Source organism: Silurus aristotelis (genome assembly GCF_946808225.1).
Source record: "Silurus aristotelis genome assembly, chromosome: 1".
Taxonomy (NCBI): Eukaryota; Metazoa; Chordata; class Actinopteri; order Siluriformes; family Siluridae; genus Silurus; species Silurus aristotelis.
In genome coordinates, this window is record NC_139574.1 from 41018325 (window position 1) to 41151513 (window position 133189).

The window sequence follows — 133189 nt, forward strand, 5'->3', positions numbered from 1 at the left end:
TTGAAGGAGACTGATGCTGTATCCTGTCTCCGTCTTCTTGTGTCTGAAGAGACAAACACACAGTGAGACACGTCTCGTGAAAGGAATCTATAATCAATATTACCTTCACCACCAGCTTGTGTGTTTAAACCTGAATAAATCCTCTATTAAACCATTAAAAACATTTTAACAAGTTATCACAATTTATATTTGAGTAAATATTTGAACACTTTGTCTTTTCCTAACACTGTTTATCAGTTCATTTCTGCTGAACTGAACCCATTTTTCTTTCCTCTCAGTTTAACAGCAGTTACTGAAGCACACAGAGGAACAACTCAGTCATACACTACACAGATTTTAAGTGAACTATAAGTAAAATTATGTACTAATGTAACTTATGATATCTTATTAAATATAGTTTTATTCATCTTTTAGTCAAAAAGTAGACGTTTCTAATAAAATAAACACAAAAGCAGCGGTAGCAAACCCGGCTAGCATGAGGCTAATGATGATGTCTCCTACACCATTAGCCGAAAGGTCCATTTCTGCTCACTGCAACATTTATGGAAATATTATCACTCTTTATTATCATTCTTAATTTATTTTAGACAAATGTGTCCACTTTTTCCTGCAAGTCTGTGATCTTTATGCTAATGATCAGGAGGGAATACAAAATGAGGAACATAGCTTTTCCCCTCTTCACTCAGGTACCGATGGTCCTCATCACCTTTCCGCCTGTTTGGGGATTTTATGGGTGATTTGTTTCTCAATAATAATAATAATAATAATAATAATAATAATAATAATAATAATAAAAATAATAATAATAATTATAATAAATGATCAGCTGCCGCTCTTGGGCCCTTGAGCAAGGCCCTTAACCCTCTATGCTCCGGGGGTCCCTTACGAGGGAAATATCGAGGTCCGTGATGTGGGGCCGCCTTCCCGTGGGCTCACCACCTGCAGGAGGGACCGTAAGGGACGGTGCTGTGAGGATTGGGCAGCAGTCGAAGTCGGGGGCGTGCTTAGACTGCTGCCCCCGCGACCCGAATTACGGATAAGCGGGAGAAAATGAATGAATGAATGAAAAATAATAAATGATCAACTCTGTGTTTTAAAGAAAATAAAATCCATAAAGCTCAGAAACTCACTGATCCGAAGCTGCTGCTTGTCAGCTGATACACACTGTGTGGTCAAAAGTATTTGGACACTTGTCTTTTCCAGCCAGATGTGGTTCATAAATTCACATAATTCACATACACTTTAATGCACCATACAGCCAATTAACATGCAAACTGTTGAAACACTTCATATAAACAGAATGTAGAATCACTGAAAGCATTTTAAATGGGATTTAAATACCCGCTACAGAGGGAAGCAGGAGCTTTTCTGTAGCTATTATTGCTTTTATGTTCATGGCACAGGACCAAATATCAGTTTATTTTATCTTTTCATAATGAGCTGGAATAAAACATAAATGCTGCGGTGCCAATGAAAGATTAAGGAGAAAAAGAGTCTCCAGGGACCATGATGATTTCTTGGCCTGGATGATGACTGGATAATAAGCTGATTTACACACCAGAACCATGCCATCCCCATCCAAATACAGGTCCTCACCACTCTGGGGTTAATGACAACAGGTTGTTTCTAGTAAGAAATGGCAGACAGGGAAATATTTTATATAAATATTATATATAATCAACTTTTTTACAAAGACCTTCGTTAGATATAATATGATTCTATTAAATCTCATGCTAGAGGTCTGGTATCTGCCCCTGAGTGTCATAATGCCTGTCATTTTAGATAGTATTATTAAGGTGGGTAGTCGATACATCAGGTTTCCCTTCACTGTGGCATACTGACCTGCTTCAGCACATGATTCCTTTATCCTGACACATAGCAGTGTAGGGAACAGACTACAGGCAGCTGCAGGACGTGATGACTGGCTTCTTGGTGACTTTAACAACATGTAGAAATTGTAAACATTGTCCTGAAGTAGTTTATAATATGACAGGTGACAGAGGCTTCACCCCTCAGATGCTCCTCACCTCCTGAAATGCAGATGTGGAGCTCTGGATGTCTCAGCTGGAAGATTTCTATACCACCCGGAAAAAGTGTGTAAGATTATCAGGGTGTGTGGTGTTTTGCACAATGTGGCACTGAGGACCAGTTTCCCTCTCCCTCCTGACCTCCCTCCCCCTCAGCATTATGACCCCGAGCCACAGCCCCCTGCCCCACAAGATGCAAGAATCCATGAGGAGGTCATACGGCATTTGAAAGGAAGACAAAAATCATGGTTTAACTTCATCTTTTAATAATTGTGCAATTTTACTTTTGTCACATTTTCCCAAAAGTATCATGTGGTTTTAAAAAATTCAATCCTCCAGTTGAGAAACACTGATTTAGAATCAGGATTTAAATGATGTCGAACACTTCAATAAACAAGTGATTTAATATTTTTGATTTTTATTGATTTTATTAATTATTATTGGACATGGAGAAGTTTAGCTTTCAGTTCCTGTCCTTGATGTCCAGACTTACTTGCCTTTTCTTTCTTTTTTTTACTGGAATGGGTGATAGTCGTCTGATCCAGTGCGGCAGGGGAGCAGATATAGAACTGTGAGACTTCAGTGCAGACCACACCGCATGATGAAACCTCAAACCAATACCGTGACGTCTCGATGAGAATACCATTGAGTCTGTTCCGATTGTGTCACATTTGCGACAAAGGATAGGACGACAATTCCAATCACGATGTTTCGCTGGTTCAGTTGTCCATAGAACATAGCCACAGAAGGTGATGGTGTAGTACGTTACAAAGGTGCTTTGCATGACGAATTCCGTGAAGAGAAATCTGTGAGTTCTCGGAGCACCCAGCGAGCGTGCAGGAACTCCAAACGATTGGGCAAGGGTAATAGCCCTACGCACATGAAAGATACGGGTAATCAGCTGAAGTCCTGCAGAAAGATCATAGACAGAGTTCTGGATGGAATCTAGCCACATTCCATCTGGGGAGAACATGTCAGCATGGTGCAGAATGTCGATCACCGGTCTGAACGGGTCCGCATCAGTTTCCCAAACAAATTCGTCCTTTTCTGGAGGAAACCTGAACCATTTACGGGGTAAATGATGGCACCATTTACCTAAAGGACAGGTGGGCTGCTCCAGGCACCACAGGCGGTGCTTTAGAAGAACAAGGAAAAAACAAGCATCGCAGGGAGCTCTAGAGGTGTCAAAGTTGAAGCGATACCCCTCAGCACATGCTTCGATGTACGCACACGTGCCTTGATGCAGACGCATACCTTGCAGAAGCCTCCTTTGTTCACCAGCTGCCATGTTCCTGCACACAGCATAAAATACACACAACAACAACATGATTTATATACGATATTATCAAAGAATCAAAGGGTTTAGTGCTTTTAGTTATAAGGAAACGTTTGTTACAGTCATTTTTTCTCATTGATTAGGGCCATAATCCCTCCATCCAAATCCACATAGATGTTTTGATCCATATCTGTGGAGATGTTTTCTGTAGAAGACTCTTCACCTGTAATTTTATACACTGGGAGCTGTACGTATTGTCTAAACAATGGCAAGGAATTCCACAACAGATAAAACATGCCACTGCTGCAAGGATTATTAAAATTGTAGTCCCAGTCTGACCCTATTCTACTCTATTTATTAGTATATTATGTTAAATATACTTGGAGTAAACAGGTTACATGAGTTTGATTATAATATTTGGGCTAAATAGGTTAAATTAAGCTACTTCATTGTATCTAATAAGATCTATACTAATTATTAGGTCAATTTGTTGGATTAATTTAAAAAGCTAAACTATAAAAGCTAAGCTTAGCTAGCCGGCTAGTTACCCATGCTAATGTCACTAAATAATGACTTTGTACTTTTCGAGTCTTCTACTAAATAATGTACAATATTCTGCTATAATTATTTAGATGACTTACCAGGTACCTGTATAAAGAAATATTCAATAGAAGAGAGGTTGTAATTTTTCTTAGTTGCTGCTAATCGCTGCTGCTTCTTGCTGCTGTTTGTTTGTTTGGTGGTTGTCAATTTTAGTGTCTCTTTACTTTTGCTCTGGTACAATTGATAAATTCACAAATGAGAAACAAAAGCACGCTCTGGTTTATATAGACGTGTCACACTGTGACATCACACCTAGATGCCCCGCCCTCTGCCTGTGACATCATCATGTCACTCACTTTCTTTCTCTCTCTCTCTCTTTGTCTCTCTCTCTCTCACACACACACACACACACACACACACACACACACACACACACACACACTCACTCTGCGCATGTACAGATTATAGAGGGAAGATTACACACAATCCGGATGTTGACCTGAGTGACTATATGAATGTTGTAGAATCATAAATGACCAGATGAAGCTGACTGAGGTGAACCCCTGAAACTAACCCAGGAACAGAGTAGAAACATTCTGACCACCTGCTGGTTTCTTTTTGAGAGACTGCTGAAAGGAAATTTCTTGAACTATCTATGGATTCAGACTTGGTCGAACTCATTGTTTTGAATAGAAGTGACCGAACTGAACTCTTGAACCGAGTCACTTAAACTGAATCTAAGGAGTCGAAATCATCGAATCGAATCTTTTCTAACTGAATTGACCAAACTGAATGGACTAAATTATTAAAATGAATCTATTAAATAGTTCTTTCTGATGTTTTTCTACTAACTGCAGTTGTCAAAAGTTATAGTTGAACTATGATGTTATGAGGCTGCATTGGAACTAAACTTTATAGTATTGTGTGCATCAGATGAACCCATGAAGAACTCATGTATTGTAAACTGATTTAATCTCTGTGTTATTGTGATTTAATATTTAAACTGATGCTGTGAATACTGTATAATACCTGTTTATTTTATTACTTTAACTTCTGTTCATGTAAAATTGGGTTTAAACAGAACCTTTATTTTATTATCATTTACTTTTGTCCAATTTTCCCAACATTTTATCATGTGGATTTTAATTATTAGTTAAATTTAAATGATGTCCATTAATAATTTAATAATAGAAACAAAACACACACTATATTTAAGATATTTATTTATTCTGAAGGAATAAAAAATATTTAGTTACAATAATCACTGATATTTTTGTACTTTATTATATGTAGGACATGTCCAGCTTGATCTCCTCTTTTTCTTTCTCTGGTTTTCTTTCTCTAGTGCTGAAGTCATATTGCTGAACAGCTGTACAGCTTCCTCCAGTCACTCTCGGGTTTCCATCCTCATTTCTCTTCCCTCACCTAAGAATCTTTGTTTCCTCAGAGATTTTCTGCGACTCTTTGGGCTTGAAGAGGTTCAGCTTTCTGTTTCTGCTGTTTCTCATAGTCAGAACCCAAAGTGCCCTCAGCTGAGCTTCATGTTTCTCCAATTGCTCTTGGTTTCTCAAAATAATCTTTTTGATTATATATTTTTATGGAGAGCAAAATATTTTAAGTTATTTAACGTTTAATTTTATTTATTCTGGAATAATATTCCTGTCTGTTTTTAATTCATATTTATGTTCAAAAAGCATTGTTTTAGTGTGTTCAATAAATGTTTATCCTGTTCGGCCCGTAACCTAAAGTGTGCTTTGAGTTTTGCCCCCCTGTACAATTGGGTTTGACACCCTGATATAGATAAATATCATTAATTTTTTATAATAACATAATCAAAGGTAAATTGAGCAAATTTTTGATCTCAGAAGTGTGTTTTAAACTGGTAGCCCTTCACATTAGTCGGTACTCAAGAAGTAGCTCTCGGTGTCAAAAAGGTTGGTGACCCCTGATTTATAATCTTGTTACTTTTGTCCCTAAATGAACATATACATTTTTATATTTAGTCATTGTAATGTCACCCTTTTACATCATATCTCTGTTGGTTTCTTTTATTCAGCTCCATCTCACAGACGTTCTGGGACAGCTTTTAGGAGCGTTCTCCTCCGACAATATCGTCAATTTCAGCTCTTCTCTCTCACCACTGAGATTGCTCCATTTATTGAACATCTCTCTACTCCAGCTGTTCCAGAGAACCCCTGTCTGCCTCCTCGCATCGTGAAGAATACTTTTACACGTGATATGGGCACACAGACTTCGTTTGACCTTCCTGCTGTTTATCATCAGGTGGCACAGACCAACAATCAAGACTATGACGACTCCTGCATTCCTGCATCAACTCTACCTTCTCCTCCTTATCCTTCATGTTGGTCCCCTACTGATTATTCTCCTACTTCCCCCGTTCTCTCACCTGATCATTATTATTATCTTCCCATATCTTCCCCTGAGTCTGATCCTGATTGCTCACCCATGTCTTCTGCAGCAGCAACGGCCCACAAACTCTTCTTTCCCAATAAACATGCTTAAGTCTGCCTTGTTTTTGTTTCTCCTACAGACTCATAACATTAGTCAGACCCTATTCTACTCTATTTATTTTTATTATTTTTATTATACTTGGAGTAAATAGGTTACATGAGTTTGAAATAAATATACTATACTAATCACCAGTGTTGTGCTGGTTACTAAAAAATAGTAACTAGTTACAGTTACTTGTTACTTCATTCAAAAAGTAACTGAATATATCACAAGCATTTCTGAAATAAATAACAAAACAAGCTGAATAATATATTCACAATCAAAAACTAAAGTGGCTTCTGCATCATAAAAGCTGTTGTGTTGAGCTCTTAAAAATTGTCCCCTTTACAGCTTAAGTATGAAAACTATCAACAATGTAGAACAGGGGTCACCAACCTTTTTGACACCAAAAGCTACTTCTTGGGTACCGACTAATGTGAAGGGCTACCAGTTTGATACACAATTCTGAAATAAAAGATTTGCTCAATTTACCTTTAATTATATGTGATTATTAATAATTAATGATATTCATCTATATCAGGGTGTCAAATTCAATTTCACAGGGGGGCCGAATCTCAAAGAACACTTTATGTCGCATGCCGAACAGGATAAACATTTATTGAACACACTAAAACAATGTTTTTTTAACATAAATATGGATAAGAACAGACAGGAATATTATTCCAGAATAAATAAACCTAAACTTTAAATAAATAGCTCTCCATAAAAATATCTCCTGTCAAAAGTATACAAGTTAGAAATATGAACATGCTGCGAAAAAACCCGGAACAAATCAATAAAAATTGTGCTTTTAAGTAAACGTTAAAATAACAACAAATCAAAACAATCTGATTTCTTTGCTTTTATGCCATTTTATAAAAAATAATTTTTAACTTTAAATAACTTAAAATATTTTGCTCTTCATAAAAATATCTCCTGTCAAACACAAGACGTCTCACCGCTTCATCATGCAGCTCTTCAGAAACTCTCCCTCAGTAAATAACTGGCTGATGTGACTGATTTCTCCTCTGTTTTCACACCAGCTTCACTTTGTGATTTTGCTCTGGTTAAAAACATCTGCTGAAATGGGGGATTATTCTTTAACTTTTCTACTTTCTGGATCTTCTGCTCTGCATTCAGGTTTTTCAGCTTCTCCTGATGTTTTGTCTCGTAGTACCATCTTAGATTAAATTCCTTAATTACAGCCACATTCGCTCCAAAAATAAGACACATGTGTTTACCGCTAGTGTCAGTAAACATCTACTCAGAATCCCATCGGTATAAAAGTGCTCTGTTTTCAGAATCAACTTTTCTCTTTGCCAATGTGAGGGGTTTCACAATTACTGTACAATAGGGTTAAATACATCAACAGAAGCTTGATTGATGCTGAAATGTTCCCAGGTACTCTACGATCTGTAAGACAGCTGAAGCGCTGCATTATGGGATCTGTAGTTTGTGTTATCAGCGCTTCATTTTGCCGGGACATTAATACCAATAATAATAGATCTTTATAAAATCATCTCGCGGGCCAGATTTGACACTGAGTTTGACACCCCTGATCTATGTGAAGACACTGATCATGTTAATGATTTCTCACAATAATTATCGACAATCATTTAACAAGGTAGGAAACAGCTATTTTTAGAAAAGGCTCGCGGGCGACTCATGTGGTCCTTGCGGGCGACCTGGTGCCTGCGGGCACCACATTGGTGACCCCTGATGTAGAATATAACACCGGGTTAGCTTCTAGCTTCTAGCTCCTCAGGCATGGAGCTTCTCGAGGTGTTGCTATCACAGTAGATACGACCTTCAAATCAGAAAGACACAGCTTACATTTGACTAAAAAGTTTTTGTCTTTATGCTCAACTAAAGTGAAATAATGAGCGTATTTACTCGCCATTACTGCCGCACAGACCTGAATAAACGGAGACACGCCCACAGTGCATCTTCTTTGTGTTTACAGTGGTTCATCCTCCAATCCTACAATGCGTCTCTGCTGTAAACAGGTCAGACTGTAGTCTACACTTCAGCCCAAATTCATTCATTTAAAAAAGTAACAGGTAACGCACCATACGGTAACGGTAACAGTTACTTTATTTTTAACATGCACCAGGACGATGCTGTTACGTGTCTGTGCTGTTTTCTTCTACTCCCCCTCCTTGTGTTGGCTCTGTCTTCAGCTCTCTACTATATGTAGGCGAAGTCACCTGGTAATTGTAATGGAGGCCTGGGGAAAAAAGGACCAATCAAGAGCAAAAGCCTGACCAGAGGAGGCGGAGCCTACAGTTCAAAAGCAGCCACCTGAAGTGACCACTGTTTGCTGGAGTAATTTAACAATAGATTAAATGAAAAGGGGTATAAGTTATCATGATAAATTATATATCATTCTAAAGGTTTAAACCTCAAGCATCGATTTTAGATCACTGTTTTGGAACACTTATAACGAATGTATTTCCTAAATTTGTGTAAACAGTACACACAAACAACATGCATAAAAAAACCTTACTTACACTCTAATTGTAATAACGAGTCACAAACGCATCCAAACGCACAATTGCTGCAAATTCCTGTTTATTTGGAAAGATAAATTTCCACTGAACAACATACCGTAGAGCATTTGTGGTCTTTTGTTTGTATCTGTTTTAGAGTAAGTTTCGCATAAAGAACGATATTTTGGTGGAAAAAAATAAATATGGCTGGAAGAATGTAGTTTTAATAAACAAATGAGAGTAACCACTAAAAAAAGGCAAAGACAGGTAGAATCTTATCAGTGATACAACTGAACTCTGCAGGTGTTTGTGGTGACGTTTTGCTTTGCACCACCTTTCATTTCCAATCTTTCATTTTCAGCCAGTAGCAGTGTGGAAACAACATGTTCCATAGAAAATGTAGCCAATGAGTGCAGGATTTTAACGATACATGGAAGGTTTTTATTCCCCGTGTGGGCGAGTTCTTAGTTTTATTCATCTTTAGAAGCTCTTAGTGGTGAAAGAGCGCGTGACGTGCACTGTGACGCACCTGGCAGGAAGTGGAATGCAGCTCTTTCCAGCTTGTGCTAACTGAGCTTTGTTTACAAGAAATAAAAAAGAAAATAAAAAGTGGACAGTAAAAAAAAGTTGTTTTATTAAAGATTGCATGAAGCACGGATGAGGAAAATATTCTTGTGCGGAATGACGACAGCGACCTGGTGATCTGCATGTGGATGGAAAATCTGAGTCAATTTTATATCTGTGAGGGAGAAAAGGACCAGAAATATTCTCAGATAAATGTTTGTAGAAATCTACATGTTAATAATATCTTCATAAAATGTTAAATATACATACATGATACATGTGACTTTTAACCCAGTACTTTATTCAAGTACATAATTTATATAGAAACACGGTACACAGAGTATTGCATATGATGGATTCTCTACATAAACATAAAAATATTGTTCTGCATAACCATAAAGAATTTTCTTATCCACAGGAATGAAAGTGTTGAAAACCAGCTTCTGGCACTTAAAGGTATCTATAGTGTTGATGTTTATGTCTTCAGTGTGTAAGACGATACAAGCACATTATTACTGCATATTACGGTTTTATTAAATAAACATATAATATCATTAGTGTGATCTGAGCACCTTTCATTTCATTTAGTAAATTATTTTACACAACACACCTTTAACATGTACAGAAATGATCAGATTGTAGACTATATTCATTATGCAGAGATAAAACATGCAGCTTTGTTCGATTATTTATTTATTTATTTTATATGCATGCAGGACCCATGAAGAAGCCTTCAGCATCAGGTCGAGTTCCCTTTGCTATTACTGAGTTTTGATCAGCTCCTCCCAGGCATGCCATTCATGTTCCAGGAATCCTGCCCTCCAAGCAGGAGAGCTCCAATCAGAGGCACAACAATCCCATCTCAGGAAATAAAGCCATGAACATCTCTGCCCTCACTTTCACCAAGACAAACCCGAGAGCAAAATGAGAACTGCATCAGACACGTCACAACCCAAGACTGCTAAAAGACCTCAGATTGATGCTGCACAGCACAAACACAACAAAACACAATCCCTTATCGCTTGTGCATTGGAAACTCTGCATGATGCCAGTTATGATTTATTATCTACTAACTGGGTTTCTGCACTACTTAAAGGGAGTTGTAAACTTCCTGGTCTGACAGATGAGGGAAAATCGGTCACATCTGTGTTTTGTGTAAACAAGGTCAGTTATTATCTTCTGTTTTATTTAGTGTGCACAAAATTCAAACAACTTTATTGTTTAGCTGTGGATTTGAGTTTTCTCATTTGTAAAAGTTCATTCAGTGCCCTGATGTTGTTAAAATGAACAGTAGATATGGTTTGTGGTGTAAAAACGTTTACTCCAGGTTTTGGTTTAAACAAAGTCTAGCAGTTTTCCTAAACCTGGTCTACAGTCAAGTCTTAACTCCTTAATATTTGTTTATATACATGATTTAAACACATGTTTGATTTAGTTGGATATTGGATGATCCTTTTCTTTCATCTTATTTAGTCCTTAGCAGAGACGTTTCTGTCTGTGATTTTGGACAGGATCGAGGCAGAGAAACAGTCTATGAGACATGAACTCCTGCAGTCTCTCTGTAGGGGTTATGTAGCCTTATGTGAACAGTGAGGAGACTCTCATAAAGCTCATACCCAAAACAGTGGAGATGATTGTGACATTTGAGTCAGTGAATTTTCCAAGTTTAATTAATATTTTTCCAGTTAGATTTTGAGAGATATGTTTCTATTTTGCATATTGTACATCAACCTTCTCAGCAGCAGGTTCCATAGTGTAGCGGTCATCACGTCTGCTTTACACGCAGAAGGTCCTGGGTTCGAGCCCCAGTGGAGCCATGCCCTTGAGTCTCTGGTTCTAATGTTGGAATGCTTTTCCTCCATTTCTGTTTCAACCACAATGCAGAAACATGCAAAACTGTTTATTTATTTCCAGGATTGAGTAACAATTTGTGAGTAATATATAAACCTCACTCATGCTTGCAACCTGCATGGTTCCACTGGAAGGACCTTCTGTGTGTAAAGCAGATGTGACGACCACTACCCTATGGATCCACACAATCATCTGCACAGCATAAATGAGCAGAAATAATGATTCAGGCAAAATGTTTTCCAGATTGCAACTATACAGTTTTGGGAAACTTGTTCCCAATGTACCCTCAGCTTTCTGTTCTCGGTTGAGAGGAATACAAGTGCTTTTTAAATACTGTATGAGAGTGTGTGATCTGGAGTCTGTGCAGCGGCTGCTGTTCTCACTCTATTTATTCCAGCTCTTTTTTAAAGTCGTGTTACATCCTCGATGACTTCAAACTTTACTCTTTACACTATTAATACAATTCTAAAATGAATTGTATTGATTTGTATGAATCATCTTGTATGAATTGTATGAATGAAGAATATTAATAGATTTTTATTCACTCTATGTTGCTCGGTGGTCAGGGATAAAAACACACAACACACTTTATGACGCGTCCACTGCAAAAAATATAGAAATAAAGAAATAAAAGCTTGATTTAAGAAGAAACTCTACAGACTAGAAACAAGTTAAATGATTTGCCAGTGCAGTAAAATAATTACACTTGGTAAGATTTCTTGAAATAAGAAGTGATTAAAGGGATGCTGCAGCACTCGTGTGTCTGTTTTCTGAAGCAGCTTCTGAACCGTCTTGGAAAACCTCTGTATGACCCTGACCACTGAACTGTAACTTGTTATTTAAAGAGAAGTTTAAATAACATTGGATTTTTTTCACCTCACAACTATAGCAAAGAGTTTTTATTATTGACCGAGTAAATTCCAAGTGATTCAGTGCTTATGCTCAGAGACTGACCTGATACACACACACACACACACACACACACACACACACACACACACACACACACACAATAAACACAGCAATTTTTTGTAAAAAAGCAATTTTTTTTTCAAACTACTGCTAAATGTTTGTTTACATTCACAATATTTATTATTATTATATGCACAAGAATTTTGAACTTTGTTCCACATGGATCGTGCAAGTAGTTAATAACATTCTTGTGTATGTTTCTATTTTCTGGACCACCATTTCCAAGGTTACTGTTGGTAATACACTAAGACGTCATAGTTTGAAATCATGCATGGCATGGAAGGTTCCCCTGCTTAAACCAGCACATGTCCGGGTACGTCTTAAGTTTGCCAATGACCATTTGGATGATCCAGAGGAGTCATGGGAGAAAGTCATGTGGTCAGATGAGACCAAAATAGAACTTTTGGGTCATAATTCCACTAAACATGTTTGGAGGAAGAAGAATGATGAGTACCATCCCAAGAACACCATCCCTACTGTGAAGCATGGGGGTGGTAACATCATGCTTTGGGGGTGTTTTTTTGCACATGGGACAGGACGACTGCACTGTATCAAGGAGAGGATGACCGGGACCATGTATTGCAAGATTTGGGGGAGCAACCTCCTTCCCTCAGTTAGAGCATTGAAGATGGGTCGAGGCTGGGTCTTCCAACATGACAATGACCCGAAGCACACAGCCAGGATAACCAAGGAGTGGCTCTGTAAGAAGCATATCAAGGTTCTGGTGTGGCCTAGCCAGTCTCCAGACCTAAACCCAATAGAGAATCTTTGGAGGGAGCTCAAACTCCGTGTTTCTTAGCGACAGGCCAGAAACCTGACTGATCTAGAGAAGATCTGTGTGGAGGAGTGGGCCAAAATCCCTCCTGCAGTGTGTGCAAACCTGGTGAAAAACTACAGGAAACGTTTGACCTCTGTAATTGCAAACAAAGGCTACTGTACCAAATATTAACATTGACTTTCTCAGGTGTTCAAATACTTATTTGCAGCTGTATCATACAAATAAATAGTTCAAAAATCATATATTGTGATTTCTGGATTTTTTTTTTTAGATTATGTCTCTCACAGTGGACATGCACCTACGATGACAATTTCAGACCCCTCCATGATTTCTAATTATTATAATCACAAACTGCTTTTAGAAAATGAACATGAAATAAGGCTGTAATACTGCACTGTATTTAACTGTCTGAACCAGATTTATTCTAGTTTTAAACATATTAATAGTCATTTTTATTTATTTTTGTTGTATTTTGATGTTTTTAATTTCATTGCAGTAAATTATGTTGGTATTTAATTTAAGTGTGGGTTTAGTTTTTAATCTATTACACAGTAAAAGCCTTAATATTTATAAATGTGTATTTAAAGTTAATTAAAATTAAAATATTTAGGCTGTAATACTGCACTGCATTTAACTAATAATATTATTATTCTTGTTATATATTGTTATAATTTTAAATGTACTGATAGTTTTTATTTTGATTCTTTATATTTTGAAGTTTTATTTCAGATTAGTTTCAGTTAATAACTTTTTTATTGTATTTAATTTTAGTCTACCAAACTACAAAAATCACTCAGTGTTGAATTGAGGTGTTTGGACATTTCTTCCAGCTCATAAATCCTATAAAACATGCAGCATTAAACATGAACTTCCAGCAGATGAACATCTCATAATACTGTCTGGAAGTGAGAAATGTACAGGTTGTTTTTACTCCATACACATGAACTTACTTTGATCAGAAACACAATCATACTCCAAATCAATTCATCAATAAAGTCAATAAAAGAATCCCAAACTGCTGTGTGTCTTGTCCTCGCTATTAATGACGTCATTAGAGCGCCACTACTTCTAATTACCTGCTGTGACAGTGAGCTCTAATACACATCACACTGCCACCTACAGGTCATTTATGATTCTGCAACATTCATAGAGTCACTCCGGTCAACTTCCGGTTCTCAACTCGGATTCACTCGCTTTATACACAGTTTACAGCCGTTTTTATCTTATTTATGACTGTAATATCGCTCTTCTCTCAGGAACAACAGAAAAGCTGTAAAGACGATATTGTATCCGCTCTTTACCTCTGTAATGTGCGCATGCGCGTAGTGTCCGGTTAAGAGAGACCGGGTTACGTCACAGACGGAGGGCGGGGCATCTCCCTGTGACGTCACAGTAAGGCAACGTCTATAATTGGGAACGCGTCTCTGTTTCTCTCATTTCCGAAGTTTTTGCTTGTGAGTAAAGAGGCATAAACATGGAACTCTTCAGAAGGTTGAGAAAGTTTTTTCAAAGCAGAAGAACAAAGAAAACTAAGCAGATTGCTGAAATGAAGGAGAAGCTGGAACACATGGAGAAAGTAGAGAAAGACTTGGATGCATTTTCTCTTCTAATGATAGAGAAGTTAACAGAAGACAAAGAAGAGAAAGCCATTCTGCTACAGACGGTGCAAAAGCTGGAGGCTACTTTGGCTTCTGAGCGAAAGCAGCAGGAACAGGACATAACTGAGAGAAGCCAGAGCTGGACGAGAGAACAAAAACAACTGGAGGAACGTGTTGCTCAGCTTGAGTTTGTTTTGGATCAGACCACCATGGACCTCCAGTCTTCCTTGGAAATCAATGAGGAACTGGAGAAAACTGTAGACTGTGAGAGAGAGAGCTGGACGAGAGAACAAAATAATATAGAGGAACATGCTGCTCAGCTTGAGGTCACTTTGGAACAGACCACAATGGAGCTCCAGGATACTCAGAATCACTGTGAAAAAGTGAAAAATAGTGCAGAGCAGGAGAGAGATCATTTGATCAGAGACAAAGAGCGACTGGAGGAACGTGTTGCTCAGTTTGAGCCCACGTTGAATTTTGAGGAAAAACAAGAGGACGAAAGAGAGAAAACTAATCTTGACATAGAGGAGAGGAACAACTTACAGCTTCAGACCAACAGGGGGCTCCAGGATACCCAGAATCTCTGTGAGGAAGAAAAGAAGACTTCAAAAAATAAAACAGAACATTATATGAGAGTCCGAGAGCGATGGGAGGAAATTGTTGCTCAGCTGAGACAAAAAAACATTCAAAAGAAAAGGAGAAATAGAAAAAGAAGAAGACGACAAGAGAAACAGAGAGTCTGAACACTTTTACCACAGCGAGACACAATAAACACTATTAAATAAATAAAGATTTTGAATTTCAATCATGTCTAATGTCTCTTCATCACAGAGAGCATTCAATGATGGTATTTATTTTTCTTAAAATTCACTTTAGTAAAGTCAGTGATGTTTGATGTCCTTAAAGAAAAGAAATTTGACAGAAACTGAAGTTGAGGTATTTTCTTGCAGCTTTGGTGCTTTGTTAATTTTGAGCTCTGAAAGCAATATAGCTGACAGTTAATGTGGGGCAGAACCTGATTCACTTAAACATCTGTACTTTATAATTAATCACATGGATTGGCACAAGAAAGTGGATGATCTTTTAGCAGTCATTCTGACAGGGTTAACACTGGATTCACCTCACAACACCTGAACACTACTGCTGGATGGAGCAGCGGGTGCGTGCACGAGCGGCAGATCTGTGGCTGATGGGACTAATCAGTGTGCTCTGTTTTATTGACTGGTGATGAGGAGAATGTGTGTGTGTGACTGGTGATGTGTGTGTGTGTGTGTGTGTGTGTGTGTGTGTGTGTGTGTGTGTGTGTGAGAAGTGCAAAACAGATTAACAAATCCGAAAACAAAATAACAAATACGAAAACACAAGTCAGACAAACCGGAAAATGTAGGTATAGTTTGTGAATGTAAACTTACCGATCATTGGACAAGACACCTGTCAGTCAAGATATACAGGTGAATGACAGGTGTCTTGTCCAATGATTGATAAGTTTACATTCACAAACGATACCTACCTTTTCTGGTTTGTCTGACTTGTCGCTGTGTTTTCGGATTTTTTAAATGTGTTTCGTGCAACGATGCAGACAAACTGGAAAAGGTAGGTATAGTTTTGTTTCCTTTGCAGACTTTCCTGAAGCCCCTAAATTATTAATGGTCATAGTGACATTGGTAACATTGCATTAATGTTATAATATCTGATAGCCATTAGAGGGCACTCTCGTGCTGCATGTGGGTGTGTTTGCAGTGTACAGAGTAAACGAGTAAAAAACGCTGTGCAGTCATGTCTCCGGTTCTTTCTGCGCATGCTCCGAACTTAATGGGATAATATGTGTTTTATAGCATAATGATGCAAACATAACAGTATTTACATTCATCACATTACTGTGCTGGAAAACAATACAAATTAAATAAAAAAGAAGAAAAAGCGTAGAAGAAGAAAAGCGAGACAAAGACAGAGGTAATGTGATGTAATGAATGGTGATGATCATATAAATAAACTCAGTTTAGTAAAAGTTTGTGAACAAACTTTATTTTGGTCCAGTTTTTAAAGTTTATTCTAAAAGTTATAAATAGTGTAATAAGTGGACAAGAAATATGAGTTGTTCATGTGAGTTGTTCATTCACAGATTTTTTATTTATTTTTTTATTTCAATTCAGTGTCATTACAAAATAGGTTTATATTTGTAGAGATTTTATTTGGACAAACATATCGGACAAAAGAAATCAGCAACATATATTGTTCATCCTGTATCAGTCGACCTCTAGGTGTGAGTTTAAATGATATGCTCAGTTGTATGTATGAGATAATTGTAGTCTGGACGGTGAGACGCCACTAAGCGTTAATATTATAATAATTACACTGATCTATTAGAGACGCTTATCAGAAAAGTCCGAATCAAATCCACTCACAAGTGCAGCAGATTCATGTGATGTGAAATAAAGTCCTAATGGCAGCAGCATTATACAGTCATATATATATTTCTATAAAAGAGCTCTGATACGGATTTCAGTCTTTAAGAAGAACATCTTCAGAGGGGTTTTTTCTCGTCCTGGTATCATAAGTGTAGATAAACACAACAAGGTTGTGTTTAATTCACAGCCCTGATGAAGTCTGATGACCTGAAGAGGGTGGAGCTGAGACTTCAGACAGCAGACGGACTTCTGAGGAGGAACATCAGCACCACACGAGAGGTTAGAGGTCACCCAACCTGTAATTACTCCTGGAGGAATTAAGTGTGATTAGAGAGATAGTGATTTAAATGTATTAATGCAGCTGTGTGTGTGTGTGTGTGTGTGTGTGTGTGTGTGTGTGTGTGTGTGTGTGTGTGTGTGTTACTGCAGTTATGATAATAATAATAAGAATTATAAGTATTTTGGGGGCTGTTATGAATTGTTCAAATCTTCCCTCTACCTCTCCTTTATTAGTGTAGTTACTGATAGAAAAAGTGAAAATCTTTTTAAAACAACTTTCATGCAAAACATCTTGTGGCTCAATTAGATGAGATTTGCCTCTGGTTTGAGATTTTACTCGACTTATGTTTTTGCTGAACTTTTTCTACACTTAAAAGCCAAAAAAAATATCATTGACACTTTTCTTTCATGTGAACAAGCTTTTTTTTTTCACAAGACTTTGTCTTACACTTCCAGTGACTGTAGCTGAAGCAGAAAGAAGCTTTTTAAAACTGAAACTAATCAAATGATACCTGAGATCCACCATGTCACAAGAGCACCTCAGCAGCCTCGCTGTCATAAACATCAACCATACAAGTGCTGGTCAGATTTGCAACGATGATGTAATTGATGACTTTGCAACAAACAAAGCAAGAAAGATCTGTTTTTAGGAAAATGACTTTGTAGTGAAAAATGTATTTAATTTGTTTGTTGTGTGAATTGCCAATTTATTATTATTTATTTTCATATTGTATTTATGTATTTATTTGTAAATGTATTTACTGTAAAGATAAAGTAAGTGCAGATTGTTGTTAGTTATTTATCTTTTTAGGTGGCAGCAGGATGGGAGCAGGTCATGACGTGGAAAGGATTCTCGGTCGAGATCTCGGCCTTCGAGATCTCGACCGAGAACCGCTTCCCCCCTCTCCGCGAGACGGAACGTCATACTGTGATTCTTGGAGATTCCATCGTCCGGCATGTCCGCGCTACCGGAGACAAAGGTAAGGTGCACACTCGCTGTTTTCCTGGTGCTCGTGTTCTCGATGTCGCTGCACAGGTACCCGCGATCTTGTCATTCCGATTCAAATCAGTCCGATTGAAAGATTTAGCGGTGGACTTTTTACATGAGACGTTATCTAAGCTGATGTGATGTTCACAATCACGACTTTGTGACGTGCACTTTGTGTATATTTTCTGAAAGGAATGATAAATGGGCCGATTCGAGATCTGATACGGATGCCAGGTGAAGAGGAGGTGGAGATTTGAGGAAGCACATTTTGTCCCTCAAGTATTGGGTCTTATCAACAGCATTAATCGTGTTAACGCATTTGCATGGAAGAATTTTTATTTTGTTCGGTTTATAAAAAGGTTCATGTCATGAATCCTCTTGTGCGAGTATTTTTTATTTTATTTTTGTCCGAATCTTGATGTTATTGTTACAATAATTATGGGAGTCACGTGATTAAGGAATGGACGATACGGACCAGAAGAGATGAGGGTGAGCTACTCATTCTGTTTGTCATCATTTGTCCTTTAGCTGCCTTGTCATATTTTCATTATTGGAACTAATGTCAGAGTTCGTGTATGTAGACGTGTGTATGGGTATCTGCTTATTGGAAATGTACCATTTTATATTATTTCTGATCAAAGGAACGAAATGATCTAAAGAACCAAGTCACTGAAATGAGGCCATCTTCCAATCACTAGCAGTGATCAGTAATACTGATGAGTGCCATACGGGGGCACTAATGCTTCGAGTAATACCAGGGAACGGATCAACGAATAAAAGAATGCTCTTAGCATGGAAAACGATGCATTTGTGGCCTGTACACAATAAGATAGAAGAAAGACAAGAAACAAACAGCAATAATCAATAGACTGGAAAGCTTACCAAACAAAAGTCCAGCAGGGGGCGCTCGCCTCTAACCCGGGTGTGTGTTTCTACAGAGAAACACTACAGGAGCTCATGTAGAGTCGCGCCGTCACCATCTCTGTGACGTAGCATCCCTGATTGGTGCAACAATCTTTTTAATCCACCAATGAAACGTCATAGTCAAATGTCATGCTGTCATAGTAACATGCAAACATTGTAAGTCCACTATTGAATCGAAGGCCGTTGTTGAGACCAGACGTTTGTTTACTGCAGTAGGAATGTTCACTTTAAAACTGCAACAACATACAGAAATATTGCATTTTCATTTCTTCAATTACACTAAATATTGACAAATATATATTCTGTATATGTTCTAGATCTGTATTGAGCAAGTATAAGAGAGAACATTAAATATGATGTCACATGTAGTGACAGACATTTTCACGTTGTTCTAATCAACAGTATTCGGGGACATGACTGCGAGTTCTCCAGAAGAACAAATGCTGGTAATGTACAGTTCAAACACACACTGTTTTTCACACAGAATAAACTAAAGCCCATCACTTCCTCACCTAAACACACTGTTCATTTAGATTTTACTTACCGCAGCCAAACGGCCTCATTTTGTAAACCCCTTGATCACTTCCTCTGTCTTTAAGGGAACTAAACGAAGAGGAATGAATGAAAAGTGGTATCCAATCTGCGATATTATTGGGGACCTGATTATGGTTCAGAACGATCTATAAAACATAACTGACTACTAAAATCAGATTGTCAAAATGTCCATATAGAGGAATGTGAGCGCAACTGGCAACCGCTCTAAAAGGACACGGCTCTGATTTGATTAAACAGAGTGAAGGGTATTCATGAAGTATATCAGAATTGTACAAATCAATGAAACTACTTACTCTATGAACTCTATTTGAACGAAATCATTACTGAGTTTGGACCAAAATGATATCTGTATGCTAATGTGTGCTAATCAGGAAATACGTTCTACCTACCTTTCCTAGCCTGACTTTAAAATCCCACCCCTGTCTGGCCTGCACTTCCTCCCTCACTCTGCCCTGTCTTTCCCTCCTGCATTGCCTGAGTTTATCTCACCCACATTACTTCACCTACATTACCATACCTAACTGTGCTATATGTAATGAGGCACACAGGGTCAAGGTAGAGACTTGGAGGTTGTTCGATGTAGTTGTGAGAAAGGTCAGGGGTCATGTGTGTACCCTGGTGCTTTGAATTTGTCCCTGTGTGTCCTTTTATAGCTGCAAGTTTCAAATACTGTTTACGTTACCCTTCAAATAGCTTTAGCATTTTTGTGATTTTTATGCCAAACTTATATGCTGTTTGTGTTCCAGTATTATTACAGTGCTCCAGTACATGTGGTGCCTCCTCAGCAGTACTCAGTCCATCCCACAGGATTCAATACATGCTACACTGTACTCCCTGGACCTACTACCCCAACAAATGGTAAGTTGATCATGCCTTTCCAGTCATCCTTACAAAAAGCCTGGTTTTCTTGTAGGATGTTATGATCCTCACAGCTTACATGTTGGTCTTTAATTGAAACTGATACTGTTCTTATTAGTGTCGGCTGCAGGGATGTTCTACTATAATGATCAGGCCGTGTACAACCAGACTCCATTCCCAATGGTCCCTCCACTGCAGCAACATCCATCTACCAAGAGGAAGAGGAAAACGGTGCGTGTGCTTACTCTTTGTTTCAGTACTGGTTCATTTACTGAGTATATGAGCCTCAATAATTTTTTATTTTTTTATTTTTGACTCGTCTAGTCTGTGATTTAATTGCTACTGTCTCTGTTGTCTACAGATGAACAGCTTGAGAGTTATTCAGTAAAATCTGCTGCATTAGATGGCGCTGAAACGTCTACCTCTTCAGCTGAGCCCGGTCCTGCACAAGCCGTCACACCAAAGCCAGATAAAACAGAGCCTGTGCACGTGCCCCCAGAGGTTCCAGCTTCTGCTCTATTCACCATCGATGAGCCGAAACAGACACAGCTCCTCGTCCTGACGACTCCCGATCGCTCAGAGAGGTGAGTTTAGGGATCGTCGCTGTCCCCGCACTGGATTTTAATTGGTCAAGATCTTTTACAATGTGACTAAATTAAACGTGTAGTCCAGCATTTTCCAACATGTTTTAATTAAGACGTATTGCAATTTGTTAAACTGTTGTGCATGTTAAACGGTGTTGACTACAAAAGTAGCCTGAAAGAACAAATCCGTACTTTTAGAAATAAGACCCGTACTTTTTAAATACGTTTTCTACAAATAAAAGAATTAGACATCTTTAAATTTCAATATGCAATATTATCTTTTGGTAATGGCGTATAAAAATCTCACATAATCCTTCCTTTTTCCCACAACTGACCTTTGACTTTCATTGTAATCGAGTCATGAGTAACGTTTTCTGCTCATCTCAATAAACTAGGAGGCATGTTAGCTCTTGGTTGTAGTTTTTGAACATGGACTACAAATACTGTAGATATAAACTGAGGTGCCAACACTGGAGAATTTCTTTAAATAACTATATATAAAGATAGAAATGCTGTCGTTCACTTCGGTGAATGTGTGAAACCTACATTTACACTACAAATTCACAGTAATCCTGGTGTTTTATTATTAATTGGGTGTGTTTGTGTGTTAGGATAAGCCAGAGCTCGCTTTCCAGCAGTCTGACTTTGACCTTGAGCCAGTCTCAACCACAGTCGAGAATTCCAGTGTGTCTCCTGTGATTGTGGAGCATCTGGCTTCAGCAGAAACACCAGCAGATGAGATCGAAGCGCAGGAAGCCGAGCCGCCGAAGAACGAACCCGAGCCCAGCTCTGAGGATGAAATGCACAGTGAGACCTACTTCTTCTGACTCGCACACTTCATCATGTTTTTCACTACTTTTCATGTCTGCTTTTGCTCGTTCCTTTCTCAGAGCCAGAGATGGAGAATAAGAGGATACAATATAGTAGAGACTTTCTTTTGAGCATCCAGTTCATGCCTGATTGTATGCAGAAGCCAGAGGGGCTTCCACCCATACCTGATGTGGTGCTACACAAGGTAAGCCTCCTGACATGTGGGCTTTATTTGAAGTTTAAAACCAAATAAGGAATATTGTTTCACAGATCATTGCTTCACTCTCTGCTTTTACAGTGTAACCAAAATAAGTTGCCACCGGACCCACAGGGGCTCAGCTCCAGAGACTCAAATATCTCAAATATTCCAGCAGGAATAAAAATATAATCAAAATCTACTGAATTTGCAAATGAAGCTTCAAGTGGATAATCTGTTATCAGGCTTAAACCCGTCCTTCTGTAACATTTCTATGGTATCTTCATGTGTAATATTTGTATTTTTTAATTGAACAGATTTTTAGTTTTTATGATGATTGACTTTTCCAGGCCAGTAATCGTGAGAGGCTTCAGGACGAGCTGGAGGAGGCGAAAAACAAAGCTCGCAGAAAAACCAAGGGTAACGTCAAGTTCATCGGGGAGCTGTTTAAGTTGCGGATGTTGACGGAGTCCATCATTTATTACTGCGTGGTAAAACTGCTGGAAAAAAATAACGGGGAAAGTCTCGAGTGCCTCTCTATTCTCCTCACGACCGCCGGCAAAGAGATGGACTTTAAGAAGGCCAAGGTAAACAACCAAAGACGCCATTGTAGAGCATTTTCATTGCACAGGTTAACAGAGCACTTGCTTATAATTTATAGACCAATACAAAGAGGCTTGGAGAAATTGCTAGAGCTCTATTACATAAATAGTGTGCTTCCTGTTGTTTAATATTCGAACAGCTGTTTCAAGTGTAACCGATGAAATGTTTATGAAACGCCAGTGAACATCTGCTTTTAACAACTTGTCACGTCTGAGAGCTGTAAATATCTTCTATTAAACATGTTTCCTAAAGTACTTCTATTGGAACTATTGGAACAGTAGAATAGGTATTGGAGCACGACTGCTGAATTGTTGCCTAATTTTATTCCTCCTTCAGGTACAAATGGATATGTACTTTAAAAAGATGGAAGGAATTGTGAAGGGGAAAAACCTCATCACGTGTTCACTTCATGCTCCATGATGTCATTGACCTGCGCCTGGTCAGTAAACTTGTTTGTTTGCCTACTAGATGTGCATTCGTGCTTATATTTAACAGTAGTACATACTGAAATGATAAGAAAACAGTGAATGCCGTGTCCGATTCCTCGTTTCAGCACAACTGGGTATCACGGAGAGTTGTAGAAGGACCGAAGACCATTGAAAATATCCACATGGATACCAAAATGGAGGAGCAGGAGGAGTAAAGAAAAGTTCAAGAAAAGCTACGATCCATGGGCATGAATAGGCGAGGTTATAGAGGGCATATGTGTTCTAGACTAATCCTTTTTACAGCTTAGTCCCCTTTCTTTTCACAGCACTTAACCAATGCACTGCAACTTTTTGTTGTTATTTCTTGTTTCTTCTACAGTATTTCCAAGTCATGAGACCATGAACACTGTGAGCATGAACATTACAATAGACCCCAACAAGATCCCTAAAATCAACAAGGTACTGACTTTACATGTGCAGAAACATGCTTTTCAAATGCAAGCTTGAACTATTTCAGTCAGCATTTAAAGCTTGAGATGTAGATGAACTCAAACCTGCTGGTGAAACGATTTACGTAGTTGAAAAGTATTAACCTTTAAGAGTTGCCTTAACTAAGCGTTAGAAATCCCCAAATGTTTGTGGATTTAGAGCTTTAGGAGAGCTGCTTCATTCCTTTTTTTATTCAACAAGAAGGCAGTAAATAGCAATGAGTGATGTAGCGGTGAGATTTTCATGATCTGATGGGAAACGTTTAAGTAAAAGCATGTTCTGATTGAACTGTTTGCATATTCATTAGTTTTTGTTTACATGGTCGACTTTTCCTTAAAGCTTTCGAGTTTCACTCACACGATTAGGACTGCGGCTATCGATTATTTTAGTGATCGAGCATTCGACCGAATATTATAAGTACCTTTTCTTTATTAAAGAGAAATATGAAATATACAAGAGAAAGTAAGACAGGTCAAGTCATCTGTTTGGTTTTTAGAATAATAAACATTTTAATTGCTGAAATTGCAGAAGGGAATATCTGTGAAAACTAAACCCATTGAGTGCATTTCATTGCGATATGCAAATACAAATATATAAATAAAAATATAAAACGTACTTTTCTAATTACTTTAAAACGGTAAATGCACCGTACGGTGTTCTCTTCGTTTTAGTTTGAAATGGTAGAGAAACCTTCGGGCGGGATGCTGTACGTTTTTGTTCGGGTGGGTGTGGAGACCCCGCTGGAGCGAAACCAGATCACATGTGACCACATGGTTCATCTGTTCCATCAGCTGCTGCAGGCTGGGATCCTCTCCACATCTCAGTTTTTTAAAGGGTTTGTAAATTATTATGAATACACTTGCTTTTACATTTGGTCATTTTCAGAGAATTTTATAAGAGAATCAGAATCCTTTATTAAGACTTTTGTCTGTGTTTTCTTTTTGCTCTCTTTTCCCCCATTTTCTTACCTATCCTTGTTTACACAGGTTCTCAGAAACCCTCGAGATAGCAGATGATATGGCGATTGACATTCCTTATGTATGGCAGTACATAGCGGAGCTCGTTAATCCTGTGCTTCGGGAAGGAGGAATCTCTCTGAGAGAATTATTCATGTATTTACAGTTACATTTGAGACTATACATATACATTTTTTAGCTGGAAAGGAAGTTGGTGTTTGTTTTTAATTGTTGATTTCTTGTGAATTCCAGTGAATTTAGCAAACCACTATTTTCTTGTACCAGTCTGTCGTTCCTACCTCACACTTCACTGCTGTCACACTGTCCTCGTACATGTCCTGCACCACCCTCACATACTTCTGTGCCACACCAGAGTTCCAATATACACACATACAATGCCACAACTCCTCTCTAAACCCTGTTGTCTGCTTTCTCTCCTTCTGACCTTCTCTATACTTTTCTTTCAACATTCTTAAAGCAAATAATTGAGAAAAGAAGATAAAGATAAAAACTTTTTTATTAGTCCTCTTTGAGTTTTATATGCAGTTTCTGCTGTTTATTCAGTTAAAAACTGAAGCATATTTAACTGTAGACAAACCACTAATGTTAGGTTATGTAACTGTACATCCTCAGTGTTATAGTCTAATGCTAATGCTAACTGTTCATATCTCTGTGATGTCACAGTGCGCTGCTTTCGACCACATGCAAAACAGCCAGAACAGCAGCAAACTCAACACATCGAGCATCAAACTTCTCAATCACGCAACCAAATCGATCTATTTCATCCTCTTCAGAAGAAACACATTAGCGGTAAGTTACTTTACAAGCCTTTAGTTTAATTAAATTAGCAGGTTTATCGCTAGTTACGTGCTCACCCAGAACTTCCGGGAAGTACGCTCTAGCTAGCATGAAAAACATTTAGCTTTAATAAAGTCCCTAAATCCCAACGTCATCTAAACATGACATTACTACTTAACGATCACGAGTTAATTTAAAGGCTGTAAGTAGAAGGAGGCTCCACTGAGTAAACGCATCCCATCAGCATTCATAAAGACCGAACCGTCAAAAACCCAACATCATATAGGAGCTGAGCTGCGTGCGCCATGCCCCTCAACCAAAACCACACCCTCCACATAAAACCCTTTGTAATAGAAACATGTTCACAAATCATCTTAATTTTTCTCTCCAGAGGGCAATAAAGTCTCCTTGATGATAATCTATAAAAAAGAAAAAATACGCTGTAGAAACGCAGAGAAAGAACGATCAGACTACAGAGATACTCAATATAAAAGAAATTTACAAAAACTTTATGGAATGATTTGTGATTAAAGCAGTTCTTTTTTTTTTTTTAGATTCAACAAACTCTCTAGAAGAAAATATTGAAAAGACCTACAGAAATGGAAAAGACAAGCATAAGCCAGCAGGAGCTTCAGGCCATTAAGAGCCTTATGCTACTTAGCAACACTCACAAGTATGTTTTTTGCTCTTTATACTTTATTCCAATCATTGCAGTGATACAATATAATATGTAATATAATAATATATTATATAATGTTTTATCTATATGTTTCTTTTCCCTTCCACAGAAATGTCAGTGTTGAAAACCAGCTTCTGGCACTTAAAGGTGTGTAAGAAAGTACAAGTTGATTATTACTGCATGATTCAGTTCTATTAAAATAAACATATAATGTGATAATGTGATCTGAGCACCTTTTCATTTCATTTTGTAAATTATTTTACAGAAGTGAACACCAGACAAAATCTGGAAATCCGAGGCCTGAAATGCAAAATCAGCAGCATGGAGAAAAGCTTTCGCTTAATGGAGGTACTTTCTTTCCATTTTTAAATGCAGACATCATTGAACTTTTAGTGAGAAATGTGACTAAATAAAACTAAATCTGCTTTTTGTTTTCGATCCTCAACAGGAAAAACTTTACAAAGTGGAGAACGAGTTGAACAAAGGTAACAGTAAAATCTCTAATACTAAGTTTCTGTACATTTTGATGTGTTCTGTATTTGCATTGACTATGAAATAAATAAACACAAATAATTAATAATACAATAAAAAATTATAATTAATACAAAAATTAAACAAGCAGGAAGCTGATAAACGTATTTAAATGTGACATGTTGTAATCTAATTTTAGTGGATATACAGTTTAATCTTAGCATGTGCTAAACCTAGTATGTACATTATCACCAAAAGTATTGGAACAATAATAGAAAAAGTATTGACAAGGCAAATTCTTCACCGTCTTAATGAACCTAAATGTGTAACAGTCATTTTTTAAGATCTAGGAAGAAATATTGTAGGTCTCTCTGGATAAGGGCGTGTGACAAATGATATACATTTCTTTTATATTCATACAGACCCAAAGCCCACAGCAAAGAGAACTGGATCAGACATGTCACCACCCAGGAAAGCTCAAAAGCCTCGACTTCATGCTGCTTCAGCTGATCCTGTAAACACAACACACACAACACAATCTCTCATCTCCAGTGCATTAGAAACACTACAAAAGTCCTGTTCTGATGTTTTACCTACAGACAGGATTCATGCACTTCTCACAGGAACAAGTGAACTTCCTGTTCTGAGAGATGAAGAGAAACACGTCATTTCTGAGTTTTGTGTAAACGAGGTCAGTTCTTATCTTCTGTTTTATTTAATGTGCATGCGATTTAAATACTTTATTCTTTAGCTGTGGATTTGAGTTTCTCATTTTTTAAAGTTGATTCATAATTCACTGGTCCTGATGTTCTTAAACTGAACAGTAGATATGATTTATCATGTCAAATTTTGTACATTTTATACAATATCTAATAGTTTTCCTAAACCCAGTCTACAGTCAAGTCTTAACTTCCTAATATTTGTTTTAAATACATGATTTAAATACATGTTTATTCAGTTGGAAGCTTAAAAATTTCCTCCGTCTCATTTAGTCCTTAGCAGAGACGTTTCTGTCTGTGATTTTGGAGAAGCTCAAGGTGGAGAAAGGGTTTATGGGACATGATCTCCTGCAGTCTCTCTGTAGGGTTTATGTAGGCGTGTGTCAACAGAGAGGAGACACTCACAAAGCACATGCTCTCGCCTACAGACTCCTTAAAGAAGGTGAGATTATATTTCATTACTTATCTACTAAAAATGATCTGGACACTGATACAGAGAGGACAATTGTGTCTTGTTGTTGGTGATGTACAGTGGATGTAAAAAGTTTACACACTTATGAAATGGCAGGTTTTTTAATATAAATATAAAGATAAAAATAACAACAGTGTAAATGTCAAACTTGTTACATGTTTAATGTGATTTTCCAAAAAACAAATATCCAGAGAAAAAAAAAAATTTAATAATTGGTAACTTTTTAAATAAAAAACTATCACATCTTGATTGCATAAGTCTGAAAATCCCCCATAACTACTACTTTGTGGAAGCACAACTTGCCTTTATTATGGCATCAAGTCTTTGTGAATAATCTCTGTTAACTTCCCACATCTACACTTTGGAATTTTATCTACTCTACTTTGCAGAAATGTTTCTTTAAATTGCGAGGTGATCTCCTGTGTATGGCTCATTGTAGGTCATTCCATAGGTTTTCAGTTGGGTTGAGGTCTGGGCTTTGGCTGGACCATTCCAGTATTGTAATGATCCTTTTCTGAAGCCGTGCCTTTGCTAATTTGGATATGTGCTTTTGGTCATTGTCATGTTGAAATGTGAAACTCCTCTTTATTTTCAGCTTTTTTACAGAGGACAATGTCACAGTCTTCTGGGTTCTCTCTCTCTCTGCTGGACTATCTCTTTCTTCCCCAGGAGTGGCTCTCGTTCCTGATCATCCCCTCGTCTTATGCTCGTGTCATGCTTTATTTTTCCTGGCTCCGGAAACACAACCCCTATCTAGATTAGAATAGTGGACGAGTCTTGGAATGGGGGGTGCCCTGCCAGACGGGCTATCTCGCCTCAATCGGCCCTGTACCTGTCCTGTCACGTCAGGAGCCTCAACATGATCTCAGCTCTATCCCGGCAGTCTACCATGACCTAGGGCATCTTCAGCAAGGTCAAAGCATCCTCCCTTCCACCACACCGGCCACATGACTGTGCCATCAACCTGTTGCCTGGAACCTCTTCTCCCCATGGACGTTTGTACAATCTGTCTGGACTGCAGAAGGCCATGCACCAGTATAATCAGGAGTCTCTCTCTGCCGGGAGTATTCACCCTTCCTCCTCCCCCGCTGGGGCTGGGTTCTTCTTTGTGGAGAAGAAGGACAAACCCTTCGCCCATGTAAAGACTATCAGGGACTTAACACCATTACTTTTAAGAATCGCTATCTCCTACCGCTCATGGTGAACGGGAGCTCCTGGCTATCAAGCTGGCCTTAGAGAAGTGGTGTCATTGGCTTGAGGGGGCCAAGGTGCCATTCATGGTTTCATGGCAAACGATGTCCCGTGCCCGTTACCGGGTAGGCCAGAAGGTCTGGCTGTCCACCTGAGACCTCTCTCTCAAGGCTGCCCCTGTCCCATTTCTAAAATGATCAACACTGTTGCGGTCTGCCTCAAACTCCCCAGAGTCCTCCGAATCCACCCATCCTCTCACGTTTCCCGTCTCAAACCCGTCTCGACTTGTGCCTTCCGGTTTCGCAAGTCCGGTTCTGCAACGTGCACTTCCGGGTCGGCAGCAATTTTGAGGTTTTCCCGCGCTGCCCGGTATTTAAGAACCCTAAGAATTCCCCCTTTCTGCCGGGATGTCGCTTTCTTCCCTGATTCTTGCTGAGGTTTTCCTGCCCTTTTTCCACCGGTTTGCCTGCCTGTTTTTACAGCTTTTTTTTTTTTTGGCTTTTTTCTCTGTTTTGTTCTGTTTTTTGGCTATTTTTGTTCTCTGTTTATGCCTGGATTGCTTTGCTGCATGCTCGGACTAAATAGATGTGTTTTATTTGGACTTTTGGGGGTTTTGTTTCTTGTATTATTTACTTGGAGGATGCTCTGTATTGGCTTTGCACCAAACATACCTTTTAGATTTATGGGAAATACGTTTAACCTTTGTCTCGTTGGACCAACACATTTTCCTACATGGTTGTGGTTGAATTAATTAATCTTTTGTCATCATTTATATGTGTTCGCATATTCATATTAGCTTTATTGTTATTTCTCTCTGCAATTTGATAAGATGCAATTTTATAAGGTGTGTCAACTTTTTATATCCAATGTCATTTTTTTTTTTTTTTTTTTTTTTTTTACAGTCTATTTATTTTCTGTTGTCTTGTTGCTTTGCAGACTTTCTTGAAGCCCCCAAAGTGATTATGGTCATGGTGACAGCATGGCCAAGTTTTTTGTCCTATGAAAGTTCTTTATGCCGAGCAATTCACATAGTGAGCAACCTGAAAGCAAAGGGAAAGATATTTCACTTGCTCACCAAGTATCTGCACTGGGATGAGGTAAGAAGCTGATCCTCAGTGTTCCTCTCAGTGTCAATTTTTTAAACTGGACTTTATCAAGTATTTTACTGCCTCCTTAATCTCCCTTTAATTTCCAAGTATCAGTGTAATCTAGTGGGACAAATTCTTTAAACATTTATGTTGAACTATGCTGTCAGTCAAACAGTGTTTTATTGCATTGGGTATTAAATAATTGTGTATTTTTTGCCAGGAGCCTCCAGAAAACATCCACAATGCTATCACCAGCACCCTGAAGTCTTTTCTAGAAGACAGCAGTCTGAGGTTCCTGGAGAACAGCTGGTATGGTTATGATCTTTGCCCTGCTACCTGGAACTACATCTTCAGCCTGGATCTTCTGTGTGCACAACTGGGCTGGACTTGGACCATTACCAATATTATACGGTACTGAATGCAAAACATCTTCAACATATTTAATTCTCAGCTTTTTAATATTCAAATCTGAATGATAAAAAATTGATCATTATTTTTCTATAACATCAGCGCTGAGAGGATTTCAGCTGCAAAGTTAATATTTAGGCAGCTTTTTTATATCTTATCTTTAATACAATAAGATCTCACAGGGAAATATTGGGTTATTGTTGATATAGTGATGTTTCTGTGAGGAAATGTTTATTGTGCATTTATAAATGAAGTTTCCAGGATCAGTGTTCAGACAGTCAGAGAGAATTCTGTAATTTTAGCTGTAAGTATTTCACCATGAGAGGGTCTTTTTTCAGGAAGTGGTAGCTCAGTGGTGAAGGCTCTGGATTACTGATCGGAAGGTTGGGGGTTCAAGCCCCAGAATCACCAAGTTCCACTTTTTAGGCCCTTGAGCAAGACCCTTAACTTTCTGTGCTCCAGGGGTGCTGTAGTCATGGCTGACCCAGTGCTCTGCCCCCGGCTTTCTATCATCACTGGGGGTATGTGAAGAAAGATTTTCTTTGTGCTGTAAGGTACATGTGACAAGTAAAAAGTAACGTTAACCTGTGACCTAGTTCTTATTCCTGACTTTTTCCATTAACAGTCAATAATCTAGAGGTCGTTTGAAATATTGCAAAGTTCCCATTCATGTTGCATAAAATCACAAGTGATAATAAAACCACAATGCCTGCTCCATAACCACCACAAAGACCCGCAACATATCCATTTCTCCTCTTTTTTATTTACTAGAAAGGATCTTTGGCTGATCCTGAACACTTGGCTGATGCAAGCAAGAACAGAGCAAACACCGTTCCGAGACGTCTGTGTAGCAGCAGTTTTCAGGCTACTTGGTAAGTTTACTGTAAATCCTGTTTCAGAGCATCATCTCAGATTATTTCTGGATTCTTCAGTTTGTCACTCGTGTTTTTTGTCCTTCTCAAAAGGGCGACTTGGTCAACTAGGACTTAAGGTGAACATGCTAACGTCACTCGAAAACCTGGCAAAAAGCATAAATCAGTTTGGAATGCAAAACTTCTCAAAAGGTATTTCTAAAGAATCAAATAAAGATGTTTTTATTGATCTTTATCTTTATTCTCTGATGTTTAGTTTTGTGCTTCAGCAGATCCTAATTTTGTATTGGATGTTGTGTGCAGGTATGCCATGGGAAGTGCAGCTCTCAGTCATTTATGCCATTCATGATCTGGCACCCAGCAACCCTGAAGCAGCTCTGAAGACTTTGGAATCATGGAGGAAAAACAGCACACAGCGCGTTCCCCCAGCCGTCATCAAATGCATTACGCAAATCAGTTTCCTTTGTCATCAGACCAAGTCACAAAACTCTAAGAAAATACTGTAGTGATTATTATAGTGAGCACTGCATCCCCCAGGTCTGTATCCTCAGTCACCAGCTGTTCACACTGTGAAACATGACTGTGCTGCAATGCACAGCTCCAATCATCAAGTTTAGCAGTCACATGACCATCATGAGTCTCATCAGCAAAAACGACCAGACGCTTTCAGACAGGAAATGCAGTGGATAATGGACTGGTGCTGACTCAACAATCTTTGTGTTCAGCTGTGGAAAACCTCATCTGGTCTCACAAAGCCACCAGCATTGTGGATGACCACATACACCCTTTACATTATTGATTATATCAGTGGAGGGCCGTGCATTTGGTACCTGGGCCTTCAGTGGGTACTTACCCAACTTAATCCACCTCTTAATACTACCACTATCACGTCGCAATTATAGAAACCATCAATACCATAAAAAAAATGCAATATAACAACGTGTGGTATTACAGAGACAGCGGCATTTCACATATGAAGGTGAAAACCATTTTACTAAAGCCAGAAACCCAGACTTCAAAAATCTACACTACAACTGCAACTGTGCACCTACATCATCTGGAGCAGTTCAGAACCAATATTTGTGTAATAACATGACCAAAACATAAAAATTTTAATAAAATACAACCTACTCAGCAGAGATGCAGACTCATAATGTGCTCCTCAGAGCCTGTAATCCAGTGGTACCGCTTGTATTCACTGGTCTGGAAGTGGTCAACAAACCCTTTCATGGGCTAAGATAAGCTAGCTAGCTTTGGGGTTAGCCGACCTCCTCACGATGTCTAGCTTTTCTTTGAAATGTATTTTTAAGAATGTCCGAAACTAAATAAATTTTTCTTTCTCCATAGCCATAAAAAAGTCTAACTCAGATGTATTCATGTAAACACAGAGCTACACACATGTTTTGTTAGTTTAACTTGGCTGTAACAGTTTCTTTTTGACCAACCAATCAAAGGACGGAAAAATGCTGACGCTATTCTTGGCCTCATTTCTATTAGAGACTGAGATAAAAGGCCAGCAGTACAGACTTTGAAGGCCTGGGCGGATTAGATTGACATGGCAGCACATAGAGGCTGAAATTTGTTTGGAGAAATGCTACGAAATGAAGAGAATAGACTTTTGGGAAATAATTAATACAATTTCATGAAACAAATATTACAAATTAAGTTGTAAATGTAGGTCAGTGCTTGTGATAGTGTTTAGGCCAGCAGAGGAGGCTTTACTGGCCCTGACCGCCCACCAGTGGATTATATACACAATATATTTGCACTTCCACATGGATCATACTGCGATGATGTTTGCACACATGTAGTCTTTAGATAGATAGATAGATAGATAGATAGATAGATAGATAGATAGATAGATAGATAGATAGATAGATAGATAGATAGATAGATAGATAGATAGATGGATAGATAGATAGATAGATAGATAGATAGATAGATAGATAGATAGATAGATAGATTGTGAGAACATAATATTTTATCCTTCCTTTCCCTCTGTTATGTGCGCATGCGCATAGTGATTGTGCGCGTGTAGGGGAGAGAGAGAGAGAGAGAGAGGTTGGAGGGCAGAGCATCTCGGTGTGACATCACAGTAGGGCAACGTCTATGTAAGTCAGAACGCGCCTCTGTTTCTCTCATTTCCGGGTTTTGTGTGTGTGAGTAAAGACACGTAAACATGGAGCTCTTTAGAAGGTTTAAAGAAATGTTTCAAACCAGAAGAAAGAGGAAAACTAAGCAGATTTCTGAAAAGAATGAGAAGCTGGAACATATGGAGAAAGTAGTAAAAGACTTGGATGCATTTTCTGGACCAAAGATAGAGAAGATAACAGAAGAGAAAGAAGAGAAAGCCATTCTGCTACAGACGGTGCAAAAGCTGGAGGCTACTTTGGCTTCTGACCGAAAGCCCACCATGAAGCTCCAGTCTTCCCTGAAAATCCATAGGGAACTGGACAAAACTGTAGAATGTAAGAGAGAGAACAAAAACGAAACGAGAGAACAAAAACAACTGAAGGAACATGTTGCTCAGCTTGAGGTCACTTTGGAACAGACGACCAAAGAGCTCCAGCCGTCCCTGAAAATCCATGAAGAACTGGAGAAAGCTGTAGAATGGGAGAGAGAGAGCTGGGTGACAGAACAAAAGCAACAGCTGGAACGTGTTTCTCAGCTCGAGGCCAATTTGGAATTTGAGAGAAATAAATGGGAGGAGAAAAGCAAGAAGGATCAACTAGACATGAGGGAGAGAACCAACTTACACCTCATCAGAGAGGTCCAGGATACTCTGAATCTCTGTAAAGAAGAGAGGAAGACTGCAAAGCATGAGAAAGATCATTTTATGAGACACCAAGAGCGACTGGAGGAACGTGTTGCTCAGCTGCAGGCAACTTTGGATTCTGAAAAATATAAATGCCAATTAAAAATAAAGAAGGCCAAACAAGACATGCAGGAGAGGACCATCCTACATCTTCAAACCGTCAGAGACCTTCAAGATGCCCTGAATCAGTGTGAGGAAGAGAAGAATTGTGCAGAGCATGAGCGAGATAATTTGATTAGAGAACGAGAACAACAGGAGGAACATGTTGCTCAGCTGAAGGCCACTTTGGAATTTGAGAAAAATAAGTGGAGGGAGAAAAGTAAGAAGTCCAAACTGGACATGGAGAAGAAAAACAATTTACAGCTCCAGACCATTAGAGAGCTCCAGGATTCTCTAAATCACTGTGAGGAGGAGAAGAATTGTGCAAAGCATAAGCGAGATAATTTGATTAGAGAACGAAAACATCTGGAGGACCATGTTGCTCAGCTGAAGGCAACTTTGAATTTTGAGAGAAATAAATGGAATGAGGAAAAAAAGAAGGTTGAACTAGATATGGTTTGGAGTTCTAATATGTTCCTCTCCTCCATTCGAGAGCTCCAGGATACCGTAAATCACTGTAAGATACAGAAGAAAAGCAATTAGAGAAACATGTAGCTCAGCTGAGGGCACTTTGGGATCTTATTATAAGAAACAGCAGCAAGATGAGACGAATCTGGACATCAAAGACAGGAACAGAAAGCTGAACCTCTACAAGCCCAAAGAGTCGCAGACAATTGCTGAGGAAACAAAGATTGTTAGGTGAAGGAAGAAAAATGAGGATGGAAACCTGAGAGTGACAGCATGCTGTGCTGTTAACTAAACTGCAGCTTTCCAGTGTCCCAGGTGAGATACTTCTTCACCTTGGCTGCTATTTCAGGTCATTTAGGAATCCACCTCTCTTGGGTCAGGCCTGTGTTTTTCTCCTGGGTTTCTCTCGGCTGCACTGCTTCCAGTACGTGTATGTTGATGTTGGATTTTTTGTCCAATCAGATTTCAGTCTCTATGTGCTGCCATGTCAATCTAATCTGCCCAGGGCCTTCAAAGTCTGTAGTACTGACATTTTTATCTTAGTCTCTGTGATCAATGGGTCTCTTTAACCAATCAGATTTCAGATTCTCCTCACAGGGCAGCTAGCTGGCCCAGAATAGCGTCAGCATTTTTCCGTCCTCTGATTGGTTGGTCAGAGGGAAACTGTTACAGCCAAGTTCGACTGGCAAAACACATCTGTAGCTCTGCACACATTAATACATCTGAGTTAGACTTTTTTATGCCTACGGAGGAAGAGAAATTTATTTGGTCTCTGACATACTTAAAAATACATTTTCCAATAAAGCTAGACATCGTGAGGAGGTCGGCCAACCCTGTAGCTAGCTAGCGTGTCTCATCCCGGGAAAGGGTTTGTTCACCACTTCCAGACCAGTGAATACGAGTGGTACCACTGGATTACAGCCTCTGAGGAGGCACTGAGGAGCGGTGCACATTATGAGTCTGCATCTCTGGCGAGTAGGTTGTATTTTATTTACATTTTCATGTTTTTGTCATGTTATTACACAAATATTGATTCTGAACTGTTTCAGCTATTGTAGGTGCACAGTTGTGGTTGTAGTGTAGAGGTTTGGAGTTTTAACTGGGTTTCTTGCTTTAGTCAAATGCTTTTCACCTCCATATGTGAAATGTACGGTGGCCGAGAAGTGCAAAACATATTAACAAATCCGAAAACAAATTAACAAATCCGAAAACACAATGACAATTCAGACAAAGCGGAAAAGGTAAGTATAGTTTGTGAATTGAAAACTTAACGATCATTGGACGAGACACCTGTCATTCAAGATTGAAACTGAAGTAACAGACTGTTACTTCAGACGCTTTATGGTCTGATATCCATAACTGGCTTTACCCAAAGGTTCCCCATCTAAGAAATTTCACTGTGAAGGACTTGTATTAAATTATCTTTGGACTTGTAATAAACAATAACAAAGACCACTTTCTTGTTAATAATATACTTCTTATGGGAACATTTTATATACAAAATGGAAATACTTGAAACTTAAACCAACATTTTTTGCATTTTATAATGAGTTTATTTCTTTCACAAAAGCCCTAAAAGTGATTCAATGGAAAAATGCTTTTGTCCTTTATAGAAAAATAATTTACAGAATAAACCATAGCCCTGTTTATTTGTATCCTTTTTTTAATTGTAATTTTATTATTATAAATGTTATTTATTTATCTATTTTTTTCCCTCTTTCCCCTAAATATATGTGTATATATTTGTATTTTTAGGCACCTGTTCTGTGTATTGTAATGTAAATTGTACTTGTTATTGCCACGTTGTTTGTTTATGGCTAATTGTTTAATAAAAATAAATAAATAAGACTGTTGTACTTCCTGTATATTTTGAATGACAGGTGTCTCGTCCAATGATCGGTAAGTGTTTCATTCACAAACTTTACCTCCCTTTTCCGGTTTGTCTGAATTATTATGTTTTCGTATTTGTTAATTAGTTTTCTAAATTGTTAATGTGTTTGGCGCTTCTCAGCCACCGTAGAAATGCCTCTGTCTCTGTAATGCCACATATTGTTATATTGGGTTTTTGTATTGTATTGATGGTTTCTATAATTGTGACGTGATAGTGGTGGTATTACGAGGTGGATTAAGTTGGGTACGTCCCCACTAAAGTCACGGCCCGCAACTGACACTGTTATACCCCTAAACTGCACAGACGAACACCAGAGGATCGTCATCTTCAAACACAAAAAGTAATGCAGTCTCTTTGTTTGGATCACAATTTTTGCAAGTTGGTACGACCCAGTCTGTGGTTGGGCAGCACAGCGTGATTAAAGGCACAGGGTGGTGGATGTAAGATGTTTATGTGTAGTATATGGTCGACGTAGAAATAATGTACAGTGGTGTGAAAAAGTGTTTTCATTTCCTGATTTCTTATTTTTTTGTATGGTTGTCACACTTTAATGTTTCAGATCATTAAACTAATTAAAATATTAGTAAACGATAACACAAGTGAACACAACATGCAGTTTTTAAATGAAGGTTTTTATTAAAAACTGCATGGCCCTGTATAAAAATGTGTTTGCCCCTAAACCTAATAACTGATTGGGCCGCCCTTAGCAGCAACAACTGCAATCAAGCGTTTGTGATAACTTGCGATGAGTCTGTTACAGCGCTGTGGAGGAATTTTGGTCACTCGTCTATGCAGAATTGTTGTATTTCAGCCACATTGGAGGGATTTTGAGCACAAACCGCCTTTTTAAGGTCATGCCACAGCATCTCAATAGAATTCAGGTCAGGACTTTGAAACTTTGGAATGGCCTAGTCATTTTGTTTTTCTTCGGACATTTAGAGGTGGATTTCCTGGTGTGTTCTGGATCATTGTCCTGCGGCAGAAACCAAGTTTACATCAGCTTGAGGTCATGAACAATCCTTCAGGATTTTTTAGTAAGCAGCTGAATTCATGATTTCATTGATCACAGCAAGTCTTCCAGGTCCTGAAGCAGCAAAACAGCCCCAGACCATCACACTACCACCACCATATTTCACTGTTGGTATGATGTTCTTTTTCTCAAATGAGGTGTTACTTTTACGCAAGACGTATTGGGACACACATCTTCCAAAAAGTTCAACTTTTGAGTATTTTCCAAAAAGTTCTGGGGATCATCAAGATGTTTTCTGGCAAAACTAAGACGAGCCTTTATTTTCTTTTTGCTCAGCAGCTGTTTTCATCTTGGAACTCTGCCGTGTACACCATTTTTGCCCAGTCTCTTTCTTATGGTGGAGTCATGAACACTGACCTTAACTGAGGTAAGTGAGGCTGCAGTTCTTTGGATGTTGTTGTGGGGTCTTTTGTGACCTCTTGGATGAGTCGTCACTGTGCTCTTGGGGTAATTTTGGTCAGCCGGCCACTCCTAAGAAGGTTCTCCACTGTTCCATGTTTTTGCCATGTGTGAATAATTTCTCTCACTGTGGTTCACTGGAGTCCCAAAGCTTTAGAAATGGCTTTATAACCTTTTCCAGTCTGATAGATCTCCATTACTTTCTTTCTCATTTGTTTCTGAATTTCTTTGGATCTCAGCATGATGTGTAGCTTTTGAGGATCTTTTGGTCGACTTCACTTTGTCAGGCAGGTCCTATTTAAGAGATTTCTTGATTGTGAACAGCTGTGGCAGTAATCAGGCCTGTGTGTGGTGAGAGAAATTTAACTCAGGTGTGATAAACCAAAGTTTTAACAGGGGGGCAAACACTTTTTCACACAGGGCCATGTAGTTTTGGATTTTGTTTCCCCTCAATAATCAAAACTTTTATTTAAAATCTGCATGTCGTGTTCACTTGTGTTATCTTTTACTAATATTTAAATTAGTTTGACGATCTGAAACATTAAAGTGTGACAAACATGCAAATAAATATACACCATAGTGTGAAAAAGTGTTTGCCCCCTTCCTGAATTCATACTACTACAAGAGTATGTACTTGATATACAATGCTATTTTTTTCTTTCTATGTCTTCCAACAGCCATTTAGTTGAATCTTCTGAGGAGAAGTGGGTTTCACACACCAGCTATCAACCAGAAAAGAGGTTCAAGCAGTCTCCAAACTCAGCACCTGTTTCAGCTCTACCGGTAAGGGTGAGAGACAGAAAATCCCAGTCTTCACTGGTTGTATCCCCCAACACACCTGAAGAAAGGTGGAATAAGGATTTTACACCACAGCCAGTCTGTAGACCATCTGTCATGGCACTTGTTGATGAGAAGATGTTGGAAATGGGCTACAAACTGTTCGTTGATGACTTCTACACAAGTCCAGCACTGTTTAGAGATTTCCTAAAAAAATTTACATCTGGGTGATGGTTTGAGGGTTTGTGGACTGAATTTTCCCACATGCCCGGATGTTAATTTTTTTAGGAGATCACTGCATGTTCCTGGATGGATGGAGGTAGGGCTTGGTGGGGCGGCTGCTCCCCGTCCACTGCTCAGCCATAGTGATACACAGTGGCCTCCTGCTCACCAGCTTTCCATTCAACTCTCTGATGGCATTAGTGGCTTCATCCAGAGAGGAATATCAGACAAATCTAAAGCCTTTGGACCGTCCATTGTGCAGAACCACCTGTAGGAGTGAGTGAGGAGATACAGAAAGCAAAAACAACAACAACAACGTTCTGGTCTCACTGGTGAATGAACAATGAAGCACTTTTATTTGAAAGGTCATTTTCTAAGAGCAGAAACTTGCTGCAAGTGTACACTGGTTCTGGTATAATAGAGGATCTAATCCTGAGTAAACACTTTATTGGGAAAGGAATAAAAATATAGGGATTAGTGATTGTAAGTGACAGTTGCGCTGGTGATGTTTCCATAAGACAAGAACAAATTACGCAAACGATTTTGATCCACACCATTGTCGAGGTTCTTCACAAACAGTTCGACTTCCTACAGAAAACAGAACAAATTCAGCATCCAATGTTTGAGTGCATGTGTGTGTTTGTATTCCTGACTTTAATAATACACACTGATCAATCACTCAGTATTAAACCAATTATTACTACATGTGACCAAACACAGCTGTGACCAAAACCTGCTTCAGATCATGAAAGTCTCTATAAAACACACTGGAAATGGAATCAGAATAGTTCCTGTGTGTCCAGTCTGAGAGGCTGCGGTGTGAATCGCCTGTTCCACTGCTGCTGGTTTTCTTTTCCAGGAATTGCAACTGGAACATCTGTAGATGCAGACAATCATCTCATGTTAGCATCCAATCAGAAGGTAAATTTAGCCAACATTAATAGTTCTCTTCTGTTTTGAAGCTTTAACTGCACTTAATACAAAACTAATCGGACGGCTTTGACTCACTCTGTGGATGGATGTTCTTGTTGGCATTGGGTCTTGGGTCTGGGCAGGGTTTTGAAGGTGAGATGGTTTCTACCTTCATGCCGTGACTTCGTCCCTGGGTGGTCTGAGAGGGACTTTAGTACACGGTCCTGCTGCCCAGCACCCTGCCGCTCATCTCCATGATGTCTACTCGAGCCTCATCAGGTGATGAAAACGTCACATACCCGATGTCTTATTAGCGTCCGTTCTCCATCATGACCTGTACAGGACAGCGAGCAGAAACACAAAGCAAAGAACGCACATCAAACGTGTTAGAGGTTCGCAATATCAGAGCTCTCGACATTCAGAAAATACTCCACCTGAGTACGGGGAGGAAACCCCAAGTTACTGGGAAAGAAAGAAAATGTAAGGATCAGTAGTTATAAATGACGTGTGCATTGAGGACAGTCCCAAAACTCAGAATCGCTTCGTACAGGTCCTTCATCCACAGTACAGTCCAGATTTTTCAGCAGCAGTGTGACTGTCTACAGAACAACAACATCCAGTGTGTTCATCACTTCATTTACATTTCTTTGGCTTAAAAAAAAAACAGGAAACATTCAGCATTGGACTTTTAAGTAAGTTGTGCTGTGTGGCCAATCAGGAATTGGCAGTAAAAGTGCAAAAGTCTGAAGTTCATTTATGTGAACGATTTCATCTTTATTTTTAATAAATAAAAATAATATTTTTGTAACTGTTTTAAAGTAATGATGGTGTTTTAAACTAAGCATTTCTGAATATATTCTCAATCTAGAATGAGACTACAGGAACATTCTCCACTGGTGTTTGAGATCAGTTGCTCAGGTGAAGATCTGCAGAGCTGCAGGTTCTGAATACATTTTTCAATTAAACAAAACAACAAATGAATGATATGCAAATTTAGATTGAAATTAAATATTTTACTGACACTCTATCCTAAACGCTGTATTAGGATGTACTGTAGGTACAGTAAATCTTTCCCTGGTGAAGAGAAGAAAAAGGCAAAACCCACTAATAAAAGACTTTTATAAGATTATAAGATGGATGACAGAAAGAATAAAAGATCAGCCCTGATTTATGGCTCCATGAATTAATAAATTAAAACACCAAGATTTATAATGAAATCTAATCCACATGTCAAGATGTGATCATAACCTTTGGTCAAATAAAAGCTGATTCTTTCATGTAAAACACTATTTGTCAACAAACATTAGGGACCTTTGGGTCTTCAATATTAAGGTTTACATCAAATGTTAAGATCTTTTAGATATCTTTTCCAAACATTGGAGCATTAATTGTTTTTGTAATTAAACCAACACACTTTTTTCTCGTTAAACTCTCTGGATAAAACTGAGAAGAAACACGAGCAGGTGATGGAGTCCAATGTTCAGCTACAGAAAGAGATCTACAAACTGGTAGCAGACATGGACTTGGAGACATGGAGAAAGAGGAAGAGCTCCTTCAGACTAACAGGAAGTGCAGCATGATAATGTCAGTAAGGGAGAAAATCCTTGCATTAAGCAGCACATGATGAGTTCCATCACCTGCTGTATAAACCTGAACAGTATCTACATTGTATTTCTAGTTGGAGATGCTGATCAGATCACCAGGTCGCTGTCGTCACTCCGCACAAGAATATTTTCCTCATCTGTGCTTCATGCAATCTTTAATAAAACAACTTTTTTTACTGTCTACTTTTTCTTTTCTTTTTTATTTCTTGTAAACAAAGCTCAGTTAGCATGAGCTGGAAAGAGCTGCATTCCACTTCCTGTCAGGTGCGTCACAGTGCACGTCACGCGCTCTTTAACCTCTAAGAGCTTCTAAAGATGAATAAAACTAAGAACTCGCCCACACTGGGAATAAAAACCTCCCATGTATAGTTAAAATCCTGCACTCATTGGCTACATTTTCTATGGAACATGTTGTTTCCACACTGCTACTGGCTGAAAATAAAAGATTGGAAATGAAAGGTGGTGCAAAGCAAAACGTCACCACAAACACCTGCAGAGTTCAGTTGTATCACTGATAAGATTTTACCTGTCTTTGCCTTTTTTAGTGGTTACTCTCATTTGTTTTTTAACACTATATTTTTCCAGCCATATTTATTTTTTACCACCAAAATATCGTTCTTTATGTGAAAGTTACTCTAAAACAGATACAAACAAAAGGCCAAAAATGCTCTATGTTATGTTGTTCAGTGGAACCTTATCTTTCCAAATAAACAGGAATTTGCAGCAATTGTGCGTTTGGATGCGTTTGTGACTCGTTATTACAATTATAGTGTAAGTACTGTTTTTTTATGCATGTTGTTTGTGTGTACTGTTTACACAAATTTAGGAAATACATTTGATATAAGCGTTCCATTAAAAATCAGTGATCTAAAATCAATGCTTGAGGCTTAGACCTTTAGAATGATATATAATTCATGTTAATAAATGTTTTATGAAAATTTATACCCCTTTTTATTTAATTTATTGTTAAATAACTCCAGCAAACAGTGGTCACTTCAGGTAGCTGCTTTTGAACTGTAGGCTCCGCCTCCTCTGGTCAGGCTTTTGCTCTTGATTGGTCCTTTTTTCCCCAGGCCTCCATTACAATTACCAGGTGACTCCTACATATAGTAGAGAGCTGAAGACAGAGCCAACACAAGTAGGAGGAAAAATCTACTTAAGTACAGTAACGAAGTATTGGTTATACTCTGTTTTCTCCGATTACATAAAATACCAGAATAATACAGCAGATGCAGCCAATAATTATAAAGAATGCTATATTCATAATCCGGGTGAAGCGGGAGCAGACACCGCTGGGTGGATCCTGTTCCAGCTCAGTAGTGACTGGCTCCCCGAGGTCCAGGCTGCGGTGCTGACGGTTCGGGGAAGGGGGGACAGAGCTGGGGATGCGCTTCAACTGCAGCTTGCCTCTGTTGCGGTTGAAGTGGATGCTGTAGACACGCTGCATGGCCTCGGGGAGGCAGGACAGCACCACGCTGTCTGTCGCCAGTTTAGGGAGGCCCAGGGTGGGCACAGGGGTGTACGCTCTGCACAGAGGGCACTGCAGGCTGTCGGGCTGAGAGGATTTTATGTTGATGCGTGCGAGGCACTCCAGGCAGAAGGTGTGGCCACATTGCAGCACTTTGGGCGTGTTGAAGACGTTGTTGAACTGACTGAAACACACGGCACACTCCAGCTCTGGAAGGAAAACCTGGGCTTCAGGGACCTCGATGGTGCAAGACGTGGTGGTGGTGCAGGGTGTTGTGCATGGTGCTGTAGAAGGCGCTGTGGTCTCCGTGGGGCTGTCAGGGGCATAAGGAGAGCGATCCATGGCTGTTCGAGAGCTGCTGCGAGTCAGTGAGTCAGGTCTGCTGATCTGAAAATCAAACACACACACACACCACAATCTGGTTTATTTGCTTTACGAACTGATTCATTAAATACAGCACCAGAATGTGAGTTTCACATGTGTCCAATTCTCAACCAGCAAAAAGCCTTTCCTACTGTTAATGATACATTTGTTTTGGTAATGCAACAACACAGAGTCATGCAAAGCAGCAGAGAGAGCAGCGAACACCAGCATGTGACTCTTCTGCACCTGACCTGCAGGCTGGAGCTGTGTGCATGTACCGCATGTGTGTCAAATCAAATCGAATCAAATCAAATTTTATTCATCACATACACATACATACAGGGTATGACATGCAGTGAAATGCTTTATACGACGGTCCGACATGAGGGAATAGGATGGGGGGGAAAAAAAAAAGAAGGCAGATAAATAATATGAGGTATAAAAGAACTATATAAAATAATAATATAAAATAAAATATAGAATATTAGATATAAAAGATATACAAAGTCTATAAATGTAAATATACAAAAAATGGCAGTAACCAGTGAACAGTAACAGTTAAACAATGTGAACAGTAAACAATGTGTAACAGAGTGAGTGAACAGTAAACAGTAAACAATGTAAACAGTAGACAATATTTGTGGTGGGTTGTCCATAAAGTGTTCGTGTGCGGTATGGTGTGGTGTAAAGGTCTGTAAAGTGTCCGTGTGCAGTATGGTGTGGTATAAAAATTTAATTAAATATAAAGTGCACTGTGCTGTGCAAGTCCAGAGATTAAAGTGTTGTGGTGCGAAAGGTGAGATATGTATAGAGAAGAAGTGTGATGATGGAAGGAGTGGGCCAGTTTTTAGATCCTGGGTGTTTCCTGATTTAAACTCCTAATAGCCTGCGGGAAGAAGCTCCTCCTCATTCTCTCCGTGTTCGCTTTCAGGGAGCGGAAGCGTTTCCCCGAGCGCAACAAAGAAAAGAGTCCATTGTTGGGTTGGCTGAGGTCCTTCATAATCTTCCTGGCTCTGGTCCGGCACCGCGTGCTGTAAATGTCCTGCAGGTCAGGGAGCTCAGTGTGGATGGTACGTTCAGCTGAACGCACCACCCTCTGGAGGGCTCGTCTGTCCTGCATGGTGCTGTTCCCGAACCAGGAAGTGATGCTACCCGTCAGAACGCTCTCACTGGTGCAGGTGTAGAAAGTCTTAAGCACCTGAGAGGGAAGTTTAAAGTCCCTTAAGCGTCTCAGATGGTACAGATGCTGCCGGGCCTTCTTCACCACGGTGTTGGTGTGACAGGACCAAGAAAGATCCTGTGTAATGTGAACACCAAGATACCGGAAACTGTCCACTCTGACCACTGGGGTCCCGCTGATGTTTATCGGTTGGTATGACCGCTCCCGCTTTGTACTGAAGTCCACGATCAACTCCTTAGTCTTGCTGACGTTCAGGAGAAGGTTGTTCTCCTGGCACCATCTCTCCAGGTTTTTAACCTCCTGTAGGTAGGCCGTCTCATCATTGTTGGAGATCAGACCCACCACAACAGTGTCGTCAGCAAACTTGATGATGGTGGTGGAGTTGGAAGTGGACACACAGTCGTATGTGTATAAACCCATACGACATAAACCCAATAGAGAATCTTTGGAGGGAGCTCAAACTCTGTGTTTCTCAGCGACAGGCCAGAAACCTGACTGATCTAGAGAAGATCTGTGTGGAGGAGTGGGCCAAAATCCCTCCTGCAGTGTGTGCAACCCTGGTGAAAAACTACAGGAAACGTTTGACTTCTGTAATTGCAAACAAAGGCTACTGTATCAAATATTAACATTGACTTTCTCAGGCGTTCAAATACTTATTTGCAGCTGTATCATACAAATAAATAGTAAAAAAATCATACATTGTGATTTCTGGATTTTTTTTTTTAGATTATGTCTCTCACAGTGGACATGCACCTACGATGACAATTTCAGACCCCTCCATGATTTCTAAGTGGGAGAACTTGCAAAATAGCAGGGTGTTCAAATACTTATTTTCCTCACTGTAAGTCCCATACTGCAGTGTCCGTGTCCGCTTGAGGTGGAATATAAACGGCACTGACAATGACCGAACTGAATTCCCCAGGTAGATAAAAGGGCCGACATTTTATGGTCAGTAGTTCCAGATTTGGTGTGCAGGAGCGTGAAAGAGGAACGATGCTCTCGGTGTCGCACCAGTGGTTGTTCACCATCAGACATACTCCACCTCCTCTTGACTTCCCCGACTCCAGTGTTCTGTCCATGCGGTAAACCGAGAAAAACTCGGCCGGCTGGATGGCGTGGTCCGGTACTGCTGGGTTCAGCCATGTCTCGGTGAAGCAGAGAAGGTTGCAGTCCCGAATGTCTCTCTGGAACTTTACCCTTGCCCTGAGGTCGTCGAGCTTATTCTCCAGTGACTGGACATTGGCTAACAGGATACTAGGTAATCACTGTGTCATTCACAGTGTCTGACCAGGGGTGCAAATATGGGGTATGCAGTAATATGCAGTGCACAATGGCACCACACATGGTGGGGAGGTAGAGTTACAGTTAGGGTTAGGGTTAGGGGGGCATTGCATGTAGGGAATTTAAATGAATAAACATGTTCCTCTCCACAAATGGCTGCTTAAAATGAGGAAAAACTAAAGGCCAAACGACAGACTAATCACTTAATAAACAACTTCTTCAATAATTCATTAAGAACAGGAAATAACAGCACTGGAGGGCAAAAAATCTGCAAAAATCTGGGCAGGTTTAGATTCAGCATGTGAGCACATGTTATACATATAATAAAGTACAAAAATATATCTATCTTTATTATAATATTTAATACAAATTACATGTTTAAATATAGTGTGTGTTTTGTGTATTTTATAAAAATGTTGGACTTCATTTAAATTTAATTAAGAATTAAAATCCACATGATAAAATGTTGGGAAAATGTGACAAAAGTAAATTATATTAAAATAAAGGTTCTGTTTAAACTCAATTGTACATGAACAGAAGTTAAACTGGTCAAAACTATTGATTGCTGCAAAAAGTATTTTTAAATGAAATTAAAATTCAATATATTTATTTCAATAACTTCATTCAGTTTGATCAATTCAGTTAAAAAAAGATTTGGTTCAGTAATTTCAAATCCTTTGAATCAGTTCAAGTAACTCGGTTCAAAAGATTTTATTAATTAAATAATAAAGTCCAGAAGAGTCGGTTCACTGGTTTCCACTATTTCCACTATCATTCGACACTCAGTCACATGACACTAAATAAACAGTTCCTCATCGTCATTATCACACAATATGAACAGTTCAGACTCATATACACGTTACTGATCAACCAACACACATCTTTACCTTTTAATACCACAAAACTCACCAGAATCCCATTGTTCAAGATCTGAGTTTGCATTTTCTCTCACACAATGACATCAGTACACATCTAATTCCATATACAACCATTTTTACACATTACAAACTGTGTACTCACCAAAATCCAAAGAAATAAACACTTAGGTATGTATTTTATCCTCTTTGAACACTTTTTATTTTCATGCTCAGAATTATATTTCTGTTTTTTCATCTGTTTCATACATCATACATTCTTATAGGAAAACCAAGGACCAATTAACATCTGTTAACATCTGTTGGGACTGGTTAAAGGACATGCCGTAGGTGATTCAGAGAAATTTCGGGGAAACACATTAGCGGATAAAGTAGCTAAGGAAGCAGCAAAACAACCAGTAGATTTGGACATAGTACATACAAATCCTGAGATCTCAATGATGTCACAAATCTTCAATATACCAGACATTGATCTAAAAATACTTCAGAGTCAGCCTACTGAGGAGGACATCAAGTATTGGGCTTCCAAACAATGTAAATCAGATTCTGCTGCTATCATTAGAGATGTAGATGGTAAAATTGCTCTGCCTAAACTAGCTTTAATAGTGTTGGTGAAGCATTACCATGGGATGTCACACATTAGCATAGCTAAAGTCATACAGGCTATAAATGCATTATACTGTATTGCTGATGTAGCTAAAACAACCAAGCTAGTGTTGGATTCATGTTTGACTTGCGCCAAAACTAATGTACATCGACCTGTACAACATACTGCGCTTACTTTTCCTGAAGCCCCTTTCCAACACCTACAGATAGATTTTACACATATGCCACCTGTAGGAAATTTGAGATACCTGTTGGTTATAGTTGACAGATTCAGTGAGTGGCCAGAAGCATTTGTATGTGCGACAGAGAATGCTAAAACTGTTGTCAAAATATTAACGAAAGAGATCATCTCTAGGTTTGGTATTCCTAGTGTGATTGAAAGTGATAACGGCACACCTTTTGCTTCGAAGGTAACACAGCTTCTGGCATTTTAATATTCCCTATCAACCACAGTCAGCTGGAGTGGTAGAGAGAACAAACAGAACCATTAAGGAGCGTGTTACTAAAGCCTGCATTAAAACAGGCCGAAATTGGACTGTTGTTCTCCCGGCAGTACTCACAGAAATGAGAATGACTCCATCTTCGACTACTAAACTGTCACCTTTTGAAATTCTAATGGGCCGGCCTTTCCCGACCCCATGGGTCAGGGGACGCACTGGCATTTCTTCCTTAGGTAACCTGGAAGTGATGGTGGACGACTACGTTTCTGCCCTGGTTGAGAAATTGAATTCTATCAGTGCTGATGTTTCACTAACTCTTCCTCTTCCCACAGATAAGCCAACACACCCTTTTGTGCCTAATCACCAGGTCCTGATAAGAAGTCTGAAGCCTACCAAGGTCAGTGAACCCAAGTATCTGGGTCCAGCGACTGTTCTAGCTGTAACCAGAACTGGAGTTCTGACTGATCATCAGCCACAGTGGATACACGCAAGCAGGATCAAAACAGCACCCATTTAATATGTGCACTAATTGATCTGTTGGCCTAAGAAGCCTACCTACGTGAGTGTTCAGGGCTGAAACAGTTGAGAGCCCACGGAAAGATCCTTACTTTATAGCAGAAAGGGGGCCACCTCCGGGGTGAAGATCTGACTCACTTGACTGTTTGTTTAGCTTTACCTGATACCCGCTCTAGGTCTAAATTCTATAACTATATGTGCATAGTTGTAATTACACTCCTAATGTTGTTTAAACCCTTTGAATACTTTATTCAGGGAGCCCCACGTCTGCAAGGAGAAGAGACTTGGCTAGAGCATCCGGATCCACCTCATGCATATGCAACTAACATGTGGTGGAGACTAGCTAATCACACTGCTATACAAGGTGGAGTATGTGCTGTTGTAGGTTCTACCTGTTGTACTTATATACCTGATAATGATGCTGATGGTCATATCATCGAACAAGCACTGAAAAACATCACTGAAGCCTCTCGACGTCTTGGAGAACGTGAAACAACTGCTGAACAAAGTTTTTTTGAAAAGATTAAGAATTTGTTTACGAGTGTTGAACACTATTTTGTTTTGGGAATGATTCTTGTTTTGATTGTTGGAATTGTACTATGTATGTTGCCATGTTTGATGACGATGGTAAGACAGGCCATAAAGGCCTCGATTGGGGTGGTGATGATGAAGGATTATTTGCATGTTGGGAATGAATGAAATGGAATCTGTATGTTGTTGTTTTTCTTTATCTCTTAATTTGAAGTTTATGTCAAAGGTTCTGTTCCCAGGATGAACATCCTATGTTTTGGTGTGTGATGCTAAATCATAAATGATTTAAAGTGGCCATTGTTAGTGTTAAAACTGTTTCACACACATTCCTTGTTCGTTCAGTGTCTATAGGATATTTACGATGTTAGTCTTTAAGGTAAACAGAGAGTCTTATCTGGGCTCATAAATCTCTGACTGGTATATCCTCTTGTCTAAACAGCTTTCTACCCAATGTGTGTGTGTGTGTGTGTGTGTGGACTGTATCATCCTGTGTGTATAAAAACGTCTGCCACCTGCAATAAACGAAGAGAAACATTTTGCCACATTCTGTGTGTGGTGTGATTCTTCCCTGATCAGAAAAGGCATTACGGGTCTCGCAGGTCATTTGGAAAACTTCTCCAGTCATTTCGTTTTGGGCATGATAAAAATCTAACAGAAGGAAACTGTGATTTATCTTACAACAGCTTATTTCAATTTCCTGTTCCTCCTAAAGCTAAAGAAATACACTTCAAATTTTAAATGAGATTTATCCTTCTTACAAATTCCCAAATCAGAAATTTTATATAGAAATTGTCCCCTGTTCCTTTTGTGAAAGCCATTCTGAAGACACGGATCAGATCTTTCTCTTCTGCAATTTCTCCAAACTCTTCTGGATATCAATTCAGGACTGGATGATAGAAAAAAAGGTGGTTGTTGATAGTTTTGTTTTTTCTTTACATCATATTTGGAGTACCTAAAGACTGTTGTGTTCATTCTTTTTTGCTTAATAACATTGTAATATTAGCAAAATATTTCATTCATAAATGTAGATTATTTAATTCTTCCCCCCCCCCCCCCACTACTTATTATATTCTAAAAAATGACTTCAAATGTTTTTCCAAGGCCCTCAATAAGATGAAAGCGCAGAGTGCTGTGAAGCTGCTTTATTTATTGACATCATTTAATTTATTGTAATACTGCCCCTAATATTTATCTTTATTTAATTTTATTTATTTATTTATTTATTTATTTTTATTTTCTTTTACTCACTATTTAAGTTCATGTAAATAATAATTTCAGATTTCTATCTATTTATTTTCTTTTTTTTTCTAAACAATTTATTAGTTATACTGTGTTGAGCCTGTAATATTTATCTACATTGTAAGTGTATATTTGCTTTTGTTGTTTATATACTTTTGTATTCAATAAAAAAAAATTGATATAAAAAAAAAAAAAACAAAGGCGACAGATGGCGCACCCTGACTATTTTATTCATTTTTTAAAAAATACAACGTTTTGTTTATATAGTGAGCATACACAAATGAAAGAAGACCCTTTACAGATTTAAATGATGTATTACTTTGACATTTTTAATAAAATAGGACCGAGCAGTTTAAGCTCTTTTTGCTGGCATCTGAAAAAAAGCACGATTGGGCGCCGGCGGCAATTCAGACTCTAGAGGGTTAAGGAACATCAAACATCACTGAATTTACTAAAGTGGACTTCAGGAAAGAAAATAAAGTGATTGAATGCTCTCTGTGATGAAGAGACATTAGACATGATTGGAATTCAAAATCTTTATTTAAATAAAACTTTAAATTGGAATTCAATATAAAATGAAGATGGTGAAACAACATGCACACTAAAGTACATGAAATGTTCGTATTTCACCATCTTCCTCTTTTCCTGAATCATTTTCCATCTCTTCAAGTTGCTTCAACAGATCCTCGAAGCTGTCGACATCAAAAGCTGGTACAGAATCCAGGATCTCTGTGCTGTTGTGGGGGTCTTCAGTATGATTCTGGGCTCCAGACTGGTTAAAAAAGCCATATTCCTCATTTAACATGGAAAAGATGTCGTTGTTGAGCAAAGTGATTTCCTCCTCGTCCTCGAGCTGAACCTCACTGCTTGTACACTCAGACCCATAGCAGGTGCTGTAAACAGAAGTGCACAATTTTAGCTGCATATTAAAGTTAATGAGTGGCGATTATGGCGATTATTTAAGATGCAGAGTAAAACTTCATTTGCATGTCATTCTTCTGAAACTGTTCCAATGCAGTTTACTAACTCACTTGGTCTGGCAGAAAGTCGACTCAGAAACAGAAGGGAAAAGAGGAGGATCAAAGCAGAAGTCTTTAGGAGACAGCAGTTCTTGGTGGCTAAGGCCGGGGAACTGATCACTAACTTCAGGCACGAGGTCATGGACTGGTACTTCTTCTGGCATGTTCATGACTATGTGGTGGTTTGGTTGATGATCAGGTCTCCTCTGTGAGTCACTACTCTGCACACTGCCTTTTCTCCTTCCCTTCTTTGGAAGCGGTTTATAAACCCAATCTACATGATAGAAAAGAAGAATTTAAAGAGTAAGAAGCAACATAAAAACAATAAAAGTGTCAGAATTGATGTGTTTGTTTTGTTATTTTGCCATTTGTCTATAAAGAAAGTTCACCTACCAGGAAATAACTGTTCATGTTCCTGTTTAAGCCTCCATGATTCAGTGTAGTAGGGTTTCTTCTGTTCTTCACTCAGTTTGTTCCACTGGATCCCAAGCTGCATGCTGATCTCTGCAGAGCTGCTATTTGGATTGGCCTTGGAAAAGATGGGCCTCTGTTTCCTCGCCCAAACCATGTAGGCATTCATTGGTCTTCTGATGTTGCCTTTTTTATCTCTGCACTTGGCAATGTTAAATTTATCTACAAAATAAAAGCTGTTACCCGTCTTATTATCTGTCATTATTTCTCCTTCTTTCTTCTGAAAGTCGCTCTTTCTGGCTGAAAAATCTTTTTTGGCGTCTTGGAGAGCGGATTGTTCAAAACATTGACGCTTATCACTAAAAACAATTAAAAACATTTCAGCTGTTTGTTTGCGCTTCATTGCTGTGATCAGTAAATGTTTGTGTTGAACAGCAGCACAACAAAGTTGTCATGACAATAAAAGCCAGTTGAGGGCGCTATCAGAGATACCGACGTCACAAAAGAGGCGGGGCTTCAATGATTCAAATGCAGACACGGAAGCTGAAAATGGGTGGTGTAAAGACAAGCGAAGTGGTGTGTGATTGTAAACCCTACACGAGTTCCTATAGCGCTCCTCTGTTTAGACACAGTAGGGTTTAAAAATATTTAGAATTATATTATTTAATAGAAAACACGTGTTTGCAGTTTGGAATGTGATTTTGATTAAAAAATGATGGGGTTTAATTTGAGGTGTAATTAGTTAGTACTGCATGTGGGGACCTGTTGTTGTTATACTTAAAGTGACCATTAGGGGGAGTAGAAGTGCATTGAAAATAGAGAATGAGAGAACACGTGATTAGCGCGTGTCAGATGTGTGTTATGAGCTATTAGAAAATAAATCATTCATTCATGCTACCTGGCCTCGCTTCCTTCTGTTTCCTGACAACACTGCACTTTTAACAAACACTTTATTTAATTTCCCTTAGATTATTCATTTTACTTACCTTCTCTGAACTCTGGACACAAACAGATGTTTTACTTAAACACATGGTAGTATTTATAGTCTCTGTTTATCTTTCAATTATAATCATCTACTTATCAAGACGTTTGTAAGCAAGAAATTATCATAAGAATAAAATAATCTGGTAAATTAATCACAAGGTAAATTAACTGTAATACATATTTTTTATTGAATACAATCAGGTCCAAAACTGTATTTAAAAAAGAAAAAACATTAATGAAAGATGTGATTGATTTTGATCTGCCGCCAGTCTTTTTACAAGCACTTAGTGTTTTCTCAACTGGTCCACGACTACACCATAATATGTATGGGATTTTAATATCGGTATTAAAATAAGAAACTAAACTCCTATAAAATCATCTCAGCAGTATTAAAATCAAGATTTGGTGATTTCTGTAAAAAGTTTGGTGTGGAATACACGTCTCTGTTCACCTGTGTACAGCAGCACATGGGGAGGACAACAAATAATAACAAGAAATAAAAAAGTGACAAACTTCATTTGGATTTGACTTTTCCTCCATCACCCTTATAGCTGACATGCCATCATTATACACACACAATGAATGTAACACTGATTTGAGTGTTACAACTTCCTCCTTTTTGCAAAATCTTGATATTCAAATCCTTGTTTAGTCAATTATTCCCTGGTTCTCCTACAGCTGATGTTCTACTGTATACACAACACATCATCTACAGGAATCTTTAATATCCCCAGTCCTGAGGTGAGATACTGAACAGGAACGAGTGAGATGAGACTTAAAACTGTTGCTCAGAGACAAGTCCATAACATCTTCTCTTCATCTTCTTCCTCTTGATCTCTTCATCTTTTTCTTTCTCCTCCTGATCCCCTGGTGTTGGACAGAAATCCCTCTGTAACCTATAACATAAAGCTGTTCAAACACTTTGTGCTCTGTATTTATCTCTATGTGAGGCACATGACTGGTAGGAGACGAGCTGCTTGGAGTAGACTGAGTCCTCACAGGAGACGAGCTGCTTGGAGGAGACTGAGTCCTCACAGGAGACGAGCTGCTTGGAGGAGACCGAGTCCTCACAGGGGACGAGCTGCTTGGCGGAGACCGAGTCCTCACAGGGGACGAGCTGCTTGGAGGAGACTGTATAATAATAATTTGAATAATATCAAATTTATAATATAAAATATTTCATATAATAAAAATCAAAAGTAATCTTTCAGAGTTGAATCCCAGTGGAAACGCGACTGATCTGAAGCTGCTGCTTTTCAGCTGATACACACTGTGTGGTCAAAAGTATTTGGACACTTGTCTTTTCCAGCCAGATGTGGTTCATAAATTCACATAATTCACATGCACTTTAATGCACCATACAGCCAATTAACATGCAAACTGTGAAAACACTTCATAGAAACAGAATGTAGAATCACTGAAAGCATTTTAAATGGGATTTAAATACCCGCTACAGAGGGAAGCAGGAGCTTTTCTGTAGCTATTATTGCTTTTATGTTCATGGCACAGGACCAAATATCAGTTTATTTTATCTTTCCATAATGAGATGGAATAAATCATAAATGCTGCGGTGCCAATGGAAGATTAAGGAGAAAAAGAGTCTCCAGGGACCATGATGATTTCTTGGCCTGGATGAGGACTGGCTAATAAGCTGATTTAGATTCCTACAGCTGTGCTCCTGGATCTATGTGCTGAATTGGGTCCAGTACTACAGAGGGAAACACACCAGAACCATGCCATCCCCGTCCAAATACAGGTCCTCACCACTCTGGGGTTAATGACACCAGGTTGTTTCTAGTGGGAAATAGCAGACAGGGAAAGACTTTATATAAATATTATATATAATAAACTTTTTTCACAAAGACCTTATTTAAATATAATATCATTCTAATAAATCTCATGCTAGAGGTCTGGTATCTGCCCCTGAGTGTCATAATGCCTGTCATTTTGGATGTTATTATTAAGGTGGGTAGTCGATACATTAGGTTTCCCTTCACTGTGACACACTGACCTTCTTCAGCACATGATTCCTTTATCCTGACACATAGCAGTGTAGGGAACAGACTACAGGCAGCTGCAGGACGTGATGACTGGCTTCTTGTTGAGTTTAACAACATGCAGAAATTGTAAACATTGTCCTGATGTAGTTTATAATATGACAGGTGACAGAGGCTTCACCCCTCAGATGCTCCTCACCTCCTGAAATGCAGATGTGGAGCTCTGGATGTCTCAGCTGGAAGATTTCTATACCACCCGGAAAATGTGTGTAAGATTATCAGGGTGTGTGGTGTTTTGCACAATGTGGCACTGAGGACCAGTTTCCCTCTCCCTCCTGACCTTCCTCCCCCTCAGGCATTATGACCCCGAGCCACAGCCCCCTGCCCCACAAGAGGGATATAAACTAAGTGGAAGAATCCATGAGGAGGTCATACGGCGTTTGTAAGGAAGACAAAAATAATGGTTGTTAATAGTGTTTATTGTGTCTCGCTGTAGTAAAAGATTCAAATCAGTATTTTTCACAAGACAGAAATAAAAAATGATCAAAAGACGAGATGATCTACAAGATACAATAGCTTTACACTCAGCTTTATACTATTGACTATAAGTGTAAAACTATCATAAATAGCCATAAGAGAAACAGAAAGAGGAAAAAGGCATGTTCAGACTCTCTGTTTCTCTTGTCTTCTTCTTTTTTTTTCTATTTCTCCTTTTCTTTTGAATGTTTTTTTGTCTCAGCTGAGCAACAATTTCCTCCCATCACTCTCGGACCCTCATATAATGATCTGTTTTATTCTCTGAAGTCTTCTTTTCTTCGGCACAGGGCACAGTGGCATCCAACTAGCAACACGTTCCTCCAGTCGCTCTTTCTCTCTGATCAAATGATCTCTCTCCTGCTCTGCACTATTTTTTTCTTTCTCACAGTGATTCTGAGTATCCTGGAGCTCCATGGTGGTCTGTTCCAAAGTGACCTCAAGCTGAGCAACATGTTGCCCCATATTCTTTTGTTCCCTCGTCCAGGTCTCTCTCTCACATTCTACAGTTTTCTTCAGTTCCTCATGGATTTTCAGGGAAGACTGGAGCTCCATGGTCGTCTGTTCCAAAGTGACCTCGAGCTGAGCAACACGTTTCTCCACTTTCTTTTGTTCTCTCGTCCAGCTCTCTCTCTCACATTCTACAGTTTTCTCCAGTTCCTCATGGATTTCCAGGGAAGACTGGAGCTTCTTGGTCGTCCGTTCCAAAGTGACCTCAAGCTGAGCAACATGTTCCTCCAGTTGTTTTTGTTCTCTCGTCCAGCTCTCTCTCTCACATTCTACAGTTTTCTCCAGTTCCTCATGGATTTCCAGGGAAGACTGGAGCTTCTTGGTCATCCGTTCCAAAGTGACCTCAAGCTGAGCAACACGTTCCTCCAGTTGCTTTTGTTCTCTCGCCCAGCTCTGGCTTTTCTCAGTTATGTCCTGTTCCTGCTGCTTTCGCTCAGAAGCCAAAGTAGCCTCCAGCTTTTGCACCATCTGTAGCAGAATGGCTTTCTCTTCTTTCTCTTCTGTTATCTTCTCTATCCTTGGATTAGAAAATGCATCCAAATCTTTCTCTACTTTCTCCATGTGTTCCAGCTTCTTCTTCATTTCAGAAATCTGCTTAGTTTTCTTCTTTCTTCTGGTTTGAAAAATTTCTCTAAACCTTCTAAAGAGCCCCATGTTTACGTGTCTTTACTCAAACGCACAAACCTCAGAAATGAGAAACAGAGACGCATTCTGACTTACATACAGGTTGCCCTGCTGTGACGTCACAGAGAGATGCTCCGCCCTCTTTCTGTGACGTCACCCCTCTCTCTCTCTCTCTCTCTCTCTCTCTCTCTCTCTCTCTCTCTCTCTCTCTCTCTCTCTCTCTTTCTCTTTCCCACACACACACACACACGCCACACTTACTGTGGCATGCGCACATTACAGAGGAAAAGTGCGGATAAATTATCATGGCGTCTTCACAACTTTTCTGTTGTTCCTGAGAGAAGAGCGATATTACAGTCATAAATAAGATAAAAACGGCTGTAAACTGTGTATAAAGCGAGTGAAGGTCAGTGGGACTCCATGCTCTCTGAGGACGGACCTGGGCTAGCTTAGCATGCTAACTTCAGTAGATATGTCTGTTACATAATACATAGAGGTTTTTAAAGTCCAAACTGTCATTTATTCACATACAGTTGATAATTGTATTTGATTGATGAGTGTTTAAACTACACTTATTACATAGAGCTCCATAGAGAGAGCAGTTAGTACGCGGTATTTGACAGTAAACTGGGTTGAGAACCAGAAGTTGACCGGAGTGACTCTGTGAATGTTGCAGAATCATAAATGACCAGTAGGTGGCAGTGTGATGTGTATTAGAGCTCACTGTCACAGCAGGTCATTAGAAGTAGTGGAGCTCTAAAGACGTCATTAATAGCGAGGACAAGACACACAGCCTTTAACGTTACAATTAATTAGTGCAAACACGTGGAAATATTTTTTTTTCGTTGTTGGTTTTCACTGAGATAAAGATTTCGGACTCTTTGTTGACTTGATCTGTTGCCCAAAGTTTATCAGACTATAATTGCAAAAACCAAAAAGATGACAGAAAAAAGACTAAGAGACCAAGGTAAAAAGATGCTTTCATTTACAACAGAAAACAGAGATTTGACGGAGGATATTATGGAAGTTGTTAAAGCAGGTGATATGCATTCCTACACTAATTACGATGGAGGATTTATCCCTCTTCCCGATTCAGCTCCGTGCACTCCGGTCGCAAAGAAGGGAAAAGCTGAACCAACACTCTCTGAATTGCAAGACAACATCGTGAGACTTGTGGCTGAAAAAATAAAATAGAATGCGGATAATCTTGCAAGGTTGATAAAGAAAAATGCAGACACCATCGAGGCCTTAAAGGAATCATCAGAGTTTCTCTTCAACGAAGTTTAAGATATGAAAACAGAAATAACAACGGTTAAGAAGGCAAGTGATGATCATCAGAAGAGAATAACTGGTCTGGAGGACCGGTTGAACGATATGGAACGCTATCACAGAAGATGGAACCTGAGGCTGTATGGTCTGCCAGAGCAAGAGGGAGAAGATGTTAAACAGCGTGTGGTCGACATCTGCAAGACACTCATTCAAGACTCTGCAGAGGATCTACGCTCCCAAGTTGATGTGAGCCACAGGATCGGAAGGAGAGAAGATGGCAAAACTCGACCGGTGATAACGAGATTTACGTCCAGGTCAACCAAAGAAAGAGTATGGAAATGCGCAAAGAACTCGGAATTCCTCAAAACAAAGAAGTTAAAGTTCGGTGAAGACCTGACCACAAAAGACAAAGAGACACGCATTAAACTGTGGCCACAAATTGAAGAGGCACGAAAGCAAGGGAAAAGAGCTTTTTTCGTTGGTGCCAGAGCCATCATTGATGGTAAAGAAGTAAGATTGTAATGGTGAAAAAGCCCTGATATGTCGTTAAGAAGAAGAATGATGGGTAATTTGTCTGCCTTTCGTTAAGAAATTTTATCTCATTCTAAATTGCAGTTAGTAAAATGCAAGCTCATACAATATACATAAACTCTGAAATTCCAAAGGCCAGAGAGTTATAATCCATTGTTTGCTTGTTAAATACTTTGCACTCAAAAGGTCTAGAAAATCATTTTGTTTCTTTGTTCTACTTAAAACCTACGTTTTTTGTGTTAACTATTTGTTCTACCTGTTCACTTTGTCTTTTTCATTGTATTCACTTAATGTGAGGGGTTTACGAGAACAGATTAAGAGGAAAGCTGTTTTTTTGTTTTGTAAATCTTTTAAGGCAGATTTTTATTTTTTACAAGAAACGCATGCTTTAGTCTCAGATTTTAATTTCTGGAAAAATCAGTGGGGAGACAATATATGGATGTCTTATGGAAACAGTAAATCAGCGGGTGTTGCTATATTAAAGGGCTCCTTTCAGGGAAAAATCCTAAAAAATGTAGTTCATGACTCAGGAAGATGGATAATTTTAGTTGTTGAATTTATGAAGAATATTTTTATTTTAGGTAATATATATGGCCATAATATTAGCCAAAGAAACACACTTCTTTTTGCTGAATTTGAAGAAAAAATAAATGCCTTGTTAATGCTAAACTAATATTTGGGGCCGACTGGAACTGCATAAATGATCCCATTAAAGACTGTCATCCTCAAAGATCCTTAAGAGGCACTTATGGAGAATTTACTAATCTCTGTTTGCACTTAAACTGTTGTGATGTGTGGAGACTAAAAAATCCACATCAAATCCAGTTCACTTGGAACAACAAAGATTTATCTAAGAGATCTAGGATTGATTTTTGGCTTATTTCAAATGAATTATTAGATAGTGTGGAGGAAACGAAAATAGAACCCTCGTTTTTTTCTTATCATAATATGATCACTTTAGCAATATGCATAAGGAATAGATCAATTAAATTTAAAGCAAATTACTGGAAATTAAATAATACACTTTTGAGTGATGAATTGTTCAAAGAAAAAGCCATAAAAATTATAAATGAAAATTTGTCAAAAGCTAAAAAAGATCAGATATATGGCAAACATTGGGACTATACAAAATTTCAGATTCGAAATATGGCAATTAAAAGAGGAAAAGAATTATCTAAGGAAAAAAGAATGAGACAAGACAGAATACTTAAGGGAATTATTCTTATTTATGAAAAGGATGAGCAAACACAAGCTGATATTAATATGTTAATTGAATTACAATCTGAATTGGATGATATCTATCAAAATCTGGCACGGGGGGCCTTCATTCGTTCTAGACGGAAATGGATAGAACATGGTGAAAGGAATACAAAATATTTTCATAATTAGAAAAAATAAATATTAGTGTTAATAATATATATAAACTTAAAATTAATGAGCAGATATCCGAAGATCCTAAAACAATTTCTGATTTTGTGGAAGATTTCTATAAAAATTTATATTCTGAACGAAGTAGCCATATTTCCAAAAAATGTTGCACAAGGTATTGACGAAACCCAGAAAGAAGTTTGTGATCAAGATATATCCTTAGAAGAATTAAAAAAGAATTTTAGTAAGTTAAAACACAATAAATCCCTCGGGAATGATGGCTTAACAGGTGAATTTTATAAAATATTCCAAGATTATATCTCTGAATTTTTGTTATTGGTTTTTAAGGAAGCTATAGAAGCCCGTAAGCTCCGCCCATCTATGTGTCAAGGCCTAATTACATTGTTACCTAAACCGAATAAGGATTGTTTGCTTCTTGACAATTGGAGACCTATAACATTAATTAATAATGATGCAAAATTGTTTGCCCATATTTTTGCTCAAAGATTAAAATTATGTTTAGATACAATCATAGATGATAGTCAATCAGGCTTCATGCAAGGCCGACATATTAGCAATAATATTAGATTAATCTTAGATTTAATTGATTATAAGGATTATATAAATGATGACAGCTACATTTTATTTATAGATATATATAAAGCCTTTGATACTGTAAAACATAATTTTTTATTTGATCTATTAGATTTTTTTGGTTTTGGTCAATACTTTAAAAGGGCGATACAAACTTTATACAATGACTGTAATAGTTCAGTTAAACTCCCGTGGGGAACGACTCATCGATTTAGTATTTCTCGGGGCATAAAACAAGGAGACCCAGCGGCACCCTTTTTATTTCTGTTGATTATGCAAACGATGGCGTTACATTTGCATAATGATTCCTTTCAAGGCATCAGTATTAGGGACAGAGAAATTAAATGTTGTCAGCTTGCTGATGATACAGCTATTTTTTTGAAAGATCTATCACAGGCTAAGAAAAGTATAGAATGCCTTAATCTTTTTTCTGAAGTGTCAGGTTTATGTTTAAACATAAAAATATGTACTCTTTTTCCACTTAAAGATGATGGCATTCCTTTTACCCAATTTGAAGGTATTCCGATTAGAGAGGAAGTAACTTATCTTGGTATCAATATTTGCAAAGATCAGTTAAACAGAGTACAATCTAATTTCCAACCCCTTATGCTAAAAATGAAAAAGAAATTTGATATGTGGCTCATGAGGGATTTATCACTCAAAGGCAGGATTATTTTGTCTAAAACCAAGGGGTTGTCTTGTTTAGTCTATCCTGCTAAAGTATTAGATGTACCAAAATCTTTTCTTAAAAAAAACCTGATTCAACTCTATTTAATTTCATATGGAAAAACAAGCCTCACTATTTAAATAACAATAATTTATGTAATTCATATAATCAAGGAGGTCTGAATGTGATTGATTTTGCTACATCTAATGCAATTTTCAAGTTGAACTGGATTAAAAATGATATTAAACATAAAGATGAGATGTGGTATATAATTCCAAATCTTATCTTTGAAAAAGTTGGTTGCATAGAGTTTCTTTTGAAATGTGATTTTAAGGTCAACAAACTCCCTATTAAGTTATCTAATTTTCATAGACAAACTCTCTTATATTGGATTCTTATATACAAACATAACTTTTCTCCTCATAGGCAGATCATTTGGAATAATAAATACATAAAATATAAGAACAAATAAATTTTCTATACTAATTGGGTTAAAAATGATATTTTAATGGTCTCACAGTTAATAAATAATGAAGGTTATTTACTTACATATACTGAATTTCTTGAGAAATTTGATATTCCAATACCTCCGCGTGAATATTGTATTGTGATTGATGCAATTCCAGCAGGATTTCTGAGGCTGTTAAAGGGCCTCAGTGATTCTAAACCTTCAACATTTAAAAAAGAGATCTTATTAAACGGTATTGATATCAAAGATAGAAAATGTAATAATACATTTTTTAGATGTTTAATTCATTGCCCTGCAACATTTTGAAGTAAAAACTTCTGGAATAATCTCTTTCAAAATATCAACTGGAAATTGATTTGGACTTATAACAACAAATTCGGTGTCACGAATAAAGTTAATGAAGTTTACTTTAAAATTTTACATATAATTTATCCAACTAACCATTTTCTCAAGAGATACAAAATCCGATCTTTCTGAATGTTGTGTTTTTTTGTGGAATGGATATAGAGACTGTTTTGCATCTTTTTTTTGAATGTATGTATGTTCAATTTTTCTGGACTGATGTTGAATATTTATTTACTAGGTTGAGCGGATCTAAAATTAACATAAGAAAAAGAGATGTCATATTTTATTTTGAAAATAAAGATATAGATAAAAGTCACATCTTTATACTAAATCTTTAAATATTATTAGGTAAGTTTTATACACACAAATGTAAATGGTCAGAAAGGAAGCCCAATATCTCCCAATTCAAAGTTGATCTGAGGATTTATTTTGAAACTCTTCAAGGTCTTTCAAATAGGAAAGCAACCAGAACTATGAACATATTCAAAGAACTAAACTCCTCTTTTTTATTGTGATTATTGGTATATACCCTCATTGTTTCTTTTTTCTGTCTTTTTTTTGTTGTTGTTTTTTCTAGGAAATGTGAATACCATGTTTGTAACATTTTACTATATTTTTTATTGTAAACTGTTCATTGTATAAAATAAATAAATAAATAAATAAATAAATAAAATAAATAAAAAAAAACTTGCTGTGACAGTGAGCTCTAATACACATCACACTGCCACCTACTGGTCATTTATGATTCTGCAACATTCATAGAGTCACTCCGGTCAACTTCCGGTTCTCAACTCGGATTCACTCGCTTTATTCACAGTTTACAGCCGTTTTTATCTTATTTATGACTGTAATATCGCTCTTCTCTCAGGAACAACAGAAAAGCTGTAAAGACATGATATTTTATCCGTTCTTTACCTCTGTAATGTGCGCATGCGCATAGTCCGGTTAATAGAGACCGGGTTACGTCACAGACAGAGGGCGGGGCATCTCCCTGTGACGTCACAGTAAGGCAACGTCTATAATTGGGAACGCGTCTCTGTTTCTCTCATTTCCAAAGTTTTGCGTGTGAGTAAAGAGGCATAAACATGGAGCTCTTCAGAAGGTTGAGAAAGTTTTTTCAAAGCAGAAGAACAAAGAAAACTAAGCAGATTGCTGAAATGAAGGAGAAGCTGAAACACATGGAGAAAGTAGAGAAAGACTTGGATGCATTTTCTCTTCTAATGATAGAGAAGTTAACAGAAGAGAAAGAAGAGAAAGACGTTCTGCTACAGACGGTGCAAAAGCTGGAGGCTACTTTGGCTTCTGAGCGAAAGCAGCAGGAACAGGATATAACTGAGAGAAGCCAGAGCTGGACGAGAGAACAAAAACAACTGAAGGAACGTGTTGCTCAGCTTGAGTTTGTTTTGGATCAGACCACCATGGAGCTCCAGTCTTCCCTGGAAATCCATGAGGAACTGGAGAAAACTGTAGACTGTGAGAGAGAGAGCTGGATGAGAGAACAAAAACAACTGAAGGAACATGTTGCTCAGCTTGAGGTCACGTTGGAACAGACCACCACGAAGCTCCGGTCTTCCCTGAAAATCCATGAGGAACTGGAGAAAACCTTAGAATGTGAGAAAGAGAGCTGGACGAGAGAACAAAATAATATAGAGGAACATGTTGCTCAGCTTGAGGTAAATTTGGAACAGACCACCATGGAGCTCCAGGATACTCAGAATCACTGTGAGAAAGAAAAAAATAGTGGAGAGCAGGAGAGAGATCATTTGATCAGAGAGAAAGAGCGACTGGAGGAACGTGTTGCTCAGTTTGAGCCCACGTTGGATTTTGAGGAAAAACAAGAGGACGAAAGAGAGAAAACTAAACTTGACATAGAGGAGAGGAACACCTTACAGCTTCAGACCAACAGGGGGCTCCAGGATACCCAGAATCTCTGTGAGGAAGAAAAGAAGACTTCAGAGAATAAAACAGAACATTATATGAGGGTCCGAGAGCGATGGGAGGAAATTGTTGCTCAGCTGAGACAAAAAAACCTTCAAAAAAAAAGGAGAAATAGAAAAAAAAGAAGACGACAAGAGAAACAGAGAGTCTGAACAATTTTACTACAGCGAGACACAATAAACACTATTAAATAAAGATTTTGAATTTTAATCGTGTCTAATGTCTCTTTATTACAGAGAGCATTCAATGATGGCATTTTTACTTTAGTAAAGTCAGTGATGTTTGATGTCCCTGAAGAAAAGGAATTTGACAGAAACTGAAGTTGAGGTATTTTCTTGCAGCTTTAGTGCTTTGTTAATTTTGAGCTCTGAAAGCAATATAGCTGACAGTTAATGTGGGGCAGAACCTGATTCACTTAAACATCTGTACTTTATAATTAATCGCATGGATTGGCACCAGATTATTTTATTCTCATGATAATTTCTTGCGTAGAAACGTCTTAATAAGTAGATGATTATGATTGAAAGATAAACAGAGACTATAAATACTACCATGTGTTTAAGTAAAACATCTGTTTGTGTTCAGAGAAGGTAAGTATAATGAATAATCTAAGGGAAATTAAATAAAGTCTTTGTTAAAAGTGCAGTGTTGTCAGGAAACAGAAGGAAGCGAGGCCAGGTAGCATGAATAAATGATTTATTTTCTAATAGCTTATAACACACATCTGACACGCGCTAATCACGTGTTCTCTCATTCTCTATTTTCAATGCACTTCTACTCCCCCTAATGGTCACTTTAAGTATAACAACAACAGGTCACCACATGCAATACAAACTAATTACACCTCAAATTAAACCCCACAATTTTTTATCAAAATCACATTACAAACTGCAAACACGTGTTTTCTATTAAATAATAAAATTCTTAATATTTTAATTCCCTACTGTGTCTAAACAGAGGAGCTCTATAAAAACTCGTGTAGGGTTTACAATCACACACCACTTCGCTTGTCTTAACACCACCCGTTTTCAGCTTCAGCGTCTGCATTTGAATCATTGAAGCCCCGCCTCTTTTGTGACGTCAGTATCTCTGATAGCGCCCTGGACTCGCTTTTATTGTCATGACAACTTTGTTGTGCTGCTGTTCAACACAAACATTTACTGACCACAGCAATGAAGCGCAAACAAACAGCTGAAATGTTTTTAATTGTTTTTAGTGATAAGCGTCAATGTTTTGAACAATCCGCTCTCCAAGACATTAAAAAAGATTTTTCAGCCAGAAAGAGCGACTTTCAGAAGAAAGAAGGAGAAATAATGACATAATAAGACGGGTAACAGATTTTTTGTAGATAAATTTAACGTTGCCAAGTGCAGAGATAAAAAAGGCAACATCAGAAGGCCAATGAATGCCTACATGGTTTGGGCGAGGAAACAGAGGCCCATCTTTTCCAAGGCCAATCCAAATAGCAGCTCTGCAGAGATCAGCATGCAGCTTGGGATCCAGTGGAACAAACTGAGTAAAGAACAGAAGAAACCCTACTACACTGAATCATGGAGGCTTAAACAGGAACACGAACAATTGTTTCCTGGTAGGTGAACTTTCTTTATAGACAAATGACAAAATAACAAAACAAACACATCAATTCTGACACTTTTATTGTTTTTATGTTGCTTCTTACTCTTTAAATTCTTCTTTTCTATCATGTAGATTGGGTTTATAAACCACTTCCAAAGAAGAGAAGGAGAAAAGGCAGTGTGCAGAGTAGTGACTCACAGAGGAGACCTGATCATCAACCAAACCACCATATAGTCATGAACATGCCAGAAGAAGTACCAGTCCATGACCTCGTGCCTGAAGTTAGTGATCAGTTCCCCGGCCTTAGCCACCAAGAACTGCTGTCTCCTAAAGACTTCTGCTTTGATCCTCCTCTTTTCCCTTCTGTTTCTGAGTCGACTTTCTGCCAGACCAAGTGAGTTAGTAAACTGCATTGGAACAGTTTCAGAAGAATGACATGCAAATAAAGTTTTACTCTGCATCCTAAATAATCGCCATAATCGCCACTCATTTACTTTAATATGCAGCTAAAATTGTGCACTTCTGTTTACAGCACCTGCTATGGGTCTGAGTGTACAAGCAGTGAGGTTCAGCTCGAGGACGAGGAGGAAATCACTTTGCTCAACAACGACATCTTTTCCATGTTAAATGAGGAATATGGATTTTTTAACCAGTCTGGAGCCCAGAATCATACTGAAGACCCCCACAACAGCACAGAGATCCTGGATTCTGTACCAGCCTTTGATGTCGACAGCTTCGAGGATCTGTTGAAGCAACTTGAAGAAATAGAAAATGATTCAGGAAAAGAGGAAGATGGTGAAATACGAACATTTCATGTACTTTAGTGTGCATGTTGTTTCACCATCTTCATTTTATATTGAATTCCAATTTAAATTTTTATTTAAATAAAGATTTTGAATTCCAATCATGTCTAATGTCTCTTCATCACAGAGAGCATTCAATCACTTCATTTTCTTTCCTGAAGTCCACTTTAGTAAATTCAGTGATGTTTGATGTTCCTTAACCCTCTGGAGTCTGAATTGCCGCCGGCACCCAATCGTGCTTTTTTTCAGATGCCAGCAAAAAGAGCTTAAACTGCTCGGTCCTATTTTATCAAAAATGTCAAAGTAATACATCATTTAAATCTGTAAAGGGTCTTCTTTCATTTGTGTATGCTCACTATATAAACAAAACGTTGTATTTTTTTTAAATGAATAAAATAGTCAGGGTGCGCCATCTGTCGCCTTTGTTTTTTTTTTGTCTATTTTTTTTTATTGAATACAAAAGTATATAAACAACAAAAGCAAATTATACACTTACAATGTAGATAAATATTACAGGCTCAACACAGTATAACTAATAAATTGTTTAGAAAAAATAAAGAAAATAAATAGATAGAAATCTGAAATTATAATTTACATGAACTTAAATAGTGAGTAAAAGAAAATAAAAAAAATAAAATTAAATAAAGATAAATATTAGGGTCAGTATCACAATAAATTAAATGATGTCAATAAATAAAGCAGCTTCACAGCACTCTGCACTTTCATCTTATTGAGGGCCTTGGAAAAACATTTGAAGTCATTTTTTTATATAATAAGTAGTGGTGGGGGGGGGTAAAGAATCTACATTTATGAATGAAATATTTTGCTAATATTACAATGTTATTAAGCAAAAAAGAATGAACACAACAGTTTTTAGGTACTCCAAATAAAATATGATGTAAAGAAAAAACAAAACTATCAACAACCACCTCTTTTTCTATCAACCAGTCCTGAATTGACATCCAGAAGAGTTTGGAGAAATTGCAGAAGAGAAAGATCTGATCCGTGTCTTCAGAATGGCTTTCACAAAAGGAACAGGGGACAATTTCTATATTAAATTTCTGATTTAGGAATTTGTAAGAAGGATAAATCTCATTTAAAATTCTGAAGTGTATTTCTTTAGCTTTAGGAGGAACAGGAGGAACATCTCATCAGCATCTTTATGCCAGAAGGTATTGCATTAACAACAGTGAAAAACTCTTCCGGGTGACAGGCAAAGCCATGTTTCAAAGTAAAAGCATTATAGTCTAAAATGTGACCCTGTTCATCCATTAGATCTCTTACTGACCATATACTTCTGTTTAACCAATTCTTATAGCATAAAGATCTGTTCCTGTGCAATATATATTTGTTGTTCCAAACTGAAGCATTATGAGGTGTAAAATTGTGTGTATGTGCCAATTTCCAAAATAAGAGTACTAAGAGGGCTTAGTTTCACTGGGAGTTTAGATAAATCGAAATCACATTTGAGAAAAAATGTAATTCCACCAAGTTCTTTAAACAAAGCTGATGAAACTGTAAACCAAAAACTCTCTTCTTTACATAGAAACATTTTTACCCATTTAAGTTTTAACAAAATATTCATGTTTTCAAATTTAATTACATTCAAACCACCTTGTTCATAGGATTTTGTAGTGTCTGCTTTTTTTATATAATGGGCTTTGTGCTTCCAAATAAAATTAGAAATTTTTTGGGAGCATATTTTAATGAAATTTGAGGGAGGAGCCAAAGAAAGAGCGGGATAAATCAGTCTTGATAAATATTCAACCTTCGTTAGCAAGATTCGGCCAAAAATGGAAATGTCTCTTTGTAACCAGCAATTTAATATTCGGTTTGCTTTTTGCAAGTTATTATCAAAATATTCTTTCGTACTTAATTTCTGGTCTTTGGTAACTATAATGCCTAGATTCTTAGATTCAACTGGAGTCCTGATGCCTTAGAAAAAACATTAACTAATGAAATAGCCAGAGGAATTTGGTCTTTGTCTTTTAAGAACAGTGTAGTATCGTCTGCCAATTGACTAATTGCTAAACTTTTACCAAATACTTTGAATTTTTGTACCGTTTGATCATGAATAACTAAAGTAGACAACATATCCACAGCCAAAATGAATAAAAGAGGGGACAGAGGGCATCCCTGCCTTATTCCACGACTAACAGGAAATCTTTGTGATGTACCATAGGGAAGAGAAATAGAACTGTTCATACCTTTATAGATCATTTTTAGAATATTGACAAAGTGCTCACCAAAACCAAAGCTTTCTAAAGCTTTAAATAAAAACCTGTGTCAAAGGCTTTCTTAAAGTCTAAGAAAAGAATATATCCATCATCCTCTATCAAGTGATTGTATTCTACCATTTCCATTACTAGCCTTACATTATTGTGAATGGATCTTTCTTTAAGAAATCCCGATTGAACCTCATTAACTACTCCGTTAAGTCCTTTTTTCAATCGATTGACAAAGACGTGTGTGAAAATTTTTAGTCACTGTTAAGTAAAGTGATTGTGCGGAAATTATCTAAAAATCTATGATCTTTATCTGGTTTGGGGATTAATGTAATCAAACCTTGACTCATTGTGGGGCCCAATGAACCATCTTCAATAGATTCAATAAGGGCATTAAACAGTAACATTTTCAAATCATTCCAAAAAAATGTATAAAAATTTCCTGTAAGGCCGTCAGGACCAGGCGATTTGTTTGATTTGAGTTTCTGTACAGCTAAATCGAGTTCTTCCATACATAATTGTGCATCACAAAGATCTCTTAATTCATTGTCAATCTTAGGAATAAAATGTATAATTTTTTCAAAAAAGTCATCACACTCCTTTGGAGAAAAATTTGACAAATACAAGTCACTGTAGAAATTATTTATTTCTTTGCTTATTATTTTCCATCCATCCATCCATCTTCTCCCGCTTATCCGATGCTGGGTCGCGGGGGCAGCAGTCTAAGCAAAGATGCCCAGACTTCCCTCTCCCTAGACACTTCTTCCAGCTCTTCCGGGGGGACACCAAGGCGTTCCCAGGCCAGCCGGGAGACATAGGCCAAGACGTTTGCCCAAGGCAAACAGGTCCTGGGCGACGGGTCAGACTAAGAGCGGTTCAAAACCCCTTATGAGAGATACTACATCAGGGACCGTGACGTCGCCCGGTATGGCGCAGCCGGGGCCCCACCCTGGAGCCAGGCCCGGGGTTGGGGCTCGTATGCGAGCGCCTGGTGGCCGGGCCTTCCCCCACAGGGTCCGGCCGGGCTCAGCCCGAAGGAGCGACGTGGGGCCGCCTTCCAGTGAGCTCACCACCTGCAGGAGGGACCGTAAGGGGCCGGTGCTAAGAGGCTTATTATTTTAGGATCAGTATTTTCAACATCATTTACCATTAGGGAAACAATACTGTTTTTTGATTGCCGTCTTTTTTTCTAACCTACAAAAATAGGACGTGCTCTTCTCTCCCTCTTCTATCCACTTGGCTTTTGAGCGAATGTATGCACCTTTAGCTTTTTTAATGTACAAGTTATTCAGTTGTTCGGATTTTGGAGGCCCGTAACACTAACACAAAACTTAAATATCACTCTGGGTAGGTGTAATTGAGAATTAAATTACTTTCATATTAGAAAACGGGAGATAACTAAGCCGCTTAGTGAGAGCACATGTGTTCAGCCTGCCATCTTGCCGGAACTGAGAGAAAGAGAGACCGGAGGGCGGAGCATCTCTGTGTGACGTCACAGTAGGGCCACTTGTATGTATGAACGTGTTTTTCTCTCATTTCCTAAGGATTGTGCGTGTGAGTAAAGAGGCATAAACATGGGGCTCTTCAGAAGGTTTAGAGAAATTTTTCAAACCAGAAGAAAGAAGAAATCTGAGCAGATTGCTGAAATGAAGGAGAAGCTGGAACACATGGAGAAAGTAGTAAAAGATTTGGATCCGATGATAGAGAAGATAACAAAAGAGAAAAAAGAGAAAGTCTTTCTGCTACAGACGGTGCAAAAGCTGAAGGCAATTTTGGCTATTGAGCGAAAGCAGCGGGAACAGGACATAACTGAGAGAAGCCAGAGCTGGGCGAGAGAACAAAAACAACTGGAGGAACGTGTTGCTCAGCTCGAGGTCACTTTGGAACAGACCTCCATGGAGCTCCAGTCTTTCCTGAAAATCCTTAAGCAAAACGCCACATACCTCCAGAACATCACTAAGCTTCTGTCTTCACTGAACCTCCATGAGGAACAAGAGAAAATTGTAGAACGTGAGAGAAAAAGCTGGGCCAGAGAACAAAAACAACTGCAGGAACGTGTAGCTCAGCTTGAGGCCACATTAAAAAGAAAGAAAGGAAAGAAGGCAAAACTAGACATGGAGATGCGTAATAACTTACAACTCAAGACCACCAGGTCCCTCCAGGATTCCCTGAAACATTCTGAGGAAAAGAAGTGTGCAGATCATCAGAGTGATCATTTGAGGAGCGACAGAGAGCGACTGGAGAAACGTCTTGCCCTGCTGGTGACCACTTTGAATTTTGAACAAAATAAATTTGAAAAGGAAATAGGGATGATCAAACTAGACATGGAGGAGATGACCACCAGACATTTTCAAACCATCAGAGAGCTGCAGGATTCCCTGAATCACTCTGAGGAAAAAAAGTGTGCAGATCATGCGAGCGATCATTTGAGGAGAGACAGAGAGCGACAGGAGCAACGTCTTGCTCTGCTGGTGACCACTTTAAATTTTGAACAAAATAAATTTGAAAAGGAAAAAGAGATGATCAAACTAGATATGGAGGAGATGACCAACGTACACTTTCAAACCATCAGAGAGCTGCAGGATTCCCTAAATCATTGTGAGGAAGAGAAAAATTATTTAATGAGAGACAGAGAACGACTGGAGGAACGTGTTGCTCAGCTGGAGGCCACTTTGGAATTTAAGCAAAATAAATTTGAGAAAGAAAATAATGAAGGCCAAAGTAGACATGGAGGAGATGATCATCTCACAGCTCCAAACCACCAGGATCTCCAGAATTCCCTGATTCACTGTGAGGAAGAGAAGAAGACTGCAAAGGATGAGAGAGATAATTTGATGAAAAATAAATAAAAGGATAAACTAAAGGCCAAACGACAGATCAATTACTTTATACACAACTTCTTCAATAGTTCATTAAGAACAGGAAATGGCAGCACTGGAGAGCAAAAAATCTTTTAATCTCTGGGCAGGTTTAGATTCAGCATATGAGCACGTTATACATATAATAAAGTTAAAAAACAAAAATCTATGTTTATTGTAATATTTAATCGAAAGTACATGTTTAAATATTGTGTGTGTTTTGTTTTTATTATTAAACTGTTGGACTTCATTTAAATTTAACTAAAAAATAAAATCCACATGATAAAATGTTGGGAAAATGTGAGAAAAGTAAATAATATTAAAATAAAGGTTAAAAAGTAAAACTAAATTAAAATTCTTTTTTTTTTTTTATTTCAATAACGCCATTCAGTTTGATCAATTCAGTTAAAAAAAAGATTTGGTTCAGTAATTTTGACTCCTTTGAATCAGTTCAAGTAACTCAGTTCAAAAGAGTTAAATAATAAAGTCCAGAAGAGTTGGTTCACTGGTTTCCACTATTTCCACTATCATACGACACTCAGTCACATGACGCTAATTAAACAGTTCCTCATCGTCATTATCGCACAATATGAACAGTTCAGACTCATATACACGTTACTGATCAACCAACACACATCTTTACCTTTTATTACCACAAAACTCACCAGAATCCCATTGTTCAAGATCTGAGTTTGCATTTTCTCTCACACAATGACATCAGTACACATCTAATTCCATATACAACCATTTTTACACATTACAAACTGTGTACTCACCAAAATCCAAAGAAATAAACATGTAGGTATGTATTTTATCCTCTTTGACTTTATTTTCTTGCCCTGAATTATGCTGCTGCTCATCATACATTCTTATAGGAAAACCAAGGACCAATTAACATCTGTTTACAGGCTGCATTTGTTACTGGGACCAGATTTTGGATCCCCCTGAGATAACTAGAGTGCTCATGGAGAAGTTATTTCCAAATCTCCCAAAACACACTGAATTTGAAGATTTAATTCTATTTTTTCTAATCGCTTCTACAGTTTACCAGTGTGTCATTACTGCCACCTAGCGGATAATTGACAAATAAACTCTCCAATACACTCATCCAGACAGGTAGGTTCATATCTGTATTGTATTGTATTGTATTGTATTGTATTGTATTGTATTGTATTGTACCGCTCCGGCACTTGGAGACTCACCGCAGACGTCACCGCCGCTGTACGCTGATGCACCATGTTTGTATTCAGATCTAACAGCATTTGCAAACTTCTTTTCTTTCTTGCAGGGAAGAATCACTTACACTCTGTTTGCTCTCTAATCAGACTGATGACATAAATGAGGTTGGAATGAACACAGAAGTGCAGTCGAAGTAGATCCTAAATAAAATTTACCAACATGCATGAGGTTGTTCACCATTAATGGTGAGATGTTCAGCTCTGCATAGATCACTTTCTAAATGTGTGAGATCAGTGGAAAGATCTCTCACACATTTTGTGTATGGTGATCCTCACATACACAAAGCTTCTGTGTCTAAACTGCAATTTGTACAACAGGTAAAATTCTTGGGGCATCTGATATCAGAACAATGTAAAAAAAAAATAAAAGGAGACGCAGGCAAAATATCCCTGTGCCTAAGGAACAGCTCATGTATTTCCTAGGAATGTGGTTGCAGGAATTTTCAAGACTGGAAACTTCCCATATGAATTATCAGGAATATTTAGGTATTAACAGGAATTAATGGAAATACAGTTGGAATTTACAAAATTGCAAGTTATCCTATAACAGGGAACTTAAATGTAGTTAAAAAATAACTTGCTTGATAATCAACCAGATTGAATGCAGTTTCAGTTGAATTTCTACCTGCACATTCATCAATCACATGCACACAGCACACTTACTGCAGGGCTCCTGAGACCGTACCCCTACATGCACTGTGTTTTCTTCATGTAAACAATGAGTCACGCCTCAAAAAAGGGTAAAAACCACTGCCTTATGGGTAATAAAAGACCAATAATCAGGATCTCAGGTCTACATTCCTTACTATTGAAGTAAACAGGACCAATACAGAACAGTTCATCAGACAGGAAGTCACTTATAGTTACTCAAGTACAGTAACAAAGTACATTTACTTAAACACTTTACATCACACACACACACACACACACACACACACACACACACACACACACACACTCTTGTGACCTACACCAACGTTTCAGTTGATTAAATCAGAACACTGATACACACATGAGCACACAGTATTAAACTGTGCTTTTCAGTGGACTACTGTTACCCACACACACACACACACACACACACACACACACACACACACACACACACCATGCTCAGCTCTGCTCGTGTCTTACTAAAGTGGATTTCAAGAAAAAAAAATGGCATTAAATGAATGCTCTCTGTGATGAAGAGACATTAGACATGATTGAAATTCAAAATCTTTATTTGTTTAAATAAATTAAAAAAATTAAGATGGTGAAACAACATGCAGACTAAAGTCCATGAAATGTTCGTATTTCACCATCTTCCTCTATTCCTGAATCATTTTTTATTTCTTCAAGTTGCTTCAACAGATCCTCGAAGCTGTCGACATCAAAGGCTGGTACAGAATCCAGGATCTCTGTGCTGTTGTGGGGGTCTTCAGAATGATTCTGGGCTCCAGACTGGTTAAAAAATCCATATTCCTCATTTAACATGGAAAAGATGTCATTGTTGAGCAAAGTGATTTCATCCTCGTCCTCGAGCTGAACCTCACTGCTTGTACACTCAGACCCATAGCAGGTGCTGTAAACAGAAGTGCACAATTTTAGCTGCATATTAAAGTAAATGAGTGGCGATTATGGCGATTATTTAAGATGCAGAGTAAAACTTAATTTGCATGTCATTCTTCTGAAACTGTTCCAATGCAGTTTACTAACTCACTTGGTCTGGCAGAAAGTCGACTCAGAAACAGAAGGGAAAAGAGGAGGATCAAAGCAGAAGTCTTTAGGAGACAGCAGTTCTTGGTGGCTAAGGCCGGGGAACTGATCACTAACTTCAGGCACGAGGTCATGGACTGGTACTTCTTCTGGCATGTTCATGACTATGTGGTGGTTTGGTTGATGATCAGGTCTCCTCTGTGAGTCACTACTCTGCAAACTGCCTTTTCTCCTTCCCTTCTTTGGAAGCGGTTTATAAACCCAATCTACATGATAGAAAAGAAGAATTTAAAGAGTAAGAAGCAACATAAAAACAATAAAAGTGTCAGAATTGATGTGTTTGTTTTGTTATTTTGCCATTTGTCTATAAAGAAAGTTCACCTACCAGGAAACAACTGTTCGTGTTCCTGTTTAAGCCTCCATGATTCAGTGTAGTAGGGTTTCTTCTGTTCTTCACTCAGTTTGTTCCACTGGATCCCAAGCTGCATGCTGATCTCTGCAGAGCTGCTATTTGGATTGGCCTTGGAAAAGATGGGCCTCTGTTTCCTCGCCCAAACCATGTAGGCATTCATTGGCCTTCTGATGTTGCCTTTTTTATCTCTGCACTTGGCAACGTTAAATTTATCTACAAAATAAAAGCTGTTACCTGTCTTATTATCTGTCATTATTTCTCCTTCTTTCTTCTGAAAGTCGCTCTTTCTGGCTGAAAAATCTTTTTTGGTGTCTTGGAAAGCGGATTGTTCAAAACATTGACGCTTATCACTAAAAACAATTAAAAACATTTCAGCTGTTTGTTTGCGCTTCATTGCTGTGATCAGTAAATGTTTGTGTTGAACAACAGCACAACAAAGTTGTCATGACAATAAAAGCGAGTCCAGGGCGCTATCAGAGATACCGACGTCACAAAAGAGGCGGGGCTTCAATGATTCAAATGCAGACACGGAAGCTGGAAACGGGTGGTGTAAAGACAAGCGAAGTGGTGTGTGATTGTAAACCCTACACGAGTTCCTATAGCGCTCCTTTGTTTAGACACAGTAGGGTATTAAAATATTTAGAATTATATTATTTATTAGAAAACACGTGTTTGCAGTTTGGAATGTGATTTTGATAAAAAATTATGGGGTTTAATTTGAGGTGTAATTAGTTTGTACTGCATGTGGGGACCTGTTGTTGTTATACTTAACGTGACCATTAGGGGGAGTAAAAGTGCATTGAAAATAGAGAATGAGAGAACACGTGATTAGCGCGTGTCAGATGTGTGTTATGAGCTATTAGAAAAGAAATCATTCATTCATGCTACCTGGCCTCACTTCCTTCTGTTTCCTGACAACACTGCACTTTTAACAAAGACTTTATTTATTTTCCCTTAGATTATTCATTATACTTACCTTCTCTGAACTCTGGACACAAACAGATGTTTTACTTAAACACATGGTAGTATTTATAGTCTCTGTTTATCTTTCAATCATAATCATCTACTTATTAAGACGTTTGTAAGCAAGAAATTATCATAAGAATAAAATAATCTGGTAAATTAATCACAAGGTAAATTAACTGTAATCCATATTTTTTATCGAATACATTCAAGTCCAAAAATGTATTTAAAAAAGAAAAAACATTAATGAAAGATTTGATTGATTTTGATCTGCCGCCAGTCTTTTTACAAGCACTTAGTGTTTTCTTAACTGGTCCACGACTACACCATAATATGTATGGGATTTTTATATTGGTATTAAAATCAGAAACTAAACTCCTATAAAATCATCTCAGCAGTATTAAAATCAAGATTTGGTGATTTCTGTAAAAAGTTTGTTGTGGAATAGACGTCTCTGTTCACCTGTGTACAGCAGCACATGGGGAGGACAACAAATAATGACAAGAAACAAAAAAGTGACAAACTTCATTTAGATTTGACTTTTCCTCCATCACCCTTATAGCTGACATGCCATCATTATACACACACAATGAATGTAACACTGATTTGAGGTGAATCATGAAAAAAAAAACACTTTCTATTAGTCAGTTCTATAAATGTTAGTTTTAAGACTAACGAGGCATAAAAACAATTCAAATGTTTACACGTGAGATTCGTAACACCACTTCCACAAATACAAAGTGCCCTAGTGTGAGATTTGATCAGTTCACAGCAAAAACAACTTCCTCCTTTCTGCAAAATCTTAATATTTAAATCCTTGTTTGGTCAATTATTCCCTGGTTCTCCTACAGCTGATGTTCTACTGTATACACAACACATCATCTACAGGAATCTTTGATATCCCCAGTACTGAGGTGAGATACTGAACAGAAACGAGTGAGATGAGACTTTAAACTGTTGCTCAGAGAGGAGACCATAACATCTTCTCTTCATCTTCTTCCTCTTGATCTCCTCATCTTTTTCCTTCTTCTCCTGATCCCCTGGTGTTGGACAGAAATCCCTCTGTAACCTATAACATAAAGCTGTTCAAACACTATGTGCTCTGTATTCATCTCTATGTGAGGCTCATGACTGGTAGGAGACGAGCTGCTTGGAGGAGACCGAGTCCTCACAGGGGACGAGCTGCTTGGAGGAGACGAGTCCTCACAGGGGACGAGCTGCTTGGCGGAGACCGAGTCCTCACAGGGGACGAGCTGCTTGGAGAAGACCGAGTCCTTACAGGGGACGAGCTGCTTGAAGGAGACTGATGCTGTATCCTGTCTCCGTCTTCTTGTGTCTGAAGAGACAAACACACAGTGAGATGCGTCTCGTGAAAGGAATCTATAATCAATATTACCTTCACCACCAGCTTGTGTGTTTAAACCTGAATAAATCCTCTATTAAACAATTAAAAACATTTTAACAAGTTATCACAATTTATATTTGAGTAAATATTTGAACACTTTGTCTTTTCCTAACACTGTTTATCAGTTCATTTCTGCTGAACTGAACCCATTTTTCTTTCTTCTCAGTTTAACAGCAGTTACTGAAGCACACAGAGGAACAACTCAGTCATACACTACACAGATTTTTAGTGAACTATAAGTAAAATTATGTACTAATGTAACTTATGATATCTTATTAAATATAGTTTTATTCATCTTTTAGTCAAAAAGTAGACGTTTCTAATAAAATAAACACAAAAGCAGCACTAGCAAACCCGGCTAGCATGAGGCTAATGATGATGTCTCCTACACCATTAGCCGAAAGGTCCATTTCTGCTCACTGCAACATTTATGGAAATATTATCACTCTTTATTATCATTCTTTATTTATTTATTTTAGACAAATGTGTCCACTTTTTCCTGCAAGTCTGTAAACTTTATGCTAATGATCAGGAGTAAATACAAAATGAGGAACATAGCTTTTCCCCTCTTCACTCAGGTACCGATGGTCCTCATCACATTTCCGCCTGTTTGGGGATTTTATGGGTGATTTGTTTCTCAATATTAATAATAATAATAATAATAATAATAATAAAAATAATAATAATAATTATAATAAATGATCAACTCTTTGTTTTAAAGAAAATAAAATCCATAAAGCTCAGAAACTCACCGTTCCAGGGGTCGTACAGTTCGCTTCATCCCGGCAGAGGGTCTTCATCCTCCACCTGGAACACGGCGTCTCTCGGAGCTACAGGAGGAAAATCCAAGTGATGCTGAGGAAAGAAAAGTCCAACCAAATAATATCAAATATATAATATAAAATATTTCATATAATACAAATCAAAAGTAATATTTCAGAGTTGAATCCCAGTGGAAACGCGACTGATCCGAAGCTGCTGCTTTTCAGCTGATCCACACTGTATGGTCAAAAGTATTTGGACACGTGTCTTTTCCAGCCAGATGTGGTTCATAAATTCACATAATTCACATGCACTTTAATGCACCAAACAGCCAATTAACATGCAAACTGTTGAAACACTTCATAGAAACAGAATGTAGAATCACTGAAAGCATTTTAAAAGGGATTTAAATACCCGCTACAGAGGGAAGCAGGAGCTTTTCTGTAGCTATTATTGATTTTATGTTCATGGCACAGGACCAAATATCAGTTTATTTTATCTTTCCATAATGAGCTGGAATAAATCATAAATGCTGCGGTGCCAATAGAAGATTAAGGAGAAAAAGAGTCTCCAGGGACCATGATGATTTCTTGCCCTGGATGATGACTGGCTAATAAGCTGATTTAGATTCCTACAGCTGTGCTCCTGGATCTATGTGCTGAATTGGGTCCAGTATCACAGAGGGAAACACGCCAGAACCATGCCATCCCCGTCCAAATACAGGTCCTCACCACTCTGGGGTTAAAGACAACAGGTTGTTTCTAGTGGGAAATGGCAGACATGGAAAGACTTTATATAAATATTATATATAATCAACTTTTTTCACAAAGACCATATTTAAATATAATATAATTCTATTAAATCTCATGCTATAGGTCTGGTATCTGCCCCTGAGTGCCATAATGCCTGTCATTTTGGATGTTATTATTAAGGTGGGTAGTCTATACATCAGGTTTCCCTTCACTGTGGCACACTGACCTTCTTCAGCACATGATTCCTTTATCCTGACACATAGCAGTGTAGGGAACAGACTACAGGCAGCTGCAGGACGTGATGACTGGCTTCTTGTTGAGTTTAAAAACATGTAGAAATTGTAAACATTGTCCTGATGTAGTTTATAATATGACAGGTGACAGAGGCTTCACCCCTCAGATGCTCCTCACCTCCTTAAATGCAGATGTGGAGCTCTGGATGTCTCAGCTGGAAGATTTCTATACCACCCGGAAAAAGTGTGTAAGATTATCAGGGTGTGTGGTGTTTTGCACAATGTGGCACTGAGGACCAGTTTCCCTCTCCCTCCTGACCTCCCTCCCCCTCAGCATTATGACCCCGAGCCACAGCCCCCTGCCCCACAAGAGGGATATAAACTAAGTGGAAGAATCCATGAGGAGGTCATACGGCGTTTGTAAGGAAGACAAAAATAATGGTTGTTAATAGTGTTTATTGTGACTCGCTGTAGTAAAAGATTCAAATCAGTATTTTTGACAAGACAGAAATAAAAAATGTTCAAAAGACGAGACGATCTACAAGATACAATAGCTTTACACTCAGCTTTATACTATTGACTATAAGTGTAAAACTATCATAAATACCCATTAAAGAAACAGAAAGAGGAAAAAGGAATGTTCAGACTCTCTGTTTCTCTTGTCTTCTTTTTTTTTTCTATTTCTCGTTTTCTTTTGAATGTTTTCTTGTCTCAGCTGAGCAACAATTTTCTCCCATCGCTCATGGACCCTCATATAATGATCTGTTTTATTCTCTGAAGTCTTCTTTTCTTCGGCACAGAGCACAGTGGCATCCAACTAGCAACACGTTCTTCCAGTTGCTCTTTGTCGCTGATCAAATGATCACTCTCCTGCTCTGCACTATTTTTTACTTTCTCACAGTGATTCTGAGTATCCTGGAGCTCCATGGTGGTCTGTTCCAAAGTGACCTCAAGCTGAGCAACATGTTGCCCCATATTCTTTTGTTCTCTCGTCCAGCTCTCTCTCTCACATTCTACAGTTTTCTTCAGTTCCTCATTGATTTTCAGGAAAGACTGGAGCTCCATGGTCGTCTGTTTCAAATTGACCTCGAGCTGAGCAACATGTTTCTCCACTTTCTTTTGTTCTCTCGTCCAGCTCTCTCTCTCACATTCTACAGTTTTCTCCAGTTCCTAATGGATTTCCAGGGAAGACTGGAGCTTCTTGGTGGTCTGTTCCAAAGTGACCTCAAGCTGAGCAACATGTTCCTCCAGTTGTTTTTGTTCTCTCGCCCAGCTCTCTCTCTTACATTCTACAGTTTTCTCCAGTGCCTCATGGATTTCCAGAAAAGACTGGAGCTTCTTGGTCGTCCGTTCCAAAGTGACCTCAAGCTGAGCAACACGTTCCTCCAGTTGTTTTTGTTCTCTCGTCCAGCTCTGGCTTCTCTCAGGTATATTCTGTTCCTGCTGCTTTCGCTCAGAAGCCAAAGTAGCCTCCAGCTTTTGCACCGTCTGTAGCAGAATGGCTTTCTCTTCTTTCTCTTCTGTTATCTTCTCTATCCTTGGATTAGAAAATGCATCCAAATATTTTTCTACTTTCTCCATGTGTTCCAGCTTCCCCTTCATTTCAGCAATCTGCTTAGTTTTCTTCTTTCTTCTGGTTTGAAAAATTTCTCTAAACCTTCTGAAGAGCCCCATGTTTACGTGTCTTTACTCAACCGCACAAACCTCGGAAATGAGAAACAGAGACGCATTCTGACTTACATACAGGTTGCCCTGCTGTGACGTCACAGAGAGATGCTCCGCCCTCTTTCTGTGACGTCACCCCTGTCTCTCTCTCTCTCTCTCTCTCTCTCTCTCTCTCTCTCTCTCTCTTTCTCTCTCCCCCCCCCCCCCCCACACACACACACACACATGCCACACTTACTGTGGCATGCGCACATTACAGAGGGAAAGTGCGGATAAATTATCATGGCGTCTTCACAACTTTTCTGTTGTTCCTGAGAGAAGAGCGATATTACAGTCATAAATAAGATAAAAACGGCTGTAAACTGTGTATAAAGCGAGTGAAGGTCAGTGGGACTCCATGCTCTCTGAGGACGGACCGGGTTAGCTTAGCATGCTAACTTCAGTAGATATGTCTGTTACATAATACATAGAGGTTTTTAAAGTCCAAACTGTCTTTTATTCACATTCTGTTGATAATTGTATTTGATTGATGAGTGTTTAAACTACACTTACTACATAGAGCTCCATAGAGAGAGCAGTTAGTACGCGGTATTTGACAGTAAACTGGGTTGAGAACCAGAAGTTGACTGGAGTGACTCTGTGAATGTTGCAGAATCATAAATGACCAGTAGGTGGCAGTGTGATGTGTATTAGAGCTCACTGTCACAGCAGGTCATTAGAAGTAGTGGAGCTCTAATGACGTCATTAATAGCGAGGACAAGACACACAGCCTTTAACGTTACAATTAATTAGTGCAAACACGTGGAAATATCTCTTTTTCGTTGTTGGTTTTCACTGAGATAAAGATTTCGGACTCTTTGTTGACTTGATCTGTTGCCCAAAGTTTATCAGACTATAATTGCAAAAACCAAAAAGATGACAGAAAGAAGACTAAGAGACCAAGGTAAAAAGATGCTTTCATTTACAACAGAAAACAGAGATTTGACGGAGGATATTATGGAAGTTGTTAAAGCAGGTGATATGCATTCCTACACTAATTACGATGGAGGATTTATCCCTCTTCCCGATTCAGCTCCGTGCACTCCGGTCGCAAAAAAGGGAAAAGCTGAACCAACACTCTCCGAATTGCAAGACAACATCGTGAGACTTGTGGCTGAAAAAATAAAAGAGAATGCGGATAATCTTGCAAGCTTGATAAAAAAAAAAAATGCAGACACCATCGAGACCTTAAAGGAATCATCAGAGTTTCTCTTCAACGAAGTTTAAGATATGAAAACAGAAATAACAACGGTTAAGAAGGCAAGTGATGATCATCAGAAGAGAATAACTGGTCTGGAGGACCGGTTGAACGATATGGAACGCTATCACAGAAGATGGAACCTGAGGCTGTATGGTCTGCCAGAGCAAGAGGGAGAAGATGTTAAACACTCATTCAAGACTCCGGAGAGGATCTACGCTCCCAAGTTGTGAGCCACAGGATCGGAAGGAGAGAAGATGGCAAAACTCGACCGGTGATAACGAGATTTACGTCCAGGTCAACCAAAGAAAGAGTATGGAAATGCGCAAAGAACTCGGAATTCCTCAAAACAAAGAAGTTAAAGTTCGGCGAAGACCTGACCACAAAACACAAAGAGACACGCATTAAACTGTGGCCACAAATTGAAGAGGCACGAAAGCAAGGGAAAAGAGCTTTTTTCGTTGGAGCCAGAGCCATCATTGATGGTAAAGAAGTAAGATTGTAATGGTGAAAAAGCCCTGATATGTCGTTAAGAAGAAGAACGATGGGTAATTTGTCTGCCTTTCGTTAAGAAATTTTATCTCATTCTAAATTGCAGTTAGTAAAATGCAAGCTCATACAATATACATAAACTCTGAAATTCCAAAGGCCAGAGAGTTATAATCCATTGTTTGCTTGTTAAATACTTTGCACTCAAAAGGTCTAGAAAATCATTTTGTTTCTTTGTTCTACTTAAAACCTACGTTTTTTGTGTTAACTATTTGTTCTACCTGTTCACTTTGTCTTTTTCATTGTATTCACTTAATGTGAGGGGAATACGAGAACAGATTAAGAGGAAAGCTGTTTTTTTGTTTTGTAAATCTTTTAAGGCAGATTTTTATTTTTTACAAGAAACGCATGCTTTAGTCTCAGATTTTAATTTCTGGAAAAATCAGTGGGGAGACAATATATGGATGTCTTATGGAAACAGTAAATCAGCGGGTGTTGCTATATTAAAGGGCTCCTTTCAGGGAAAAATCCTAAAAAATGTAGTTCATGACTCAGGAAGATGGATAATTTTAGTTGTTGAATTTATGAAGAATATTTTTATTTTAGGTAATATATATGGCCATAATAATAGCCAAAGAAACACACTTCTTTTTGCTGAATTTGAAGAAAAAATAAATGCCTTGTTAATGCTAAACTAATATTTGGGGCCGACTGGAACTGCATAAATGATCCTATTAAAGACTGTCATCCTCAAAGATCCTTAAGAGGCACTTATGGAGAAATTAATAATCTCTGTTTGCACTTAAACTGTTGTGATGTGTGGAGACTAAAAAATCCACATCAAATCCAGTTCACTTGGAACAACAAAGATTTATCTAAGAGATCTAGGATTGATTTTTGGCTTATTTCAAATTAATTAGTAGATAGTGTGGAGGAAACGAAAATAGAACCCTCGTTTTTTTCTGATCATAATATGATCACTTTAGCAATATCCATAAGGAATAGATCAATTAAATTTAAAGCAAATTACTGAAAATTAAATAATACACTTTTGAGTGATGAATTGTTCAAAGAAAAAGCCATAAAAATTATAAATGAAAATTTGTCAAAAGCTAAAAAAGATCAGATATATGGCAAACATTGGGACTATACAAAATTTCAGATTCGAAATATGGCAATTAAAAGAGGAAAAGAATTATCTAAGGAAAAAAGAATGAGACAAGACAGAATACTTAAGGGAATTATTCTTATTTATGAAAAGGATGAGCAAACACAAGCTGATATTAATATGTTAATTGAATTACAATCTGAATTGGATGATATCTATTAAAATCTGGCACGGGGGGCCTTCATTCGTTCTAGACGGAAATGGATGGAACATGGTGAAAGGAATACCAAATATTTTCATAATTTAGAAAAAATAAATATTAGTGTTAATAATATATATAAACTTAAAATTAATGAGCAGATATCCGAAGATCCTAAAACAATTTCTGATTTTGTGGAAGATTTCTATAAAAATTGATATTCTAAACGTAGTAGCCATATTTCCAATTTTCTTTCTCATATTAAAAATGTTGCACAAGGTATTGACGAAACCCAGAAAGACGTTTGTGATCAAGATATATCCTTTGAAGAATTAAAAAAGAATTTTAGTAAGTTAAAAGACAATAAATCCCTCGGGAATGATGGCTTAACAGGTGAGTTTTATAAAATATAAAAATATAAAAAAGATTATATCTCTGAATTTTTGTTATTGGTTTTTAAGGAAGCTATAGAAGCCCGTAAGCTCCCCCCATCTATGTGTCAAGGCCTAATTACATTGTTACCTAAACCGAATAAGGATTGTTTGCTTCTTGACAATTGGAGACCTATAACATTAATTAATAATGATGCAAAATTGTTTGCCCATATTTTTGCTCAAAGATTAAAATTATGTTTAGATACAATCATAGATGATAGTCAATCAGGCTTTATGCAAGGCCGACATATTAGCAATAATATTAGATTAATCTTAGATTTAATTGATTATAAGGATTATATAAATGATGACAGCTACATTTTATTTATAGATATATATAAAGCCTTTGATACTGTAAAACATAATTTTTTATTTGATCTATTAGATTTTTTTGGTTTTGGTCAATACTTTAAAAGGGCGATACAAACTTTATACAATGACTGTAATAGTTCAGTTAAACTCCTGTGGGGAACGACTCATCGATTTAGTATTTCTCGGGGCATAAAACAAGGCGACCCAGCGGCACCCTTTTTAATTTTTGTTAGTTATGCAAACGATGGCGTTACATTTGCATAATGATTCCTATCAAGGCATCAGTATTAGGGACAGAGAAATTAAATGTTGTCAGCTTGCTGATGATACAGCTATTTTTTTGAAAGATATATCACAGGCTAAGAAAAGTATAGAATGCCTTAATCTTTTTTCTGAAGTGTCAGGTTTATTTTTAAACATAAAAAATTTACTGTTTTTCCACTTAAAGATGATGGCATTCCTTTTACCCAATTTGAAGGTATTCCGATTAGAGAGGAAGTAACTTATCTTGGTATCAATATTTGCAAAGATCAGTTAAACAGAGTACAATCTAATTTCCAACCCCTTATGCTAAAAATGAAAAAGAAATTTGTTATGTGGCTCATGAGGGATTTATCACTCAAAGGCAGGATTCTTTTGTCTAAAACCGAGGGGTTGTCTCGTTTAGTCTATCCTGCTAAAGTATTAGATGTACCAAAATCTTTTCTTAAAAAAAACCTGATTCAACTCTATTTAATTTCATATGGAAAAACAAGCCTCACTATTTAAATAACAATAATTTATGTAATTCATATAATCAAGGAGGTCTGAATGTGATTGATTTTGCTACATCTAATGCAATTTTCAAGTTGAACTGGATTAAAAATGATATTAAACATAAAGATGAGATGTGGTATATAATTCCAAATCTTATCTTTGAAAAAGTTGGGGGCATAGAGTTTCTTTTGAAATGTGATTTTGAGGTCAACAAACTCCCTATTAAGTTATCTAATTTTCATAGACAGACTCTCTTATATTGGATTCTTATATACAAACATAACTTTTCTCCTCATAGGCAGATCATTTGGAATAATAAATACATAAAATATAAGAACAAATCAATTTTCTATACTAATTGGGTTAAAAATTATATTTTAATGGTCTCACAGTTGATAAATAATAAAGGATATTTACTTACATATACTGAATTTCTTGAGAAATTTGGTATTCCAATACCTCCGCGTGAATATTGTATTGTGATTGATGCAATTCCAGCAGGATTTCTAAGGCTGTTAAAGGGCCTCAGTGATTCTAAACCTTCAACATTTAAAAAAGAGATCTTATTAAACGGTATTGATATCAAAAATAGAAAATGTAATAATACATTTTTTAGATGTTTAATTCATTGCCCTGCAACATTTTGAAGTAAAAACTTCTGGAATAATCACTTTCAAAATATCAACTGGAAATTGATTTGGACTTATAACTACAAATTTATTTAAATTATAACTATAATTTATCCAACTAACTATTTTCTCAAGAGATACAAAGCCGATCTTTCTGAATGTTGTGTTTTTTGTGGAATTGATATAGAGACCGTTTTGCATCTTTTTTTTGAATGTATGTATGTTTAATTTTTCTGGACTGATGTTGAATATTTATTTACTAGGTTGAGCGGATCTAAAATTAACATAAGAAAAAGAGATGTCATATTTTATTTTGAAAATAAAGATATAGATAAAAGTCACATCTTTATACTAAATCTTTAAATATATTTAGGTAAGTTTTATACACACAAATGTAAATGGTCAGAAAGGAAGCCCAATATCTCCCAATTCAAAGTTGATCTGAGGATTTATTTTGAAACTCTTCAAGGTCTTTCAAATAGGAAAGCAACCAGAACTATGAACATATTCAAAGAACTAAACTCCTCTTTTTTATTGTGATTATTGGTATATACCCTCATTGTTTCTTTTTTCTGTCTTTTTTTTGTTTTGCTTTTTTTCTAGGAAATGTGAATACCATGTTTGTAACATTTTACTATATTTTTTATTGTAAACTGTTCATTATATAAAATAAATAAATAAATAAATAAATAAATAAATAAATAAATAAATAAAAATAAAAAACTTGCTGTGACAGTGAGCTCTAATACACATCACACTGCCACCTACTGGTCATTTATGATTCTGCAACATTCATAGAGTCACTCCGGTCAACTTCCGGTTCTCAACTCGGATTCACTCGCTTTATACACAGTTTACAGCCGTTTTTATCTTATTTATGACTGTAATATCGATCTTCTCTCAGGAACAACAGAAAAGCTGTAAAGACATGATATTTTATCCGCTCTTTACCTCTGTAATGTGCGCATGCGCATAGTCCGGTTAATAGAGACCGGGTTACGTCACAGACAGAGGGCGGGGCATCTCCCTGTGACGTCACAGTAAGGCAACTGGGAACGCGTCTCTGTTTCTCTCATTTCCGAGGTTTTTGCTTGTGAGTAAAGAGGCATAAACATGGAGCTCTTCAGAAGGTTGAGAAAGTTTTTTCAAAGCAGAAGAACAAAGAAAACTAAGCAGATTGCTGAAATGAAGGAGAAGCTGGAACACATGGAGAAAGTAGAGAAAGACTTGGATGCATTTTCTCTTCTAATGATAGAGAAGATAACAGAAGAGAAAGAAGAGAAAGACGTTCTGCTACAGACGGTGCAAAAGCTGGAGGCTACTTTGGCTTCTGAGCGAAAGCAGCAGGAACAGGACATAAATGAGAGAAGCCAGAGCTGGACGAGAGAACAACAACAACTGGAGGAACGTGTTGCTCAGCTTGAGTTTATTTTGGATCAGACCACCAAGAAGCTCCAGTCTTCCCTGAAAATCATTGAGTTACTGGAGAAAACTGTAGACTGTGAGAGAGAGAGCTGGATGAAAGAGCAAAAACAACTGAAGGAACATGTTGCTCAGCTTGAGGTCACGTTGGAACAGACCACCATGGAGCTCCAGTCTTTCCTGAAAATCCATGAGGAACTGGAGAAAACCTTAGAATGTGAGAAAGAGAGCTGGACGAGAGAACAAAATAATATAGAGGAACATGTTGCTCAGCTTGATGCCACTTTGGAACAGACCACCATGGAGCTCCAGGATACTCAGAATCACTGTGAGAAAGAAAAAAATAGTGCAAAGCAGGAGAGAGATCATTTAATCAGAGAGAAAGAGCGACTGGAGGAACGTGTTTCTCAGTTTGAGCCCACGTTGGATTTTGAGGAAAAAAAAGACGACAAAAGAGAGAAAACTAAACTTGACATAGAGGAGAGGAACAACTTACAGCTTCAGACCAACAGGGGGCTCCAGGATACCCAGAATCTCTGTGAGGAAGAAAAGAAGACTTCAGAGAAAAAAACAGAACATTATATGAGGGTCCGAGAGCGATGGGAGGAAATTGTTGCTCAGCTGAGACAAAAAAACCTTCAAAAGAAAACGAGAAATAGAAAAAAAAGAAGACGACAAGTGAAACAGAGCGTCTGAACACTTTTACTACAGCGAGACACAATAAACACTATTAAATAAATAAAGATTTTGAATTTCAATCATGTCTAATGTCTCTTCATCACAGAGAGCATTCAATGATGGTATTTTTTTTCTTAAAATCCACTTTAGTAAAGTCAGTGATGTTTGATGTCCTTAAAGAAAAGGAATTTGACCGAAACTGAAGTTGAGGTATTTTCTTGCAGCTTTAGTGCTTTGTTCATTTTGAGCTCTGAAAGCAATATAGCTGACAGTTAATGTGGGGCAGAACCTGATTCACTTAAACATCTGTACTTTATAATTAATCACATGGATTGGCTCAAGAAAGTGGATGATCTTTCAGCAGTCATTCTGACAGGGTTAACACTGGATTCACCTCACAACACCTGAACACTACTGCTGGATGGAGCAGCGGGTGCGTGCACGAGCGGCGGTTGGTGAATGGAGGGTGGAGCCGGGGGGAAACGAGCGGTGAGAAGCAGATCTGTGGCTGATGGGACTAATAAGTGTGCTCTGTTTTAGTGACTGGTGATGAGGAGAAAAAGGAGAAAGACACCGAGCAGAGCTGCGCACGTGTGTGTGTGTGTGTGTGTGTGTGTGTGAGAAGTACAAAACAGATTAACAAATCCGAAAACAAAATAACAAAACACAAGTCAGACAAACCGGAAAATGTAGGTATAGTTTGTGAATGTAAACTTACCGATCATTGGACAAGACACCTGTCAGTCAAGATATACAGGTGAATGACAGGTGTCTTCTCCAATGATTGATAAGTTTCCATTCACAAATGATACCTACCTTTTCCGGTTTGTCTGACTTGTCGCTGTGTTTTCGGATTTGTTAATGTTTTTCGTGCAATGATTCAGACAAACCGGAAAAGGTAGGTATAGTTTTGTTTCCTTTGCAGACTTTCCTGAAGCCCCTAAATTAATAATGGTCATAGTGACATTGGTAACATTGCATTAATGTTATAATATCTGATAGCCATTAGAGGGCACTCTCGTGCTGCATGTGGGTGTGTTTGCAGTGTGCAGAGTAAACGAGTAAAAAACGCTGTGCAGTCATGTCTCCTGTTCTTTCTGCGCATGCTCCGAACTTAACGTTATAATATGTGTTTTATAGCATAATGATGCAAACATAACAGTATTTACATTCATCACATTACTGTGCTGGAAAACAATACAAATTAAATAAAAAAGAAGAAAAAGTGTAGAAGAAGAAAAGCGGGACAAAGACAGAGGTAATGTGATGTAATGAATGGTGATGATCATATAAATAAACTCAGTTTAGTAAAAGTTTGTGAACAAACTTTATATTGGTCCAGTTTTTAAAGTTTATTCTAAAAGTTATAAATAGTGTAATAAGTGGACAAGAAATATGAGTTGTTCATGTCACACAGATTTTTTATTTATTTTTTTATTTCAATTCAGTGTCATTACAAAATAGGTTTAAATTTGTAGAGATTTTATTTGGACAAACATATCAGACAAAAGAAATCAGCAACATATATTGGTCATCCTGTATCAGTCGACCTCTAGGTGTGAGTTTAAATGATATGCTCAGTTGTATGTATGAGATAATTGTAGTCTGGACGGTGAGACGCCACTAAGCGTTAATATTATAATAATTACACTGATCTATTAGAGACGCTTATCAGAAAAGTCCGAATCAAATCCACTCACAAGTGCAGCAGATTCATGTGATGTGAAATAAAGTCCTAATGGCAGCAGCATTATACAGTCATATATATATATTTCTATAAAAGAGCTCTGATACGGATTTCAGTCTTTAAGAAGAACATCTTCAGAGGGTTTTTTTCTCGTCCTGGTATCATAAGTGTAGATAAACATAGGTTGTGTTTAATTGACAGCCCTGATGAAGTCTGATGACCTGAAGAGGGTGGAGCTGAGACTTCAGACAGCAGACGGACTTCTGAGGAGGAACATCAGCATCACACGAGAGGTTAGAGGTCACCCAACCTGTAATTAATCCTGGAGGTATTAGGTGTGATTAGAGAGATAGCGATTTAAATGTATTAATGCAGCTGTGTGTGTGTGTGTGTGTGTGTGTGTGTGTGTGTGTGTGTGTGTGTGTGTGTGTGTGTTACTGCAGCTATGATATTAATAATAAGAATTATAAGTATTTTGGGGGGCTGTTATGAATTGTTCAAATCTTCCCTCTACCTCTCCTTTATTAGTGTAGTTACTGATAGAAAAAGTGAAAATCTTTTTAAAACAACTTTCATGCAAAAGATCTTGTGGCTTAATTAGATGAGATTTGCCTCTGGTTTGAGATTTTACTCGACTTATGTTTTTTTCTGAACTTTTTCTACACTTAAAAGCCAAAAAAAAATCATTGACACTTTTCTTTCACGTGAACAAGCTTTTTTTTCACAAGACTTTGTCTTACACTTCCAGTGACTGTAGCTGAAGCAGAAAGAAGCTTTTTAAAACTGAAACTAATCAAATGATACCTGAGATCCACCATGTCACAAGAGCACCTCAGCAGCCTCGCTGTCATAAACATCAACCATACAAGTGCTGGTCAGATTTGCAACGATGATGTAATTGATGACTTTGCAACAAACAAAGCAAGAAAGATCTGTTTTTAGGAAAATGACTTTGTAGTGAAAAATGTATTTAATTTGTTTGTTGTGTGAATTGCCAATTTATTATTATTTATTTTCATATTGTATTTATGTATTTATTTGTAAATGTATTTACTGTAAAGATAAAGTAAGTGCAGATTGTTGTTAGTTATTTATCTTTTTAGGTGGCAGCAGGATGGGAGCAGGTCATGACGTGGAAAGGAGACTCTCTGCTTGCAGGCTTCCTGTGACGTAGCTTCCTGTGTTTGACTGTGTTTTTAAACAAACTTTACTATTTATCTCTCCTTTTTTGTGTGTCTGCATTTAAGCACAGGTGAGGACTCATTCGATGCCCAGCTGCGAGAGCGGAAAGCGGCGCTGGAAACATCCCGGGCGGACGCTCACTCGTCCCAGGTAAATTCCCGGGTTGAATCTAACGCTCCCAGCACCTCAACTCCGCGTGTTTCTCTGCCCAGGCCCACAGACCCTGGATGCTGCAGCAGCGGAAGACACGAGCCAAGCCCCGGTCCAGGACGTCTCCCCCGCCACCACCACCGGCCTTCGAGATCTCGACCGAGAACCGCTTCCCCCCTCTCCGCGAGACGGAACGTCATACTGTGATTCTTGGAGATTCCATCGTCCGGCATGTCCGCGCTACCGGAGACAAAGGTACGGTGCACACTCGCTGTTTTCCTGGTGCTCGTGTTCTCGATGTCGCTGCACAGGTACCCGCGATCCTGTCATTCCGATTCAAATCAGTCCGATTGAAAGATTTAGCGGTGGACTTTTTACATGAGACGTTATCTAAGCTGATGTGATGTTCACAATCACGACTTTGTGACGTGCACTTTGTGTATATTTTCTGAAAGGAATGATAAATGGGCCGATTCGAGATCTGATACGGATGCCAGGTGAAGAGGAGGTGGAGATTTGAGGAAGCACATTTTGTCCCTCAAGTATTGGGTCTTATCAACAGCATTAATCGTGTTAACGCATTTGCATGGCAGAATTTTTATTTTGTTCGGTTTATAAAAAGGTTCATGTCATGAATCTTCTTGTGCGAGTATTTTTTATTTTTTTGTCCAAATCTTGATGTTATTGTTACAATAATTATGGGAGTCACGTGATTAAGGAATGAACGATACGGACCAGAAGAGATGAGGGTGAGCTACTCATTCTGTTTGTCATCATTTGTCCTTTAGCTGCCTTGTCATATTTTCATTATTGGAACTAATGTCAGAGTTCGTGTATGTAGACGTGTGTATGGGTATCTGCTTATTGGAAATGTACCATTTTATATTATTTCTGATCAAAGGAACGAAATGATCTAAAAAACCAAGTCCCTGAAATGAGGCCATCTTCCAATCACTAGCAGTGATCAGTAATACTGATGAGTGCCATACGGGGGCACTAATGCTTCGAGTAATACCAGGGAACGGATCAACGAATAAAAGAATGCTCTTAGCATGGAAAACGACGTATTTGTGGCCTGTACACAATAAGATAGAAGAAAGACAAGAAACAAACAGCAATAATCAATAGACTGGAAAGCTTACCAAACAAAAGTCCAGCAGGGGGCGCTCTCCTCTAACCCGGGTGTGTGTTTCTACAGAGAAACACTACAGGAGCTCATGTAGAGTCGCGCCATCACCATCTCTGTGACGTAGCATCCCTGATTAGTGCAACAATCTTTTTAATCCACCAATGAAACGTCATAGTCAAATGTCATGCTGTCATAGTAACATGCAAACATTGTAAGTCCACTATTGAATCGAAGGCCGTTGTTGAGACCAGACGTTTGTTCACTGCAGTAGGAATGTTCACTTTAAAACTGCAACAACATACAGAAATATTGCATTCTCATTTATTTTCATGTTGTTCTAATCAACAGTATTCGGGGACCTACGTTCCTGTGGTGGTGAACATGACTGCGAGTTCTCCAGAAGAACAAATGCTGGAAATGTACAGTTCAAACACACACTGTTTTTCACACAGAATAAACTAAAGCCCATCACTTCCTCATCACCTAAACACACTGTTCATTTAGATTTTACTTACGGCAGCCAAACGGCCTCATTTTGTAAACCCCTTGATCACTTACTCTGTCTTTAAGGGAACTAAATGAAGAGGAATGAATGTCCATATAGAGGAATGTGAGCGCAACTGGCAACCGCTCTAAAAGGACCCGGCTCTGATTTGATTAAACAGAGTGAAGGTTATTCATGAAGTATATCAGAATTGTACAAATCAATGAAACTACTTACTCTATGATCTCTATTTAAACTAAATTATTACTGAGTTTGGACCAAAATGATATCTGTATGCTAATGTGTGCTAATCAGGAAATACGTTCTACCTACCTTTCCTAGCCTGACTTTAAAATCCCACCCCTGTCTGGCCTGCACTTCCTCCCTCACTCTGCCCTGTCTTTCCCTCCTGCATTGCCTGAGTTTATCTCACCCACATTACTTCACCTACATTACCATACCTAACTGTGCTATATGGAATGAGGCACACAGGGACATGGTAGAGACTTGGAGGTTGTTCGATGTAGTTGTGGGAAAGGTCAGGGATCATGTGTGTACCCTGGTGCTTTGAATTTGTCAATTTGCACAAATTAATGGTTCGCTTACACAGTTCTGAACAGACGCATCAAGCAATTTAAATACAAAGGAACAGATACTTTATCCAAGCCTTGTGAGGTCAGTCCAAAAACATTGAAACTTAGTGGACAAGCTGTTTAAAATTGGAACTTCTTGAGACTTTTACCTCTAATAATTGGAGACAAAGTGCAGAACCCTCAAGATGATGTCTGGCAGTTAACGTTGCAGCTCAAGGACATCGTTGACTTCATTTGTGCTCAGCAAATTTCCAAGACCCAGGTTACTTATCTGGATGCTCTCATCCAAATATATTAGAAAACCAGAAAGGCATTGTTTCCCAATACCAACTTAAAACCTAAACACCATTACTTACAACATTATCCAGGGCTGATCCTAAAATTTGGATCTCTCATCAGGCTTGTTTACAGGAAGGGCCAGTTTTTTGTCATGAAGTAAGATGAGTCAGTGGAGTTTGGTGAACTTCTGCTGATTATTGTTAAGGATGATTCAGCTCTTCATTTTCTCATGAGAGTTTATGATGCTGAATTGATTTCTTACTACCACATGTACTCAGTAAAAAAAGACAGAGTGCAGACTCATCAGTGAACTGATTGACTTGTAGCCATTGTCATCTTATGTGAAAAATGGTTACCAGATTATTCCACTGAAGCACAGCATCTTGTCAGACTGAATGCCTTAATTTCATTGGACCAGAGACCAAACTCTTTGTTTGTGTGTCTTCACAGATATGGCTGAATCACAGCTGCTAAAGAACATAGGGGATGCGATAGCAGGAGTGCTTCCGGACCTTCCTGATCAACTTGTTAAGTCCCTTGAAGATACTTTGAAAACACTTGGTGCAAAAACCACAGATGATTTAAAGTCCATCACAGAAAACGATTTGCTGCCAGTGGTAGCATGCTGCCATACAAGCACGAAGACTGGTTGCTGCCTGGACCCCTAATAGTGAGTATAGAACAATGTCACCACACCACCCAATGGCACACTTGTTAACATGGTGTTAAGGTTAGAATATGAATTTTTATGAGTCTAATGATGATGAGATAATCATTATTTTCTGAATAAATAAATGTTGTTATTATGAAATAGGGGGCTGTTAAAAAAATTATAATTTAGCAAAACAGAAAAAGCATTACTCTGTGTTTAATACTTTCATATCTTCTTTTTAGTCTCCGGGACTTCAACACCAAAATCTGTGCATTCATCTCCAGTGGTTGTCTTTCCCTCTGCACCATCAATTTCTTCTTCACCAGCGTCATCCACCTCTACATCATCTTCAGTTATCTGTACACCATTAATACCAAACTGCTTAGAGCGATTTGAAATCCCATGGCAGAGGCTCCCTGAGGAGTTAATACAGAACTTGGAAAGACAGAAAAGACCTAGTGCAAGACAATGAAGAGAAATGGTAAGGATCGTGGTCTCTGAAGTGATGAAGATTTGCAAGAATCCAACCAAACACACCATAACAGAGATAGCAAAAAGGATGGTGGCCAGGTATCCAAAGTCTCTGCAAGATGTGATCGATGGCGACGTTATTGGACCAGGATATCATTCTCTGGTGAAGCAACTTCAGGAAAGAGTTACCTACCGAACAAAAAGCAAGTGTTCAAGACACCTATGGATGCATTAGATGGGAGCCAAAGCATTTGCCACTCTCGGAGACTGTGGAGAGTCAGCTTGAAAAAAAAGAAGAAATGAAGATGTTTAAGAAGAACTACAGTACAGATGTTGTGAAAGAACTAGTCTAGTGCACCTATTACACCCAGCGTAAAGACCTCAACAAAGGGGCAAGCATCCAGAAACTATGCCAGGAATGGCCCTTTCTCTTAAATGAAGTTGGTATGCCAGCACATTTCCAAGAGCTGACTGGTGTGAATCTGATGGAAACATTCTTTGCCAATGTAGACAAAAAAGGGGCACGTCTGTTAAAGTTCCTGAGATATGTTGATGCACAAAAAAGCAAACGAGTCCAGAACGCTCTTCTCAAGCTTCAGACTGAAAGAGGTCAGTCCAGTGGTTGCTCCCAAGAAGTCATTGAAATGCTGCTTCTTTTACTGGCTCATTTTGATGAGAAGGAAGAGCTTCTGTTCCACTGTGTTGAGACGACAAGCCTTGCAGAGGATGTTCAGATGGAGAAAGTGCCACCAACACCCTTAATTATTGTTTGTGGTGAGTAAATAGAGCAACTGTTTTTTCTGATGTAACTGCAATGTTATTGTACTCGTGGCTTGTTTAGTTTTGTTAAATCATTTCCCACAATTTGTATAAGATTTTATGTAGTCCAGAGGACTTCAATACATTCAGTCATTTCTTCATTCTCACACACATTCACTAGCTTACGTACTGAAACACTGGCTAACACAAGCTCAGAAGCTCAGCCAGTAAGATCATTCATCCTATGATGGATGTAACTATTGAAGATGGATCCTGCCTTCATTGGTAATAAAAAAAGAAATAAATACATGGCTTGATTAATTATTGTGCCAAATACAGCATCCAAAAAAGAAACTTTACCAACTTATTTTATTTTACATTGACATAGATCAATATTTATCATTTTCAGTTTTAATTTAAAATTAGCACTATTATTTAATTTTCCCTTTTATTTCCAATCTTATTGTTTAATAATTTTTATTTGTTTCCTACCAATATTGGCAGCGTTCATCCTCCAATTTGTTTCAAGTATCTACATTATATATATAACTGACATTGAAGCCCCTGTTAATAAACGTTTAAATTATTATTTTTATTATTATTCCCAGGTTCCTCCTGCTTCACTGCTGAGACATTCATGTTGAGCATCGACAAGAAGATTGTCAACGACCACATCACAACCTTCACCTCCTCCATCTGCCTGATGTTTGGCAGTTATTACTGCTTTAACATACACTACCCAGTGGAACTACGATCAACACTGGAGTTTCTCCAACGCTAATATTCTGTTTTTATCAACACCTTTTTTGGATTTATCAAACGTATCAATTTGATATCCATCTCAGGTTGTTCATTTTCTCAATCTTTCTCTCACTCTTTTTTTTTCCATAAAGGTGTTTCTTTTCCATAAATCCTGAGAGGCACCGAGGTTGAATCCAAGAAGAAAAAAGTGTTCAGTCAATCCCAGAGTCCTCACTCTCATCTCAGACATTGCTGACCATGAGTGGATCTAGTGCGACCCCTCTTGTTGTGGACAATGTGATAAAGGTGTGTTACAGACTCTACAGATGTTTTTGTTGTTAAAACAATTGTTACACTTCTGAATGTCAGTGAAAAGTTTTTAACAATTTGGAGTTTTACTAAACAAGATTTGTTAAAGTACCTGTTCATTTTTTTTGCTTGTTAGTTCCAGGAGTTTCTTAGATTATAATTTTCCTACAGTAATTGTGCATTCTAATGATGTAAAAAGGGGCTGCATGTACATCACTAGGTAGCATTTTGTAAATCAAACACTTCTGTAAAGTTTTCCTTTTTTTTTCAGTTACATGATGCAGTTTGAAGATGTAGCATTTCAGCTTTACATTACATTTCTCTAATGCTGTCGAGTAACACAGTTTACAGGCCTAAGAATGTAACACTAGCTTCAAAATCACAACCTTGTTTGTGCCTGGTGTCGAACCAGGGACTTTTCGCGTGTGAGGCGAACGTGATGACCACTACACTACAGAAACTACAAAAACTGGGGTTAAAATAACTTTTATTATCTAAATTTGTGTTTGTTTTCTGACATTGACTGGCGCAGCAGACTCAAACTGTTGAAAGGACCAAAAGTAAAAAGTGTCCAGAGCTCAAAGAACAAAACTGTTTCTACCCGGTTTCGAACCAGGGACCTTTCGCATGTGAGGCGAACGTGATGACCACTACACTACAGACACTACTGCAGAGAAAAGCTTCTTGGTCACTGTTGGCACTTTTGCATACATTCGCAGTTGCGGTTGAGCAGGAGAATGAACTGGTTTGCTGAGAAGTTCAAAACACTATCGTTCTTCTAGCATGGATTCATTCGGCAACGTTCACCCCTGCCAGCGTGGCGTTGGTGGTATAGTGGTGAGCATAGCTGCCTTCCAAGCAGTTGACCCGCGTTCGATTACCGGCCCACGCAAAACCTTTACTGATTATGTTCAGTTGCCAAAGTAACAACCTCTAAGCAGTCCTGCTTCTATTTGCTTCCCTTGAACACTTGGCGTTTGTGTATTAGATGGACCCACCAGTCATCATAGACACCGGCAAAACATTTCAAAATCACTTGGCTTCGTCTTCTTCTTCTTATTATTATTATTATAATTATCCAATTTTTTTTTATTGATGCACTTCAAACAGAAAGACATTTAGGCGAGAAAGACAATGGAACAGTGGTTAATTTAGTCCAACAACAAGAAATTGGTCTCTCTCTTTCTAAGTTATACACACAATCACAATCATGAATATGAGCATCAAGAACAGGAGAAAGAAAAAAAAATAATAAAATAAAACAAAATAAAAGATACATTAGTACTTTAATACTAAGTACATTAACACTCTCAAAGATATATGTTTTCCTTTCTCCTTTCTACATCTACCAAGAAGTCAGGGACAAGGGGAAGAGCTCAAAAATGCTAAACAAAGAGAACAGGATTTTATTTTCCTCTTTCTCTTAAATATGATAAGAATGGTTGCCAGGTGGTGTAAAACTTTTCCGTAATACCAAGTAATGTAAATCTGATCTTTTCTATTTGAATAAACTGAGACAGGTCATGTATCTAATGAGAAGAACTGGGTGGGTGAGGATTCTTCCAATTCAGTAATATAAGTCTCTTTGCTACTATTAAACAAAAGGCGAGCATGTTTGATTGTAAGGATGACAAGGAGGGATTTGTGGGCTTGAGTCCAAATAATGCTATTAGGGGACATGGTTTAATATCTAAAATGAAGTATTCAGAGATTGATTTAAAAATTGATGTCCAGAAAGAGGTCAAGGCTGGGCAAAGACAAAAAGTATGATAAAGAGTAGCCGGAGCCGCCGACACGATCACAAGTTGGATGAAGAGCCCGATTGAACAACGAATTAAAAAATAGTTTTATAAATATTAGAGACAGTACCCTTACAAAGTTTAGTTTCTAAAACTCGATCAATCTCTTGTTTAGGAGGTGGGTGCAGGAAATGAGAGAATGTGTTCCTTACAAAATCACGAATTTGGTGATATCGGAAAAAATGAGTTTTGGGGAGGTTGAATTTTTCTCACAGGTAGAAAAAAGTGACAAATGTATTCTCCTGAAAAAGATCATTAATGTTTACAATGCCCCTTCTAAACCACAGTGCAAAGGATCCGTAATAAAGCATGCAGAGGCACGTGAGGACGGACGAGTTCAGACAGGAGTCTCTCCGTGGACTATGATGTTTGCCGACGGTATTGTGATTCGTGGTGAGAGTAGGGAGCAGGTTGAGAAGAGTCTGGAGACGTGGAGGTGCGTCCTGGAGAGAAGGAAAATGAAAGTCAGTAGACGTGTGTGGATGAGAGGGAGAGCAGTGGAGTGGTGAAGGTGTACGAGTTTAAATACCACAGTTTTGAAACCATCTCAGAAATCGTTTGAGGAGGTCATGACACGATCAAATGTTCTTTTAAAGATTGCGAGCTGACAACCAGCGACCTTTCAACTTTCAGTAGCCACGAATCTGAAGGTTTGATCTTTTTCTGTCTTTTAGGCTTCTGATGTGCTGCTCAAAGAAAATCTAGAGCTCTCAAAAGGTCTACCTTTGTTTATGAGGGAAAAGTCTGGAAACTTCCTGAAGTCTTGCCTGGTAAGTGTGTTATCAGTGTGTTATAGTCATATTTTCTCATACCTGAGGTACAGATCCTGTAAAGAGAAAACTGTTCAAGCACAAATGAAGTGATACACTATATCGCCAAAAGTATTGGGACACCCCCTGAACAGGTTTGATTACTTTTATATTTATTATAGTAACAAAAACACAAATGTTGAATAATTTAATATTTCATTATTTTGTACATTTTCTTTGATTTTGAATCATTGGACATGAAGAGGTTCAACATTGGGTTCCTCTCATATTTCTCTGATGTGCTGCACATTTCTTCTCTTTCTCACACTGATTTAGAGAATCCTGGAGCTCCATGCTGGTTTTGTTCCAAAGTGACCTCCAGCTGAGCAACTGCAATTTCCTGATTTCTTATTTTTTTGTATGTTTGTCACACGTTAATGTTTCAGATCATCAACCTCATTTAAATATTAGTAACAATAACACAAGTGAACATGCAGATTTTAAATGGTCTCTTTCTCATGGTGGAGTCATGAACACTGACCTTAACTGAGGCAAGTGAGGCTGCAGTTCTTTGGATGTTGTTGTGGGGTCTTTTGTGACCTCTTGGATGAGTCGTCACTGTGCTCTTGGGGTAATTTTGGTCGGCCGGCCACTCCTGGGAAGGTTCTCCACTGTTCCATGTTTTTGCCATGTGTGAATAATTTCTCTCACTGTGGTTCACTGGAGTCCCAAAGCTTTAGAAATGGCTTTATAACCTTTTCCAGACTGATAGATCTCCATTACTTTCTTTCTCATTTGTTTCTGAATTTCTTTGGCTCTCAGCATGATGTCTCGCTTTTGAGAATCTTTTGGTCGACTTCACTTTGTCAGGCAGGTCCTATTTAAGAGATTTCTTGATTGTGAACAGGTGTGGCAGGAATCAGGCCTGTGTGTGGTGAGAGAAATTAAACTCTGGTGTGATAAACCACAGTTTTAACAAGGGGGCAAACACTTTTTCAGACAGGGCCATGTAGATTTGGATTTTGTTTCCCCTCAATAATGAAAACCTTCATTTAAAATCTGCATGTCGTGTTCACTTGTGTATCTTTTACTAATATTTAATTTCGTTTGACCAGCCATCAACCAGAAAAGAGGTTCAAGCAGTCTCCAAACTCAGCACCTGTTTCAGCTCTACCAGTAAGAGTGAGAGACAGAAAATCCCAGTCTTCACTGGTTGTATCCCCCAACACACCTGAAGAGAGGTGGAATAAGGATTTTACACCCCAGCCAGTCTGTAGACCATCTGTCATGCCACTTGTTGATGAGAAGATGTTGTGAACGGCCTACAAACTGTTTGTTGACGACTTCTACCCAAGTCCAGCACTGTTTAGAGATCTCCTAAAAAAAGAACATCTGAGCATGTGGGAAAATTCAGTCCACAAACCCTCAAACCATCACCAACAAGCTTCTGAAAAAAGCTCCTCGAGGCCTCATCACTGGCTGAGAGAAGAGGATGTGCTGTTTGTAGAATGGAAGGATAAAAGGAAGGTCCAGATGTGCTCCATCATTCACAGAGGCACTGAAGGAAGCATTGTGCTACTTTTATTTTCATTACTTTTTTCTTCTACTGTTTTTCTAATATTCAAATACCAGTCTTATGCTTATTGTGTGAATGTTATTATTCCCAGTACATTTGGTTATCAGGCTGCTTTTCCTCAAACAGACGGAGGGAGAAAAGGACTACACACAGTCTCAGAATAATGTTTATAGGAATCTCGTTTTTATTGTATTTTCTTCAAAGTTGAAATATAAACTCATTACACATGTGACTTTTAACCCGTCACTATTCTGGATTGCTTCAGGACCGAATTCATGTATTTATATATTTTTAAAAAAATATATGTTTTATGACGTACACATTTTTTTCTAATGAACTTCAGCATCTTTGGATGATGTAAAGCCCAAAGTGTGTTCTTTTAAAAGAGATGTAAATTGTGTATGTAGCACACTGTTGTCAGGATTGTATATTTCATATTTCTCTTTAATAAAGAAAAGGTACTTATAATATTCGGTCGAATGCTCGATCACTAAAATAATCGATAGCCGCAGTCCTAATCGTGTGAGTGAAACTCGAAAGCTTTAAGGAAAAGTCGACCATGTAAACAAAAACTAATGAATATGCAAACAGTTCAATCAGAACATGCTTTTACTTAAACGTTTCCCATCAGATCATGAAAATCTCTCCGCTACATCACTCATTGCTATTTACTGCCTTCTTGTTGAATAAAAAAAGGAATGAAGCAGCTCTCCTAAAGCTCTAAATCCACAAACATTTGGGGATTTCTAACGCTTAGTTAAGGCAACTCAAAGGTAAATACTTTTCAACTACGTAAATCGTTTCACCAGCAGGTTTGAGTTCATCTACATCTCAAGCTTTAAATGCTGACTGAAATAGTTCAAGCTTGCATTTGAAAAGCATGTTTCTGCACATGTAAAGTCAGTACCTTGTTGATTTTAGGGATCTTGTTGGGGTCTATTGTAATGTTCATGCTCACAGTGTTCATGGTCTCATGACTTGGAAATACTGTAGAAGAAACAAGAAATAACAACAAAAAGTTGCAGTGCATTGGTTAAGTGCTGTGAAAAGAAAGGGGACTAAGCTGTAAAAAGGATTAGTCTAGAACACATATGCCCTCTATAACCTCGCCTATTCATGCCCATGGATCGTAGCTTTTCTTGAACTTTTCTTTGCTCCTCCTGCTCCTAAAATTTGGCATCCATGTGGATATTTTCAATGATCTTCGGTCCTTCTACAACTCTCCGTGATACCCAGTTGTGCTGAAACGAGGAATCGGACACGTCATTCACTGTTTTCTTTTCATTTCATTATGTACTACTGTTAAATATAAGCACGAATGCACATCTAGTAGGCAAACAAACAAGTTCACTGACCAGGCGCAGGTCAATGACATCATGGAGCATAAAGTGAACACGTGATGAGGTTTTTTCCCTTCACAATTCCTTCCATCTTTTTAAAGTACATATCCATTTGTACCTGAAGGAGGAATAAAATTAGGCAACAATTCAGCAGTCGTGCTCCAATACCTATTCTACTGTTCCAATAGTTCCAATAGAAGTACTTTAGGAAACATGTTTAATAGAAGATATTTACAGCTCTCAGACGTGACAAGTTGTTAAAAGCAGATGTTCACTGGCTTTTCATAAACATTTCATCGGTTACACTTGGAACAGCTGTTCGAATATTAAACAACAGGAAGCACACTTTTTATGTAATATAGCTCTAGCAATTTCTCCAAGCCTCTTTGTATTGGTCTATAAATTATAAGCAAGTGCTCTGTTAACCTGTGCAATGAAAATGCTCTACAATGGCGTCTTTGGTTGTTTACCTTGGCCTTCTTCAAGTCCATCTCGTTGCTGGCGGTCGTGAGGAGAATAGAGAGGCACTCGAGACTTTCCTAGTCATTTTGTTTCAGCAGTTTCACCACGCAGTTATAAATGATGGACTTGGGCAACATCCGCAACTTAAACAGCTCCCCGATGAACTTGACGTTACCCTTGGTTTTTCTGCGAGCTTTGTTTTTCGCCTCCTCCAGCTCGTCCTGAAGCCCCTCACGATTACTGGCCTGGAAAAGTCAATCATCATAAAAACTAAAAATCTGTGCAATTAAAAAATAAAAATATTACACATGAAGATACCATAGAAATGTTACAGAAGGACAGGTTTAAGCCTGATAACAGATTATCCACTTGAAGCTTCATTTGCAAATTCAGTAGATTTTGATTATATTTTTATTCCTGCTGGAATATTTGAGATATTTGAGTCTCTGGAGCTGAGCCCCTGTGGGTCCGGTGGCAACTTATTTTGGTTACACTGTAAAAGCAGAGAGTGAAGCAATGATCTGTGAAACAATATTCCTTATTTGGTTTTAAAGTTCAAATAAAGCCCACATGTCAGGAGGCTTACCTTGTGTAGCACCACATCAGGTATGGGTGGAAGCCCCTCTGGCTTCTGCACACAATCAGGCATGAACTGGATGCTCAAAAGAAAGTTTCTACTATATTGTATCCTCTTATTCTCCATCTCTGGCTCTGAGAAAGGAACGAGCAAAAGCAGACATGAAAAGTAGTGAAAAACATGATGAAGTGTGCGAGTCAGAAGAAGTAGGTCTCACTGTGCATTTCATCCTCAGAGCTGGGCTCGGGTTCGTTCTTCGGCGGCTCGGCTTCCTGCGCTTCGATCTCATCTGCTGGTGTTTCTGCTGAAGCCAGATGCTCCACAATCACAGGAGACACACTGGAATTCTCGACTGTGGTTGAGACTGGCTCAAGGTCAAAGTCAGACTGCTGGAAAGCGAGCTCTGGCTTATCCTAACACACAAACACACCCAATTAATAATAAAACACCAGGATTACTGTGAATTTGTAGTGTAAATGTAGGTTTTACACATTCACCGAAGTGAACGACAGCATTTCTATCTTTATATATAGTTATTTAAAGAAATACTCCAGTGTTGGCACCTCAGTTTATATCTACAGTATTTGTAGTCCATGTGCAATAACTACAACCAAGAGCTAACATGCCTCCTAGTTTATTGAGACGAGCAGAAAACGTTACTCATGACTCGATTACAATGAAAGTCAAAGGTCAGTTGTGGGGAAAAGGAAGGATTATGTGAGATTTTTATACGCCATTACCAAAAGATAATATTGCATATTGAAATTTAAAGATGTCTAATTCTTTTATTTGTAGAAAACGTATTTAAAAAGTACGGGTCTTATTTCTAAAAGTACGGATTTGTTCTTTCAGGCTACTTTTGTAGTCAACACCGTTTAACATGCACAACAGTTTAACAATTTGCAATACGTCTTAATTAAAACATGTTGGAAAATGCTGGACTACACGTTTAATTTAGTCACATTGTAAAAGATTTTGACCAATTAAAATCCAGTGCGGGGACAGCGACGAGCCCTAAACTCACCTCTCTGAGCGATCGGGAGACGTCAGGACGAGGAGCTGTGTCTGTTTCGGCTCATCGATGGTGAATAGAGCAGAAGCTGGAACCTCTGGGGGCACGTGCACAGGCTCTGTTTTATCTGGCTTTGGTGTGATTTTACTGAATAACTCTCAAGCTGTTCATCTGTAGACAACAGAGACAGTAGCAATTAAATCACAGACTAGACGAGTCAAAAAAATAAATAAATAAATAAATAATTGAGGCTCATATACTCAGTAAATGAACCAGTACTGAAACAAAGAGTAAGCACACGCACCGTTTTCCTCTTCCTCTTGGTAGATGGATGTTGCTGCAGTGGAGGGACCATTGGGAATGGAGTCTGGTTGTACACGGCCTGATCATTATAGTAGAACATCCCTGCAGCCGACACTAATAAGAACAGTATCAGTTTCAATTAAAGACCAACATGTAAGCTGTGAGGATCATAACATCCTACAAGAAAACCAGGCTTTTTGTAAGGATGACTGGAAAGGCATGATCAACTTACCATTTGTTGGGGTAGTAGGTCCAGGGAGTACAGTGTAGCATGTATTGAATCCTGTGGGATGGACTGAGTACTGCTGAGGAAGCACCACATGTACTGGAGCACTGTAATAATACTGGAACACAAACAGCATATAAGTTTGGCATAAAAATCACAAAAATGCTAAAGCTATTTGAAGGTTAACGTAAACAGTATTTGAAACTTGCAGCTATAAAAGGACACACAGGGACAAATTCAAAGTACCAGGGTACACACATGACCCCTGACCTTTCTCACAACTACATCGAACAACCTCCAAGTCTCTACCATGTCCCTGTGTGCCTCATTACATATAGCACAGTTAGGTATGGTAATGTAGGTGAAGTAATGTGGGTGAGATAAACTCAGGCAATGCAGGAGGGAAAGACAGGGCAGAGTGAGGGAGGAAGTGCAGGCCAGACAGGGGTGGGATTTTAAAGTCAGGCTAGGAAAGGTAGGTAGAACGTATTTCCTGATTAGCACACATTAGCATACAGATATCATTTTGGTCCAAACTCAGTAATGATTTCGTTCAAATAAAGTTCATAGAGTAAGTAGTTTCATTGATTTGTACAATTCTGATATACTTCATGAATAACCTTCACTCTGTTTAATCAAATCAGAGCCGTGTCCTTTTAGAGCGGTTGCCAGTTGCGCTCACATTCCTCTATATGGACATTCATTCCTCTTCGTTTAGTTCACTTAAAGACAGAGGAAGTGATCAAGGGGTTTACAAAATGAGGCCGTTTGGCTGCCGTAAGTAAAATCTAAATGAACAGTGTGTTTAGGTGATGAGGAAGTGATGGGCTTTAGTTTATTCTGTGTGAAAAACAGTGTGTGTTTGAACTGTACATTACCAGCATTTGTTCTTCTGGAGAACTTCCAGTCATGTTCACCACCACAGGAACGTAGGTCCCCCCGAATACTGTTGATTAGAACAACGTGAAAATGTCTGTCACTACATGTGACATCATATTTAATGTTCTCTCTTATACTTGCTCAATACAGATCTAGAACATATACAGAATATATATTTGTCAATATTTAGTGTAATTGAAGAAATGAGAATGCAATATTTCTGTATGTTGTTGCAGTTTTAAAGTGAACATTCCTACTGCAGTAAACAAACATCTGGTCTCAACAACGGCCTTCGATTCAATAGTGGACTTACAATGTTTGCATGTTACTATGACAGCATGACATTTGACTATGACGTTTCATTGGTGGATTAAAAAGATTGTTGCACCAATCAGGGATGCTACGTCACAGAGATGGTGACGGCGCGACTCTACATGAGCTCCTGTAGTGTTTCTCTGTAGAAACACACACCCGGGTTAGAGGAGAGCGCCCCCTGCTGGACTTTTGTTCGGTAAGCTTTTCAGTCTATTGATTATTGCTGTTTGTTTCTTGTCTATCTTCTGTCTTATTGTGTACAGGCCACAAATGCATCTTTTTCCATGCTAAGAGCATCTTTTATTCGTTGATCCGTTCCCTGGTATTACTCGAAGCATTAGTGCCCCCGTATGGCACTCATCAGTATTACTGATCACTGCTAGTGATTGGAAGATGGCCTCATTTCAGGGACTTGGTTCTTTAGATAATTTCGTTCCTTTGATTAGAAATAATATAAAATTGTACATTTCCAATAAGCAGATACCCATACACACGTCTACATACACGAACTCTGACATTAGTTCCAATAATGAAAATATGACAAGGCAGCTAAAAGACAAATGATGATAAACAGAATGAGTAGCTCACCCTCATCTCTTCTGGTCCGTATCGTTCATTCCTTAATCACGTGACTCCCATAATTATTGTAACAATAACATCAAGATTCGGACAAAAAAAATAAATAAAAAAAAAATAAATACTCGCACAAGAGGATTCATGACATGAACCTTTTTATAAACCGAACAAAATAAAAATTCTTCCATGCAAATGCGTTAACACGATTAATGCTGTTGATAAGACCCAATACTTGAGGGACAAAATGTGCTTCCTCAAATCTCCACCTCCTCTTCACCTGGCATCCGTATCAGATCTCGAATCGGCCCATTTATCATTCCTTTCAGAAAAAATACACAAAGTGCACGTCACAAAGTCGTGATTGTGAACATCACATCAGCTTAGATAACGTCTCATGTAAAAAGTCCACCGCTAAATCTTTCAATCGGACTGATTTGAATCGGAATGACAAGATCGCGGGTACCTGTGCAGCGACATCGAGAACACGAGCACCAGGAAAACAGCGAGTGTGCACCTTACCTTTGTCTCAGGTAGCGCGGACATGCCGGACGATGGAATCTCCAAGAATCACAGTATGGCGTTCCGTCTCGGTCGAGATCTCGAAGGCCGGTGGTGGTGGTGGGGGAGACGTCCTGGACCGGGGCTTGGCTCGTGTCTTCCGCTGCTGCAGCATCCAGGGTCCGTGGGCCTGGGCAGAGAAACACGCGGAGTTGAGGTGCTGGGAGCGTTAGATTCAACCCGGGAATTTACCTGGGACGAGTGAGCGTCCACCCGGGATGTTTCCAGCACCGCATTCCGCTCTCACAGCTGGGCATCGAACGAGTCCTCACCTGTGCTCAAAGGCAGACACACAAAAAAGGAGAGATAAATAGTAAAGTTTGTTTAAAAACAGTCAAACACAGGAAGCTACGTCACAGGAAGCCTGCAAGCAGAGAGTCTCCTTTCCACGTCATGACCTGCTCCCATCCTGCTGCCACCTAAAAAGATAAATAACTAACAACAATCTGCACTTACTTTATCTTTACAGTAAAAACATTTACAAATAAATACATAAATACATAAATACAATATGAATATAAATAATAATAAATTGTAATAATAATAATAATAAATACATTTTTCACTACAAAGTCATTTTCCTAAAAACAGATCTTTCTTGCTTTGTTTGTTGCAAAGTCATCAATTACATCATCGTTGCAAATCTGACCAGCACTTGTATGGTTGATGAACAGCCCCCAAAATACTTATAATTCTTATTATTATTATCATAACTGCAGTAACACACACACACACACACACACACACACACACACACACACACACACACACACACACACACAGCTGCATTAACACATTTTAATCACTATCTCTCTAATCACACTTAATTCCTCCAGGATTAATTACAGGTTGGGTGACCTCTAACCTCTCGTGTGATGCTGATGTTCCTATTCAGAAGTCCGTCTGCTGTCTGAAGTCTCAGCTCCACCCTCTTCAGGTCATCAGACTTCATCAGGGCTGTCAATTAAACACAACCTATGTTTATCTACACTTATGATACTAGGACGAGAAAAACCCCTCTGAAGATGTTCTTCTTAAAGACTGAAATCCGTATCAGAGCTCTTTTATAGAAATATATATATGACTGTATAATGCTGCTGCCATTAGGACTTTATTTCACATCACATGAATCTGCTGCACTTGTGAGTGGATTTGATTCGGACTTTTCTGATAAGCGTCTCTAATAGATCAGTGTAATTATTATAATATTAACGCTTAGTGGCGTCTCACCGTCCAGACTACAATTATCTCATACATACAACTGAGCATATCATTTAAACTCACACCTAGAGGTCGACTGATACAGGATGACCAATATATGTTGCTGATTTCTTTTGTCCGATATGTTTGTCCAAATAAAATCTCTACAAATTTAAACCTATTTTGTAATGACACTGAATTGAAATAAAAAAAACTAAATAAAAAATCTGTGTGACATGAACAACTCATATTTCTTGTCCACTTATTACACTATTTATAACTTTTAGAATAAACTTTAAAAACTGGACCAATATAAAGTTTGTTCACAAACTTTTACTAAACTGAGTTTATTTATATGATCATCACCATTCATTACATCGCATTACCTCTGTCTTTGTCCCGCTTTTCTTCTTCTACACTTTTTCTTCTTTTTTATTTAATTTGTATTGTTTTCCAGCACAGTAATGTGATGAATGTAAATACTGTTATGTTTGCATCATTATGATATAAAACACATATTATCCCATTAAGTTCGGAGCATGCGCAGAAAGAACCGGAGACATGACAGCACAGCGTTTTTTACTCGTTTACTCTGCACACTGCAAACACACCCACATGCAGCACGAGAGTGCCCTCTAATGGCTATCAGATATTATAACATTAATGCAAAAACATTACAAATACTGTGCAACGTATGCAACGCAGAAGCCCCGCCTCTCTGGTAGCGTCCGCGTCCCCGATTGGTGCATCAATTTTCCATGACGAACAAATCAATGGAGACCGAGACAGAAGTACACGGCCCAAAGCCACGCCCTCTTTGCCATGGAAACTGGTACACACACCGCCATTTTTCTGGACAGCTGACAATTAAGACTGTGTGTGGGTAATTTTCTTAAAATAAAAAAGAAACTGACTGTAGACTCGAAAAGTTTAAAGATGCTGAACACAGACACAAACAAGTAATTTTTTTTTTACTGTTTATACTTTATTTTTACTAATAATTTTTTCTGTAAAAACACCCCCCCCAATATATTATCTATACTGTAGAATTGTTCATGTCACATGATTTCGTCACATTTAATTTATGTAAATGTCTGCAAACAAAATCATCCTACAGATAAAGTGCCAATGAACATCGTGTTCTATCTGAACGTTTCTTTTTCTTTTCCAAAGGAACTCTGGTATTGAAAACCAGCTTCTGGCACTTAAAGGTGTGTATAGTTTGAATGTTTCTGCTTTCAGTGTGTAAGACAGTAAAAGCACATTATTACTGCATGATTCATTTCTATCAAATAAACATATAATGTGATTAGTGTGATCTGAGCACCTTTTCATATCATTCTGTTAACTATTGTACAGCCGAAAACACCAGTAAACATCTGGAAATTCAAGAGCTGAAGTGCAAAATGAGAAGTCTCGAGAAAATCATCTGCTTAATGGAGGTACTTTCTTTTGATTTCAAATGCAGACATAATGAAACTTTAAGTGAGAACTGTGACTAAGTGAAACTAAATGCCATTTGTCTTGTCTCTGGTTTTTGTCTTTGAACCTTAACAGAAAAAACTCAAGAACGAGTTGAACAAAGGTAGTACAATAATCTATCTGAGGTTCTGTATATTTTGATGTGTAAAGTATTTGCATTGAAAATGTAATAAACTGGTGATTGTCATTGCAGAGACAAAGAGTTCCTTCACTCAAACTGACAATAAGCAGAAAGCTGACAAAGGTATTTAAATGTGACTTGTTGTAAACTATTTTCTGGAGAAGATACAATTCGATCTTAGCATGTGCTAAAGCTAGTATGTACGTTCCCCTTCCAAAAGTATTGGAACAGCGAGGCCAGTTGTTTGTTTTGTATGTAATGAAAAAAGAGTCGACAATGCAAATTTCTTTCACCATCCTAATAACCCTTAATGTTTAACAGTCATGTTTTATGTTCTATAAGGAAATAATATACGTCTCTCTGGAAGGGTGTTTGTCAGTGACTGTCAGGCACAAGAACTCGCAGGAAACCGGAGGTTGAATGTACAAGAAACGTGTTTACTTAAGTCACTCAAGAAATGAAAGAGCAAAGCAGAACAACACGCAGGCATGAACTAAAACACAAAAGAAATACAGAAAACAAAAGAAACGTCCAACACACATGAAGCGTGATGTAAACACAAAGGGTGAGAGAGTCCACAATGTTCGTAGGCCTAAGCTGTAGAACGGACGGTGAGACTGTGAACGACTGGGGTTTATATATGGTGGTGACTGATGTGACCCAGGTGATGATGATTAGTAATCAGGTGAGCTGCTAGGGTGGATATGAGGGTTAGGAGAAGGCGTGGCTGGTGGATCCCTGACAGTGACAGTTTGAATCTTTGTTCCTTGATGTCTGTCCGGTAATGATAAAAAGAGTGGCTGCAAATTCAGATTAAAATGATGTCTAATAAATAAACAGGCACATAAATCCAGATCGTAATCCAAATACCGTCACCATAAATTGGGCAAAACAATAAAGAGAACGTGGAACTAGAGAAAGATCAACATCTTCCAAAAAACACACACCAAAGGCTTCATGAACAGCAGCAAACAACGTCAGCTGAACCTGTTACTTCACATTGAGCTGTAATTAGGAGTCATTCATGATAGAATGTTAATCAGCCAAAGATCTTAATATGGTCACATTTTTCTTTATCCTACAAAGTGAAGTATAAATTCTGGTTATTGTATATAAAATATAAAATAATACATTTAATGTGTTTGTGTTTGCGTGTATCTGATTTCAAATATCCCATCGCAGGAAATCAAACCCAGACAAACCCGAGAGCAAAGAGAACTGCATCAGACACGTCACAACCCACGACTGCTAAAAGACCTCGAATCGATGCTGCACAGCACAAACACAACAAAACACAATCCCTCATCGCTTGTGCACTGGAAACTCTTCATGATGCCAGTTATGATTTATTATCTACTAACTGGGTTTCTGCACTACTTAAAGGGATTTGTAAACTTCCTGGTCTGACAGATGAGGAAAAATCGGTCACATCTGTGTTTTGTGTAAACAAGGTCAGTTATTATCTTCTGTTTTATTTAGTGTGCACAAAATTCAAACAACTTTATTGTTTAGCTGTGGATTTGAGTTTTCTCATTTGTAAAAGTTCATTTAGTGCCCTGATGTTGTTAAAATGAGCAGTAGATTTGGTTTGTGGTGTAAAAACGTTTACTCCAGGTTTTGGTTTAAACAAAGCCTAGTAGTTTTCCTACACATCTAATAGTTTTATATACATGATTTGAGTACATGTTTGATTTAGTTGGATATTGGATGATCCTTTTCTTCTGCTTTATTTAGTCTTTAGCGGAGACGTTTCTGACAGTCATCATGGACAAGATCAAGGCAGAGAAAAAGTCTATGTCACATAACGTCCTGCAGTTTCTCTGTCGGGTTTATGTAGTCTTATGTCAGCAGAGAGGAGACACTCATAAAGTGCACGCCCTCGCCTACAGACTTCTTAAAGAAGGTGAGATTATATTGACATTTCATTACATATCTACTAAAAATGATTCAGACAATGATACAAAGAAGCAAAATGTGTCTTGTTCTTGGTTTTGTATTTCTTTCTATACAGTGTATTTTACGTCTGTGGTATTGTTTTGTTTCCTTTGCAGACTTTCCTGAAGCCCCTAAATTAATAATGGTCATGGTGACAGCATGGCCATGTGTTTTTTCCTATGACGGCCCTTTATGCAGAGCCATACACATCGTGACCAAAATGAAAGCGGACGGAGACATTTTATGCTTGCTCAGCAAATATCTGCACTGGGATAGGGTAAGTAGCTGATTCTTATCAACACAGTCATCAGAACAGTCAACAACTACAACAGTCAACAACTAGTTTTGATTCCCAAGTCTCAGTGTAATCTAGTGGAGCTAATTCGTTTTTTTGCTTCACAATTTGTGTTACAAGTCACTATTTAAGGATATTATTCTTTGTATTAGTGTGAGTTAATGCTGATGACCATTTGCAGAGAATGCCTCAGACTGCACTTCTCTTAAAGAGAAAAAAACACGACTGTAAATGACATTTCTTAATGACACTGCTGATGACAAAAGCCTCAAACTGCATACTCATGTACTATTCTAGAGCATTATTTACCCCTGCTACTGTCTGATACATAAACCCTATAGTAAAGTGTGCTACTTCACATGTCTATTTAAAAATCTGTCATTCAGAGGTCATTTTCTAGAACTCCTCCTTATATTAGTGTTAATAAATGGAGTTATAACCATAAAGAGCAGAATGCACAGTTAGAGCACAACCTCCCTGTTCTAAAGATCTGCAATTGTGATTGGTTGTGACCTTTCCATCATCACCATATTATTGTAAACATCTTTTTAATGAACTGAAGAAAAGATGTTTTCTCTGCCAGGTTCCTCCTGGAAACATCTGCAGCACCATCACCAGCACACTGAACGCTCTTCTGGAAGACAAACGTCTGACATTCCAGAAGAGCCGCTGGTATGGTGATGATCTCTGTCCTACCGCCTGGGACTACGTATTCAGTCTGGATCTTCTTTGTGCACAACTGGGCTGGATGTGGACCGACACCCATGTTATTCGGTACTGAGTGCAAAACCGCGTCATCGTGTTTAATTCCCAGCTTTCTAGTTTCAAAAATAATAATCATTTGATAGATTACAGTCCTACAAATGTGAGACTCATATGAGACAGTGTGTGTCTCAATAATCAAGTGGCTGAAATTTTTGCCATTCTTGTTGCATGAACTCACAATTGGTCAATCATTTACTGCTACAAACACCTAATATATCCAATTTTTTATTTAATAGAAAAAGAGTTTGGTTGATCTTGAACACATGGCTGTTGGAAACACAAACAAAGCGAAGGCAGTTTAGAAACGTCTCTGTTGCAGCAGTTATCAGGCTACTTGGTAAGTTTACTGTAAATCCTGTTTTGGAGCACATTATTTCTGGATTTTTCAGTTTTTCACTCATGGTCTTTGTCCTTCTCAAACAGGGCGACTTGGCCAACAAGGCCTTAAGGAGAACCTGGCAGCATCAGTGGAAAATCTGACAAAACGCATTATTGAGTTTGGGACACAAAAAGACTTGGAAGGTACTGTATTACTAAATCATCAAATCTTTATCAATCTTTATCTTTATTCTATAAATTTTTGTTTTCTATTATAAAGAAAGTGCTTCAGTAAGTTCTAATTTTATCATGTATCTTGTGTGCAGATATGCCGTGGGAGGTGCAGCTGTCATTAATCTATGCCAGTCATGATCTTGCACCCAGCAACCCCAAAGCCACTCTCAAGACTTTGCAATTATGGCAGCAAAAGTTCACAAAGCCCGTTCCCCCAGCCGTCACCAAGTGCATTAGTCAGATCAGCTTCCTGTCGTCCAAAAAAAAGCCAAATAATCTTTTATAGATTCTAATTATAGAAATGTATGTCTTTATAAATAAATAAATTAAATATATAATAGATCTGCACAGCGTTATTGGTCATCATTTATAATTTAAATATTATAATAATAAATTGATAGGGAGTCTACTGAGAGGCCAACAGCAATACTTAAGGAACTACAGGAAGTTCTGGCAGGTACTGCACTCCTTGCATGTGACCATCATCTCCTGTATTCTGTACAAGTCTTGGCTGTCTGGTAGGAGGTAAGAAGGAAGCTGTTTCTTACAGAGAATAATATTCAAATCTGTCTGTATTGTCAAGAGATTCATTAGGTTCCCTGGTGGTCAAGTGGTTAGGATGCGGCGCTCTCACCGCTGCGGCCCGGGTTCGATCCCTGGTCAGGGAACCAACCCCAGCCATTAGGGTTGCACAAGCCTTAGTGCCGGTCCCAAGCCCGGATAAATGGGGAGGGTTGCGTTAGGAAGGGCATCCAGCGTAAAAACATGTGCCAAATCAAACATGTGGATGATCTGCTGTGGCGACCCCTAACGGGAAAAGCCGAAAGAAAGTTTTTTTATGATGTACACATTTTTTTCTAAGTTCAGCATCTTTGGATGATGTAAAGCACAAAGTGTGTTGTTTCAAAAGAGATGTAAATTGTGTATGTAGCACACTGTTGTCAGAAACTTTTACCATTGAAAGTCAGGAAGGTCATTTTCAGCTGTGAGGCCCAAAAGTGGGGCTGAAACCGAACAGGGTTCGAGAAACCGAGTTTATTTTCATATAAGTAACAGTATTTAGTTCAGTAAACTTAAGTTGATTTAAAGGAGAATTCAGTGCTGTTTAGTTCAGTAAAGTCTTCATTTAATCCAAAACTATTCGATTCATTAAGTTCAATTATCCTCAAATTAATATTTTTACATTCAATAAAAACAAATCATCCAGTTTTCATTAATGTTCATTGAATGACATTTTATTTTTTATAAGTAAAAATGTTTTTTATAAAACTCATCTGAATCATTTAGTTTTACAATAAATACAATACAATACAGTGTGCACGTGTAAGAGAAAGAGAGAGAGAAAGAAAGAGAGAGAGAGAGAGAGAGAGAGACCGGTGGGCGGAGCATCTCATTGTGACGTCACAGTAGGGCAACATCTATGTAAGTCAGAACGCGTCTATGGTTCCCACATTTCCGAGATTTCTGCCTGTGAGTAAAGACACATAAACATGGAGCTCTTCAGAAGGTTGAGAGAGTTTTTTCAAAGCAGAAGAACAAAGAAAACTAAGCAGATTGCTGAAATGAAGGAGAAGCTGGAACACATGGAGAAAGTAGAGAAAGACTTGGATGCATTTTCTCTTCTAATGATAGAGAAGTTAACAGAAGAGAAAGAAGAGAAAGCCATTCTGCTACAGACGGTGCAAAAGCTGGAGGCTACTTTGGCTTCTGAGCAAAAGCAGCAGGAACAGGATATAACTGAGAGAAGCCAGAGCTGGACGAGAGAACAAAAACAACTGGAGGAACGTGTCGCTCAGCTTGAGGTCACATTAAGAAGAAAGAAAGGAAAGAAGGCAAAACTAGACATGAAGAAGAGTAATAACTTACAGCTCCAGACCACCAGGGAGCTCCAGGATTCCCTGAATCACTCTGAGGAAAAGAAGTGTGCAGATCATCAGAGCGATCATTTGAGGAGCGACAGAGAGCGACTGGAGCAACGTCTTGCTCTGCTGGTGACCACTTTAAATTTTGAACAAAATAAATTTGAAAAGGAAAAAGAGATGATCAAACTAGACATGGAGAAAATGACCACCAGACATTTTCAAACCATCAGAGAGCTGCAGGATTCCCTGAATCATTGTGAGGAAGAGAAAAATAATTTAATGAGAGACAGAGAGCGACTGGAGGAACGTGTTGCTCAGCTGGAGGCCACTTTAAAATTTAAGCAAAATAAATTTGAGAAAGGAAAAAAAGAAGACCAAATTAGACATGGAGGAGATGATCAGCTTACAGCTCCAAATCACCAGGATCTCCAGAATTCCCTGATTCACTGTGAGGAAGAGAAGAAGACTGCAAAGGATGAGAGCGATCATTTGATGACAGACAGAGAGCGACTGGAGGAATATGTTGCTCTGCTGGAGGAAACTTTAAAATTTAAGAAAAATAATTGGAAGGAAAAACTAAAGGTTAAACGACAGATCGGTCACTTTATACACAACTTCTTCAATAATTCATTAAGAACAGGAAATGGCAGCAGTGGAGAGCAAAAAATCTTCTAATCTCTGGGCAGGTTAAGATTCAGCATATGAAACACGTTATACATATAATAAAGTACAAAAAAAAAATCTATGTTTATTGTAATATTTAATCAAAAGTACATGTTTAAATATTGTGTGTGTTTTGTTTTTATTATTAAACTGTTGGACTTAATTTAAATTTAACTAAGAAATAAAATCCACATGATAAAATGTTGGGAAAATGTGACAAAAGTAAATGATATTAAAATAAAGGTTAAAAAGTAAAACTAAATTAAAATTCTATTTATTTATTTCAATAACCATTCAGTTTGATCCATTCAGTTAAAAAAAGATTTGGTTCAGTAATTTTGACTCCTTTGAATCAGTTCAAGTAACTCAGTTCAAAAGAGTTAAATAATAAAGTCCAGAAGAGTCGGTTCACTGGTTTTCACTATTTCCACTATCATACTCAGTCACATGACGCTAATTAAACAGTTCCTCATCGTCATTATCACACAATATGAACAGTTCAGACTCATATACACGTTACTGATCAACCAACACACATCTTTACCTTTTAATACCACAAAACTCACCAGAATCCCATTGTTCAAGATCTGAGTTTGCATTTTCTCTCACACAATGACATCAGTACACATCTAATTTCATATACAACCATTTTTACACATTACAAACTGTGTACTCACCAAAATCCAAAGAAATAAACACGTAGGTATGTATTTTATCCTCTTTGACTTTATTTTCTTGCCCTGAATTATGCTGCTGCTCATCATACATTCTTATAGGAAAACCAAGGACCAATTAACATCTGTTTACAGGCTGCATTTGGCCCTGGGACCAGATTTTGGATCCCCCTGAGATAACTAGTGCTCATGGAGAAGTTATTTCCAAATCTCCCAAAACACACTGAATTTAAAGATTAATTCAATTTTTCGAACTAAAAGTCTCAGCAATGAAGTCAGTGAATGTCAGTGAGATGTGCTCCTGCTGAAGTAGAGCAGTTCATGCTGAAACCCCTGCAACAGCTGGAGCTCTGTTCTTTATTAAACTCCACCATTTATAACTTCACCTCTAAAACACAATGAAGTTTCAATACTGTAATGTTTATTTGTTGCTGGTTTCAGGAAAACATTCAATTCAATTTTCTTCTTTCATGCGTGTGTATCACAATCACTTCACATAAAATTACAATAATTACAATCAAGACCACTCGAAATCATTTACATTGTAGGACGGAGTCTTTATTTTTATTTGTAAATTATTATTATTATATCTAAATATCACTGTAATCACTCTGATCACATGACCTGCTTTACACATGAGTCCCAAAGCACTTAAAGCACCAACAATAAAATAATATTATTTTAATACAAAATTACCTTCAAATATCAATCTAGAAAAATGGCCCTGAATCCTGTATGTACACAAAACAGACAAATGAAGCTCATTTAAAATGCTTTCAGTTAATCTACATTCTGTTTATATGAAGTGTTTCCACAGTTTGCATGTTAATTGGCTGGATGGAGCATTTAAGCATTATGCATTTTATGTGAATTTATGAACCACATCTGGCTGGAAAAGACAAGTGTCCAAAAACTTTTGACCACACAGTTTGTATCGGCTGAAAACAGCAGTTTCGGATTCGTGTTTCCACTGGGATTCAACTCTGAAATATTACTTTTGATTTTTATTATATGAAATATGGTATATTATATATTTGATATTATTTGTTTGGACTTTTCTTTCCTCAGCATCACTTGGATTTTCATCCTGTAGCTCCGAGAGACGCCGTGTTCCAGGTGGAGGATGAAGACCCTCTGCCGGGATGAAGCAAACTGTACGACCCCTGGAACGGTGAGTTTCTGAGCTTTATGAATTTTATTCTCTTTAAAACACAGAGTTTATCATTTATTATTATTATAATTATTATTATTGAGAAACAAATCACCCATAAAATCCCCAAACAGGTGGAAAGGTCCCTTACGAGAGAAATATCAAGGTTCGTGACGTCGGAGTGACGTGGGGCTCACCACCTGCAGAAGGGACCATAAGGGACGGTGCTGTGAGGATTGGGCAGCAGTCAAAGGCGGGGGCCTGCTTAGACTGCTGCCCCCGCGACCCGAATTACGGATAAGCGGGAGAAAATGAATGAATGAATGAAGGTGGAATCAGGACCATCGGTACCAGAGTGAAGAGGGGAAAAGCGATGTTCCTCATTTTGTGTTTACTCCTGATCATTAGCATAAAGATCACAGACTTGCAGGAAAAAGTGTATACATTTGACTAAAATAAATATATATAAGGGTGATGAAGGAAAAGTCAAATGAAGTTTCTTGTCATTATTTGTTGTCCTCCCCATGTGCTGCTGTACACAGGTGAACAGAGACGTCCATTCCACACCAAGCTTTTTACAGAAACGACCAAATCTTGATTATAATACTGCTGAGATGATTTTATAGGAGTTTAGTTTCTTATTTTAATACCGATATAAAAATCTCATACATATTATGGTGTAGTCGTGGACCAGTTGAGAAAACACTAAGTGCTTGTAAAAAGACTGGCGGCAGATCAAAATCAATCACATCTTTCATTAATGTTTTTTCTTTTTTAAATACATTTTTGGACCTGATTGTATTCAATAAAAAATATGTATTACAGTTAATTTACCTTGTGATTAATTCACCAGATTATTTTATTCTTATGATAATTTTTTGTTTACAAACGTCTTAATAAGTAGATGATTATAATTGAAGGATGACAAGAGACTATAAATACTACCATGTGTTTAAGTAAAAAAAAAAATCTGAGTTCAGAGAAGGTAAGTATAATGAATAATCTAAGGAAAATAAAATAAAGTCTGTTAAAAGTGCAGTGTTGTCAGGAAACAGAAGGAAGCGAGGCCAGGTAGCATGAATGAATGATTTCTTTTCTAATAGCTCATAACACACATCTGACACGCGCTAATCACGTGTTCTCACATTCTCTATTTTCAATGCACTTCTACTCCCCCTAATGGTCACTTTGAGTATAACACAACAACAGGTCAACACATGCAGTACAAACTAATTACACCTTAAATTAAACCCCACAATTTTTATCAAAATCACATTCCAAACTGCAAACACGTGTTTTCTATTAAATAATATAATTCTAAATATTTTAATACCCTACTGTGTCTAAACAGAGGCGCGCTATAGGAACTCGTGTAGGGTTTACAATCACACAAAAAAACACCCGTTTTCAGCTTCCGCGTCTGCATTTGAACCTTTAAAGCCCCGCCTCTTTTGTGACGTCGGTATCTCTGATAGCGCCCTGGACTCGCTTTTATTGTCATGACAACTTTGTTGCGCTGCTGTTCAACACAAACATTTACTGATCACAGCAATGAAGCGCAAACAAACAGCTGAAATGTTTTTATTTGTTTTTAGTGATAAGCGTCAATGTTTTGAACAATCCGCTCTCCAAGACACCAAAAAAGATTTTTCAGCCAGAAAGAGCGACTTTCAGAAAAAAGAAGGAGAAATAATGACAGATAATAAGACGGGTAACAGCTACAGCTGCTTCTCCTGCTGTCAACTTTATTCAACTTTATTGTCATTGTACAGAGAACAAGTACAGAGACAATGAAATATAGTTATCATTTAGTTCCTAAAACCACATTAAATATGAATCTGTCATGCAGGAAATATAAAATGATTTTGTACTGACTGAGTAATGCAGCACTTATAAAATATTTGTACTACAACATTGTGTGTGTTTAAAACTGGTGCAGTATTGCATGACTCTGTTCTGTTCACTGTTTTAACTAGAAGTTTATCATGATTTCTGTTTAACTTAAACTTTGTTTTTTATTTTGTAGATAAATTTAACATTGCCAAGTGCAGAGATAAAAAAGGCAACATCAGAAGGCCAATGAATGCCTACATGGTTTGGGCGAGGAAACAGAGGCCCATCTTTTCCAAGGCCAATCCAAATAGCAGCTCTGCAGAGATCAGCATGCAGCTTGGGATCCAGTGGAACAAACTGAGTGAAGAACAGAAGAAACCCTACTACACTGAATCATGGAGGCTTAAACAGGAACACGAACAGTTGTTTCCTGGTAGGTGAACTTTCTTTATGGACAAATGGCAAAAGAACAAAACAAACACATAAATTCTGACACTTTTATTGTTTTTATGTTGCCTCTTACTCTTTATATTCTTCTTTTCTATCATGTAGATTGGGTTTATAAACCGCTTCCAAAGAAGGGAAGGAGAAAAAGCAGTTTGCAGAGTAGTGACTCACAGAGGAGACCTGATCATCAACCAAACCACCACATAGTCATGAACATGCCAGAAGAAGTACCAGTCCATGACCTCGTGCCTGAAGTTAGTGATCAGTTCCCCGGCCTTAGCCACCAAGAACTGCTGTCTCCTAAAGACTTCTGCTTTGATCCTCCTCTTTTCCCTTCTGTTTCTGAGTCGACTTTCTGCCAGACCAAGTGAGTTAGTAAACTGCATTGGAACAGTTTCAGAAGAATGACATGCAAATGAAGTTTTACTCTGCATCTTAAATAATCGCCATAATCGCCACTCATTTACTTTAATATGCAGCTAAAATTGTGCACTTCTGTTTACAGCACCTGCTATGGGTCTGAGTGTACAAGCAGTGAGGTTCAGCTCGAGGACGAGGAGGAAATCACTTTGCTCAACAACGACATCTTTTCCATTTTAAATGAGGATTGTGACTTTTTTAACCAGTCTGAAGCCCTGAATCATACTGAAGACCCCCACAACAGCACAGAGATCCTGGATTCTGTACCAGCCTTTGATGTTGACAGCTTCGAGGATCTGTTGAAGCAACTTGAAGAGATGGAAAATGATTCAGGAATAGAGGAAGATGGTGAAATACGAACATTTCATGTACTTTAGTGTGCATGTTGTTTCACCATCTTCATTTTTTTATTTTATTTAAATAAATAAAGATTTTGAATTTCAATCATGTCTAATGTCTCTTCATCACAGAGAGCATTCAATGATGGTATTTTTTTTCTTGAAATCCACTTTAGTAAAGTCAGTGATGTTTGATGTCCTTAAAGAAAAGGAATTTGACAGAAACTGAAGTTGAGGTATTTTCTTGCAGCTTTAGTGCTTTGTTCATTTTGAGCTCTGAAAGCAATATAGCTGACAGTTAATGTGGGGCAGAACCTGATTCACTTAAACATCTGTACTTTATAATTAATCACATGGATTGGCACAAGAAAGTGGATGATCTTTCAGCAGTTATTCTGACAGGGTTAACACTGGATTCACCTCACAACACCTGAACACTACTGCTGGATGGAGCAGCGGGTGCGTGCACGAGCGGCGGTTGGTGAATGGAGGGTGGAGCCGGGGGGAAACGAGCGGTGAGAAGCAGATCTGTGGCTGATGGGACTAATCAGTTTGTGTTCCTGTCTGTTGAACTGTTCTGTATTGGTCCTGTTTACTTCAATAGTAAGGAATGTAGACCTGAGATCCTGATTATTGGTCTTTTATTACCCATAAGGCAGTGGTTTTTACCCTTTTTTGAGGCGTGACTTATTGTTTACATAAAGAAAACACAGTGCATGTAGGGGTACGGTCTCAGGAGGCCTGCAGTAAGTGTGCTGTGTGCATGTGATTGATGAATGTGCAGGTAGAAATTCAACTGAAACTGCATTCAATCTGGTTGATTATCAAGCAAGTTATTTTTTAACTACATTTAAGTTCCCTGTTATAGGATAACTTGCAATTTTGTAAATTCCAACTGTATTTCCATTAATTCCTGTTAATAACTAAATATTCCTGATAATTCATATGGGAAGTTTCCAGTCTTGAAAATTCCTGCAACCACATTCCTAGGAAATACATGAGCTGTTCCTTGGTCTTGGGCACAGGGATATTTTGCCTGCCTTTTTTTTCTTTTAAGTTTTACATTGTTCTGATATCAGATGCCCCAAGAAATTGCAGTTTAGACACAGAAGCTTTGTGTATGTGAGGATCCTCTATAATTATTTGGAGAAAGAGTCTGGTGTCATTATGCCATGGCTTGGGAAGTCGGGATGTTGTTAATAAATGTGAACTGATTTAATGTCATACAGTGTGTCTGTGTTCTACATTACAGTGGGGTCTGGGGTTCGGTTCCTACCTGTGTTTTTCTTCTGCTTCAAATTCCTACATGTTCTATGAAAACCAATTTACAGTCATTTTCTTTTTCCCTTTTTCTTTTTCTGTTCTTCATTTTCTTTTAGTGTTTTTTTTGAGCATACAACATACAATACAATACAATACAATACAATACAGGTGTGAACCTACCTGTCATGATGAGTGTATTTGTAAATTATCCGCTAGGTGGCAGTAATGGCACACTTACCGGTAAGCTGTAGAAGAACTCATGTAGAAGTGATGATGTTACAGTGCAGTTGTTGCATGTGCAGACCTGTGATGGAGTAAAAGAGATGTTCCTCACTAAGAGTTTTCTACACTGAAGTAAGAAACATACAGAGAGAGAAGACAATTGTGTCTTGTTGTTGGTGATGTATTTTATCTAAACAGTGTATTTTCAGTCTGTGGTACGGTTAGTTTTTTTCTGCAGACTTTCCTGATGCCCCCAAACTGATGATGATGATGATGGTGACAGCATGGCCAAGTGTTTTGTCTCATGACGGCTCTTTGACGTAGCTTCTTATGTTTGACTTGTTTGCCGCGAGTTACGTGTTTGTATTTCTCTCTGCGTTTTCAAACAAACTTTACTATTAATCTCTCCTTTTTTCCTCTTTTAAAAAACCTAAATTGTTTTTTTGTCTTTCTGTCTGGTGCCTGTAGTTAGTTAACTCGACTATCACTGGTGTTGACTATATTCATTCCCTCTCACTTTATCACATCTCTGTATCTTAACTCTATCTGCTATTATAAGCACTATGCCGGCTGTGTGTCTGCCTTTGAGCACAGGTGAGGACTCGTTCGATGTCCGCGCTACCGGAGACAAAGGTAGGGTGCACACTCGCTGTTTTCCTGGTGCTCGTGTTCTCGATGTCGCTGCGCAGGTACCCGCGATCCTGAACGAGAACTTCGCAGCGGTTGTTCTTCATGCCGGAACGAACGACACCCGGCTGAGGCAAACGGTGATCTTAAAGAGGGATTTCAGGATCCTGGTGGAGACGGTACGCAGCACATCACCCACAACGAGGATCATAGTGTCAGGACCTCTTCCCACTTACCAGCGAGGGGCTGAGAAGTTTAGTAGACTCTTTGCACTAAATGAATGGTTACAGTCATGGTGTCGAGAACATAAACTTCTCTTTATTAATAACTGGAACTGTTTCTGAGCGTCCGAGGTTCTTCCGCCCTGATGGCCTGCACCCCAGCAGAGTTGGAGCAGCAGTGCTATCAGATAACATCTCTAGGATACTTCACACCATCTGACTGGTAAGACATCAGGAAATTTACGACTATGAGAACATTTATACAACAAACCAAATAGTTACAAGTTCACACACAGTCCAGTTTATAGAAACCGTATCTATTCCTCATGTAGTAAAACCAAGAATTAAATACACAAGATCCAGAAATAATCTTATTGCAGTTAAAACTGAAAAATGCCAGATAAACAAACACCAAAAAGTTGTAAAGTTTGTTTTTTTAAACATTAGATCACTTGCACCCAAAGCACTGATTGTAAATGAGATGATCACAGAGAATAATCTCTCAGCACTCTGTCTCACTGAGACTTGGATTAAACCAGGTGATTATATGGGTCTAAACGAGTCGACACCGTCAGGATATGTTTATAAGCATGAGCCCCGTCAGACTGGTCGTGGGGGAGGTGTAGCAACCATTTATAGTGCCTCTCTTAATGTTAGTCAGAGATTAGGATTCAGCTTTAAATCATTTGAAGTGCTCGTTTTTAAAATTATACTTTTAGACATCCATAGAAAACTCGCTCTGGTCACCGTGTACAGACCCCCAGGACCCTACGCTGATTTTCTTCAAGAGTTTGCTTGTTTCCTTTCAGACCTCTTGATCACAATGATAAAGTGCTGCTTGTAGGAGATTTTAATATTCATGTAGATGATGTAAACGATGCTCTAGGATTATCATTTGTCGACTTATTAAACTCTTTTGGGGTTAAACAAAACGTCACCGGACCATTTCACCGTTTTAACCACACACTAGACTTAATAATATCCCACGGAGCAGACGCCACTGATAGAGATATTTTACCTCAGAATGATGACATCACAGACCATTACCTCATACTGTACACACTACCGGTAGAGCAGATTAGCCGTGTTTCACCACGTTATCGACTTGGTAGGACTATTGTTCAGACCACTAGGGACAGATTCATAAATAACCTGCCTGATTTATCTCAATTTCTCACTAAACCCATAACTGCTAATAATCTTGAAAAATGACTAACAACATAGACCTTATCCTCACTAGCACATTAGACACTGTTGCCCCATCCGGTTAAAAAAGGTTAGAGAACAGGCACCTGCACCTTGGTATAATAGTCATACGCATGCCCTCAAGAGAACAGCACGTAATCTGGAGAGAAAATGGAGGAAAACTAAATTGGAGGTATTTAGAATTGCGTATAAAGACAGTATGCTCAGCTACAGACAGGCGCTAAAAGCTGCTAGAGCTGAACACCTGAGCAAACTCATAGAAAACAACAAAAACAATCACAGGTTCCTTTTCAGTACAGTAGCTAAATTAACTACAAATCAGGGATCTGAAAAATGTGTTCCATCACAGTTTAGTAGTGAAGACTTTATGAATTTCTTCACTGAAAAAATTTATAACATTAGAAAAACAATTGTGGAGGTCCAACCTCTGACAGCATCTCCTGACACAATCTCACCTACAACTTCACAACTACACTGTTTTACATGTACAGGACAGGAAGAGCTGTATGATGTTATTACCAAAGCTAAATCAACAACATGTCAGTTAGATCCCATTCCAACTCATCTATTGAAGGAAGTGTTACATACAGCTGGTGAGCCTCTTCTCAATATTATTAACTCCTCACTATCTTTAGGTCACGTCCATAAATCCCTTAAGTTAGCAGTTATTGAGCCCCTCATTAAAAAACCTCATTTGGATCCAAATACGGTATCGAATTGTTCCACCTGCTTTACTCCACTCCTACTGCTGTAGTGCCCTTTACCTCCACCCCACCATTATACAGCCTGCACTTTTATGTAATTTAAAAAGACTTTTATATGTCATTATCATATAATGACATATAAAGGGGATTTCAGCGGTGTCTGAGGTAAGATTCGAACCGGCATCATTCACATCAGAGATTCTCCCTGGGAAGCAGATAAAAAGGCAGTTTGCTAAAACCATAACAAATGTCCATCATTTTTCCATTTCCTTTCTTTTTCTTCCATTTTTCTATTTTTTCTCTTGTCCCTCCTTCCCCCTCTTTTCCCCTCTTCCCACCCCTTAACAGACTATTGATCCCCAGCTTCACACAGCTCACATCCTCAACTCTCAGTCTCACACTGCCCTCTAGCGGCACTATCAGGACGTGCTTTATGCTCCATTCTGTACTAATGTGACTTCTGTTTGTGTTTTAATGCAGTGATTCTCAATCTTTTTCTGCCATTTTCCACTTCAGAGGGGTGGATTTTTAAACCCACCTGTCCTCCATCACCTCAAAAAAGGATAATGAAATTCTTCAAGTTAAAAAATGTCTAATTTATTGAACTATCCAATTCTAAATGAACATCAAGTAGCATCAAAAACAAAAATAGAGAAAATAAAGGTGTAGTTGTGTTATCTCTTGGACTTTCTGTCACTTTGCAGTCTGTGCAAAATAGAGCAAATTCATTTCATAAATCTTTTCAAAACGGGGTTGTAGACTTGATACTGTCACTCTCAAGTCATGTTCAATATTGAGCTGAGATCTGTATTTAGTTTTCAGTGTAGCAACATCTGAAAAGTCTCAGAGATGAGATGTGGCAAAAGGAGCAGGATAAAACAGTTATATTTTCTTTAAGGCTGAATTTTTGGTTTAAGCTCCTACCAGAGTGCTGCGTACAGAATCTTCATAAAAATTCTAGTATCTCCTTGACAACCGCCAAACAAACAAACAGCAGCAAGAAGCAGCAGCGATTAGCAGCATCTAAGAACATTTACAACTTCTATTAAACATTTCTTCATACAGGTACCTGGTAAGTCGTCTAAATAATTATGGCAGAATATTGTACATTATTTATGTCATGCGGGAAACGGAGTCGGAAGCCAAAGTAACAGCAAATAAAGTTTTATTTAAACAAAAGGGCGAAGCCAACAAAAATACTTGCTGTGAAAGGATTATTCCGGTGGCCCACAATAGTCCAGAGTCTGAGGAATAATCCGAATGAGGGAATCCGGGAAACAGGAACGTTAGATCCACGGTGCGAAAGAGGCGCGTCCACGCGAGAGCGAGAGTCCAAATGTAATCAATATGAACACACACACAAACATGCAATAAAGGAGCCGGAGTGTGGGTGAATGTGGGGTTTATATCGGCGGTGTGATGAGTGAGTGAATATGCCTCAGGTGTTCTCAATGAAGCCCGATGCGAGGAGCTCCATGTGGGCGGGGCAGATGAGAGAAGGAGCAGGGCGTTCCCCGAAGCACCAAAGGGGGCGTGGCAGGGGGATTCCTGACAATTTAGTAGAAGACTCGAAAAGTAAAAAAGTAATTATTTAGCGACATTAGCATGGGTAACTAGCCGGCTAGCTAAGATTAGCTTTTATAGTTTAGCTTTTTATATTAATCCATCAAATTGACCTAATAATTAGTATAGAATCTATTAGACACAATGAAGTAGCTTAATTTAACCTATTTAGCCCATATTTTAATAAAACTCATGTAACCTGTTTACTCCAAGTATAATTAACATAATATACTAATAAATAGAGTAGAATAGGGTCAGACTGGGACTACAATTTTAATAATGCTTGCAGCCGTGGCATGTTTTATCTGTTGTGGAATTCCTTGTCATTGTTTAGACAATACGTACAGCTCCCAGTGTATAAAATTACAGGTGAAGAGTCTTCTTCAGAAAACATCTCCACAGACATGGATCAAAACATCTATGTGGATTTGGATGGAGGGATTATGGCCCTAGTCGATGAGAAAAAATGACTGTAACAAACGTTTCCTTATAACTAAAAGCACTAAACTCTTTCTACACTTGAATTCTGATCCTTTGATAATATCGTATATAAATCATGTTGTTGTTGTGTGTATTTTATGCTGTGTGCAGAAACATGGCAGCTGGTGAACAAAGGAGGCTTCTGCAAGGTATGCGTCTGCATCAAGGCACGTGTGCGCACATCAAAGCATGTGCTGAGGGGTATCACTTTAACTTTGACACCTTTAGAGCTCCCTGCAATGCTTGTTTTTTCCTTGTACTTCTAAAGCACCGCCTGTGGTGCCTGGAGCAGCCCACCTGTCCTTTAGGTAAACGGTGCCATCATTTACCCCGTAAATGGTTCAGGTTTCTTCCAGAAAAGGACGAATTTGTTTGGGAAACTGATGCGGACCGATTCAGACCGGTGATCGACATTTTGCTCCACGCTGACATGTTCATTCCAGATGGAATGTGGCTAGATTCCATCCAGAACTCTGTCTATGATCTTCCTGCAGGACTTCAGCTGATCACCCGTATCTTTCATGTGCGTAGGGCTATTACCCTTGCCCAATCGTTTGGAGTTCCTGCACGCTCGCTGGGTGCTCCGAGCACTCACAGTTTTCTCTTCACGGACTTCGTCATGCAAAGCACCTTTGTAACGTACTACACCATCACCTTCTGTGGCTATGTTCTATGGACAACTGAACCAGCGAAACATCGTGATTGGAATTGTCGTCCTATCCTTTGTCGCAAATGTCACACAATCAGAACAGACTCAATGGTATTCTCATCGAGACGTCACGGTGCTGGTTTGAGGTTTCACGATGAGGTGTGGTCTGCACTGAAGTCTCACAGTTCTATATCTGCTCCCCTGCCGCACTGGATCAGACGACTATCACCCATTCTAGTAAAAAAAAAGAAAAAAGAGAGAAAAAAAGGCAAGTAAGTCTGGACATCAAGGACAGGAACTGAAAGCTAAACCTCTCCATGTCCAATAATAATGAATAAAATCAATAAAAATCTAAAATATGAAATCACTTGTTTATTGAAGTGTTCGACATCATTTAAATCCTAATTCTAAATCAGTGTTTCTCAAGTGAAGAAAGCTTTTAAACTAAATAATTAAAGTCCACATGATAAACTTTTGGGAAAATGTGACAAAAGTAAAATTGCACAATTATTAAAAGATGAAGTTAAACCATGATTTTTGTCTTCCTTTCAAATGCCGTATGACCTCCTCATGGATTCTTCCATCTTGTTGATATCCCTCTTGTGGGGCAGGGGGCTGTGGCTCAGGGATATAATGCTGAGGGGAAGGAAGGTCAGGAGGGAGAGGGAAACTGGTCCTCAGTGCCACATTGTGCAAAACACCACACACCCTGATAATCTTACACACTTTTTCCGGGTGGTATAGAAATCTGCCAGCTGAGACATCCAGAGCTCCACATCTGCATTTAAGGAGGTGAGGAGCATCTGAGGGGTGAAGCCTCTGTCACCTGTCATTTTATAGACTACATCAGGACAATGTTTACAATTTCTACATGTTGTTAAAGTAACCAAGAAGCCAGTCATCACGTCCTGCAGCTGCCTGTAGTCTGTTCCCTACACTGCTATGTGTCAGGATAAAGGAATCATGTGCTGAAGCAGGTCAGTGTGCCACAGTGAAGGGAAACCTGATGTATCGACTACCCACCTTAATAATAACATCCAAAATGACAGGCATTATGACACTCAGGGGCAGATACCAGACCTATAGCATGAGATTTAATAGAATTATATTATATCTAAAGAAGTTCTTTATGAAAAAGTTGATTATATATAATATTTATATAAAGTATTTCCCTGTCTGCCATTTCTTACTAGGAACAACCTGTTGTCATTAACCCCAGAGTGGTGAGGACCTGTATTTGGACGGGGATGGCATGGTTCTGGTGTGTTTCCCTCTGTAGTACTGGACCCAATTCAGCACATAGATTCAGGAGCACAGCTGTAGGAATCTAAATCAGCTTATTAGCCAGTCATCATCCAGGCCAAAAAATCATCATGGTCCCTGGAGACTCGTTCTCTCCTTAATCTTCAATTGGCACCGCAGCATTTATGATTTATTCCAGCTCATTATGGAAAGATAAATTAAACTGATATTTGGTCCTGTGCCATGAACATAAAAGCAATAATAGCTACAGAAAAGCTCCTGCTTCCCTCTGTAGCGGGTATTTAAATCCCATTTAAAATGCTTTCAGTGATTCTACATTCTGTTTCTATGAAGTGTTTCAACAGTTTGCATGTTAATTGGCTGTATGGTGCATTAAAGTGCATGTGAATTATGTGAATTTATGAACCACATCTGGCTGGAAAAGACAAGTGTCCAAATACTTTTGACCACACAGTGTGTATCAGCTGAAAAGCAGCAGCTTCAGATCAGTCGCGTTTCCACTGGGATTCAACTCTGAAATATTACTTTTGATTTGTATTATATGAAATATTTTATATTATATATTTGATATTATTTGTTTGGACTTTTCTTTCCTCAGCATCACTTGGATTTTCCTCCTGTAGCTCTGAGAGGTGGAGGATGAAGACCCTCTGCCGGGATGAAACGAACTGTATGACCCCTGGAACGGTGAGTTTCTGAGCTTTATGGATTTTATTCTCTTTAAAACACAGAGTTTATCATTTATTATAATTATAATTATTATTAACCATCGGTAGTGAAGAGGGGAAAAGCGATGTTCCTCATTTTGTGTTTACTCCTGATCATTAGCATAAAGATCACAGACTTGCAGGAAAAAGTGGTTACATTTGTCTAAAATAAATAAAAAATGATAATAAAGAGTGATAATTTTCCATAAATGTTGCAGTGAGCAGAAATGGACCTTTCGGCTAATGGTGTAGGAGACATCATCATTAGCCTCATGCTAGACGGGTTTGCTAGCGCTGTTTTTGTGTTTGTTAGTTTATTAGAAACGTCTACTTTTTGACTAAAAGATGAATAAAACTATATTTAATAAGATAACATAAGTTACATTAGTACATAAGTTTACTTATAGTTTACTAAAAATCTGTGTAGTGTATGACTGAGTTGTTCCTCTGTGTGCTTCAGTAACTGCTGTTAAACTGAGAGGAAAGAAAAATGGCTTCAGTTCAGCAGAAATGAACTGATAAACAGTGTTAGGAAAAGACAAAGTGTTCAAATATTTACTCAAATATAAATTGTGATAACTTGTTAAAATGTTTTTAATGGTTTAATAGAGGATTTATTCAGGTTTAAACACACAAGCTGGTGGTGAAGGTAATATTGATTATAGATTCCTTTCATGAGACGTGTCTCACTGTGTGTTTGTCTCTTCAGACACAAGAAGACGGAGACAGGATACAGCATCAGTCTCCTCCAAGCAGCTCGTCCCCTATGAGGACTCGGTCTCCTCCAAGCAGCTCGTCCCCTGTGAGGACTCGGTCTCTTCCAAGCAGCTCGTCCCCTGTGAGGACTCGGTCTCCTCCAAGCAGCTGGTCCCCTGTGAGGACTCGGTCTCCTCCAAGCAGCTCGTCCCCTATGAGGACTCGGTCTCCTCCAAGCAGCTCGTCCCCTATGAGGACTCGGTCTCCTCCAAGCAGCTCGTCTCCTGTGAGGACTCAGTCTCTTCCAAGCAGCTCGTCCCCTGTGAGGACTCAGTCTCTTCCAAGCAGTTCGTCTCCTACCAGTCATGTGCCTCACATAGAGATAAATACAGAGCACATAGTGTTTGAACAGCTTTATGTTATAGGTTACAGAGGGATTTCTGTCCAACACCAGGGGATCAGGAGGAGAAGGAAAAAGATGAAGAGATCAAGAGGAAGAAGATGAAGAGAAGATGTTATGGTCTCGTCTCTGAGCAACAGTTTAAAGTCTCATCTCACTCGTTCCTGTTCAGTATCTCACCTCAGGTCTGGGGATATCAAAGATTCCTGTAGATGATGTGTTGTGTATACAGTAGAACATCAGCTGTAGGAGAACCAGGGAATAATTGACCAAACAAGGATTTAAATATCAAGATTTTGCAGAAAGGAGAAAGTTGTTTTTGCTGATAACTGATAAAATCTCACACTAGGGCACTTTGTATTTGTGGAAGTGGTGTTACGAATCTCACGTGTAAACATTTGAATTGTTTTTATGCCTCGTTAGTCTTAAAACTAACATTTATAGAACTGACTAATAGAAGTTTTTTATTTTTTTCATGGATCACCTCAAATCAGTGTTACATTCATTGTGTGTGTATAATGATGGCATGTCAGTTATAAGGGTGATGGAGGAAAAGTCAAATCCAAATGAAGTTTCTCACTTTTTTATTTCTTGTCATTATTTGTTGTCCTCCCCATGTGCTGCTGTACACAGGTGAACAGAGACGTCCATTCCACACCAAACTTTTTACAGAAATCACCAAATCTTGATTTTAATACTGCTGAGATGATTTTATAGGAGTTTAGTTTCTTATTTTAATACAGATAATAAAATCCCATACATATTATGGTGTAGTCGTGGACCAGTTGAGAAAACACTAAGTGCTTGTAAAAAGACTGGCGGCAGATCAAAATCAATCACATCGTTCATTAATGTTTTTTCTTTTTTAAATACATTTTTGGACCTGATTGTATTCAATAAAAAAATATGTATTACAGTTAATTTACCTTGTGATTAATTTACCAGATTATTTTATTCTTATGATAATTTCTTGCTTAGAAACGCCTTAATAAGTAGATGATTATAATTAAAAGATAAACAGAGACTATAAATACTATCATGTGTTTAAGTAAAAAATCTGTTTGTGTTCAGAGAAGGTAAGTATAATGAATAATCTAAGGGAAATTAAATAAAGTCTTGTTAAAAGTGCAGTGTTGTCAGGAAACAGAAGGAAGCGAGGCCAGGTAGCATGAATGAATGATTTATTTTCTAATAGCTCATAACACACATCTGACACGCGCTAATCACGTGTTCTATCATTCTCTATTTTCAATGCACTTCTACTCCCCCTAATGGTCACTTTAAGTATAACAACAACAGGTCACCACATGCAGTACAAACTAATTACACCTCAAACTAAACCCCATAATTTTTTATCAAAATCACATTCCAAACTGCAAACACGTGTTTTCTATTAAATAATATAATTCTAAATATTTTAATACCCTACTGTGTCTAAACAAAGGAGCGCTATAGGAACTCGTGTAGGGTTTAGAGGAAACAGAGGCCCATCTTTTCCAAGGCCAATCCAAATAGCAGCTCTGCAGAGATCAGCATGCAGCTTGGGATCCAGTGGAACAAACTGAGTGAAGAACAGAAGAAACCCTACTACACTGAATCATGGAGGCTTAAACAGGGACACGAACAGTTGTTTCCTGGTAGGTGAACTTTCTTTATAGACAAATGGCAAAATAACAAAACAAACGCATCAATTCTGACACTTTTATTGTTTTTATGTTGCTTCTTACTCTTTAAATTCTTCTTTTCTATCATGTAGATTGGGTTTATAAACCGCTTCCAAAGAAGGGAAGGAGAAAAGGCAGTGTGCAGAGTAGTGACTCACAGAGGAGACCTGATCATCAACCAAACCACCACATAGTCATGAACATGCCAGAAGAAGTACCAGTCCATGACCTCGTGCCTGAAGTTAGTGATCAGTTCCCCGGCCTTAGCCACCAAGAACTGCTGTCTCCTAAAGACTTCTGCTTTGATCCTCCTCTTTTCCCTTTTGTTTCTGAGTCGACTTTCTGCCAGACCAAGTGAGTTAGTAAACTGCATTGGAACAGTTTCAGAAGAATGACATGCAAATGAAGTTTTACTCTGCATCTTAAATAATCGCCATAATCGCCACTCATTTACTTTAATATGCAGCTAAAATTGTGCACTTCTGTTTACAGCACCTGCTATGGGTCTGAGTGTACAAGCAGTGAGGTTCAGCTCGAGGACGAGGAGGAAATAACTTTGCTCAACAACGACATCTTTTCCATTTTAAATGAGGATTGTGACTTTTTTAACCAGTCTGAAGCCCAGAATCATACTGAAGACCCCCACAACAGCACAGAGATCCTGGATTCTGTACCAGCCTTTGATGTCGACAGCTTCGAAGATCTGTTGAAGCAACTTGAAGAGATGGAAAATGATTCAGGAATAGAGGAAGATGATGAAATACGAACGTTTCATGTACTTTAGTGTGCATGTTGTTTCACCATCTTCATTTTTTTATTTTATTTAAATAAATAAAGATTTTGAATTTCAATCATGTCTAATGTCTCTTCATCACAGAGAGCATTCAATGATGGTATTTTTTTTTCTTGAAATCCACTTTAGTAAAGTCAGTGATGTTTGATGTCCCTAAAGAAAAGAAATTTTACAGAAACTGAAGTTGAGGTATTTTCTTGCAGCTTTAGTGTTTTGTTCATTTTGAGCTCTGAAAGCAATATAGCTGACAGTTAATGTGGGGCAGAACCTGATTCACTTAAACATCTGTACTTTATAATTAATCACATGGATTGGCACAAGAAAGTGGATGATCTTTCAGCAGTTATTCTGACAGGGTTAACACTGGATTCACCTCACAACACCTGAACACTACTGCTGGATGGAGCAGCGGGTGCGTGCACGAGCGGCGGTTGGTGAATGGAGGGTGGAGCCGGGGGGAAACGAGCGGTGAGAAGCAGATCTGTGGCTGATGGGACTAATCAGTGTGTGTTCCTGTCTGATGAACTGTTCTGTATTGGTCCTGTTTACTTCAATAGTAAGGAATGTAGACCTGAGATCCTGATTATTGGTCTTTTATTACCCATAAGGCAGTGATTTTTACCCTTTTTTGAGGTGTGACTCATTGTTTACATGAAGAAAACACAGTGCATGTAGGGGTACGGTCTCAGGAGCCCTGCAGTAAGTGTGCTGTGTGAATGTGATTGATAAATGTGCAGGTGGAAATTCAACTGAAACTGCATTCAATCTGGTTGATTATCAAGCAAGTTATTTTTTAACTACATTTAAGTTCCCTGTTATAGGATAACTTGCAATTTTGTAAATTCCAACTGTATTTCCATTCATTCCTGTTAATAACTAAATATTCCTGATAATTCATATGGGAAGTTTCCAGTCTTGAAAATTCCTGCAACCACATTCCTAGGAAATACATGAGCTGTTCCTTGGTCTTGG

General features: G+C 38.3%; 4 protein-coding genes and 2 long non-coding RNA genes across 8 annotated transcripts; 4 read left to right on the top strand and 2 right to left on the bottom strand.

Moving 5' to 3' along the window:
- The first annotated feature begins 23686 nt into the window (after positions 1–23686).
- On the top strand, positions 23687–31028 carry LOC310724416 (little elongation complex subunit 1-like). 3 transcript variants are annotated; one of them, XM_083538438.1, is made up of 13 exons: positions 23687–23701; positions 24403–24566; positions 24718–24843; positions 25372–25497; positions 26040–26158; positions 26274–26311; positions 26430–26512; positions 26613–26649; positions 27058–27326; positions 27628–27796; positions 29954–30114; positions 30326–30516; positions 30852–31028. In XM_083538438.1, the coding sequence occupies exons 5-13, from the start codon at positions 26085–26087 to the stop codon at positions 30859–30861; spliced, it is 1032 nt and encodes a 343-aa protein (XP_083394564.1). In that variant the 5' UTR covers positions 23687–23701; positions 24403–24566; positions 24718–24843; positions 25372–25497; positions 26040–26084; the 3' UTR covers positions 30862–31028. The 3 variants fall into 3 exon arrangements, with proteins under 3 accessions (XP_083394564.1, XP_083394565.1, XP_083394566.1); XM_083538439.1 differs by lacking the exons at positions 23687–23701; positions 24718–24843 and having other exon boundaries at positions 24468–24566; XM_083538440.1 differs by lacking the exons at positions 23687–23701; positions 24403–24566; positions 24718–24843 and adding an exon at positions 25044–25110.
- A 263-nt stretch (positions 31029–31291) lies between these two features.
- LOC310734067 (little elongation complex subunit 1-like) lies at positions 31292–112658 on the top strand (the record flags this gene model as incomplete). The annotated part of the gene is made up of 3 exons (XM_083555692.1): positions 31292–31385; positions 112244–112342; positions 112465–112658. The coding sequence occupies exons 1-3, from the start codon at positions 31319–31321 to the stop codon at positions 112656–112658; spliced, it is 360 nt and encodes a 119-aa protein (XP_083411818.1). The 5' UTR covers positions 31292–31318.
- On the bottom strand, positions 39420–39778 carry LOC310733748. The gene is made up of 2 exons (XR_014535874.1): positions 39679–39778; positions 39420–39529 (listed from the first exon to the last, which is right to left on the bottom strand). It is a non-coding gene; the product is annotated as an uncharacterized lncRNA (long non-coding RNA).
- LOC310734072 (E3 ubiquitin-protein ligase RNF183-like) lies at positions 42783–43705 on the bottom strand (the record flags this gene model as incomplete). Its single annotated transcript, XM_083555707.1, has 1 exon — positions 42783–43705. Exon 1 carries the CDS (start codon positions 43410–43412, stop codon positions 42783–42785), a length of 630 nt encoding a protein of 209 aa, XP_083411833.1. The 5' UTR covers positions 43413–43705.
- Positions 108044–110399, top strand: LOC310734075 (uncharacterized protein; the record flags this gene model as incomplete). The annotated part of the gene is made up of 6 exons (XM_083555713.1): positions 108044–108181; positions 108396–108433; positions 108582–108664; positions 108780–108807; positions 108898–108948; positions 110008–110399. The coding sequence occupies exons 1-6, from the start codon at positions 108159–108161 to the stop codon at positions 110397–110399; spliced, it is 615 nt and encodes a 204-aa protein (XP_083411839.1). The 5' UTR covers positions 108044–108158.
- LOC310725740 lies at positions 110692–111811 on the top strand. The gene is made up of 3 exons (XR_014533487.1): positions 110692–110728; positions 110877–111037; positions 111639–111811. It is a non-coding gene; the product is annotated as an uncharacterized lncRNA (long non-coding RNA).
- Positions 112659–133189: the final 20531 nt, after the last annotated feature.

What these genes read in the sequence shown, in the direction of transcription:
- LOC310724416 (XM_083538438.1), top strand. Translation starts at nt 26,085, where the DNA reads ATGGAAAAGACAAGCATAAGCCAGCAGGAGCTTCAGGCCATTAAGAGC. An exon ending in CTACTTAGCAACACTCACAA is followed by an intron (nt 26,159 to 26,273) that starts GTATGTTTTTTG and finishes TCCCTTCCACAG; the next exon opens with AAATGTCAGTGTTGAAAACC. An exon ending in GGAGAACGAGTTGAACAAAG is followed by an intron (nt 26,650 to 27,057) that starts GTAACAGTAAAA and finishes ATATTCATACAG; the next exon opens with ACCCAAAGCCCACAGCAAAG.